Source organism: Ictidomys tridecemlineatus, chromosome 15 (genome assembly GCF_052094955.1).
Source record: "Ictidomys tridecemlineatus isolate mIctTri1 chromosome 15, mIctTri1.hap1, whole genome shotgun sequence".
Taxonomy (NCBI): domain Eukaryota; kingdom Metazoa; phylum Chordata; class Mammalia; order Rodentia; family Sciuridae; genus Ictidomys; species Ictidomys tridecemlineatus.
The window spans coordinates 10,575,389-10,676,851 of NC_135491.1; the positions used below are offsets into that span (position 1 = coordinate 10,575,389).

General features: G+C 54.9%; 6 protein-coding genes and 1 long non-coding RNA gene across 18 annotated transcripts; 5 read left to right on the forward strand and 2 right to left on the reverse strand.

Annotated features, from left to right (window-relative positions):
* The first annotated feature begins 1,541 nt into the window (after positions 1-1,541).
* On the forward strand, positions 1,542-21,929 carry LOC120888032 (uncharacterized). Its single transcript, XR_005731486.2, has 2 exons — positions 1,542-1,746; positions 21,672-21,929. It is a non-coding gene; the product is annotated as an uncharacterized LOC120888032 (long non-coding RNA).
* Positions 21,930-23,867: 1,938 nt separating this feature from the next.
* Ercc1 (ERCC excision repair 1, endonuclease non-catalytic subunit) lies at positions 23,868-36,227 on the forward strand. Of its 4 annotated transcripts, none has more exons than XM_021735195.3 (10): positions 23,869-24,019; positions 24,477-24,588; positions 24,943-25,158; positions 28,920-29,023; positions 29,857-29,956; positions 31,033-31,109; positions 34,010-34,109; positions 35,364-35,435; positions 35,625-35,693; positions 36,133-36,227. In XM_021735195.3, the coding sequence occupies exons 2-10, from the start codon at positions 24,484-24,486 to the stop codon at positions 36,184-36,186; spliced, it is 897 nt and encodes a 298-aa protein (XP_021590870.2). In that variant the 5' UTR covers positions 23,869-24,019; positions 24,477-24,483; the 3' UTR covers positions 36,187-36,227. The 4 variants fall into 4 exon arrangements, with proteins under 4 accessions (XP_040135025.2, XP_021590870.2, XP_077888011.1 ...); XM_005338221.5 differs by having other exon boundaries at positions 23,874-24,019; positions 24,459-24,588; XM_040279091.2 differs by lacking the exon at positions 24,943-25,158 and having other exon boundaries at positions 23,868-24,019.
* On the reverse strand, positions 36,079-38,465 carry Polr1g (RNA polymerase I subunit G). Its single transcript, XM_005338222.5, has 3 exons — positions 38,299-38,465; positions 37,842-37,980; positions 36,079-37,700 (listed from the first exon to the last, which is right to left on the reverse strand). Exons 1-3 carry the CDS (start codon positions 38,318-38,320, stop codon positions 36,311-36,313), a joined length of 1,551 nt encoding a protein of 516 aa, XP_005338279.2. The 5' UTR covers positions 38,321-38,465; the 3' UTR covers positions 36,079-36,310.
* A 136-nt stretch (positions 38,466-38,601) lies between these two features.
* On the forward strand, positions 38,602-55,845 carry Ppp1r13l (protein phosphatase 1 regulatory subunit 13 like). Of its 6 annotated transcripts, none has more exons than XM_078031881.1 (14): positions 39,828-40,064; positions 42,601-42,746; positions 44,686-44,762; positions 44,846-44,988; positions 45,384-45,894; positions 45,979-46,077; positions 46,156-46,247; positions 46,475-46,967; positions 48,462-48,922; positions 51,861-51,992; positions 52,068-52,201; positions 52,289-52,455; positions 53,176-53,375; positions 55,257-55,845. In XM_078031881.1, the coding sequence occupies exons 2-14, from the start codon at positions 42,721-42,723 to the stop codon at positions 55,293-55,295; spliced, it is 2,574 nt and encodes an 857-aa protein (XP_077888007.1). In that variant the 5' UTR covers positions 39,828-40,064; positions 42,601-42,720; the 3' UTR covers positions 55,296-55,845. The 6 variants fall into 6 exon arrangements, with proteins under 6 accessions (XP_077888008.1, XP_077888009.1, XP_077888010.1 ...); XM_078031879.1 differs by lacking the exon at positions 42,601-42,746 and adding an exon at positions 43,224-43,288; XM_078031882.1 differs by lacking the exons at positions 39,828-40,064; positions 42,601-42,746 and adding an exon at positions 38,602-38,725.
* Positions 55,846-61,560: 5,715 nt separating this feature from the next.
* Ercc2 (ERCC excision repair 2, TFIIH core complex helicase subunit) lies at positions 61,561-76,275 on the forward strand. Of its 2 annotated transcripts, XM_078031886.1 has the most exons (24): positions 61,561-61,607; positions 61,918-62,017; positions 63,705-63,782; positions 63,853-63,915; positions 64,069-64,182; positions 65,337-65,453; positions 65,544-65,660; positions 65,933-66,056; positions 66,146-66,242; positions 66,346-66,479; positions 66,564-66,732; positions 68,493-68,611; positions 70,382-70,451; positions 70,541-70,610; positions 70,704-70,805; positions 71,822-71,885; positions 72,169-72,290; positions 73,494-73,586; positions 73,673-73,745; positions 73,898-73,968; positions 74,079-74,222; positions 74,377-74,520; positions 74,807-74,928; positions 75,065-76,275. In XM_078031886.1, exons 1-23 carry the CDS (start codon positions 61,603-61,605, stop codon positions 74,897-74,899), a joined length of 2,283 nt encoding a protein of 760 aa, XP_077888012.1. In that variant the 5' UTR covers positions 61,561-61,602; the 3' UTR covers positions 74,900-74,928; positions 75,065-76,275. The 2 variants fall into 2 exon arrangements, with proteins under 2 accessions (XP_077888012.1, XP_005338276.1); XM_005338219.5 differs by having other exon boundaries at positions 74,807-76,275.
* On the reverse strand, positions 74,985-83,348 carry Klc3 (kinesin light chain 3). 2 transcript variants are annotated; one of them, XM_078031888.1, is made up of 13 exons: positions 83,240-83,348; positions 79,098-79,363; positions 78,514-78,744; positions 78,172-78,241; positions 77,571-77,790; positions 77,131-77,218; positions 76,953-77,054; positions 76,421-76,594; positions 75,957-76,047; positions 75,846-75,886; positions 75,652-75,758; positions 75,401-75,464; positions 74,985-75,201 (listed from the first exon to the last, which is right to left on the reverse strand). In XM_078031888.1, the coding sequence occupies exons 2-13, from the start codon at positions 79,353-79,355 to the stop codon at positions 75,130-75,132; spliced, it is 1,518 nt and encodes a 505-aa protein (XP_077888014.1). In that variant the 5' UTR covers positions 79,356-79,363; positions 83,240-83,348; the 3' UTR covers positions 74,985-75,129. The 2 variants fall into 2 exon arrangements, with proteins under 2 accessions (XP_077888014.1, XP_077888013.1); XM_078031887.1 differs by having other exon boundaries at positions 83,177-83,277.
* A 6,566-nt stretch (positions 83,349-89,914) lies between these two features.
* Positions 89,915-99,143, forward strand: Ckm (creatine kinase, M-type). Of its 2 annotated transcripts, none has more exons than XM_078031900.1 (8): positions 89,915-89,936; positions 92,783-92,980; positions 94,076-94,230; positions 94,549-94,681; positions 96,175-96,346; positions 97,559-97,682; positions 97,950-98,139; positions 98,618-99,143. In XM_078031900.1, exons 2-8 carry the CDS (start codon positions 92,788-92,790, stop codon positions 98,794-98,796), a joined length of 1,146 nt encoding a protein of 381 aa, XP_077888026.1. In that variant the 5' UTR covers positions 89,915-89,936; positions 92,783-92,787; the 3' UTR covers positions 98,797-99,143. The 2 variants fall into 2 exon arrangements, with proteins under 2 accessions (XP_077888026.1, XP_005338275.1); XM_005338218.4 differs by lacking the exon at positions 89,915-89,936 and adding an exon at positions 90,299-90,457.
* Positions 99,144-101,463: the final 2,320 nt, after the last annotated feature.

Here is a 101,463-nt window from a genome sequence, read left to right on the forward strand (position 1 = left end):
GGTTTCTCCGAGGTGACTCAGGCTGGGAGCTGCCCTCTCCTTGGCAGACACTCTGGGCACCTCTCCAGCAGGCTGCTACTGGCAGCCGCGACACTCCCTTCCTGGCCCCCTCCACACCCTCCCAGACCCAGAGCTGTGGGAACTGCAGGGCTGGGCTGGCCTGAGGGGTCTCAGAGGCCAGGACCCAGCAACAGCCCTGGCCAAGCATGCCCCATCCTCCCCCAGGCCCGGACTGTGGTCCTCCCAGTGGCTACGGATGACATTCATTCATTCATTCATTCATTCAGACCTAACCAGGGGCTGGAGGTGGAGCACAAGGGTAGAGCCCTGGCCTGGTGAATAAATGAGACCCAGGGCTCAATGCAGCACTGGGCAAGGGGACAAACATTTAATCAGCACCTACCCTGCCCCCCTAGAAGAGTCTGCACTTTATGCCTTCATTTTATTGCTATTGGTATTTCCTCCAATTTGCAAGATTCAGACTGGTTTCAGTTCCTCCACCAAACTTTCCAAACAGCTCCAGATTCTTGGTTCCCAAACAGTCCTCAGAAGAAGACCTTTCTGGAGTCTACCTTTCAAACAACCTGCTTCAGCAGGTGCACTTTCTAGTCTCTTTGACCTTCCACATTCCCAGTCCCATTGGCTGATCTGAACCTTTATCCCACCTCCCCAAATTCCACCCTAATCCTTATCTGCCTTCCCCAGCAAGTGCACCCCACAGTGATGATCAGAACTGGGCCTTGTGGGTACTGAGTGCTCACTGCTCACTTACTCTGGGGTCAAGACTTCCAGACACAGCTTCATTTGGTCACTGCTGCCCCTAGAGTTGGTCCATGAACATGCCCATCGTATAGAAGAGAACTGACAGTCAGAATTTGGTACTGGCTAACGGAGAACCACAAAGCTAGTGGCAGGTTCTGGACATATGCATTCAAGGGCACTCAATACTGATGGCAAAGACTGATGGGATCTTGTAGGTGTTTGTTTTGTGCCAAGCACTTTCTAAATACTTTCTGTGTGAATTTACTCCCAACAGTCCACTGGGAGAACCACTCACAGTGCACAGGGGGGTTCACTGGTCATGGACACATGAGACCTTAATTCATAATTAGAAATTGTGATAGATGATGGGGAGGGAACCGGGGGGATTGTGTGCACACAAAAGCGGGCCCCCAACAGTTGCACACAGCGCAGAGACATTTACAGAGTGCCAGAAATGCACAGCATGAGGTAAAACCATAGATATCCTTATACACTCATTGTTTCACAAAAATGCCCACGTGCAAAGACTCACTACAACTGTACACACACACACACACACCTACACAGCCAGTAGGGCTGCTAATGTCCACACGTCCTGAGACACAAAAGCACATGCAGGAAACTGCTGGCTCAGTGGGGCAGTTACTGTCACTCAGTGGATGCCTCAGGGGCAGCTCTGGTGCGGGACCCCAGATGTAGGTGAGGTCCCCATCCCACATTCACCTACGGTCACATCCATTCACACTGTCACACACCCAACTTCTCTGTGCTGAGATTCGGCCCAGCCCTGGTCACATGAAGCTGCTGGATGGGGCTTGCTGGGGGTGTGTGTTGGGGATGAGTTATTAGGACCTTGTGCTGTGGGCAGCTTCCCGGACACGGGACGGCATGACTGAGGGCTGACTGCCTGCTGAGAGAGGCTGGGAGAGCAGGCAAGGACCAGCGAGGGGACCGGGAAAGACGGGAGAGAGCGCTCCGCGACAGGTGGGTCCGGTGCATCCGTCTCCATGGATTGGGACCCTAATGGCAATAGTGCTCCCAGAGACTTTGGAGGCTGAGGCCAAAGCGGCAGGCCGGAGAGGTGGTTTGTCCCTCTTTGGGTTGTTATTATTTAGGGGGAACGAGACGGTCACCGCGCGGGAGGCGCTGGACAGACAGACGTGCCGAGGAGGAGGGGGCGCAGACGGACAGACACCCACACGGAGGCGGTCCCGGGGCGGAAGGGCGGAGCGGGTGCAGCAGACCGCGGCTGTCTACAGGGAAACCCTCAATTTGGGGGCCCGGTTCTCCCCCGCTCCCACCACCGCAGCCTCCCCCTCCCGGGCTTGGGTCGGCCCGTCGTCCGCCCCGGCCCGTCCTGGCTGCGAGCGGTGCGGCCGCGCCGGCGGCCGGGGACAAACAACCCTCACGTCGCTAGGCGACGGCGTTCCACAGTCGGTCGCGTCACCGCGTCTGCGCGGGCGAGGGGGGAGCGCGGGGAGACGGCGGCCGCCGGGTGGTTTGTTGACGTTGCCTGGCAACCGCCGCCGCGCTGCCCAGCAACGCCGGCCGACTGTTCGCGTTCTTAAAGGGGCAGGTGCACTTGACTAGTGGCTCTGGGAGACCCAGCTTTTCAGGGAGAGAAGAGGGTTCCTTCCAGGCATTGGGAGGCTGAGTGGATTCGGAGGCTGGTTTAGACACTTCGAGGCAGAGAAAGAACACGAGGCGAGAGCTGTTGTTATTTCAACTAAAGGGTGCGAGGTGTTAGTGTGATACTGATTGCCAGAGTGCACAGATACACGTGTGGGCAGATGTGCATGGGAGTAGGTGGCAGAGATATACGGATAGAGAAAACTGGATTTGAATATCCGCTTTGTGACCTTGACCTGTGACTTCCCATGAGTCTCCTTCCTTCCTGAAGAGGGACTGAAAACATGACACACTTCCAGAATTGTGACTTTATGAAAGTCTGAGGCACTCCATAGTAAGTGCTCTGTACATAATAGGCTTAATTAATTTTGGAATAAATGAAGTGGTTGTTAAGTACTAATGGAGCACTGTGCAATCAATAATGGGGGTGTTGCTTATTAGTGATTTTTTATTATTATTATTTTCTCCACTTGGTAAAGATGTGCATTATAGGATCCTGGCAGATGCAGTTGAAATCCTTGTCCTGTTAAATCCTGGCTGAGTGACCCCAAGCAAGTACCTTGCCCTCTCTTATTCTCTATTTACTTCTCAATGAAACTGGGGAATCCTTCACATTTCTTAGAGTCACTCAAGGGTAACGTCCTGGGCGGGGGTCCCCTGTCTTTGGGCGTGTCAGGTCAGTGCCCCATGTCTATGGCATGACTCATGGCTCTATGTTATGTAAAACTCCTAGATTCTGCACAGAGGGCAGGTTATATAAATGAATTTAATGTGCATCCTACATAGCAGGCCTAGGGAGGGCACCTGGCTTGAGTAAGCCTGAGATTGCCCAACCACTGACTGCTTCTAGGAAGGAGGGCCTGTGAGGCATGGGACACGTGTATACTGTCTCATTCAAAAGAACGTATACCTATGCTGGGGGGGAGTTCTCTCCAGACCCCTATGTAGTTTTTTGTCTTTCTCAGTCTCTGACTTAATGGGTCTCATCTCTCTGCAGCTTTGTGACTCCTGTCTCTGATGTGTCTCTCACCCTCTCTGTCTCTGTCACTGTTTGCTTCTAACCCCCTGAATCCCATTCTATCCCCCTTCTCTCTTATTTTGTTATTTAACTTTCCACTGATTTGTTCCCAGAGAGAGTCTAAGGAGGAGCTGAGCAGCACAGGTCCCCTTGTGAGTGACTGCTCTGTGATCTTGCGGTGGGCCCTCTATTCTCTGGGCCTCTGCTTTTCCCTATCTGCAAAATTACATGGAGCAATAGTGAAGGTGGGCAGGGGTCCTGATCACCCAAAGGACATTGTAAAAGTGGATTTCTCTGATCCCACATTGACAAGCTGTGGGTGAGAATTTCAAAGAAAGAGGCCAAGGATTGATATGTGAGAGAGATACTTCCGGGGTGATTCTGAGCAGCAAGCTGGAATGGATGACCTGGAGCCTCCACACACTAGTTCCAATGCCAAGTTCTGATGTCACATAATAGGTGAGCCTCTAGGGAGCTACGGGGCCATGGATAAAGTCATTCCCCTGCAGGCAGAGGATCCTGAGTGTGGAGGAGCAAAGAAGATAGAGCTGGGGTTGAGGTGGGATCAGAGACAAAGAGGCAGAGATAGAGTCAAAAGGGAGACAGATAGAGAAGGAGAGAGATAAGGGGGGTAAATTTATAGAGAAAAATTTTGTGTCTTCTGCACACCTCCTGAAAATTCACCCTCAAGAAGAGAGGGCCACATCTCCGTGGGCAGGTGTGACACTGCTTAACAGGTCTCTGCAGGCAACACAGGGGTGTGCCAGGACTAATGCTGTGATTTGGTGTGGGAAGCAGATGCCAGGGTGGGAGGTTCTGGGTGCACCCTCTTGGCATGTGACTGCCTGCCCCTAAGCCAGTGTCCTGGCCCAGCATGGGTAACTACTTGACAACTGAGCACCAGTCAGGCAGCATTCTCCCTGTTGGGTCCAGACAACACCCTGCTGGGTGTGGCCGATGAGGGTACACAGGCAAGTAGAGGGCTGGGATAGCTGAGGGCACTGAGGATGTTATGTCTGGATGTGTGAACTTGGACTTGTCTATCTTTGCAGTCCGACTGAGCCTGGAGTTCTTGGGCAAGCTGAATGACCTCCTTGGGTCTCAGTTTCTGCATCTGTAAAATGGGAAAGGTAATGACTTCTATGGGGATGGTGACTAACATAATGGTAACTGTTGCCATTGTTGGCCAACTCTGCAGCTCCAAGTTCAAACACCTCCTGAATCAGATTCCTACTACGCCCTAGTTCAGGTCACCTCTCACGGGGACCATTGTGGCTGCCTCCTGCCTCCGCCCTGTCCTCAGAAGTCTATTCCCCACATACAGCCAGAGGGATCCTGTTGGAATCCATGTCAGCTCATGCCCCTCTTTTTTTTTTTTTTTTTTAAAGTAATTTTTTTTTAAAGAGAGAGTGAGAGAGGAGAGAGAGAGAGAGAGAGAGAATTTTTAATATTTATTTATTTTTTAGTTCTTGGCGGACACAACATCTTTGTTGGTATGTGGTGCTGAGGATCGAACCCGGGCCGCACGTATGCCAGGCGGGCGCGCTACCGCTTGAGCCACATCCCCAGCCCCTCATGCCCCTCTTTTGTTCCCAGGGTTCCCAACTCAGTAAAAGTCAAAGGCCTCCTCACACCACGCACAGTGGTCCCTTAATCTCTCTGACCTCATCTGCTGTCACAACCCATCCCTTGTTCTCTATGCCACACTTGTTTTCTATGCCTCCTGTTCCTCCAGCCCACCAGACATGTTCCCACCTTAAGGTCTTTGCACTTGCTGTTCCTTCTGATCAGGATGCTCAGCCCAGATATCAGTATGGCCTCTTCTTCACCAGCTTCCGGTCTTTGCTCAAATATCTCACTTAGGCCTTGCCTGACCACCTCATTTACAGTGGCAGCCCTCAACCCTCCCTCTCTGCATCCCCAGCATTTCTTACTATCCAGAATACTATATGATTTGCTTTTTTATAGTTATTTATTGTATATTTGTGTGTAGGTAGTCCCCCTCCCCACTCCCAAAGAGTAAGCGCCCTGAGGGACAGAGATGCTTGTCTTGCCCACTGTACTTGCCAGTGCCTGGCATACAGCAGATGCCGTATCTATTTGAATGAATGAAGAATAGTATGTGCCAGGAGTGGTGCTACCAGCTCTAGGTCTGACAATTCACTAAATCATCACAACAGTCCTATTTGCTAAGTGCTGCGTATTAATGTCCCCAATTTTATAGAAATGAAACTGAGAGGGGAAGTCCCTGGGACAGAGTGCGAAGGCCCTGGAGATCAGAGATAGATTATCCCGTCACCAGGGGCGTCCCTGCGGGTCTGAGGGTGCCTCTCTTTAATCGCACCACCTCTGTTTATTTCTGGGGCCCATCCTTGCTCCATTGTTGATTGTGGTCTCTCCTTATTTCTGTGCCTCTGAACAGCTCCCATTGGCCAAAGTCTCCACGTGCGTACCCAAGTTTTGGGCTCCGGGGTCCTGTCTGTTTTCGAGTTGCTGCCTGGGTGCTGGGGGTCTCTGTGTGCTCCAGGCCTCTGGAGGCGAAGGCCGCGGTAGAGAGTGGGGGAGTCTGTGTTCTGCTAGGCTCCGCTGGAAGTCCCGGGCCGGCGGCCTTACAGTCTGCCCTGCCCCCGCGCGGCCGGGCTCACAGCGCGCAGCCCCGGGGCGGGGCGGGGCCTGTTGCCTGGAGACCGATGTTTTGCCTTTGCAAACTGGGTCTCTGGGCCACCGCCGGGAGAGCTGCATGGGAACCGGCGCCCGTCGTGGGAGCCGGCCGGGAGGGGCGCGGGCAGCCCGGGGCCAAAGAGGGGCCCTGGGGAGCCACGTTGGGGAAGGGGAGGAAAGGGACTGGGGAAGGAGGTATGGGACAAATTTCGGGGACACGAAAGAGGGCTGGGAGGCTCGGATTCGGGGACGAGAAAGATGTTTAGGGGTCAGTTTCAGGAAAGGGGAAGGAGTTTGGTGAAGACCGAAAGATCCCAGGGGGAATATGCGCGGAGCCACGAGAAGGGGTTGGAAGGACAGGGACAGAGTAGTGGAGATAGTTTGAGGGAGCGGAAGAGAGACCCAGGGTGGGTGAGCGAAGGAAGGGTGTGGGAAACTGGAAGTTTAGGGAATCATAAGTGGGGGGGTAGTAAGGGCAAGGAGTTCGGGAGGCATTGAACACCCTGGGGGGGTGCGGGTGTAGAGGACAGATAGGTGCGGGGTCGGGAAAGTATTGTAGGGAGTGCGGGGAGGTCGGTGGAGTTTAGGGGGACAAAGATCCCTGAGAAGGCCGAAACCCTCCGGAAACAGGGGTGAATCAGAGCCGGGAGGCTCGCCACTGCCAGACTCCTGGCGGGAGCAGCGGGAGGGGCCCTCCCCGCCCATTGTCCCCGGCTTGGCCAGGACGTCCGGCGACGTCCCTGGGGACGCGCGACGGGTTACGTAACCTTGCCAGGCACGCCAGCTCCTGGGGAAGGGACTGGAGTCGGACTCTCGGGTTCCTCCCACCACCACCCCCCGCCATCCCGAGGGCGGGGCCTGGGTCGGGATCCCGGAGCGTCTCGTGACGTCACGAGGGGCGGGTCCACGCGAGGCGCGAACTGGTTTTCTTGCTCCTTCGCCTCCCGATTGAGAAAGGAGGTTTGGATTTGAGACCGGGGTGGGAGGCTGGTAGGCTTAGCGACGCCCCTGTTGGAGAAGCCCAGTTACCACGGCTTTTAGCCACGAGGGTAAACTGAGTCCCAGAGAGTGCTGACTCCTTTCATTTGATTTGTTCATTTAACAAAGATGCACTGAGCACCTGTCCCGGTTACTGTCGAGGTGAGGGGTCAGTTTCAAGAAAAGGGAAGGAGTTTGGTGAAAACTGGAGTCCTGGATCCCTAAAGTCCCTGGGATGACTCCTTTCCAAACTGTGATTGGTCCCAGCCGCACCTTAGTGCACAGGACAGACCTCGTCCTTCAGCTCCACAGTCCCTATTCTCTGCGTGACTTCAGTCCCAACCCCCCCCCCCCGCACTTCCTATCATTCTCATCCCCCCCACAGGGCATGACTAGAGATGCTGGTCGTAACAGCCTGTTGGAGAATCACTCAGACGTCATACACAGCTGGCTGTGCTGTCACCGAGGTGTGTCCCTGCGATGTCATCAAGCATCCTCATTCTCCCATAAACACCTCTGGGGGCCTTTTTTTTAAAAAAAAAATATTTATTTATTTAATTTTTTTTTTAGTTATTGGCTGACACAACATCTTTGTTTGTATGTGGTACTGAGGATCGAACCTGGGCCGCATGCATGCCAGGAGAGCGTGCTACCGCTTGAGCCACATCCCCAGCCCCTCTGGGGGCCTTTTGAGGGGGCATTGCCCTGCTGCTGATGGTACTTAACCTCCCAGAGGGAGTGATCTACTTCCAGACCCTCCTTCAGAAGGGGCTGAAGGGCCTTCTCAGCCACCATCGCTCTTCCTCCAGCCAGCCTTCCTGGAATCCTCCCTTCTCTCCCCAGGCCCTTGGCATCTGCCCTGGCCTTTCTGATCTCATCCATGTCTCCAATTTTGAGAAACCTTCAGAGTCAGTCCCTGGGAAGGACACAGACCTGTGCATCCCCAAACCCATTTCCCCCTTTCTAAAATAGGTATGACATTGGTGTCTGGCACACATAGGGATGGTGACTCCAGTGGGTTCACTACTATGAGGGACTTAGCACAGAAGGGTGACCTTGTGAGAGCAAAATCAATCCTACTGGCCACACATAAGAAAGAGTTATCATTGGGAAGCTAGGATCAGAGGGAGGAGGGAAATTTATTTATTTTCCTTTTGGGGGATGGAACTTAGAGGCACTCTATCACTGAGCTATATCCCTGGTCCTTTTTATTATTTTATTTTGAGACAGGATCTTGCTGACTTGCTGAAGCTGGCCTCAAATTTGCAATCCTCCTGCATTGGCCTCCAGAGTTGCTGAGATTACAGGTATGTGCCATGTCACCTGGTGAAATGTACTTTTTCAAGGTACATCCTTTTGCATTTATTAAAACAGTAAAGAGCAGGTACCATGCTAGGCTTGGTGGAGCATGCCTGTAATCCCAGTGATGCAGGAGGCTGAGGCAGGAGGACCACAGTTTGAGGCCATCCTCAGCAACTTAGCAAGACCCTAAGCAACTGAGACCCTGTCTCAAAATAAAAAATATAAAGGGCTGGGGAGGTGGCCCAGTGATTAAGCACCCCTGGGTTCATTTCCCAGTACCAAAAAATAACAAAATAAAAATTAAAAAGTAGGGGCTGGGGTTTCAGCTCAGTGGTTGAGGGTTCAATCCTCAGCACCACATAAAGAAATAAATAAAGCAAAGATATTTTAATAAATTAAAAAGTAGATACCATAAAGAAATAATAAGGGCTGGGGATGTGGCTCAAGCAGTAGCGCGCTCGCCTGGCATGCGTGCGGCCCGGTTCGATCCTCAGCACCACATACAAACAAAGATGTTGTGTCCACCGAAAACTGAAAACTAAATATTAAAAATTAAAAAAATAATAATAATAAAAGTTTAAGGTGGTGGACATGATAGTTACCTTTATTTGATCACTACCCAATATATACATGAACTGAACCATCACATTGCACCTCATTTATTTATTTATTTATTTATTTTTAAAGAGAGAGTGAGAGAGGAGAGGGAGAGAATTTTTAATATTTATTTTTTAGTTCTCGGCGGACACAACATCTTTGTTGGTATGTGGTGCTGAGGATCGAACCCGGGCCGCACGCATGCCAGGCGAGCGCACTACCGCTTGAGCCACATCCCCAGCCCCACATTGCACCTCATTTATACAAATGTTATGTAAGAATTAAGTAAACAAATTATTGGGTGCAGTGGCACACACCTGTAATCCCAGCAGCTAAGAGGCTGAGGCAGAAGGATTGAAAGTTCAAAGCCAGCCTCAGCAATGGCCAGGCGCTAAGAAACTCAGTGAGACCCTGTCTCTAAATAAAATACAAAAAAGGGCTGGGGATGTGACTCAGTGGTTAAGCGCCCCCTGGGTTCGATGCCCCTTACCCCTCTCCCCCAAAAGTAAACAAACAAAAATAGAAATTTAAAAATGACCATCTCTAGACTGATTTTGAAACTAGCCTGGAGCCCTTCCACTCTCGATAGCTCCCTCCAGACCTCATCTGAGAAGATCCCACTAACCACCCTCCATCTGGGTGGGACCTGGGCCTCATTCCAGCGTGTCTCCTCTCCCCAGCCACTTAGCCACTTCTGGCCCTTCTTGCCTCCTGACAGTCTCTCAAATCTGCCACTGTCTCCTTCTGGGGCTGTAGCTCAGTGACAGAGGGTTTCCCAGCACATGGAAGCACTGGGTTGATCCCCAGCACAATAAGAACAAAAACCAGCCAAACAAAAATAACAACCCTGCTCCCTTCTCCTTCCCGCCTCCCACACTCTCCACTCCCACTAAGGTTCAGGCCCCCCTGCTCAGTCTACCTCCACTGGCAACCAGGAGTCTTACCCAAGCAGACCTGCCCTGCTCACACCTCGCCCTGGCTCCCCAGGGCTGCTAGGGCCTCCTCACTCTGACCCACCAGGCCCCCTATGGTCTGGTCCAGCCTTATAATTCCTGATCCTAACCACATGATTCCTCTAGCCTTACAGGATACTCCAGCCCTATCCTTCTGCCTGGCCTATGTGTGTGTGTGTGTGTGTGTGTGTCCCCATCCAGACAGCACAGCAATTGGACACCTGGCTGAAGCTTGGTGTCCCCCAGGGATAGGGACCTTATCACCCCTTGAGGCTGCCTCCCATCCATTGCCAAGCTGTTGGGCCTAAATTGTCACTGAACTAACATCTGTCTGGTATAGCCCCCTTCCTGGGCCACACAGGGCAGGGCAGTTCTCTTTCAGAGACCTGAAGTGGCAGTGACAGGAGGAAACTGCAGCACAGATCCTTTGGCCTGACTCCTGCATAGGCACTCATAGGCACTGAAAGTCACAGGATTTGGTAGAGGAAGGGTCTCCGAAGGTTTAATGCCTGGGAGATCTGGCAGGGTTCTGTGTGTCCCCAATGCCTAGAGCTGTTGTGTCTAATCACTGAGTTGGAAGGGAGGTTAGAATCTTAGTGGAATTAGGATTGGTCACCAAAGCACTGGGTCTCAGGCTGAGCCCTGACTCTGGTGACAAAGATCCTAAACTCAGCCACAAAAACCCTGCATCTATCCTCCAGCCTAAGCCCCAACTATGGTCACACAGGATGAACCCTGATGCGAAGGCACACTTTACCCAGATCCTGCGACAAGTCCCCATACCCAAACCTAAGCCTAGCTGCTCTCTGTAGAAACAAACCAAGAAGTCAGACCCTCACTAGAGCATCGCCCTCCAACTCCAGCCCCACGCGCTCAGACTTCCTGTGACCTTCCACCCCCAGGGAAGTTGGGTTTGAGGACTGGGATGGGGAGCAGGAGATTGGTGACACGGGTGGGAAGGAGAACAGGGCCAGGAGTAGGTGGGGGATGGGGATACCATCTGGGGACACAGTTGAGGGACAGGGATTGAGAATGAAAATCAGGATCGGCGGGGTAAGGGGAGTTATGGTCTGGGATGAGGATGGAGGTGAGGCTGCGGCTGGGGCACAGGACCAGGGACCCGGGCAGGCTGGCGGCGGCGGGGAGCTGGGGTCGCAGCTGGAGGCGAGCGTGGCCGCGGGATGGAGTGGGGGCGCGCTGGGGACAGCACCGCTCCCCCTCCGCGGCCTCCCTTCCGCTCCCCGGAAGCGCTGAGTCGTCCTGCCTTATCTGGGGGCCGCTATTTCGGGCTCCGCTCCCAGCGCAGCGACTATTTTTAGCGGCGCTGGGGTAAAAATGGACGCAGCGCCGCGCGGGCTCCCGAGGCCGTGCGCGCCCCACGCGAGCCCCGCGGCCGGGGGCGCGCCTGAGTTCCCGCTCCAGGCGGGTCCGCCGCCCGGCCGCCCGCACCGCGCACGCCGCTCGCTCCCTGCAGCCGGAGCCTGGCCGCCGCCGCGCCGCGCGGAACGTTCCAGGGACTTCGGGACGCTTGGGCCCGGCGCCGGCTGCGCGCTGTGGCGGCGGCGCTGCGCCCCCTGGCGGCGCCCGCGGGGACGGCGGGCAGGAGCGGGGCCCCGCGCGCCCCACGGGAACTTTCGACGAGAATTAATTCGAATGCGTTGCAAGGGACGATCATTCCGCGTGAGCTTGGATACCCCCCGGGTTGGGGAGCTCTCAGAAAACTGGGAAGTTTGTTTTTTTGTGCCGTTGAGGTGGAACCCAGGGCTGCCCTACCACTGAGCTGCAGCCCCAGCCCTTTTTTTGTTTGGTTCAGGGTCCAGACTGACCGAGAACTTGGGATCCTCCTGCCTCAGCCTCCCGAGCCGCAGGGATTACAGACGTGTGGTAATATTTGTCCAGCCTTTCGAGATCTATTTGTCAAGGGCCTGCTGGTGTGTGGCTCCGTGCTGTGGGGACAAGAGCAAGTAGTGAACGAGACCAAGATCCCTGCGCTCATGGGGCAGCTGTTCCACTGCCCGGGGCAGGGGCAGAAAGTAAATCCCTGTGACTTCAGATTGTTTTAAGCACCGTAGAGCAAGTAAAATAAGATGACGTTAAAATAAAGGGGAAGGATGGACTGTGGCTCGGTGCAGAGCGCTTGCCTGGCCTGGTGACGCCCCAGTCCATGTCTTGCTCCTGGAGGTAGGAGCCTGGAGAGGGACCAGCTGGGGGCTGAGCTTGCAGAAAGTAGCTGAGCTCCCACCCGCGGCTCTTCCCTTCACTTTGGTCCCCTCCTGTGCCTGTGAGCGCTTTTCCTCTCTCCCAGCATATAGACGCCACTCATTTTTATTAGATTTTTTTTAGAGAGAATTTTTAATATTTATTTTTTAGTTATCGGCAGACACAACATCTTTGTTTGTATGTGGTGCTGAGGATCAGAACCCGGGCCGCACGCATGCCAGGCGAGCGCGCTACCGCTTGAGCACATCCCCAGCCCCTTTATTAGATGTTGATGGACATTTAAGGAATAATGGCTGCCATCTGTTCCGCACCTACTCAGCGCCTAGCCATGGGAATTGCCGCCTTGGCATATCCGTTGGATGCTGACCCTTACCGCGTTCCCAGAACCCCTAGCCCATGAGGAAACTGTTTCCCCATCTCTGTCATCTCCTACCTGCACTGGTGCCTGTGACATTTCCAACCCTCTGCCAATACTATCCAGCCTGTCCTTTGGGAAACTCCCCCATTCTAAACTTCAGCTCACCTGGTTGTCCCGGGACTCCCCATTTTTCCTGTCCAGGGAAGGCTATGTGACCCAGGCCCAACCAGTCAGCACATTCTGGTTTGTCCGCCCTCTGACCACAGTGATTGGATCAGGGTTAGGCAAGTGACCCAACAGTGCCCAGTTAATGATGGCTGTGGGACCATTAGGCAGGAGACCTCTTGGATTGCCAAGAAGGTGGGCTGTGAGCCTAGAGCTTCTAAGACCATCTTTCCTATCTGAAGGAGGGCCTGCCCAAGTGGGAAAAATGTACTGAGAAATAGGGACAGTGACTTCATATCATTATGTAGGACCCTGGATCCAGCTGCGACTGAAGCTGGTTACTATTTTATTTATTTATTGTACTGGGGATTTAATCCAGGGGTGTTTTACCACTGAACTACTTGCTCAGCCCTTTCCATTTTTTTTTTTTTTTAATTTTGAGATAGGGTCTGTCTAAGTTGCTTAGGGCCTCCCTAAATTGCTGGGGCTGGCCTCAAATTTGCAATCCTTCTATCTCAGCCTCCTGATTGGCTGGGATTACAGGCATGGGCCACCACACCCAGCACTACTTTGGAGAGTCAATACATTTTCCTAAACTAGTTTGCATCTGAGGATGAGAGATCCCTGATTAATTCACTGTCCCTCTCCATGATCCACAAGAACCGGTTCTGGGGCTGTGTAGCTCAGTGGTAGAGCGCTTGCCTAGCATGTGTGAGGCACTGGGTTCCATCCTCAGCACCACATAAAAATAAATAAATAAAACAAAGCCATGCCGTCCATACACAACTACAAAAAAAACAAAAAAAAAACCAGTGGTCCTGACACTCCTCACTACCCCTGCTCCTTGGGTATGCAAGGTTGTGCCCTGAGGCAGTGACCCTGTGAGGCCTGGGCTGGTTGGGACTTTTCAGGTCTCCTGAGGGGATGCATCTGGGCTCTTTCAGGATCAGGCATCTCCATGTCCCCAGGTGTCCTCTTGCCTGAGAACCTGAGCTCTGAGGACACACCCACAGTCATGGCTGGCTACTGGTAGCAGCTTAGCTCGGTCGGCGGCAACCAAGCACCATAGATGGGATGGCTTCAAAATGACAGGAATTCCTGGCTCCAGTTCAGAGGCTACAGTCTCCTCGCGGGGGCCAGCACGGGGAGAGCGCATCCGGGTCAAGGTCTGCCCTTGTCTCATCCATAGGAGCTAAGGCTGGAGTCTCTACAGAAGTGGTGGCAGGGGACCTCCCACCAGGGAATGACCCCACCACCCTGAAATGGGACTCATTAGGATTTCAAAGACAGGCTAAAGCACAGGGTGAATCATCCAAAGCATTTCTTAGGGGACTTGAAGAGTGGCCTGCAGCAGGTCCTGGTGATGGACATCGAGAGCCAGAGGCTCTGGGTGGGTGAGTGTGTCCGCGGCTAGGGCTCAGGGCTGCCTGACATGAGGGCCTGAGGCTCTGGCTCAGGTCGGGGCCAGTTTCTTTCATGTTTTTGAGGCCACAACATCAAACCCTTATCAGCACCTGGGAATGTTCCAGGCTTCTGCTGGGGACATGGGTGCTGGGAAAAACCAGCTGATGGAAGGTCACAGAGGTCAAGGCTTTCTGTGATTTTTCAGTCAGGACACAGGAAGAAAGCAAGGGGAGGTGTGGGGACTGCATCAGCCTTCTGGTGACCACCTCTGTGTGGTGGCATGAGAGCTCCCTGTGGTTTCTTTTATGAGGGCACTAATCCCATTTGTGGGGGCCCCACCCTCAAGACTCAGCCACCTTCCAAAGGCCTCCGCCTCCAAGAGCATCACATGGGGTTGGGGTTTCCACAATGAACCTGGGGGACATAATCCTTTGGCACTGCAGTGAAGGTGACCCAAAACACCTTCCACCTCTCCTGGTCAGGACCCCAGCTCCACCTGAGCATGTGGCGTCTGGCTGCACCTGGACCCTGGGTCTAACCACATCCGGAATGCCTCCCCCTGGGAGTCACACAGGGTTTCACCCTGACCTCAGCGGCTCCCAGAACACCTGTGCCTTTGCCCCACCCCACGATTCCCAGTTCAGGCACCACCCTGCCGTCACCTAGACTGGAGGCCTGGATCTCTTCCTGCCTCTGGTCTTCCACAGCTCATCACTCATCTCCATTCTGACATTTAAGGATTTCATGTGTCCCCCCCATCCCACCTCACCCTTCCCAGCCTCCTTCCTGGTCTCCCTCCCCAATCCTGCCCACTCCTGTCCAGAGAGAACTTGCTAAATTGCAGACCCACCCTGTCAAACAGGTCCCTCTCCTACTCAGAGCCTGCTGTGGCTCCCTAGTGCTCCATTCCTCTGACCCACAGGACCCTAGGTGGCCTGAATGCGGCCACCTTCTTTGATCCTATCTCTCTCCCTCCACCCTCACTCCACACCAACACCATCAACTCTGCCCTCAAACCATTTCCAAACTGTGTGCCGTTCCCAAGTGCGCCTCTGCCTCTGAACCCTGGACTTTTCCTGTTCTTCCCCATCTACTGGGCACTTCCTCACTTTTCAAGGTTCAGCTCAACATCGTCCCCTACAAGAACCCTGCAGAGCCTGGGTTGGGAGCAACTGTAATCCCAGTGGCCCAGGAGGCTGAGGCAGAGGATCTGAGCTCAAAGCCAGCCTCAGCAATTTAAGGAGGCGCTAAGCAATTTAGCAAGACCTTGTCTCTAGGGGCTGGGGTGTGGCTCAGTGGAAGAGCCCTTGCCTGGCAAGTGTGAGGCAACGGGTTTGATTCTCAGCACCACATATAGATAAATGAATAAAATAAAGGTCCATCAACATCTAAAAATTAATAAAACAAAAGACCCTGTCTCTAAATAAAGCATAAGAAGGACTGGTTCAGTGGTTAAGGGCCCCTGGGCTCAATCCCTGGCACACACAAAAACAAACAAACAAACAACAACAACCATCCCCCCACTCCAGCCCCACACACCGGGCCCCGTTGAGTGGGGCTTGTTCCCTGGTGGACCATGCACAAGCCCTCAGCACAGATGACCCCATTCAGTTCCCCTAACGTCCTGAGAACAGGAACAAACACTTCTGGTTCCTAGATGAAGAATGAGGGTCCCAGTCGGCAGGGCTCATCAGTGCACCTGTGGACGGGAAGGAGCACTGGAACTCAGTACCTCCTGCAGCCTGGATCCTCTGGCTGGGGAGGTTATCCATCTCAGCATTGTGAGTTTGTTTGCTTTTGTTATTTGTGGTGCTGGGGATGGATTCCAGGGCCTCATGCATGAAGGGCAAGTGCTCTACCACTGAGCTGCACCCACGCTCTTAGCTTTATTGACTTGAGTAATGTTGTCCGTAGAGGCACGTGTTTGCAGTATCTGGATAAAAAATTAAACCCCATATCCAGGGTGGCCACAGAGTCCTGGCTGTGATACTGTGGTCTTCCTCAGTGAAGTAGCTTCCTCTCCAGGTGTGGAGGAGTCAGGGACTGCAGAGCATCCTGCACAGGCCGCATTTGCCTGCACACACTTGTGTCTAGATGGTTCCAGAAGCTCCCAGTGCATCTGCGGATTCACAAATGTCCCCCTAGTACGCCAAGTCCTCCCAAATGAAGAACACAAATCCTGTGAGCCAGTGCTCTCCATGAGAAATAGGGTGCAGGCCACAAGTACAATTGCATTTATTGATTTTTGGAAGTGGGGGGTCTCACTGTGTTGCCCAGGTTGATCCTGAGCTCCTGGGCTCAAGCGATCCTCCCGCCTCAGCCTCTTGAGTTGCTGGGATTACAGGTGTGCCCACCGAGCCTGGCTTTCATTCTACTTTTCATTTATTTAAATTTTGAGACAGGGTGGAGCATATTGGTGCACACCTGTAATTCCAGCACTCAGACGCTAGGCAAGAGGATTGCAAGTTCAAAGCCAGCCTCAGCAACTCAGCAAGGCCCTAAGCAACTCAGTGAGACCCTGTCTCTAAATAAAATATAAAATGGGCTGGGGATGTGGCTCAAGTGGTAGCGCGCTCGCCTGGTGTGCATGCAGCCTGGGTTCGATCCTCAGCACCACATACCAACAAAGATGTTGTGTCTGCCGAGAACTAAAAAAAAATAAATATTAAAAATTCTCTCTCTCTCTCTCTCTCTCTCCTCTCTCACTCTCTCTTTAAAAATAAAAAATAAAATAAAATATAAAAAAGGGCCGGGGATGTGGCTCAGTGGTTAAGTGCCCCTGAGTTCAATCCCTGATACAAAAAAAAGAAAAAAAAGATTTGGTTGCTTACAATGTATGTCCTTGAACAAAAACCTAACCTCTCTGTTCCTTAGTTTCCTCCCTATAAAATGTATTTAACCAGATAAGTCATCTCAGAAGGTTGTGTTGTAGACTAATTGAGACTCAATTAACTTTTCTATTTAACATTTTAACATAAGACTGGAAGTCTTTGCAAATTCTATAAGACAAGAAAAATAAACGGATGTGAAGATTGGAAGGTGGGTGGTAAAACTGCCTTTTAGACCATTTTTAAGAAAAACCTGAGAATCTACAAAGTATCTTAGGAGGAGAATTTGCCCAGGTTGCCTTTAGAGGATTAGTCGACTTTACTCAAAATCATTAATCAGCTAAAAAGTATAAGGAGTCAGGAAACTAGAAAAGCGCCGTTTGCTTGTACAACGGTGACTCCGATTTTGATCTTGACCCTGAGCCTCCTCTCGCCTACTTGACATTACCCCTGGGTTGCCTCCAAGATTCCTCCAACCCTATGGTGCTCATCGAAAGTTCTCAAGCTTCTTCCCAAGACTGCTGTGCTGGCGCAAGTGGCTGCCAGTCCACCAGGACCCCCAAGCCCAAGCCCCTTCCTGATGCCTGTCACCTGGTCCTTTCTGCTCCATCCTTGCTCTCCCTACAATCCACTCTGCCACAACCTCAAGGCTCTGCATGGTCTGTCTGTCCCTGAATTGTGAAGCCTCCTTTGTCACTACTGTCACCCTTGCTTCCTCTGCTCCTTCTTCAAACTCACTGAAGGATTTCCTACCCCAGGGCTTTTGCACATGTGGCTTCTCCTGCCTTGGAAGCTCTCCAGCAGATTTCCAGTTACCTGTAGAGTCTCCTCCTAACTCCTCCTTTGACAAAGGAGCCCCCTCTGGCCCCCCACCCCTGTTCAAACAGCACCCCCATGCTCTTGTCCTTGTGATACCAGGTTCGTGTGATGATTTTTTTAGAGATTCCTAAACTTTTTGATCACAGCTGCCTTATGTTTTTTTTTTTTTTCTCTTTTTGGTGTGTGTGTGGGGGTAAACCCAGGGTGCTCAACTCCTGAGCCACATCCCTGCCCTATTATTTTTTTGAGACAGGGTCTCCCTAAGTTGCTGAGGCTGGCTTTGAACTTTCCATCCTCCTGCCTCAGCCTCCTGAGCTGCTGGGATTACAGGTGTGGGCCACTGTGCCTGGCCTCCCAATGTTCTTACCAAAGGACCCCAAAGAGTTTTTGTTGATGTAGGTGGTAGCTATCATTTATTGCATTTAGAAAATAAAACTAAGCAATTTAAGGAATATGTATTGATTTGCTTAAAAATAAACTCTCCTGTAGTGTGACATATTTTAATGAAAAAATTACCATCTTTTCAAAAATTAGTGAGAAAGTTGTTGTCTGCATACATACACATATGTATTATATATGCAAATACGTGTTTATATCTATATGTTTACATGCTTTTAGTTTTCATACTGGGGATTGAATCCAGGGGTGCTCTACCACTGAGCTGCATTCCTGGCCCTTTTTAACTTGTTTTTCTTTTCTTTCTTTTTTCTTTTTAGTACTGGGAATTGAACCCAGGGAGTCTTAACCACTGAGCCACACCCCCAGCCCTTTTTTATATTTTATTTAGAGACAGGGTCTCACTGAGTTGCTTAGCGCCTGGCTGTTGCTGAGGCTGGCTTTGAACTTTCCATCCTCCTGCCTCAGCCTCCTGAGCCACTGGGATTACAGGCCTGCGCCACCGCACTGGGCTCTTTTTAATTATTTTTTTTATTTTGAGGCAGGATCCTGTTTGCCCAGGCTGACCTTCAACTTGTGATCCTCCTGCCTCGGCCTTCAGAGTCACTGGGATTACAGGTGTGCACACTGCACCTGGCTCATGATAACAATGGTGACCTCGTAGGGGAAGGGCTCTTGTGCTGCACTTTGAGAATCACCCCACCCCACCAACTGAAGGCCTCTGGGGCTGGGTGACCTCAGCATAAGAATCAGTCCTTTCTGCAGGCAGGGTACCTGGGACCCTCACTTAGTTTCTGAATCTTGGCTTCTTCTAACACTGGGAGTGTAAGGGACCGGCGAAACGTCGGAGGAAGAGACCACAAGAGACCGGCTTCATGCAATAAGCATAAGGGGATTTTTATTGAGGATCCTGATTCAGTGCGCTGAGGCTCCAGGCTCACTCAGGAAGATAGAGCAGCCCAGAGCCCAGAGCAGGGGTTGAACATGCTTAAGTACACTTTTTGGGAAGGGCGGGAGACTTTGCATACCTCAGAACAAATCATCACGAGGTGCAGGAAAATTGAACAACAACTCTAATACATGATTAGCACATTCATTGGCAGGAACAGGTGGGGGGGTGATTGATCACTCCTAAGTGGGGTACACATTCAAACTGATTGGTTCGGGCCCTGTATGCTTATGTGACAAACTGCACAGGGCCCTAGGCTAAATGGCCAGTAGGGGATGTCTTAACTATCTCAGGAATTTCAGGTTCTGGGTGTAGCAGAGGAATTTAACAATACCTAGTCTTTCACTTTTTAATTCAGGCTTTGCAGTTTAGAAACTTTACAATGCCAGGTCTTTTACATTTTAATTCAGGCTTTGCAGTTTAGAAACTTTACAATGCCAGGTCTTTTACATTTTAATTCAGGCTTTGCAGCTTAGAAACTTTACCCTTTCAGGAGGATGCGGAATGGAGGGGCACTCTAATGCACAATACACACCTGCTATTTATCCTTCTGGAGAAGGCCACCTTCTTCTTCCTTTTATTTTTTTTAAGAGAGAGAGAGGAGAGAGAGAATTTTAAAAATATTTCTTTTTTAGTTCTTGGTGGACACAACATCTTCGTTTGTTTGTGGTGCTGAGGATCGAACCCAGGCCGTAAGCATGCCTGTATTTTATTTAGAGGCAGGGTCTCACTGAGTTGCTAAGCTCCCCAAGTTGCTAAGGCTGGCTTTGAACTCCCGATCCTCCTGTCTCGGCCTCCTAAATGGCTGGGATGACAGGCGTGCACTCTTACTAATACTTTTTATGCATGTAGTTAATTCCTCCTGAGGCCTGTCCTGTGCTGTGCTAGGGACATGGTGATGACATAGTGGTCCTGGCTCAGCCCTCCTGGGGCTCCCAGGTGGATTTTTAATTTGTGAGGGACTGCTCCTGGTCTTCAAGGGTGTATGAGTTCTCAAAGGCTGAGAAGGTAGGGAAAGGCAGTTTAGGGAGTGGGAAGAGCATGCAGAGTCATGAGGAATAGAGGAGACACGCTCTGGAATGCTCAGGGTCCTCTACCTCCAAAGCGCCTCTATTCCGTTAGTGAGAAACAGGGGTGCATCTCTGGTTTAACTTCTTTCTTTCCCAACCACTCTTTTTTTTTTTTGTTTAAAGACTTCCTCAAGTCTGGGCTCTTTGGTGAAAGTCCCACCTCTGAGCCAACCTCACTGTCCCATGCTGCAGTCCTTCGGTTTCACCGCATATCCACCCACGTCCTATTCACTTAGGATGTCCCAGCAAAAAAAGGCGTCCAGGAGGGCACAGGGTCGGGTCCAGGCGCCTCCACTGTCCCCATCCGGGGGCCTCCGCTTGGGCCCGGGTGAGTCAGCCCCTGGCGGCTCCCGCGTCATACCGGCCGCTCGGCTCCGCGCTATTTCGGGCGCGGGGCGCTATAAATAGAGGCTCGCGGAGCCGCGCCGCCCCCCTCCGCTCGGGCCCCCTGCGTCCCCGGCCCCGCCGCGATGGCCGGGCCGCGCGTCACCGCGGCTAAGTTTAGAGGCGGCGGGGACACCGTCCTGGTCACCGTGCCCCGGCCGCGCCTCCGCCCCCGGGGCCGCGGGCTCCCCAGCCCTTCCGGGGCGCAGAGGGGACCCGGGCTGGGACCCGGCGGCCCGCGCGGCCCGGGGCGGCTGGACCTCGGACTTGGGGTCTGGAGCGAGGACGCGGCTCCGCGCTGGGGGCGCGGGAATCGGAGCTGGTCCCGCCGGGACCCGGCGACGCACCCGGCTTCCCGGGCCGGGGTCCCGCGTCGAGCGCCAGGTTGCACCGCCAGAGCCACCCGCCGGCCCCTAGCCCGCCGCTGACAGTGACGCTAACCGGGGCGGCGGACTCTGCAGCTCCCGAGTGGCGGGAAACGCTCGGGGCGGGACAGGGCGGGACCGGGCGGGGACCGCCGCCCTCCCCGTGTCGTCCCGGCGCTTGTGCCCGCTCCCGGGAGCCCGCAGGCAAAGCCTCTCGTGGGGCGCCGGCGCCCCCTGGCGCCAGCGGCAGGAGTTGCGCTGCAGGGTTGGCAATGCCATTCCCAGCCCCGGGGACCGAGTCCTGCCGGGTTACCTGGGGGCCCCCAAGGACACTGATTCCTAGTACTTCTTTAGACCACTCGGGGCTTGGTTCTCTCGTCTTTCCAATGAACTAATGATGCCAGGGCCGGGTGGCCACAGGAAGTGGGCTGCACAGCTGCCCCAGTGCCTGTCGCAGCGCAGGGCACACCCTCGGTGCTCAGTACTTAGAATCAAGAGGTGAGCGAACCGGGCCATCTCAAGACCGGACTCTGGACTTACTGAACCCTCAGTAACTGCAGATGGCAAGCTGAGGCTGCGGTGGAGAAGTGGCTTTCCGTGGGGCTCGGCCTCTGTGGGGTTCATTCACACAACACTGGGTTCAGAAGCGCCTAGCGAGGAACTGTGACCAGGTCAAAGGCTACTTATTTATTTGAAAAATCCTAACAATAATCCCTCCACTGCAGATCAAGTCCAGTTCTAAGCACTTTCACGTGCTAATTCTTCACGTGTTAATTCCTCTTAACACTTGTATTGTTGTTACACCCATTTCAGAGATGAACAGACTGACCAAGAAATGAGTTGCTGGCTCAAGGTCATGCTGCTAATTAGTGATCCTGGAGAAAATGACACCTACGGATGAGACTGTGAAGAGAGGAGAATCAGTCGGGTCAAAACTCTTCTTAGAGGCCACCCAGAAGTCAGAGAGAAAGAAGAGCAATTACTTCTAACTTTGCAAGGAAAAGAACTAAGAACCCAGAATTCCAGATTCCAATCGTGAGAATAAAAGAACAAAAGAGATTTTTCAAATGAGCACAACTCAGAAAATTACTATTTACAGATACCCTCTCCAAGAATTAGTAGGGAGTAGGTCGGGGGTTTGGCTCAGTGGTAGAACATTTACCTAGCATGTGTGAAGCCCTGAATTTGATTTCCAGCACTGCAAACACACACACACACACACACACACACACACACACACACACACGAATTAGTAATAAAAATACTCTAACAAGAAATAAAATGAGCTGGGGAAGAAGAGCACACCTGTAATCCTACTTATTGAGGAAGCTGAGGCAGTGTGAGACCAGCCTCAGTAACTTAGTGAGACCCTGTCTCAAAAGGTAAAAACGAGGGCTGGGGCTGTGCCTCAGTGGTAGAGCACTTGCCTAGTACATGTGAGGCACTGGGTTCGATCCTCAGAACCACGTAAAAATAAACTAAATATATGGTGTCCATCTACAACTAAATATATATATATATGTGTATATATATATATATATATTTACATATATATGTATATATATTTTTTTTTAAATTTTTTAAGTGCTCCTGGGTTCAATCCTCAATACCAAGGAGGGAAGGATTGTCATGTCCCCAAAAGAAATGCTTAAGTCTTAATCCTGGTATCTTGGGAAGCAACCTTATTCAGAAACAGGGTCTTTCCAGAGGTACCCAAGTTAAAATGTGATATTGGGGTGGGAGGGTAGGCCCTAATTCAATATAAATGATGTCCTTATAAAATGGGAAAATTTGGACAGAGGGCCGGACCCACAGTTGAAAGGCTGACCTGGGGGTGGGTTGGGGTGGTCATCTGTGAGGAGGCATGGAGCAGAGAGACCAATGAGCTCAACAGAAATGTCCAAAATAGGTGTGCATGTTGGAAATTTGATAGGTGACAGAGGCATGATGTCAGAGTAGTGGGGAAAGGGCTGGCCTTTGGTACAATTGGCTACATCTATCCTAAATCCTTACCTCAGTGCATTTTCCAAAATAAATCTGCTATGGAGTAACGATGGAAACATAAAATCAAAACTGGGGAATGTTTAGAAGAAATGACAGAATATACACAGATGACCTTGGGGTACGATAGGTCTCTAAAACCAGGAAGAGCAAAAGCCAGGATGGAACAGATAGACAAATAGGCGTGAATAAGCCCTAAGAACTTCTAAATAAATAAAGCTAAAACACAGAGTACAAAACAAGGAGGAAACATTCGCAATACATGGGACTGACTAAGAATTGGAATCAGAATCCAGAACGTACTCCTATAAATTAATAGTAATAAAAAAGGCACACAAGCCATTTAAAAAAATGGGCAAAGGATATGAGCAAGCAACTCACAGAACACAAAATATCTAAGACCAATAAACTCACAAAAACATGTTCTATTTCCTTAGCAATCACAGAGTTACAAGTTAGAACAGTGTGATACTATCCTTTCAGGAAATGACTAATACTAACTCATCCACCAAGTCTCCGCCTAGCTGTCCCCTCCTCCAGGAAGCCCTTCCTGACTCCCGGGCTGGGTTAGGCGCTGCTCCTAGCCCCATCCCATGGCTCTGTGGGGTCGCCCGTCCCTCCCACTCTGGTGGTCACTGTTTGGGACTCTCACTGGATGTAAGGCCCTCGGGCGGGGCAGCGCAGGGCCGTCCTTGGTCACCGCTGTCACTGGTACCGCCCCGCACAGCGCCGGGAACAGAGCCGGCGTTTGGGGAATGGTGGAATAAATGAATGATGGGGAAACCGAGGGCAAGCAATGGCCGATTTGGGATTCAACTCAAGTTTCTCTGTACTGAGAGGGGCACCTAGTTTGATTTCCCGACATCCTTCTCCACTGAGCCCTGCCCGGAGCCCGGGAACACAGGAGGCGATCAACAGGGCACCTCAGGCCCTGGAACCCGCAGACCCACGCCACTTTCCTCGCCAATCCTCCAAGGTCCTCCAGGACCATAGAGAGCTGCGCAGGGCTGCCCCTCTCTATGCTCTCCCGTGGGGAGCAGTGAGACGGACCGTGGGCCAGAGAGGCCGGAAGTGCGGCAAACTGGGGCCGCGCTGGTCGCGCTGGCGGTGGGTCGCCTCGTTCCCCCGCCGTCTTTCCCTTTGGGCTCTGGGGCGAGCAGGTGAGTGGGTCCTCTTGGTGCTGAGACCCCAGGTAGGGGCGAGAGGGGCTGGAGGTGGAGGCCGCAGGTGGTGATTGGCAGCTGCAGAGGACAACCTTTGCAGTGTCTGCGACCCACCTAAAGGCGGCGTAGAGCGTCCAGGTGCGAGCCTTGGGTGCTGGCCCAACGGCCCGCGGAGACAGCGGGGCGGGGCGCAAGGGGCCCGGGTGGCAGAGGGCGGGGCGAAGGAGTCCGGGGACCGAAGGGGGCGGGGCGAGCAGAAGGCGGGTGGTTGTCGGCGCCCTTGGGGTGGGGCATTCTGCAACCTAGGGCTGTGGATATTTGGGACTTGACGTTTTGGAACACTGGAATTTTGGGGGGTGAGGGTGGGCAGCTTTGAATGGGGGTCCCTGCTGGGAGGGTGCTAATACAGATGCCAATATCTCAGTTGCTCCTGCAGCCCCATCTTCCCTTTCAGGCTCCTGATGGAACCAGGGAAGGACGAGGAGGGGGTGCCGCAGCCTGCAGGGCCACCCACAAGGAAAAAATTTGTAATCCCTCTGGACGAAGATGAGGTCCCTCCTGCAGGGGTAGGACGAGGAGATGGGGGACACCTGGGAATGGGAGTGGTGCTGGAAGGGATCTGTGGGGCCACACTGTGGATTAGGTGTGGGGGCCTAGGTGGCCTTGGGGAAACAGCTCTTTGCCCTGGGCAAGTCTCAGTTTCCCGATCTGTAAGATGACAGAGCAGTTCTAAGAGGGGGCCAAGGTGGAGGCCAATAACTGGCAGCTAGCGGGTGGCCCCTTCATGTTTTATGTGGTCCAAACCCTATTGTTGCAAGAAGAAATTTGTGGCTGATGGGCCAACCCATAAGACAGGGAGGGACCCACAGGGGTTCAGTGTTCCCTCCCTGGCCCCATGTGACCCCCTTTCCTCCCCACAGGCCAAGCCCTTGTTCAGATCCACACGGAACCTTCCTGCTGTGGAGACCTCTGCCCAGGAAGCCCCTCAGACCTATGCTGAGTATGCCATCTCACGGTCCCCAGGAGGGGCTGGAGCTCCGGGCCCCACGGGGTCAGAACCCCTGGCCGGAGAGACCCCCAACCAGGCCCTGAAACCAGGAACAAAGTCCAATAGCATCATTGTGAGCCCCCGGCAGGTGAGGAGGGAGACAGATTTCTGTGGGGAAAGCCTGTGATGGGATGGCCCGGGTAGTGGCAGAGTTCTAGCTACTTTGTTTCAGCAGCCTGTTCATTCATTCATTCACCAGCTCTGTGTGTTGAGGGTGGCCCAACTCTGCTTCCTGGGGTTGTGACTGCCTATGTGCAGCTCTGTTTCTGTCCCCAGGTTTGCTCATTGAGCCAGGCATGGTGATGCACAGCCTGTAATCCCAGCAGTTTGGGAGGCTGAGGCAGGAGGAGCAGGAGTTCAAAGCCAGCCTCAGCAACAGTGAGGTGTTAAGCAACTCACTGAGACCAAAATACAAAAAAGGGCTGGGGATGTGGCTCAGTGATTGAGTGCCCCTGGGTTCAATCCCTGGTAACCCCCCCCCCAAAAAAAAAGTATTAAAGGAGCACAGGCCTGAATTTGAATCCCTTTTCTGCCATGCAATAGCTGTGTGACCTTGGGTGAGTGACTCCACCCATTTGGTGCCTTTAAATGGGAATAGGGCACAGAGACACACAGAAAGTTAGGAATGCTACTTTCTGCTCTGGGGATGGAATGGTGGAAAGGGAACAGGGAAAGTCTTTGCCACTGTTAGAGCCAGTGTCCTTGGCAGGGAGAGTGGCCTGGGTACAGGTGATAACAGGACCCAAGCACAAGGGAAGGCTCAACACTTTTGCCACCAGAAAAATGACATCTGACTCACAGTGAGATACTACTCCCCGCCTACCAAGAAGGCTGTCACCGAAATGATGGACAAGCTGGGTGCCATGGTGCAGGCCTGTGATCCCAGAAACTCAGGAGGTTAAGGCAGGAGGATTGCAAGTTGGAGGTCAGCTTGCAATCTTAGGGAGACCCTGTCTCAAAGACCCTAGGGAGACCCTGTCTCAAAAAAAAAAAAAAAAAAAAAAAAAGCTACGGATGTGGCACAGGAGTTATTGCCCCTGGGTCCAATCACCAGTAACAAATGTAAGTAAATAAGTGAAAAATAAAAAGGGCTGGGATGGAGCTCAGTGGTAAAGCACCTGTGGTCCAGTCTCCATACCACACACACAAAAGTCAACTGCAGAGCTGTCACGTGACCCAGCGACTCTGCTTCTCAGTATGTACTCGTGAGAAATGAAAACATACGTCCACACAAAAACCCAGACACAAGTATCCACGGTGGTGTCGTTCACAGCAGCCAACAAGGAAGCCATCCAGGTACCCTCCACCGATGCCGGGCTCTTTAGACTCAGGGTCTCGATGAGTTGATTCGAACTCAGCGAGATCCTCCTGCCTTAGCCTCCCCCACCACTGGGATTACAGGCATGTGCCACCATGTCATGAGCAACATGACATTTCTGATACCAGACAACAGGCAGTTCTCTCGGGGACACCAACTGGGTGTCCTATGGGTTAACTCGGTTCTACCACTACCTCCTTGGAGACAGCATCAGATCCCACAGGTGTGTGTGGGGGGGTGCCCAGGCCCCGGCCCACCCTTCCTGCCTGAGGAATAAATCAGAAGTTCCCTCGACCCCCTCCTTAGGTTCAATTAATTTACCCAAGCAGATCACAGATCTCAGAGAAATAATTTTTGTTTACTGGTTTATTTAATTTATTTTTAAACATTTTATTAGTACCATATTTCTTTTTTTTAATTTTTTTTTTTGTAATGGTAGATGGACAGAATGCCTTGATTTGTTCATTTATATGTGGTGCTGAGGATTGAACCCAGTGCCTCACCCATGCCAGGCGAGCGCTCTGCCACTGAGCCCCAGCCCAGCCCCAGTTTACAGGTTTCTTAATGAGGAATATGGGAGAGGACCTAGGACCTCAGTGGATACCTGGATGAAGAGGTGCACGGGGCTGAGAAGGCAGGATGGGCTCGCAGCCTCCCTGTGCTCCGAACGCCACCCTCTGGGAGCCCGCAGCCATCAGGAAGCTCCCTGGACCGGTCCTTTGGAGGCCTATGGGGGCCTCACTGCCCAGGCATGATGGGTGACATCACTGGCCACTGCTGATCACCTCTGCCCTCGCCCCCTCTCCATCCCCTGAGTCGGGGTGGGGCTGAAAACCCCAGCCCTCTAGCCCCTGATTGGCTGCCTGGCCACCATCCCCCATGCTGGCCAGGAGGGGCCACCCCAGCACCTCACTGAAAACAAGATGCTCCCAATTCCCAGGAATCAGGAAGGATTTAGAGCCGTGTCAGATGTTATCGCTCCGGAAATTCCAAAGGTCTTAGGAGCTCGGTACAGTCAGGAATCCAGGTCAGAGACCAAATGTCGGGACAAAAGGCTCTCAGTGCCCTGTCTTCAAGGGCTTCAGGAGCTGCGGGTCTGGGGGACAGAGACCACACACAGATCTCTTTTTTCCTTCCTTTTTCTCTTTCTCACTAGGAATTGAGCCCAGGGGCATTGTTCCACTGAGCTCCGCCTCCAGCCCTTTTTATTTTGAGACAGGGATTTGGCAAGTTGCTTGCCAGGGCTGGTCTCCAACTTGTGATCCTCCTGCCTCAGCCTCCTGAGTAGCTGGGATACAGACGAGCGCCACCCCACCTGGTCCAAGCACATATTTTTATCAGGTCACAGCATGAGACCATGTGGCCCCCATAGGCTCTTGATCTCTCCTGGTCCTTGCAGCATTCTCAACACTGAGACCCGTGCCAGGTGCCCACTCCATGAGTATGTTTTAAATGGATTAATTAGGATTAGGATTTATCTTAATCAAAGAATTTCAGTCTTGGGCTATCGCCTGTGTTCAGGGTAAAGTGTGAGGGGCGTTGGGAGAGAAGGGCCTGGCACTGAGCAGTTGCCAGTCTGTGTGGAGGGTGTCAGGCCATGGGGAGGAGCTTGGGCTTCCTCCTAAGGGTACTGGGGAGCCACGGTGGGGTTTGGAGTGGGAAAAGGGGAGAGGCAGATCTGTGCTGCGCTGGGAGTACAGCTCAGTGGTGGAGCGCTTGCCTGGCCTGTGAGAAGCTCTGGGTTTGATCCCCAGCACCACAGGGAAAAAAAAGGGTCTCTCTAGCTGCCATTTGAAGGGTAGTCAGGAGGGGGCAACACTCACCAGAGCCCAGAAAGGGCAAGGTGGGGACCTGGGTAGAGGCTGTGCAGGAGAGGAGGAGGGACATTCATGAGGATGTTTAGAAGGTACAGGTCCCACCTGAGTCGGGGACAGAGGAGCATCCAGGACAAGCCTCCATCTCTGCACAGTATGGCTGTCTCAGATGAGGGTAGGAGGAGGGGCAGGTGTGGACGAGGCTGAGGTGGAGGTCCAAGGGCCCGTGTCCTGCAGGCCATTGGGACACATGGATTGAGGCTGGAGACAGACTGTGGGCCCTTTAGTAAAGGCCACTAGCTGAGGTGCTAGCTTATAAGCCTCCTGCTCAGGAGGCTGAGGCAGGAGGATCTCAGCTTTGAGGCCAGCCTCAGAAACTTAGCAAGGACCTGTCTCAAAGTAAAAAAAGAATTTAAAAGGGGCTTGGGTGTAGCTCAGTGGTAGAGGGCTTGCCTAGTATGAGGGGGGGCCCTGGTTCATGCCCAGTACTGCAAAAGAAAATAAATGAATGGGTGCAGGCAGGCCGACCTGCCCAGGCTGGGGAGGGGGAGAGTTGGGGGGTGGGGTTGGGGGGTGGTAAAGACCCAGGTGTAAGGTGTGAGGTGGAGACAGGTGGAGGGTGGAGGAGGGGGAAGAGGTGGCGGAGGGACCCTGCCTGGCTGCTGGCCCTGGTCCAGGGTCATCCTGTGGACGGCTCCCGCTCTTCTTCCCTCCCAGAGGGGCAACCCCGTGCTGAAGTTCGTGCGCAACGTGCCCTGGGAATTTGGTGAAGTCGTCCCCGACTACGTGCTGGGCCAGAGCACCTGTGCCCTCTTCCTCAGGTGAGCTCCGGGGCGTGGGGCACCGACTGCCCTTCAGGGAGGGCTGCCCGGGAGGCCTGGAGTGTCGTGTCCTAGTATTCTGGGCCATTCCGCAGGAGACCTCTGCTCAGTCCTGCTGGCCCTGGGCCTAGGTGTGGCCCTGTGTCAGAGGAAGGAGTCCTGGCCTGGGGGGGCCCAGAGCAGAGAGAGCGGGGCCTGGACCCCTGGTCTGAGGGAGGAGGCTGGGCCTGGGGCCCTGGGCCTGAGGGAGGAGGGCTGAGGCCTGAATTCCTGGGTCTGAGGGAGGAAGGTCAGGGTCACTCATGTCCCAGACACACCTGGCGAGTTGACAAGAGCTGGATTTCTCTAAGCTCTATCTCAGTTAAACAAGTTCCCCCTCCAGCCTGGGCCCCTCTGCGGATAGACAGACAGATGAAGCTCCCCGATCCTATCCTCCCTGCAGGCTGGGAGGGTGACAGGCGCTGGGGGCGATGGCTCTAGTCTAGGTGGAGAAGCCCACTCCTATCTGTGCTCTGTGGCCATCTGGGTAGCATCTCCTGGCCCTGTGCATGAACTCTGGGGTGCCTGCCCCTGTCCTCCTGAAGCCCAGGTCTCCTCCCTGCTCAGAGAAGAAGCCAGGGGTCCAGCTGCCAGGAAGGCACAGCCAGGCCGCTGTCCTTGACGCTCACCTTCTTTGCAAGCCACTTAACTTCGTGGGCCTTGCCCCTGGCCAGGCAGTTGGCCCATGCTGCGCTCACGGTGGCTGGTGTCCAGGCCACGGGGCAGGGAGTGCAGAAGGGGTTCTGGGTTCTCAGGGAGACGGGCTCCAACCCACCATCTCCCCGCCCTGCCAGCCTCCGCTACCACAATCTCCACCCAGACTACATCCACGAGCGACTGCAGAGCCTGGGGAAGACCTTCGCCTTGCGCATCCTGCTGGTCCAGGTGGACGTGGTAAGCAGGGTCACACGCCTCACCCTCCCCTACTGTGAAATGGGTGGTGTTGAGCCTCGCCATTATGAAGTGGACTGTCGAATCTTTTCCAAGAAGAAAGGCACGTTAAAACCTCAGTAAGGCCGGGAGTGATGGTGTGCGCCTGTAATCCCAGCAGCTCTGGAGGCTGAGGCAGGAGGATTGCAAGTTCAAAGCCAGCCTCAGCATCATAGTGAAGCCCTAACCAACTAGTGAGACCCTTAAAATGAAAAATAAAAAGGGTTGTGGATGTGGCTCAGTGGTTAAGCGCCCCTGGGTTCAATCCCCAAGGAGCGCTCAGTGAGGAAGCATTTTTCATATCTGAGATTGACGCAGGTTACTAACACCCTGCAGAGAGGTGGGACCACAGATGATCTGTCTCCTTCACACCCCACCAGCCAGTCCCAGACCTCTGCCTCCTAAATATCTCAAGTCTACTTGGTCCTCTATCCCTGCAGCCCTTATCCCAATCTAGCCCCTAGTTCCTGCCTGGGTCCCTGTCCCTGCCTCCTTCCTGGTTTTATGGCCTCAGTCTTGACCCTTCCTGTCCTTACAGTGGCCAGAGAGGTCTTCCTAAAGAATACACCCCAGCTCAGCGCTCCCTCCCTCCCTGTCTCTCCCCCACGGCTGGGGGTGGGCAGGGCCTTTCCGTAGCCCTGAGGACTTGCACCACCCAGGGTCCCCAGCCCTCCAGGCTCACCTGCAAGCTGCCCTTCGCCACCTCCTCCTCAGTCCACCCCGAACAGAGGGCATCTGAGTTCTCCCACCCTCTCCCCTCCTTCCTGTGCCTGGAATTCCCGTCCTGCCGTCTGTGCTTCCTTTTCCATCCGTGACCACTCCAGGTCCTCATTCTCTGGGGACAGGTCTGTTCCCCTCATTAGACTAGGAGTCCAGGAGGGCGGAACCCTGTGTGTGAGTCGCTGCTGGGTCCTAGTGCTGCCCAGCGCGGGCCAGCACCCTGTGGGGGCTCAGAGGGTGAGTGAAAGGCTCTCCCCACCTTGAGCTCTGTGTGTCCTGCTTTCTGCCAGCTCCCTAATTCTGACTTTCTTCTCTGCCAGAAAGATCCCCAGCAGGCCCTCAAGGAACTGGCCAAGATGTGCATCTTGGCCGACTGCACTCTGATCCTGGCCTGGAGGTGAGACTGGGCCCCGCTCCCCTCCCCCACCTCCCTGCCACTCAGCCTTCCCTCCTGGTCCCTGGACACCCTGTGTGAGCCTGGTCCAGGCACTGCTTCCCTCTGGGCCTCGGTATCCTCAACTGTGCACTGAGGTCCTCACTTCTCTCTTGGGGAGGTGCGGTCACAGCCTGATGTGGGTCCCATGCTCGGGATAGCGTTGGGCGTTTCTGAGTTAGACGTGAAATCTGGCCTGGGCACCTAAAGACCAACTACATTGGCTTTCCAATGGGGAAATGGATCCCTTCCTCACACCATAAGCAGAATTAAACCCTAATGAGTTTTATAGCTCTTTTTCTATGTGTGGCGTTGAGGATGGAACCAGGGTCTCGTGCATGCATACGAGTCACTCCTTCCAACCCTGTAGCTTTAAACTCAAAAAGAAAAACTACAATAAAAACTTTATGATTTTCTTTTTTTTTGGTACTGGGGATTGATCCCAGCAGCACTTAACCACTGAGCCCCAGTCCTGTTTTATTTATTTATTTATTTATTTTTTAAAGAAGGAGTGAGAGAGAGAATTTTAATATTTATTTTTTAGTATTTGGCGGACACAACATCTTTGTCTGTATGTGGTGCTGAGGATTGAACCCGGGCTGCACGCATGCCAGGCGAGCGCGCTACCGCTTGAGCCACATCTCCAGCCCCAGTCCTGTTTTATTTAGACAGAGTCTCACTGAGTTGCTTAGGGCTTCACTAAGTTGCTGAGGCTACCCTTGAACTTTCATCCTCCTGCCTCAGCCTCCCTAGCCACTGGGATTACAGGCATGTGCCGCTATGTGATGAATTTGTGATATCCCAGGAGCCACTGTGAAGTCCCTAGTCTACCTCGGGGTTTGTTCTTTTCTTGTGCATTCTGTGGGATTAGACAAAGTTTTTTTCATCCTGTTAAACCTACAGAATTTCCCATAAGAGAATGTCCCCAAATTGGAGCCTTTTGGATTCCAGTGAAAGCACTGAGTGAACTGTCCAAAGCATTTCTTGGGGGATTTGCAGAGTGGCCTGCAGCAGGCCCTGGAGATGGACGTTGACAGCCAGAGGCTCTGGGTGGGGGAGTGTGTCTGCAGCCAGGGCTCAGGGCTGCCCTGATGAAGGCCTGAGGCTCTGGCTCAGGTCGGGGCCAGTTTCTTTCAGTGTTTTTGAGGCCACAACATCAATACCCTTATCTGCACCTGGGAATGTTCCAGGCCTTCTGCTGTCAGGTCACAGAGGTCAAGGCTTTCTGTGATGTTCGGTCAGGACACAGCAGGATGGAGGGTGATTTGAGCCTCCGTGTCCTTCCTGGGTGCATCATTAGATGGCCTCACTGCCCTAGAATGCCTGTGTCCACCTGTCCATCCCTCCCTTCCCCCACCCACCCCTGGCATTCGTGGATCTTGTTACAGTCTGTTGGCCTAGTGCCTGGGCTCCTGTGGCCTCTGTAGCCTTCCTTCCCTCAGTGACACCTGTGGCTCCTTCATGTCTTGCTGGAGTTTTCAGCTCCCTTCTTTCTGTTTCTGTTTTTGCTGTGCTGGAGAGAGCCAGCGGCTTCTGTGGCCAGGCGCTGCTCCACCTGCCTTCCCATCCTTCCCCTCTGGATTACTTGATGCAATGTAAATGCTGTGTAAATAGTTGTTTACATAAAATCCTATCGTTTAGGGATTATGGCAAGGACAAAACAGTCCGCACATGCTCGGTACAGAGGCCGATATCAGGGCCCAGCTGCGCAGAGCACATCCCAGGGAACTGTGGTGGCTCCTGAGGCCACTGCACTACTACTCACTGCTAAGTTTCAAAGGGCGGGGGGAAAAAAAAGGCCAGCCTTTCCTGGTGCTCAGAGCCCTGAGTTACTGTGCCCTGCCCACGGGACCCTTTTTATCAATTTCCAAAGCAGTGTTTCAGGCTGGGCTGCAGCCGGGTGCAGAGCCCTCGCCCAGCCTGAGGGAGTCTGGATTCTGTCTCCAGCGCCACAAAAGCAAACAAAGCTCTTCAAAAGCTCATTTTCCTCTGTGTCAGGAAGCTGAATGTTTAGTAGGCTGTCTTCTTGCTGCACTTGAGAAAATAAACTCAGTTTCCTGATTCCCTCCCTCTCATGCCCAGCAAAAGGCACAGAGCAGAATGCCAGCCTTCCTTCCAAAAGACTCATATTTCTTTTTCTTTTTTTGCACTGGAGACTGAACCCAGGGGCACTTCATTATTTCACTTTACCACTGAGCCACATCCCCAGCCTTTTTATGTTTTTATTTTGAGACAGGGTCTTGCTAAGTTGCTGAGGCTGGGATCGAACTTGCTATCCTCCTGCCTCAGCCTCCTGAGCCACTGGGAGTAAAGGCGTGCACCACTGCACCCAGTAAGAGCAAGCATTTCTTTTTCTTTTTTTCAAATATATTTTTTAGTTGTAGTTGGACACAATACCTTTATTTTATTTATTTTTATGTGGCGCTGAGGATTGAACCCAGTGTCTCTCACATACTAGGCAAATGCTCTACCGCTGAGCCCCAACCCCAGCCAACATTAAGAGCCAGGCCCTGATGGTGGACATGGCAGTGACTTCTTTTATCATTACAGTCTATCACTCAACTTTACAGATGAGGAAACAGAGTCCACAGAAATAAAATCACTGGCCTAAGGTCACCCAGGTTGGAAGTGAGGCCTGAGCCCAGCCTGTTGGGCTTCCAGGCTCTAGCCCTGAGCCAGAGGAGAACCACAGACATCCCCAGATCCAGCAGGGATTCTGGCCAGGGCCATGGGGGAGCTGAGAACTTCCATTTTTGTATATGTTAGCGTTTGGAATTTACAGCATTAGCAATCATGACTGTGAAATGGAGCCCATCTAGAACATGATGGCCCTCACCTGGCTGATGTGTGTCCTGTCACCTCAGCCCCGAGGAGGCCGGGCGCTACCTGGAGACCTACAAAGCCTACGAGCAGAAGCCTGCGGACCTTCTGATGGAGAAGCTGGAACAGAACTTTGTGTCTCGGGTGAGGCCTCCCTCCCTCCCTCCAGGCACCTCCCATGCCTGCCTGGGTCTCCCTGCAGCTCCTGGGTGGCCAAACTTAGTTCTGGTCCCAAGGCCAGTCCACCTGGGCTCTCCCTCCCTCCCCTGTCCCCCTCTGCCTTCCCACTCAACAGCTCCCAGCGTGGTCTTCTAAGCGTAACACTGACCCTGTGCTCCCCAGCTCCCAATGCCCTGAGGGAAAGCCCGGCCTCGCAGTGCTGCGCAGGACCTGTGTCCTCCCGGGCCTTCCTCATCTCTCTGAGCCTCCATGTTCCCTCCATCCAGTAACCTGCCTCTTCCCGTCGGGCATCCCAGCTCTGATGTTCCCTCCTCCAGGAAGCCCTCCCCAACCCCAGCCAGCAGAGGTTCTCCCTGTGCTCCCCTGTCCCAGGCCTGCCCCCTACCTCCCCACTGGACTTCAGCACAGGAGGGCAGGGCTGGAGGTGACTCCAAGCCTGTCCTGTCCCCAGCACCCCCAGCGCTCAGTAGGCACTCAGGGAGTATTTGCTCGGTGGACTGTCAACTCTGGGCTCCAGTGAGGGACCCTGCCACTGGTGCCTTCCCTGGAGGTCCTCCTAGGAAGAAGTGACAGCAGGAGGGCCTGGGTCAGTTGGATCCTGCTGGCCACAGCTCCTGCATCCCGGCCTCCCAGCCTCCCAGCCTCCCACTCCAAGCCTGCACAGCAGTTCCAAACCCATCTCCTGAGGCAGGGAGGAAGTGACTTCCCCAGGTCCCACAGCTAGGGACTGGCAGGGCTGGGGTCTGAACCAGGGCAGCAGCCTGTACACCCAGGCACGTGGCTGTCACGGTGCTGGGGCGGGGCAGCATCTAAGCTGCACCCCAGTCCATGTCCACAGATACCCGAGTCTTCTGGGTATTCCTGGGAACCTAATTTGCCCAAAAATGGAGGCCAGAGTGGTCAGCTCCCTTACCCTGGCTCATGCAGGGACAGGTGGTGGTGGACTGGTTTTGTACCCTGGGCCCCCCCTCACCCCAGTGTCTGCAGTCTTCCCTGGGTGGAACCAACTCCTTCAGATAAGCAGGATTGATCTCACGTGTCCCACACCCTTGGCTAGTTGGGATCACTCTGATATGGCCTTTTAATCAGTCCTCCCCCAGAAAAAAATAAAACATTTACTGAGAGCCTCTTGCACTGTAGGCAGTCTGGGGACCCCGCAGTGGCCCAGCCCTGCCCTCTGAGCTCTGTCTTACTGGGCTTTCTGCTGCTTCCTTCCAGGTCACTGAATGTCTGACCACCGTGAAGTCAGTCAACAAGACGGACAGTCAGACCCTCTTGGCCACTTTTGGAGTAAGGACCAGCTGCCCTGCTCTGCCAGGCGCCTCCCCTCCTTCCCTTTCCTAAGAAGCCCACACCCTGCTGCATCCCAGTCCCCTGCATTCCTCGCGTCCTCCCAGGAGCACCCAAGGCCCTTCACCAGCTGGGCCCAGGTGGGGTTCAGTGTTCACCTGGCCTGACCCTTTGCCTCCACCCTCCCAGTCCCTGGAACAGCTCATGTCTGCATCACGGGAAGACCTGGCCTTGTGTCCGGGCCTGGGCCCCCAGAAGGTAAGAGTGCTGGGAAGGGACTTGAGGGGAGGGACCCCTACCAACCAGACCTCGCATCCCAGCGTTCAAAAGTCTCCAGAGGCCCAGCAGCCATCTGCCTGTATTTATTTTTATTTTTTAAGTTGTAGATAGACAGAGTACCTTTATTTATTTATTTTCATGTGGTCCTGAGGATGGAACCCAGGCCCCCACACATGGTAGGCAAGTGCTCTACCGCTGAGCCCCAGGCCCACCTGCCTGTGTTGCAGATGGCGAGACCTGTCCAAGGGGGTGGGGACTAGCTGAGCCTCGCACAGCCAGTCTAGGGGACAATCCAGATGGGCTGCTTCCTTCCCATCTCCCCGACCCTGCAGGCTGGGAGAAAAAGCCAACACCTCACTCCACACGCAGCAAACACGTGGCCTCTTTAATGAATGGTTCCTTTCGCTCCCCACCCCAGGCCCGCAGGCTGTTTGATGTCCTCCACGAGCCCTTCCTCAAAGTGCCCCGATGAACAGCTGCCACCTCCAGCGTGACAATAAAGCATTCTCTGGGGCCAGGCTCCTGCTGGGTTGCTGGGGCAGGTTCTGGGTTCGTCGCTTTGCTCACCTTCTGATGCCCTGGGTGGTTTTGGTTCCTCAGTTTCCCTGGGGGAGGGCTACAGGCTCCAGCTGAGGCTTCCTCTTGTGCTTCTTCTTCTTTTCTGGTCCTGCGGGAGCCACCTCCCTGGGCTCCAGATTCAGCAGTGGCCCTGGAATCTCCTCCGGGGGCACCCCCTCTGGCACCTCGCCGCCTTCCTGATCCCGCGGTTTCTTCCTGGTCAGGCCTGGTGCTGCGCTGACCTCAGGCTCCCCTGTCCCCCATGGTGGCTCAGTCATCTCGGTCTCTGGCTCTGTCATTTTGTGCTCCTTTTCTCTCTTCTTCTTTTTGGTAGATACTGGAGCTACTTGAGGCTCAAGGTCACCTGGCAGCTCAGACTCTGCCACCTCTGTCGCCGGCTCCAGCATTACACTTTGCCACTTTTCTTTCTTCTTCCTCTTCTTGGAGGACACCAGAGCTGCCTCGGCCTGAGGCCTGTCGTCACCTGGCAGCTCGGGCTCTGCTTTCTGGGGACAGAGCGCCAGAGGCGGCCTCTCTGGCTCCCCAGCCTCAGCCCCCGGCTCCGACCCTGCGCTCTGCCTCTTTTCTTTCTTCTTCTTTTTGGGGAGCAGTGAGAGGGCTTCCTCCTGCAGCTCCACCTTCACCTGTGGCTGAGGTCCGGCCACCGTCCCCTCCACCAGCTCCACTCCTGCCTCTTTTTTCCTCTTCCTCTTCCTGCCCGGGGAAGGGGCTGCCTCTTCAGGAGGCTCTGTTTTCACCGCCAGCTCTGGCTCGGCCATCTGTCCTTCTGGTTCTGGCACCCCGACCTGTGGGTCAACTGCTTCGGCCCCTTTGGGCTTCTTCCTCTTCTTCGTGGAGGGTGAGACTAGGACTCCCAGAGGCCCCAGCAGCTCAGCTGTGGGCTCTGTCATTGCAGGCTCCGCCACCTCTGTTGGCAGCTTCTTCTTCTTCTTCTTCCCAACATCTACTTTGAGGGACCTCAGAGTTGTGTCCACCTCCAGGGCCTCATACCCATTCACTGCCTCCTGGGAGGCCTCGGCCTCTGGCATCTGCTTCTTCTTCTTCCTCTTCCCCAATACAGGTGGCTTCAGGGCCAGAGTTGACCCAGGCCCTGTGACTGGTGGTTGGCCCCCAAAGGCACAGAATCGAGGCCTCAGGCCAGGAGGGATCTGTGGTGGGGGGTTCATTGGGATGGGCTGCAGAGGGGTCCCTGATAGGGATTTTGGGGGACTCTCAAAGATCCTTAGGCTGCCCTGGGGGGTCGGGGCACAAGTAAGTCCACCGCCTGCATGGGCTGAAGGAGCCAGCAGGGTTGCTTCTCCTGCCTGGGGACCGCTGCTGCTGAGGACCTGATAGCGCAGCCGCTGTCCTGCCAACTTGCCCTTCACTGTCTGGGAGCCAGAGAGAGGCACCAGCCGCCCGTTGAGGCTGAGGGGAGAAAGGGAGGGGAGAACCTTGGTCAGATCTGTTTGTAAGTCATTGGATTCCTCAGAAATGCCTCTCCAAATACCCTCCAAGTGCAGCCTCTGGAGTGGGGAGTCTTCCCAGGAGGTGGGTGGGACCACTCACCATTCTGGAGCAAAGTTTGCAGGGGCCTGGATAAGCCACAGCTGGGTATCTGGGCCAGACAGCTCCTCCAGGGAGAAACGGGATTCTGAGGCTGGGGGTATCGCTGTGTAATCGGGGGGACAAGAGAACCGAGCAGCACCTGCGGGAAGAGAGGAAACGGGGATCTGTTGACATCCAATCCTGAAGGGCGCTCACCAATCCATTAGTCCCAACTCCCGAGTGTCCCATTCCCCTCCCCGTCAATCCCGTGCCCACCTCTTCTCCAGGGGTGTCCCCACACCACCCCTGGGGGCGCCCTTCTTTCCACGGCTATCCCCCCCAGTATTCGCCGTCCACATGCCGGGGCCCTCGTTGGAAGGTACGCTCTCCCCGTCTCCGGGATGCCCCGTTTTTCGCCAAAACTTTCCTGGGCACCCCTTTCTCCCCGCCCCCAGCCCCGGTCCACACGCCCGCTCACCGGCGGACGGGGTCGCCGCCATCCCGAGCCCCCGGCGGAGCGCAGACCCAGCAGCCGGCTTTGAGCGGACCCCGCCGCCGACCACGTGGCTCAAAGTGGGCGGGGCCTCTTCCAGAAATGCCCAAGTGGCGTGGGAGCGCGGGGGGTGTCGCTCGGCGCCCGTTTGCTCCGTTGGGCAGAAATGAAGGACGTTTCCACGTGTACAGAGCGGACCAGAAAGGAATGACTATATTACCAAAATCTCCAGAAAGAAGGTGGTTCACTGGGCCGCGGGAGTCAGAGCCGCGCCAAGTCTCGGCCAACCTCCCCCACACTATCTCAGATATGAGTTATTCCGACACGGCCTTAAAGGGGCAGTCGCAGAGAAAGGCTCTAACTCTTAAAGAGACAGGAAGATCGATTGGACTGAGATTCCTAAAAGAAGCAGGTAAGGATCCTGCGTGGCAGAACTGTGCTTGTAGCGTTAGAATCTCCTCTGGAGAAGCTTGGATGCCTTGGAAATTTAGGAATTAAAAGAGAATTCGAAAAATGGAAGAATGGGGTAATTTTCCCAGCAGGGCTTTAAGTAACAGCTAGAGGGCGGGGCTTCTGGATTCTGGGGTAGCGGGAAACACAAGAGGAGGAGCCTGAGGGTCTGGGGGCGGAGCCTATGAAGCGGGACTCGCGTGGAACTGGAACTGTACGGGCGAAGGGGCGGGGTTCGTGGATCAAAGCAGATTCGTAAATGCTCTAAGGGATCAAGTGTAGTGCTTGAGAAATATCCCCTATGGCTTTGAGTAAGGGTAAGGGGACAGAAGTTCTCATTGTCGACCCCTCCCTGCCCCGAGGCGCCTATAAACAGCTGCACGTGGGTGCGGATTTGGGGGACATGCCCACGCCCCTTCCCACCAGAACTGCACCGCGTGGGGCGGCGGGTGGAGCTGCGGGACAGTGGCTAGACAGGGTGACCCGACTGCATTCCTGGCCAGTGTGTCAGCGCTGCTTCCCGCCCCCTCCTTGGAGATTTTGGATCCAACTCCAGACATGGGGTTCCCCCTTCCTCTGCGGCTTTCCAGAGGGTCAAGGGGAATGGGAAGTGTTCTTTCCGCCTGGGATCTCCAAACAGTGACCCGCGTGTGGGCGAGAGAAACTTTGGGGAGCCGCCCCTTATGGGCTCCGAGACTACAATTCCCAGAGGATCCGAAGCCTCGAGGCGCCGGACGTCGGTCGCGCCTGCTACTGGGGATTGTAGTTTAGCCCTATTGGGCTCTTGCTGGGAAATCCTGTGATGTTCATTCCGCCGCTTTTCACCCACCCGGAGATTGAAATTCAGAGACCCAGGGGTTACAGATTTGGCCTTAAATCTGTGGATTGGAGCCTGTGACTTTCACTATGCTCCAATTTTCCACCCCTTTAGAAGCGTCCAAATCTTCACTCAGGAAAGGGGAATCTGAGCCTGGAGGGGTGAGGAAGGGCCCAGGAGTTCGTCTTCTGCTTCTACCTGAGGTGGGAGTCTCGACCCTTCTGTGTCTTGCTCTTCCTGTCTGTGAAATGGATTTAGAGTGAATATATATGGGAATGTCTGCGTCCTGCCCCTCTGGGACTACAAGTCCCAGGGTGCTTGACGCGATCTCTGCCCGCCCCCCCTCGGGGGGACCCGCCTCCCTCCAGCCAGAGTCACGTCGTCTAACCTGTTCCCTGCGCCTGCCCCGCCCCGTCCTCGGCTCCCAGCAGCTGGAGCTGGAGCCGGAGGAAGACCCCCTGGTGCCAGGATCTGCCCCGGACCCGTGAGTTTAACCCTTCAGGGGTCCAGCGACCCCTAAAGAACCAGACACCATGTCCCTGGGGGAGGGAAGTGGGAGGGGACTTGGACGCCGGGTCCCAGGGCCAATTTGGGGTGCGCAGATGCCTGGGTGCCTGGAAAAGAGAACTAGGATACTAGGATGCCTGAATTACTGGGTGAAAGGAGAAGGGGTTTGGATGTCTGAGTTCTTGGAATGGAGGACTCAGGTCCAAAGGGGTCCAGTGAGACATTAGAGGAGGCTGAGTCTCTCAAGTTGCGGACTTTTGGAAGTCTGAGTCTTTGGGAAATATTAGAGCCTCAGATGCCTGAATCTTAGGCAGAAATGGGAGGCTTGGACGGGGGTGGGGGGGACCCTCTGGAAAGAGTGGTCACTCTACCGTCGTCCTCCGGCTGCCTTCTGGACTGAGCCTCTAGGTCTCTGAGCAGAATTAAGGGTGTGCCGGAGATAGTGGAAACTGGTCTCTGAAATAGACCAGGACAGGTACCCTGGGTCCCTCTGGAGGGTATGCCCCTGCCCTCCCTGCACTTCCAGCTCTAGGGTGGGGGCAGGGGGTGAGAAAACTGGGGAAGTTCTGCAGCCTCCCTTGTGCCGCTGAGCAAACCCCAACATGTCATTAACTGAGGCGTCAGACCTGCCTAACCAGAGGAGGGACGTCAGCCCCAGGGAGCCCCCTGGCGGGGGTGGGGGAGCCTCCTATTGCCCCATGGGGGTGGGAAACTTCTGGGGTTTGCAGAGGTCATTCTAGAGCCTAGGGCAGAATTCCAGAATGGGGGTTTGGTCTGCCACGGAAGCATTGCACAAAGAGGAATTGGTAAACTGAGGCTTAGAGGTGACAGCAGCGTTAGGGGGTCAGGATTTGACCTCTTCCTTCCGGTTATGGCAGCTCTCTGAGGTGGGGTGCAGGATTCCACCAGATTGTCTAGCTAAACTCCCTGCCCTGACCCTGAGTGAGAAATGTCACCTCTACTCCCACAGTATGACCTGAGGTATTGTGAGAGATAAGGGAGGGATAGAGGCTAATTCTGGAGGTGTCTGTCCTTGAGGCCGGGGGAGGGCAGGGGCAGGCAGATACCTCCCTCTTTCTCTCCCCCTTTTCTCCACCCCTATGCGTCATGTGGGGGGGATTAAACAGGGAGGGGGGTGTTTGCTAATGTCTGGGCATGAAGGGCATTTGGTGGCAGCCTGAAATAAAATTAAAAATAATAATTTGGCTGCCAAAACGGCTCATGTCATGCCAGGCTCAGGTCTGGCAGGTAGACAGGACAGACCCTATTGTCTAGAGAAGTCTCAGGCAACCTCCCAAAAGTCGGACCTGGGCGTTACACCATGAAGGATGCTTGCTGACCCAGGGAAGGACTCCTCCCTACCAGGGGGAAACAGGCTGGAGAGTAAACACTGCCCACACTCTGGCTCTTGCCAGCTTCTGTCTGGAATCTTTCAGGGCTCTCCCTGTCCCAGTCCCCAAGTTACTGGGCATGATCACGGGGCAGAACTCAGGAACATACAAGAGGACTTTAGAGCTCTGTGATCCTTAGGCAAGGAAGCTGAGACCAGAGGCATTGAAACTTAGGACTTTTAAAAATCTCAGAGTTGAAAGGGCCCTTTTGGGAGAAAAATGACTTAGGATCTTGAGCCCTCACTTGGCCTGACCCTGTGTTATCTTAATGAACTACCAAGAAAGGCTGTTGATTTAGAATTCTGGATGTGTGAAATTTATTTCAACACTGTAGATCAATCAGGTCACCCGATCCTCACACCCTTTTGAGGTGAAGGTATTAATTCCCCCATTATACCCAGGAGGCAACAGGTTCAGAGAAGCTAAATATCTAGTGGAGGCAGAGGCTCAGAGAGGGGAAGTCCCTAGCCGGTTCCAGAGAGGGGAAAATAAGCCCCAGCCCAGGACAAAGCTGGAGGAATCTCATCTAGGTGTTCCCAGCCTATTCCGACACCCTGATTTCGTCCCTACTGAGGACGATTCCTCCAGGAAGCCCACAGGATCTTTAACCCCAAAGAACCTGGCTGGGGTGCAGAGGGGGCGTGGAGAGGAGAACCCAGGGGAGGATACCTGGGGGTGGATGGGAGCCCGCGGGACGGGGAGCCGAAGTTGGAGGGCTGCCGGGGGAAGAGGACCTGAGGGCGGAGGGCAGGGTCAGGAGCCTGGGAACAGAGACGCGGCCCGCGCCCCGCCCTCGCGCCCCGCCCTCGCGCCCCGCCCGGCCCCCTCCTCTGCCCCGGGAGGTGAGCACCTGCCCGGGCCCGCCGCGCATTCCCGGGCTCTGAGCTCAGGCGCTGTCCGCCCTCCCGGCCGGGATCGGGCGGTGACAGTGCGCCCTCTGGCGGTCCCGGCACCAGCCTCCAGGACAACCCCACACCCATTGCTGGCATTTCCTTAGGATGTCAGCATGGAATCTGAGAACCTTAGACTTTCGGAAATCACACAGTCCCCCAGAAGAACCGCTGACTGTCGAATGCTGGCACTGAAGGCCGCACAGAATTGATCGTTTTTATATTTTGACAGACGCAGTGATTCCTGGGTATCCCTGAGATTCTAAAAGTCCCAAGTTTTGATTCCTATAGCCTCTACTTTCTGAGGCCTCAATTCCCAGAGCCCTGAATTCCTACTGCTCCTTCAGACCAGATGGATCCTCACAATAGTCCTAAGAGGTGAACAGTTATTTATCCTCATCTTACAGGTTAGGAAAAGGAGCCACACTGGCCAGGGTCTGAATGAGATCCTGCCATATTCGAAAGAAAGGAGTCTGGCTCCTTGCGCTTTTTTCTGCTGTAGACTTCTAAGACAGTGTGATCTCTAGAAAGTGGAATAGGAAGACAATTCTGGGCTAGCCAAATTAGAGAATTCTAGAATGTTCCAAAGATAGAATCTTGGATTTAGAATTTCCAACAATTCTCAAGTTGAGGGGCTCCGTCTCTGTAGAACCTTAATTACAGTCTCAAGTTCCCTACATCTTCAGAATGGAGGCCTCTTAGAGATGGAATGGGCTTCTTAGGATAGCCTTCTCCTTCTACTGTGCGGGAACAGAGGCCCCAGAGTGGACAGGACTCATGGCCCAAGGTCACATGCTCCCACTACACCCAAATGAGCCGCCAACTCTAACAGGTTCTGTTTCCGTGGTTTCCCAGACAGAGGCTGCTATCGGCATGCCACAGCCCGCCCTGCTACCCACATCTTATGGCCAAGCTAAGAGGTCAGTGTAGCAAGGCGGTGACAGGGCTGTCAGGCGTGGCGGCTACCATGGGGATGGAGATGGGGCTGGCTTGACCGGTTCCTGGTGGCCTCCCACTGGGCCAGTGGCCACAACTGCCCATCAGCTGCTAGCCACCTCCCTGTTTCTCCTCCTAACAATGGGTCACTGTAAGCCAGGCCTCCCCTGGATGGGGACTCTTGAGGAGAAGAAACAGCAATCACTGCCCTCTGGGACTCCTCCAGTCTCGTGGAGAAGACACAGAATTAACATGGTAGAACCTGATATGAAACCCAGTTCTATAGACTTCTTGCAGGGTGACCTTGAACAAAGATTTCTTTTTTTTTAATTTTTTTTTTTTTAGTTGTAGGTGTACACATTCCTTCATTTTATTTATTTATTTTTATGTGGTGCTGGGGATTGAACCCAGTGCCTCACATGTGGGAGGCAAGCTCTCTGCCACTGAGTCACAACCCCAGCCCATTGAACAAAGATTTCTAAGCTTAGGGTGCTTTTGACCATGGAATGAGGTTTGGCGTGCAATACATTTAGCACAGTGGCCCTGCAGTCAATTTTGGTGCTGGGGATTGAACCCAGGGCCTTGTGCATGCGAGGCAAGCTCTCTACCAACTGAGCTATATCCCCAGCCCCTCAATCTTGTTTTTATTTCATTAAACTGAAAGTAATGGGTATGGACTCTGGGATGTGTTAGACAGTGCAATTATTATTTTAAATAAATACCTCTAACATCTAGCACAGCATCTTCTGGTGCCTAGCTGGCATTCAGCACAGTAACTAATAGTTGCAATTTTATTCCATGTTCATTGGCACATAGTAGATGATCAATAGATACTTGTTGAAGGAATTGGTGCATTTTTAAATATTTATTTATTTATTTTTTTAGTTGTAGATGGACAGCATTTCACTTATTTATTTTTATGTGGTGCTGAGGATCGAACCCACTGCCTTACACGTTCTGGGCAAGCATTCCAGAGCTGAGCCACGCCCCCCCCCTTTTTAACATTTACTTTTTTAGTTGTAGTCAGACACAATACCTTTGTTTTATTTATTTTTTTATATGGTGCTGAGGATGGAACCCGGTGCCTCACACGCGCTAGGCGAGTACTCTACCGCTGAGCCACAATCCCAGCCCCTTGATGCATTTTATTAGGGCAGAGATAAAGAGATGAACAAGGAACCGCTAAAGAGAGAAAAGTGTCTGAAGCCTTCTAGAACCGATTTGGACTTCTAGGTAGTGAGTGAATGGACTGGGCTTTGAAGGAGTGGACATTTCCCATCTGGGAACTGGAAGGGTAAAGCACATCTGGCGGAAGGAATGAAGAGTAGAGGCGCCCCGCGTCCCCGAGGGTGAGGTCTCAGACGGCTCCCCCACCACGCAGGCGCCCCGCTCCGGCCGGCACCATGGACAGCGAGGCATTCCAGAGCGCGCGGGACCTTCTGGACCTGAACTTCCAGTGTGAGCTGGGATCGGGGGCGGGGCTTGCGGGGGCAGGGCCCTGCCAGGAGGCCCGGTCCTGACCCTCATTCCCGCCTGCCCAGCGCTGGCCATGAAGCACATGGACCTGAAACAGATGGAGCTGGATACGGCGGCGGCCAAGGTGGACGAACTGACTAAGCAGCTTGAGTCACTGTGGTCGGACTCGCCAGCTCCTCCTGGCCCACAGGGCGGAGTCCCCCCTAGGGTGAGCCGGGTTCCTCCCCTGACCCCGGAAGCCAGCTTCTCTTCTCTCCATACCCAGGTCGGAGGCTTGGATTTCAGTCAAGGCTGCCCCCAATGGTTGTGTAGGTCATAGGTATTCAAGGACACTTGAAAGAGAGGACCAGGGGAGGTGGATGACCTATAGGATCCCGGGAAGCAAAGGGGCCTTTTCCCAGGTCGCGCAAACAGTGATAGGCTAGCCTCAGCCCTTAGTCTGGGCTCCTTCCCCAGCACAGCTCATCTGAGCTCGCTGTGCCAAAATTTGCACCCTGGTGCTCTCCTCTGGGTTGACCTTTGGTGACCTCTTTTGATTCCACTGCCCCCTGACCCCTCCACTAATGTATCCTTTCACCCCCCAACGTCCTGGCCTCCCCACAGCTGTCCCGGTACAGCTCCAGCCCGGTCCCCGAGCCTTTCGGCAGCCGAGGGTCCCCCCGGAAGACAGCCACGGACAGCGCAGACACCCAGTTTGGACGCTCCGAGAGTGCTCCGGCCCTGCTCCCCTACAGCCCTCTATCCCCAAAGGGCCGACCATCATCTCCGCGCACCCCGCTCTATCTGCAGCCTGATGCTTACGGCAGCCTGGACCGCGCGCCCTCGCCGCGGCCGCGCGCTTTCGAAGGCGCCGCCAGCCCCCTGGGCCGTGCTCCCTCCCCGCGGCCGGGGTCAGGTCCGCTCCGCCAGCAAGGTCCCCCTACGCCCTTCGACTATCTGGGACGTGCGGGCTCCCCGCGTGGCAGCCCTCTGGCGGAGGGGCCCCAGGCCTTCTTCCCCGAGCGCGGGCCCTCGCCGCGCCCACCTGCAGCAGCCTACGACGCGCCCTCAGCCTTCGGGAGCCCTCTGCTGGGCGCGGGCGGCAGCGCCTTCGCCCCGCCTCTGCGCGCGCAGGGTGAGGCAGGGGCCCCAAATGGGGGGCGACGGGGACTGGGGTCCAGTCCCCCGACACATCCTCATGCGCAACCACCCGCCCTAGATGACTTGACGCTGCGCCGGCGACCCCCGAAAGCCTGGAACGAGTCTGATCTGGACGTGGCTTACGAGAAGAAATCCACGCAGACAGCCAGCTACGAACGTGAGCCAGGAAGCCCGGGCAGTGGGGGCCCCGAGGCGAGGACCCCCGACCCCGGCCCTAATGATTCCTGCCCTTCAGGTCTGGACGTCTTTGCACGACCCGCCTCGCCAGGCCTGCAGCTGTTGCCCTGGAGAGAGAGCAGCCTGGATGGGCTGGGGGCCACCGGCAAGGTGAGGGGCCAGGGACGCCAGGTGAGGGAGCTGGGGGCCTCCTGGCGGAGCCCCACGCCCTTCCCCAGGCGCTTCCTTCTTTATCTTGATTTGCACCCCTCCTGGACCCGCTCTCTCACCCCCTGGCTTCCTGCCTCCTCCTCTCCCTTCTCGTCCCTGTGCCCCTGTCTCCTCCTCTTTCCCTTAAGAGCCTCTGCTCCAGCTCACTTTCCCCCTCTACTCCCCAGGACAACCTCACCAGCGCCACCCTGCCGCGCAACTACAAGGTCTCCCCTCTCGCCAACGACAGGCGTTCAGACGTGGGCAGCTACCGTCGCTCTCTGGGCTCTGCCGCCCCGTCAGGCACTTTGCCCCGCAGCTGGCAGCCTGTCAGCCGCATCCCCATGCCCCCCTCCAGCCCCCAGCCCCGCAGTGCCCCTCGCCAGCGTCCCATCCCCCTCAGCATGATATTCAAGTTGCAGAACGCTTTCTGGGAACAGGGGGCCAGCAGAGCCATGCTCCCTGGGTCCTCCGTCTTCTCCAGAGCACCCCCACCTAAGCTGCCTCCCCAGTCCCAGCCACCCCCCCAGACCCAACTGCAGCCCCAGCCCCAACCACAGCCCCAGTTGCCCCCCCAACCCCAGCCCCAACCCCAGCCCCAGCCTCAGCCCCAGCCCCAGGCCCAACCCCAGGCTCCAGTCCCCCAGGTCCCCCAACAGACATGGCCACCGGTGAATGAAGGTAAGTCAATAACAGGCCCCTAGAGGGCTGGGTGAAGGGAGGACAATGAAGGGACAGATTAGCTGGGAGAGCCGGCTCCTTCCAGACACTGCCCTTCAGAGAGCTAGGCAGGTGAACTTGGGCATTGGCACAGGAGCCAGGGATGGTACAGTGGTTAAGGATGGACCCTGGGGCACACTGCCTGCTTCTACACTGTGTGACCTCAGGGATGTCACTTAACCTTTTCTGGACCTCAATTTCCTTGAGTGTAAAAACTGAACAATGATAAGAGCCCATCTTATGGGAGGTGGTATTAAAACCATATCGAGTCCTTGAAATAGGGCCCAATGCATAGTAATCCCTCAATAGCTATCATTTGTTATGATAATCATTAATATTTTTTGGTATGAGATCTTTGCAGTTAAGCAGAGAGGGTTCCAGCATCTCTCCACCACTGGCTTACTGTGTGACTCAGGATGAGTTACCTAACTTGTCTGAGTATCTGTTTACTCATCTGTGAAGAGAGATTAATATCTACCTTATAGGAGGGTGACAGGGTTATGTCATAATAGTGATTGTTATAATGGGTGCAGTGGTGCACGCCTATAATCCCAGCAACTCAGGAGGCTGAGGCAGGAGGATCACAAGTTCAAGGCCAGCCTCAGCAACTTAGTGAGTCCTCCCAACTTACCAAGATCCTGTCTAAAAATTTAAAATATATATATATATATATATATATATATATATATATACATGACTGGGGATGTAGTCCAGTGGTAAAGAGCATCTGGGTTCAATTCCCAGCACCAAAAAAGAAAACAAAAGTGATTGTTACTGCTCCCACCTGCTTGCTTGCTTGCTTTGGTACCAGTGATTGAACCCAGGGGTGCTTAACCACTGAGCCACATCTCCAGTCCTTTTTGTTTTTTTATTTTGAGACAGGGTCTCACTAAGTTGCTTAATGGCCTTGCTAGGTTGCTGAGGCTGGCTTTGAACTTGCAGTCCTCCTGTCTCAGCCTCCTGAGACCCTGAGATTAAGGTGTGCAGCACCACACCCAGCTCCCACTGCCAAAGGGCAATAAGGCAGAGAGAAGAGATCTTTAAATGCTGGGATTCTACTTCTGGCAGGAGTTTTCTGCCCGAGATGGTAGGAGAGGAAAGCTTGGAGATCTTGGAAAGTCCAGTCCTCATGGTTGCTAGGAGTACAGATTCTGAAGTCAGCCAGCAGAGTGACTTTGGGTAACTTAGTTACTCTCCCTGAGGTTCAGATTTCCTTCGCATAGTATGGAGATAGTAGCCTAGTGGGGAGAGTTCAACAAGACCAGCATGTAAAGTGCCAGGCACATCCTAAGTACGTATTGTTCACAGTTCAGGGAATGTGTAGCCCAGAGAAGGCATGAAACTGCCCTGAGGTCACACAGAAAATAAGGTAGTGATTTCAGACCCTGGAAGTTGTGGAGAGTTTTGGGGGCCTTCAGAGGACTTGTCCTCTGATTGGGTTCTTGTTCCTGCTAGGCCTCCTCAAACCCCCTGCCGAGATGGAGGCTGAGCCTGAGCTAGAGGGGCTGCTGACACCGGTGCTGGAGGCCGGTGATGCAGACGAAGGCGCTGTAACTCGGCCCCTCAGCCCCACGAGGCTGCAGCCAGCGCTGCCCCCTGAGGCACAGTCAGTGCCCGAGCTGGAGGAGGTGGCCCGGGTGCTGGCCGAGATTCCTCGACCCCTCAAACGCAGGGGCTCCATGGAGCAGAGCCCCGCCGTGGCCCTGCCCCCTACTCACAAGAAGCAGTACCAGCAGATCATCAGCCGCCTCTTCCACCGGCATGGCGGGCCAGGGCCTGGGGGGCCTGAGCCGGAGCTGACGCCCATCACCGAGGGATCTGAGGCCAGGGCCGGGCCCCCTGCTCCTGCCCCACCAGCTCCCCTACCGCCCCCAGCCCCGCCCCAGAGCAGCCCACCAGAGCAGCCACAGAGCATGGTAAGTAACACAGGAGGAAACAGGTGTGTCTGCTAGTGTCTGGGGCCAGGTGCTGTAACAAAACACTCCCAAGTGCGTGCCTTATGTGAGAGAAGCAGCCCTCTTCTGAGGGCCAGTCTAGGAGTCTGGGAACCCAGCCTCCCATGTGATGGAGACTGAGTCGCTGGTCCCTGGGGCCAGTGGTTAAGAGCATTGGCCGTAGAGCTGGGCTCATCTGTGTTTGCATCTGGCTGGGTGCCACTTACCAGCTGTGCAATCTTGGGTGAGACATGGAACCTCTCTGGGCCTCAGTGTCCTCATTTGTGAATGGTGAGAATAACAGCCACTGCCGGGTTTCTGTTCTTGCGACTAAAAGGCTCAGGGGTCACTCCAGGGGAACTGGGCTGACTGGGCTGCACGAAATAACCACACAAGAGACACAAAGACCTTTTTCTTTGGGGTCGCTGTGACGGCTCCTCTGACGTTTTGGGTCCGAAGAAAGAGAGAGAGAGAGAGAGAGAGAGAGAGAGAGAGAGCGAGCATGTGCTGACCCCTTTTACTGAGAAGCCATTCAAATGAGGCCAGGGGTCAGGTTTCAGGGGCTGAGTCTGTCTTCATGATGTCCACTGTCAGCAGGTTGAGTGACACCTGGGTGGGCCACACCCAAGGGCACAGCAAGAGGAGGGGACACACACAAGGCACTTCCATGGAACATTCTATCCTAAACAGGGCAAGGGGTTATATTACAAAGGAGCAGGTGAGCGTAGCTCCACCCATAGGGCTGTAGGAAGGCACGCCTGGGCATGAAGACAGTCACTCACCCCTAGAAGAGCGGGGCAGTCTAGCAGCATGGGTGCCTGAGGCCACATTGCCCAGTCACGTGCAAGGTTGTTCTCCCACATGCTACCTCATGAGGTTGCTGTGAAGGTCTAGTGTATTGAGTGGGTAGAATGGTGCCTGGCACATAGCTGTTAGCTGCCATTGATGTTGTCATTTGCCCAGGGGATGGTCTCTTGCCCATCTTAGTTTTTTTTTTTTTTTTAATATTTATTTATCTATTTTAGTTTTCGGCGGACACAACATCTTTGTTGGTATGTGGTGCTGAGAATCGAACCCGGGCCGCACACATGCCAGGCGAGCGCGCTACCGCTTGAGCCACATCCCCAGACCCCACCTTAGTTTTGACTGTGCATCGGGGATGGGGGCAGAGTTATAGTTAGGTGGAACTGTCCTGAACACAGTGTGGGTAGATGTGTATGGGACAGTTCCCAGAGAAGTGGGGGTGAAGCAGACACCCCAGAATGCCTGTTCCCAGCCTCTCCAGGGTAGAGCCTAGGAACATATAGGCTCAGGGCCCTGAGATCAAGAGGGGAAGGATGATATCTCAAAATAGGAGAATTGTCCCCTCAGAGAATCACAATGTCCTGGCCACAGAGAAGCTTGAAGAGACACAAAATTCAAGAATTGAACTCAGTAACTTAATGAGGCCCTAAGCAACTCAGTGAGACCCTGTCTGTAAATAGAATACAAAATAGGGCTGGGGATGTGGCTCAGGGGTCAAGAGCCCCTGAATTTAATCCTTGGTACCCCCCAATTTTTTTTTTTAGGTGTAGATAGACACAGCACAATGCCTTTATTTTTATGTGGTGCTGAGGATCGAACCCGGGTCCTGCCTGTGCTAGGCGAGCACTCTACCGCTGAGCCACAATCCCAGCCCCCATATTTTTTTATTAAGAGTAATATTTTAAATTAACACTTTCTGATAGAAACACTTTACAATATAAAATAATACATAAACACCATAGAAAACATGGAAAAAACAGTAATCAGTACCGAGAACAAAAGTCTCAGCACTCCGAGCTGTGATAAACATTTTGAGTATCTTCTTCCGTCTTTTGCAATGAAATTCTAATAGTAAAATATGAAAGTTCTCATAGATATCAGGATTGCAAAACCCTGGCCCCTCCACAGTTCAAAATAGTGAAGGAAATAGTACAATTTAGCATTTCTGCAATCACAACATATTGGAAACGTGAAATAACAGGGCATACTGGTGATCCTAGCCACTCAGGAGACTGACACAAGAGGATCACAGGTCTGAGGCTACCTTGAGCAATTTAGCAAGAACCTGTCTCAAATTTTAAAAATAAATAAATAAATAAAAGGAGCTGGGGATGTAGCTCAGTGGTAGGTTCTTGCCTAGTATGCACCTGGCCCTGGGTTCAATCCCCAGTACTGGGAAGAAGAAAAAAAAGAAAGAAAGAAAAATAACTGAGCAGTTGAAGCTTTTGGATTCACTGCCTCTTAGTATCTCTAAATTTCAGAATCTTGCAATCATTGAAATGCTGGAGACAGCCAAGACCAGAATAACTAACACTGCGTGTGTGCGCGCTCACACACAAACACACACTCCGTAGAAATAAAATCTTGTAGGAGGAAATGAAAAATAAGAAAGCACATGAATAACATGATGAATACTCATATCCCAAACCTCTGCAATTAAGACCTGGGAGCACTTGTCATGCATGCTTCATGGCATTTTATCTGTATCTATATTTTTAATACATAATTTATTTTGTGTAGTCGTGTATATGTGTATGCACATCGTGTGTGTGCACGTGTGTCTGTGTGTATAGTGAATAACTGGATTCCACACTCATTATCTTGAAGGTCTAGAGTTACTTGGCCACCCACTCCATAGCCTCAGTTACCCGCAGGTCTCAGGGTCAAGATCCAAAGTTATTTGCTGTACCCACTGAGTTCAGGAGGACCGCAGCACTGGGGCCAGGACGCACCTCTCCCCGGTGCGAATCCCAGCTCTCCTCCTTCCCCCTGGGTACTTGGGCGATCTGGGCAGCTGCTGCCTGGTCCATAAGCCTGTGGTCCCCGGCCTCCCCCTAATGGGTTTGCAGTACTAACAATCCCTCCTAGTCTCTGAGGTCCCCGCCCTGTCCCGCAGGAGATGCGCTCGGTGCTGCGGAAGGCGGGCTCCCCGCGCAAGGCCCGGCGGGCGCGGCTCAACCCGCTGGTGCTGCTGCTGGACGCGGCGCTGACCGGGGAGCTGGAGGTGGTGCAGCAGGCGGTGAAGGAGGTGAGGGACACTGAGCTGGAGGTGGCGGGTGTGGGGTGACATCCACTGTACTAAGCCCCTTCCTGGCCCGCTTAGATGAACGACCCGAGTCAGCCCAATGAGGAGGGCATCACGGCGCTGCACAATGCCATCTGCGGCGCCAACTACCCGATCGTGGACTTCCTCATCGCGGCGGGCGCCAATGTCAACTCCCCAGACAGCCACGGCTGGTGAGGCCTAAGCCGCAGGGGACTGGCGTGAGCATGGGCGGCCCCGCGGGCTGGCGCGACCCCCTCACGCATGCCTCCCGCGCCTAGGACACCTCTGCACTGCGCGGCGTCTTGCAACGACACGGCCATCTGCACCGTGCTTGTGCAGCATGGCGCTGCAATCTTCGCCACCACTCTCAGCGACGGCGCCACCGCCATCGAGAAATGCGACCCCTACCGGGAGGGCTATGCTGACTGCGCCACCTACCTGGCAGGTGCGCCCGGCTGGGGCTCTTGGGCTGGTGCTGAACCTCCCACCTGGCTGCAACGCAGGCTGCGCCCCAAGGGGAGAGGAGGTCTCTGGAGAGAGGCATGTGGAGTGGGCCACCTACAGGGAGGGGCGTGGCAGTGGAGGGCGTGCCATTTTTAGGGAGACCTGCGGGGAGACGGGATGGAGATGGTGCTGCTCCCCGCTTTCTACCTGCGAGGTGGGAAGTTATAGTTTCCTGCTATACCATCGACCTGGCACAGGGCTGAGCAGGTGGGCTCTCCCACCTGTCTGAGGCCACAGTACACACCTGGCAGGTGAGAAGCCATGCAGCTGGGAAAGGCCTAGGGACTGTTGCATTTGTGGGGAGTCTAGAGGCTGTGCCATCTCTAGACTAGATGTCACCTAGTTTCCCTGAGGGAGGGCGAGTAGGGGGACCACGGGGATCAAGCGGAGGGTCTCTGCTGCCCACCTGGAAGGGCAACGTGGATTGCAGATGGCCTTAGGGACCTTGGGCTGGAGTGATTGGTAATGTGCGCCAGGGGAACAGGGCGGTGACCCGCTTCCCGGTGTCCTGCAATGTTAGAGGCTGCCAATTCCAGCATCAGACTTCCCCTCTGGCTCCTGTCCCCTGACCTGAGCACGCCCAACTCCAGTTGGCTAGGACAAGCGCCAGGGGTCAGCCCCTGTCCCCAGCCCTCTCACCATGGTGATCCTGGCCTTTCAGACGTGGAGCAGAGCATGGGGCTGATGCACAGCGGGGCGGTGTACGCCCTCTGGGACTACAGCGCTGAGTTCGGGGACGAGCTATCCTTCCGTGAGGGCGACTCGGTCACCATCCTGCGGAGGGACGGGCCAGAGGAGACCGACTGGTGGTGGGCTACGCTGCACGGCCAGGAGGGCTACGTGCCGCGGAACTACTTCGGGGTGAGCTCAGAGAGATGTCCCAAGGGCCTCCAGTGGCAGTTTGGGGCAGAGCTCACAGGAGAAAGGGAGGGAGGACAGCCCAGTGGAATGGGTGAGGCAGGCTGGACGGGTCCATTGTTGATAGACGGAGGAGAAAAGCCCCCGGTAATAATAGTGGGGTAAGGGAAAGTCGCCCACAGTCAGGGGGGTGGGTGAGGAAGAGCCTCCCAGCGCCGGTGCCTTTGTGGGGTCCTCACCAGTACAGCCATTGGGTTCCCCTTCAAATCTTTAACTTTTTTTTTTTTTTTTTTTTTGTACTGGGGATTGAACCCAGGGAACTTAACTACTGAGCCACGTCCCCAGACTTTCCTTTGTTTGCTTGTTTATCATTTGGAGACAGAGTCTCTCTGAGTTGCTTAGGGACATTGCTAAATTGCTGAGGCTGGCTTTGAACATGCAATCCCCCTACCTCAGCCTCCTAAACTGATAAGGTCCCAGTTATGTGCCACCACACCCAGAGTTGATTCCAGCTTGATCGGGCATTTTTACTGGGTTGGGAGTGTGGCCTGTCTGCATGCTCAAGGTTCTGGGTTCCATTCCCAGCACTGCCAAAAAAAAAAAAAAAAGTTTTTATTATCATCCCTGATTATTTTGATGGGGAGGTTAAAAAGGAATCCCATCTTATCAGGATGAACTCAACTATTATATATAACAATAAGGCTTAATAAAAAGGAATGAAAAGATTTTTTAAATATTTATTTTTTAGTTTTAGGTGGTCACAATATCTTTATTTTATTTTTATGTGGTGCTGAGAATCGAACCCAGTTCCTCAGGCATGCTAGGCGAGCGCGCTACCACTTGAGCCACATCCCCAGCCCCCAAGAAAAGATTTTTTAAAAAGAATGCCGTCTTGGGTTGGGTCTGTGGCTCAGGGGTAGAGCACTTGCCTAGCATGTGTGAGGCATTAGGGTCAATAATCAGCGCCATACAAAATTAAATAAATAAAATAAAGGTGTTGTGTCCAAGTACAGCTAAAAAAATATTTTAAAAAAAAGAATCCCATCTTAGTGATGGGGGAAAGTTCAAGGATTATAGCTGGGCACTGTGGCACTTGACTGTAATCCCAGTTACTTGGGAGGCTGAGACAGGAGGATTTCAAGTTTGAGAATCCTTGGCAACTTAGTTGGACCCTGACTCAATAAATAAATAAATAGGCCTGGGGCTCGGTGGTCCAATGCTTCAGGGTTCAATCCCCAGTATCTTGGGGGAAACCGCATATCACAGCCATGGCAGAAGGTGGTTTTATTCTGCAGCATGAGGCTAGGTGAGGAAGAATCCATTAATAAAATCAGAGTAGAATTCTGACTTCTATAAAATTTTAGAAGATCCCCGCAGGGTTGAGTGAGGGTTCTGTTATATTTCTGAAAAGAATTTTTTTTTTCCTTGGTGGGTGATTGAACTCAGGGACACTCAACCACTGAGCCACCACCCCAGCCCTATTTTGTATTTTATTTAGAGACAGGGTCTCATTCAGTTGCTTAGCGCCTCACTTTTTCTGAGGCTGGCTTTGAACTTGAGATCCTCCTGCCTCAGCCTCTCGAGCTGCTGGGATTATAGGCGTACACCACAGCGCCCATCAAGAATATTCTTTTAATTCAGGAGAAGCTGGGTGGTAGGGAGAAGGAGGCATCAGTTTTACGGCAGTTTAAGATTCCCTTCCATCTGCTGCTGAAACCAAGGCCTTGTATGGTGCTTAGAGGGGACAAGAGACTTGGGATTCTGAGTGCTGGGAGGAGCCCGGGAGGAAGGGATGGGAGACAGAGGCAGCCCACCTCCTTGGTGGGCATAGAGAAGGATGAGGGCTGCAGCCCCAATATCTGTCTGAAGGTCTGCTCCCCTCAGCTCTTCCCCAGGGTGAAGCCTCAGAGGAATAAAGTCTAGCCGGACAGAAGGATGTTTTCCCAGGTGACAAGAGCAAGCCAGCCTGCCCTCGCCCCAGATGTCCCCCTCCACATACTGCTGTTTTCCTGTGCCCCCAACCCTGCAGGGGTGGGGCCCTCACCACCATTTCTCGGCTCTTCCCGAAGCCCAGTGGAGGAGAACTTCAGCCTTAAGTTTAGCAATCCGCCTTAACCGTGGAGGCCCCAGGGGTGAAGCTGAGAATCTTGGGGGCAGGAGATCCTCCACATTTGCCAAAGCAGATCCCGTCCAAAGTGCTTCCCGCCCTGATTGCCAATCACTCCTCACACTCAGCAGCCAACCCACCATCCCAGCTGAGCCTGGGATTCGAGACCCCCCCCAACTAACTTCTCCTGGGAGTCACTCCTATCCCTTGTCTCCCAGAAGCTCCGGGGTCTGGGGGAGACCCGCTGGTTTCCACCAGGATCCTCACCCCGCCTTCCCCAGTTAAGTGCCTTCACAAAGTGCTGGTTTTATGTTTATAACAAAATGGGGGAGTTTTCTTTATAAATAAAGGTAGTTTGCACAGAAATCGACTCCCTTCTCTTTTGATCCTGTTCTGACTCAATAAATGCTCATGGTGGGCAAATCAGTGTGGGCTTTTGTTTGTTTGTTGGGGATGGAACTTGGGGCCTCACGTGTGTTGGGCAGGCTCTGTCACTGAGCTGTGCCTCCTCCCCTGGCAAAGCAGTCTTAAAATAGTCACTTTCTAGGGGAGTCCCCGACCTTTCCCTTCCTCTTTTCCACGCTTCACATTCTTCTTTGTGTCTTTTATTTAGTGATGTGTATTAGCAGCTTTTCACACTTGTAACAAACTGCCCAAGGTAGGTTAACTTTATTAAGAAGGGAGATTCATGAGGCTCACAGATTCAGAATCTTAAAGCCCTTGCACAGGCCCTGGCAAGGGCTGCCTGGCACTTGGCCAGAGGGTGTGCAGGAAGGAGGGGTCACGTGGTGTGTCTCCTAGGGATGGGTTAGGTCTCCAGGGTCCCCTACCTCTGAGTCCCACCAGTCTCCCTGGCTGCAGCTCTGCCGCCAGCCCTCAGCCTGACACTGTGGCCACTCTGAGCAAACCCTAAGCTTTCCCCACGCACCCCTTCATATCTCTGAATGACATAAGCCCAGCTTGGAAGGAAGAAAATCTGGATTTCTCGCTGGAGAAACGTAGGAAAGATTCTCTGCTTGCTGGGCCTGTTTTCCCATCTTAAAGAAATGGATCTGGTAAGTATCGTAGGGATCATCATGAGTATTCAGTCATTACCATTTTTTTGAGCACCTACTGTTTGCCACTGTCTGAAGCTGGGGACACAGCAGTGAACATGGAGACTAAGGTCCCTTCTATCAAATTCGTACACTCTCTGGACCTTTGATGATACTAAACAATGATTAATACTCTCTTAGTTGTGCTAATGAGTTATGCCTATGTTCTAACAGAGTCCTTAATTTTATTTTTTATTTTATTTTATTTTTTTAAAGAAAGAGGAGAGGGGGGTAGAGAGAGAGAGAGAGAGAGAGAGAGAGAATTTTTTTAATATTTATTTTTCAGTTCTCGGCAGAACTGAAAAATAAATATTAAACAGCATCTTTGTATGTGGTGCTGAGGATCCAACCCAGGCCGCACGCATGCCAGGTGAGCGCGCTACCGCTTGAGTCACATCCCCAGCCCCGAGTGCTTAATTTTAGAGAGACATTCTGAAATACTTCTGGACAAAATGATGTATGAGATTTGCTTCAAAATAATGGACTGGGCGACAGTAAGGGTGTGTAGAGGAAGCAAGATAAGCCCAGGGTTGAACGCTGCTGAAGTATAGTATAGTACGTGTTTTACCCTTCTTTCTCTCTCTCTCTCTCTTTTTTTTTTTTTAAGAAATATTGGGCTGGGGATGTGGCTCAAGCAGTAGCGCGCTCGCCTGGCATGCGTGCGGCCCAGGTTCGATGCTCAGCACCACATACAAACAAAGATGTTGTGTCCGCCAAATACTAAAAACAAATAAATATTAAAAATAAATTCTGCCAGGGACCAAAAGGGAGTTCTCCTTCAAAGAATAGCCTGACAGTTACATGAAACAGCCCCTAGGAGACATCTCGCCTGGGAGACACCCTGCAGCCATCTATCTCCCGGGGACATCCTGCGGCCATCTGTCTTCCTGAAACATCCTGCGTTATCTCACCTTGTGAAGACATCCAGCAACTGCCAATAAGAGAGCTTCCCCATCCCCAGCATATAAATATCCCTGTGTGAACAATAAAAGTCAGCAGCTTGATCAGACTCCTGTCTTGCTGTCACCCTTCGTGTCTCTTGTCCCTTCATTCCTCCCCATCTATTTTCGCTGTCCACGTTGATGTGCCCTGCCGGACGGGACAAAATTCTCTCTCTCTTTCTCTCTCTCCTCTCTCTTTAAAAAAATATTTATTTTTTAGTTATAGGGGTACACAATATCTTTATTTTATTTTTATGTGGTACTAAGGATTGGAGCCAGTGCCTCACACATGCTAGGCGAGCGCTCTACCTCCAAGCCACAACCCCAGCCCATGTTTTACCCTTCTCTTAACTGTGTGTCTGTTTGAAATTGTCTTTGACACAGCTATAAAATGTCCCTGCTGGCTGGGCACAGTGGTGCATGCCTGTAATTCCAGCAGTTCAGGAGGCTGAGGCAGGAGAAGCACAAGTTCAAAGCCAGCCTCAGCAAATTAGTGAGACCCTAAGCAACTCAGTGAGACGCTGACTCTAGATAAAATACAAGGAAGTCTGGGGATGTGGCTCAGTGGTTAAGCGCCCCTGAGTTCAATCCCTGGTACCAAAAAAAAAAAAAAAAAAAGTCCCCATGCAGGAGAGCTGACCTTCTAGTGCAAGAGACATACAGTAAAAATGAATAAATAAATAAACCAAACGATGAGCAAAATCTACTTCAGATCCAATGAGGGCATGGGGAAGTGTGTTTCCTGTGGCTGCCATAACAAATGACCACAAACTCTGTGGCTTAAAACGACATACATTTATTTTCTGACCTCCCCTCCAATTTTGGTACCAGGGATTGAGCCAAGGAGCAGCGTTTAACCACTAGGCCACATCCCCAGCCATTTTTATGTTTTATTTAGAGACAGGGTCTCACTAAGTAACCGAAGCTAGTTTTGAACCCGAGATCCTCCTGCTTCAGCCTCCCAAGCCGCTGGCATTACAGGCATGCACCACCTTGCCCAGCTTTCCGACGGTTTTGAAGGTCAGAAATCCCAGCTCACTGGCACTAGGCTGAAACCAAGACCTTGGGGAGCCAGCTTCCCACAGAGGCTCCTGGGAGAATTCAGGTCCTCCCTTTCTAGGATTCTAGAGCTGCATTCTTTGCATTCCTTGGCTCCTAGCCCCCTCCTTCACCTTCAAAAGGAACCTTCCTCTTAGATTTGTGATGATGTTTAGGGACCAGGGATATCTACCCCAGGATTGTCTCCCCATCCCATGATCCCAGGGCTCACGCATTTGCAAAACCATGAGCAGGCAGTTGTCAGTCATCCTAAGATCCTTCCCCATCCTCCTTGCCTCCTGGTATTCACCCGTTTTGGTTACAACAACAACAACAAAAAAGATGGTAATGACTGTGGCCCATGATGAAGAAGAGCACAGGTGCAAACGAAGTCCCATCTCTATGTGTGATGACATCAAGGGACTGAGTTCCCGCCTCCTGTACAGGCCTCAACAGCCCTCCTGTTTTGCTCTTCCCTGGAGTCAGCACGGGCTCTGTGCTGCCTGCCTTCTGGCTCCAGCAGATATAATATCCCTAATATAGCCTTGCCCGGGCTTAAATTTTTGGGTCCAGTGATCATTCCTAAAGATCTGGATCCAAGAACCTGAGTCTAGGTTTCTGGTTTTGATGAGTCAAGTTGCCTTTGAAGACACTGCATGGCAGGGGCCAGTGAGGACCTGAATCCCGCAGGAACCCCCTGGGGAGGGCAGTAACATGTTGCCCAATGGGGACTTGAGAGGTCTGCAGCTGTGTCCAACTCCTGATCTATAGAACAAATAATAAGCTAGGCACATGGCACATGCCAGTAATCCCAGGTACTCAGGAGGCCAGGCAGGAGGATCACAAGTTCAAGGCCAGCCTCAGCAACTTAGTGAGAACCCTGTCTCAAAATTTATAAAAAGGGCTGGGGATGTAGCTTAGTGGTAGAGCACTCTTGGGATCCATCCCCACTACCACAAAAAAACTTTTTTTTTTTTTTTTTTTAAAGCTAGAGAAATAGTTCAGTGGTAGAGCACTTGCCTAGCACTTGTGAGGCCTGAGTTCCATCCCAAGTGCAAGCGCGCGCACACACACACAGAGGAAATAAAAGAAATGGGATAAGTGCTGTTGTTTGTAACCATGATATTTGGGGATAATTTATGCAGAAATAGCTCACTAATGCAAGTGCCTGCTGCCTGGATGGCAGAACCAGGGGCCCAAGGGTGCCTGGAGGAGCAGCGTAGAGAGAGAAGAATAGAAGATGATGTCAGGGAGGTAATGGGATATTTAGCACAGGGCCTGGGATATATTAATCCAATACTCTATTTTTTGGGAGTGGGGATGGGTACCCAGGGACTGAACTCAGGGGCAGCTGAGCCTCATCCCCAGCCCTAGTTTGTATTTTATTTAGAGACAGGGTCTTACTGAGTTGCTTAGTGCCTCCTTTTTGCTGAGGCTGGCTTTGAACTTGAGATCCTCCAGGCTCAGCCTCCTGAGCTGCTGGGAATACAGGCATGTGCCACGTTGCCCAACTCCAGTACTCTATTTTATTTAAAATTTTTTATTATTGGTGCTAAGGATTGAACTCAGGGTCTTATGAGTGCTAAACACAGGGTCCACCAGTGAGCTGTCACCCTGGCCCTGCCCTCAGTACTTCTAGGAAGCCTTCCCTGATGACTCTGGTCAATATACCCCACAGACCATAACAGGCACCCCAGTAAAGAATTTATGCTTTTCTGAAAATTTCCTTCACAGTATTTGCCATGCTTATAATCATACTTATTTATTTATTTATTTTTGGTACCAGGGATTGAACCTAGGGGCACTTAACCACTGAGCCCCATCCCCATCCCTTTGTGTATTTTATTTAGAGACAGGGCCTTGCTAAGTTGCTGAGGCTGGCTTTGAACTTGCGATCCTCCTGCTTCAGGCTCCCAAGATACTGGGATTACAGGCATGTGCCACCATGCCTAGCTTCATATATTTTTTTGTATACTTAGTATTGTTCTTTGAGGACAGGAACCAGAGCAGTCATGGACATATGTTCCAGGAACACAACAGATGCCCCATAACTACTTATTGAGCACACAGAAACTAGCATTTATCAAATACTTAGTTTGTATTAATTGGAGCTTTAACTGCTTTATATGCGTTCATTTAAGTATCTTATTTAATTGTTCCTTCTTTGCATCTGCTGAGGTGGAATCCCAGAGTAGTTTGATCAAGGTCACAGTTAATGGAAAGTGGAGTCAGGATTTGAACCCAGGTATTCTTATTCAGAGCCCACACCTTAGCCACCAAACTGTACTGCCTCTCCATTACGTCCTGATTAAAACAGCACAGAGTGGCAAACAGTAGGCGCTGGATACATGGGAGGAACTATTTATAAATTACTTATCCTAAGTCTAGGACACAGCAAGTATTTTATAAGTGCATGTGTGTCTGGCACAGCAAAACCATTGGGAACTTTTGGCCTCGAAAGTGTCCCTAATTTCCCTGTCATTCTCCCCTAGAACCCATTCACTATTCAATCTGGACAGACACATGAAGATCTAATCCATCCCACTCCACCCCGTTACTGGGGATTGAACCCAGGGGCACCCACCCTACTAGTAAGTTAAGTTCCTAGCCAATTTTATGTATTTAACTAGTTAGTTATATTTTGAGACAGTCTCAAAATATAAATAAATAAAATTGCCCAGGCTGGTCGAAGTTATGATCGTCCCGCTTCAGTCTCGTGTGTTGCTGGGACTACAGATCTGTGCTCACCTGAAGATCCAAGTAATGAATTGAATCGATTCTCTCGGCTCTCTTCCTTCCTTGTTTTGTTGATAGTCCTCTACGATCCACAGTAATGCCTCTGACACGGCCTCGCCCAGAAATCCGCCTTTGCCTCTCCGTGCGCATGCGCATTATTCCGATTGGCTCCTCCCGGTGGAGTGACGGGCAGGTTCAGCCAATGGTGGAGTGACGAAGGTGGAGCGGCTCCTCCAGGACACCCACGTCCCCGCCCCTTTCTGAATATTCATAAGGAGGGCGGGTCTGCGCCTAGGCACGCCGCGGCCGCCGCCATGAAGTGAGAGCGGAGTGGGGGCTAGCGGTTCGGGATCGAGAGCGGGGGGATACATGGGAGGAACAATTGATGGAAGGAAGATGGGGGTCCGGTGGGCGCGCCTCAGGACCCGGCGGGGCGAGGGGAGACTGGAGGAATGGGGTGGGAATCGCTGCGGGGACCGGCGGGGCGGTAAGGAGACCGTAGCGAGGAGACGCCGAGGGGGACGAGGGTCTCCTGGGAAACTTGGGGATGTCGGACCCCACGGCGGGGGAGTGTGGCGGCTGGAGAGGGGCTGAGGGGACGGGACTGACCCCTTAGCCCCCGCCGCCAGGCTCAACGTGGACGGGCTGCTGGTCTACTTCCCCTACGACTACATCTACCCGGAGCAGTTCTCCTACATGCTGGAGCTCAAACGCACGCTGGACGCCAAGGTGGGTGGGTCCGGCCCGCGCTGCCCACTTGACAGGTAGGGCTGCCTTGTGGGCTTCTAAGGCCGAGGTTGCAGGTCGTAGGGTTTTAAAAATCCAGGGCCTTCTGGGCGTGGTGGGTCACGCCTGTAATCCCAGCGACTGAGGCTGAGGCAGGAGGATCAAAAGATCCAGGCCAGCCTGGGCAATTTAGCGAGACCTCGACTCAAAATAAAAAATAGTGAAAGAGCTGGGGATGTAACTTGGTGGAAGAGCACCCTGGAGTTAAGTCCCCGATACTAGAAAAAAAAAAGTCAATCCGAGGACCTCAAGAATCCAGGACTCGGGCTGGGGATGTGGCTCAAGCGGTAGCTCGCCTGGCATGCGTGCGGCCCGGGTTCGATCCTCAGCACCACATACCAACAAAGATGTTGTGTTCGCCGAGAACTGAAAAATAAATATTAAAAATTCTCTCTCTCTCTCTCTCTCTCTCTCTCTCTCTCTCTCTCTCTCTCTCTCTCTCCTCTCTCACTCTCTCTTTAAAAAAAAAAAAAAAAAAAGAATCCAGGACTCTAAAATCTCCTGTTATCTAAAACAATAATGGTTTGATCAGTGACAGGACTCTTGTCTAGAATGCATAAGACCTGGGTCCAAACACCCAATACCAGGGAAAAAGAAAATCAAGAAGCTAAAACAATAACGGTTAATAGTGGAGCAGCTAACATTGATTGAAGGCTGAGTTTTCCAATGCTTACCAATATATAGACTTCAGAGTGGGTGCTAACAGTTTTGAATGCTGGACCCACAGGCTCTCAGCCATGCACCCTTGGGCGAATCATTTAACCTTTTGCCATGGTTTCCACCTCTGTAAAATGAAGAGAGCACTTTCCTAGCATGGGTGAAGTCCTGGGTCCTGAGAACGTCAGCCTCCCGTGCAGGGCATGTGTGTGCACACAGTACTTACTTCTCTGGGTGTTGTGAGGGTTATGCAACTTAATACACAAAAGGCAGCAATTCCCAAGTGGGAATGATTTTGACCCCCAGAGGACATTTGGCAATGTCTGGGTGTGTACCTGGTTGTCATCCCAGGAGGAAAGGAGCTATTAGATATCCTGCTGCACACACAACAGCTTCCCCCATAACCAAATATTTTTTTGGCTCCAAATAGCAAAGATATGTGGAAACAGCACTAAGCACAGAGTAGATCTGTGGAAGGTTTGTAAGCTAGAAGAAAAAAGGTTCACTGTACTTTAGATGCTGTTCCAAATATTTAACCACAAATTTCTCACTGATCCTCATTGTCATGCTGAGAAGGGCACATTAATAGGCCTGTTTTAGAGGTGAGAATACTGTGGCCCAGAGAGGTAAAGATGCTTATCGGGGCTGGGGATGTGGCTCAAGTAGTAGCGCGCTCGCCTGGCATGCGTTCAGCCCGGGTTCGATCCTCAGCACCACATATAAACAAAGATGTTGTGTCCGCCGAAAACTAAAAAATAAATGTTAAAAAAAAATTAAAAAAAAAAAGATGCTTATGGAAGACCACTCAACAAGGAGGTGACAGAAATGAGGTGCAAACTCATTGTCCCTGGGGCGCAGACCTTAATTGCTATGTTGTCCTGCATTCTCAGTTGGTAGCATTTGAGGGAGGGTCCCCAGAGTTTGTATTTCAGATTCTGAGAGCCTGTGTCTGTCTTTCTGCCCCCACACACAGGGTCATGGAGTCCTGGAGATGCCCTCAGGCACTGGCAAGACAGTGTCCCTGCTGGCGCTGATTATGGCCTACCAGCGGGTAAGTGAGCCCCTGAGACTGGGAGGAGGGAGGGTGCTGGGCCAGGACTGAGCACACTGGTCCTTGGCAGGCGTATCCACTGGAGGTGACGAAACTCATCTACTGCTCGAGGACAGTGCCAGAGATTGAGAAGGTAGGCTGGGGTGGACCCCATGTCTTTGGTGTCCTGATGGCTGCACTCCCTAGCCTTACGGGGTTGGGATGCTGGAGAGGAGGCTGGGGCCTGGCAGGGCAGGGGCTGGAGCTTCCAGTGAAGCCAAATCCCTCCCCTCCCCCATCTGAGCAGGTGATTGAGGAGCTTCGCAAGTTGCTCAATTTTTACGAAAAGCAGGAAGATGAGAAGCTGCCATTTTTGGGGCTGGCTCTGAGCTCCCGCAAGAACCTGTGCATTCATCCTGAGGTGATTATCCACTCCCTCCTCTTGCCCTCAGTCCCAGGGTCGAGGGACCTCTTCTCTCCAACCATGAGTCCTAGGTCCCAAGATGAGAGCTCTCAGGAAGTATGAGAATTTCTCAGGAAGGGGCCATGAACAGAATTTCTTTCTTGCAAATTCTGATTCCTCATTCATGACCCAGATGAGTGGACTCCTCCAGCTCCTGGAGTCTAGAGACCTGACTTCCTGACTCTGAAACTTACTAGCTGTATACATATTTTTTTCTTTTTTTCTTTTTTTTTTTTTATGGTGCTGGGGATTGAACCCAGGGCCTTGTGCATGCCAGACAAGCACTCTACCAACTGAGTTATATCCCCAGCCCTTTTAATTGTACATTTTATATAGGTGATTTTGGCCCCTGGGTCTCAGTCTTCCCTTCTATAAAATGGGGATAATTAAGTATCTGCCTCATAAAAGATGAGATTGGGTGAGATGGTGCAGTTGAAACCTGTAGCATGTACAAAGACTTAAAAGAATATATATCATGATGAAGGCACAGTGGGGCACGCCTATAATCCCAGCATCTGGGGAGGCTGAGGCAGGAGGATTATGAGTTCAAAGCTAGCCTCAGCAAAAGTGAGGCACTAAGCAACTCAGTGAGACCCTGCCTCTAAATAAAATACAGAATAGGGCTGGGGATGTGGCTCAGTGGTTGAGTGCCCCTGAGTTCAATCCACAGTATCAAAAAAAACAACAAAAAAAACACAACAACTTTGAGTGCCAGTATGACATCACAGGTGAAACATTCTCCGCCTGACTTTGTATTATTGGTGAAACTGAAAGTGCAGACATACTGAAAGGACTGTATAAAACATCTTGTGTATGTTAATGAACCACAACTGAATTGCACATTTAAACTTTGAGTTCCATCCCCAGATATTTCATTATGTACATGCAAATATTCCAAAAGTCCAAACAGCATCTGCAGTCCAAAACACTTCTGGTCCCAAGCATTTCAGACAGGGGCAGTCACAGGGGGTAGTCGGGAGTGTGACGGTGCTTGCAGTCTTGTACCTGCAGTAAGTTAGGTATGTTAACCAATAATAAAGCAGGTTGAGGTTCAAATTGTCCAAAAGTCCGGTGAGCCTGTTTCAGGACTGAGATGTCCCCTGTGCCCCTAGGTGACACCGCTGCGCTTTGGGAAAGACGTTGATGGGAAATGCCACAGCCTCACGGCCTCCTACGTGCGGGCGCAGTACCAGCAGGACGCCAGCTTGCCCCACTGCCGCTTCTATGAGGTGCCTGGGGGCCGCTGAGTGGGGCTGGGAGGGCCAGGATGCTCAGGGCAGCCGGCCTTGCTGACCCCTGCCTCCCTCCCCTCACCCCAGGAATTCGACGCCCATGGCCGCCAAGCGCCCCTCCCTGCCGGCATCTACAACCTGGATGACCTGAAGGCCTTGGGGCGGCGCCAGGGCTGGTGCCCTTACTTCCTCGCCCGCTACTCAGTGAGCCTGTGGGGGTGGGCAGAGTGTGGGTGTGAGGGTTGTGGGCTGCCTGTCCCTTGTCTGTCTGCTTGTGTGTGTGTCTGTCTGTTGGCCAGCACCTGTGTCTGTCGGTGTCTCTCCCTGTGCCTCTGAGCCTTGCCTGTGCGAGCCTATGTCTTTGGGGCCTGCGCATCTGTCTCTGTCTCCTTGTGTCCTTGGCCTCCGCCTGTGAGGCAGGAATGTGACAGCGGAGGGCACCAGGAAGGCTAGAGCACCCTGTCCTCCTCCCCCAGATCCTGCACGCCAACGTGGTGGTTTACAGCTACCACTACCTCCTGGACCCCAAGATAGCAGACCTGGTGTCCAAGGAGCTGGCCCGCAAGGCCGTGGTGGTCTTTGACGAGGCCCACAACATTGGTAAGGAGGGAAACGGTACAAAGCTGGTGGCAGCCCGCCAGACCTCCACCCTGCTGGCCGCAGCCCAGCACTCGCCCCTTCTTCTCTAGACAACGTCTGTATCGACTCCATGAGTGTCAACCTCACTCGCCGGACCCTGGACAGGTGCCAGGGCAACTTAGAGACCCTGCAGAAGACGGTGCTCAGGTGCCAGGAGGGAGCAGCTGGGAGGCCTGGTGCCTGCTGGGCCACCTACCACCAGCCCTGAGGGACAGGGTGCAGTTCTAGTCCCTTACCCTTGTCCCTGCAGGATCAAGGAGACCGACGAACAGCGCCTGCGCGATGAGTACCGCCGCCTGGTGGAGGGGCTGCGGGAGGCCAGTGCTGCCCGGGAGACTGACGCCCACCTGGCCAACCCTGTGCTGCCCGATGAGGTGTTGAAGGGTGAGCCGTGCTCTGCCCCGCTGCCCTTCTTGCCCGCCCGCCTGCCTCGTGCCGCTGACCCTTCTCTCCCCTCCTCTCTCGCAGAGGCGGTGCCCGGCTCCATCCGCACGGCTGAGCACTTCCTTGGCTTCCTGCGGCGGCTGCTGGAGTTTGTCAAGTGGCGGCTGCGCGTGCAGCACGTGGTCCAGGAGAGCCCGCCCGCCTTCCTGAGCAGCCTGGCGCAGCGCGTGTGCATCCAGCGCAAGCCCCTCAGGTGAGGCCCGCGTGGGGAGTGGTGCCTGCAGGCGCTGGGGCGGATCCCAGCCTCGTGCTGCCAGGCCTTGTCCACACCTGCTCCGTGGGGCACCACATTGCCTGTGTCAGGAACTGCTGGCTGTCCAGCTGGGCAAGGATGGAGTGGCCCTGGGTGGCTGTGTTGGGCGGCCCTGGCAGGCAGTGCAGCCGGACCTGGGAATTGCCTGAAGACAGTTTCCCAGAGGCGCTGTTTGTGGAGGGGGTGGGAGGGAGCAGTATTGATGCTTTTTTCCTTTGGGTGCTCTTGGTGCTGGGAGGGACCCAGGGCCTCCAGCATGTAGGCGGGTGCTCTCCCTTGAGCTGCAGCCTGGCCTGGAGCCAGGCTGGGATGGAGGCTGAATCCCGAGGCCCAGCAGGACTGGAGCTCTGGGAAACCGCCCTGGGCCCCCAGATGCACGTCTCCTTTGCCGGGAGTCACCGTCAACACTGCCTTCACCCCCATGCCGGGGCCTCCCAGGGGTGCATTTGGGGATCATTTAGTGGGGTTCAGACCCCTGAGGCATGGAGCTAGCAGATAATGGACTCAGGAATAGGAGGAGGGGGCCAGAACTTTTCCCTTGCTGATCTGGGTTTGCAAATCGTTGGTTTCTCTGAACCTCCGTCTTCTGTGTAACCTGGGTGGGTGTCAAGGTGGGTGGCGTCTTTACTTCACAGATTCTGTGCTGCTTAAAGGAGAGGGCAGCAAAGCCCACAGCTGGCCTCGTAGCTATGGTCAGCTAAGTTTTCCGGGTTCCTTACCTCAGCTACATCCCCTGAGTGATGTCCCCACGCTGCAGATGAGGACATGGGCCTCGGGGAGAGGATGCCATTACCCAGGCTTAGCACTGCATGTGCTAAGTTGTAACTTTGAAACCAGCTCTATAGGACTTGAGAGGCTTGGCTACTCTGTCCCCAAGGGAGTGGGGCAGCTCTTGTGCCTCTCCCCCAGGTAGGGGACTTGTGAGGGTGGAAGAGGGGCTCCGCCACTCAACACATGTTCCCCAAGTGCCTCAGCGTTCCCGGGTGCGGAAGTGAGTGAGGTGGCCAACACCACCCTCATGGGGCTGTGACCCAGTGGAAGAGACAGACATATCCCCGACATGGTGATCCCCTCAGGTGCGGATGACAGAGTCTCAGGGCACCTGAGCCAGCCTGGGGTCAAAGGCAAGCTTGCAGCATGTTTAAAGTCTGAGCGCCACCAGGCTCCAGTCAGGCGCTCCTGCTCCTGACCTGTCCCTCTGGGGCGAGCACTGCAGGCCTACCTGTGTGTGACTGGCTAGGTGGCCCTGTGTGTCCGTGTGGTTGACACAGTCTACGTGAGGCTGTGTGTGGTTGTGTTACTTTGAGTATGGGGGACTGTGACAGTGTCACCAAGGTTCCTGAGAGAGAGGAGAAACTGATGTGTGTGCGTGTGCGCTTGAGACCTGTGGTCATGCGGGATTCATGATGTGACTGCGGGGTTCTGGGTGTGGCTGTGGGTCTTGTTTTGAGGAGACCCTGCCAGTGAGGCCATGAGCGTGTGTGACAAGTGGCCATGTTCTGTCTGCCATCACGAAGTGGAGGCTCAGCATAATGTGCCAGTGTTCGAGGTGAGGACGCTGAAGTTTCTGGGACAGATCTAGTTCCTGGCCTCATGAAACACCTGGTTGCCAGGAGGGACACATGTGGCCATGAGCTCTGACAGCAGAAAAGGGGCCTCTGAGCCTGTCCTTCCCTCTGCCCCCGCCCCGCCCTCCACAGGTTCTGTGCCGAGCGCCTGCGGTCCCTCCTGCACACCCTGGAGATCGCCGACCTGGCCGACTTCTCCCCGCTCACTCTGCTTGCTAACTTCGCCACCCTGGTCAGCACCTACGCCAAGGGTAAGCTCCCCTCTTCTTGCATCTGCTGAGTCCCTGGCAGCTGACATCGGGGTCCTAGACAAGCCTCCACTGTTGTTGGCAGGGGTTTGGACACAGGCCTTGAAGGCTTGGGCTTGGGAGGCTGGGCTCTATTTTGACAGTCCCTGGGAGCTGGGCAGGCCTCCCTCTGGCTACAGAGTGGGGAAGGATGGGGTGGGCAGCGGAACGAGGTGAGCCCTGATGCATGGCAAGAGCTGGTCACTGTAACGGAGGGCAGTGGCGAGCCATGGCAGGTTCTGAGCAAGGGAGGTGCCAGGTCAGATTAGTGCTTTAAAAAAATTCTGGCAGGGACTGGAGGCAGTTGTTGGGGTAGACAGCAGGTACCTGAGCAGGAGAGGAGGGGGCGGGACTGTGAGGCAGAGAAAGGTAGGTTTGGAGAGAGATGGGAAGGAGAGGCCGAGATGGGGAGCGCCTTAGTGGTGTGAGGACACTCAGGCCTCTGGCCTGTGGGAGAGGGGGGTGTTCTGAAGGCTTCAGCCAGGTTCCCTCCGCTCCTTAGCTGACCAAGGGCTCAGCCTGATCCCTGGGGATTACAGGAAACTAGGTCAGACCTGCCGCCCTGCCCTGCGCTGGGCCTCAGCAGGAGCAGAGTCTCTGCCCTCCCACCAGGGCTGTTGCCATGAGCACTGGACGCTTCCCCCAGTCCCTTCTCCCGCCGTTTCCCCATCTACCGAGGCTCACATCACTGACCTGGAACATGCTTCTCCCATCTCCAGTCTCAGCCCAGCAGCTGTGCCCCCTCTGTCCCTCCCTCAGCCCAAGGCTGGACCATGCCACCTGCCTGATCTGCCCTGGCCCAGCCCTCCCCACTCTGAATCATTGCTCTCTGGGAGCTCTCTCTCCCCCCTGGACCAGGAGCCCTTGTGGGCAAGGCTGAGGCTGTCTCTGGTCACTACTGTGTCCTCAGCACAGGGCCAGGTACAGAGGACTTGATTTCTTTTTTAAATAAGTGAAACAACATGCAAATCATTCATTCAGTTTTTGCTTAACGAAAGCCTGGCCATGCACTGTGGAAGCAGGAACCAAAAAAGGCCTCACCTCTGCCCTGCTGGGAGCGATATTCTGGAGGGGAAACCAGTAGCAAAAACAAAGACAGCCTAGTCCAGGAGGCCTGGTTAAGAAGGACGGGCGGTGTTGCTGCGTCCCCGTGGCCGGTGGGGGCAGCCTCTGGGGAGGCTATTTTTTGCAGTTCAGGGCCGGAACCCAGGGCCTCACACACGTTAGACAGTGCTCCACCAAGTGCGCCACCCAGCCTGGGAGCTGACTTTTGAATAAGGGCTCCAGCGGCTGCAGGGGCTGCCTGTGGGAGGCAGTGGTGAGCTGGTGAGGGAGGAGGAGAGGGTGGCGTGCTGGGTCCCACGGTGATTCTGGATCCCAGGGATCCAAGCAGGGAGCATGGTGGCCTGGGAGGGAGGAGATGGCGGCTGGCCAAGATTGTGGAGGTGGTCAGTCACAGGGGCATTTGGGAGGCAGAGCGGGCGTGGGTGCTGAGCGGGCCTCCCAGGACAGCTTGAGGATGTAGCTCAGTGCTCTTGGGAATTGCTCGGAGGTCGCCCCAAAGAGCAGGCAGGCTGGGGTGTTCGGGCTCAGGTGCCTGCGTTTGGGGCTTGGGCCACTGGTGTTCAGTCCCATTTGCCCCTGGGACAGGGACCAGACACAAGCAAGTTCCTGTGTGGGAATGGGACGGGTGACCTCCGTGAGGGTCTCACCGGCCTTTGCCTGTCCCTCCAGGCTTCACCATCATCATTGAGCCTTTTGATGACAGGACCCCCACCATCGCCAACCCCGTCCTGCACTTCAGGTGGGACCCTGGGCCTGAGCCGGCATGACAGACAGAGGGCAGCCCCGCCCTCCCTGCCTGGCCTCACTGTCCGGGTCTGCTCTCCACAGCTGCATGGACGCCTCCCTGGCCATCAAACCTGTGTTCGAGCGCTTCCAATCTGTCATCATCACCTCCGGGGTGAGGACTCTTCCCTGACCCCTCCAGTCCTCCACCATGGGGCTCCCGTCCTTCCTTGGTCTGATGACATCCCTCTTGCTATCCCTCCTACAGACACTGTCCCCACTGGACATCTACCCCAAGATCCTGGATTTCCATCCTGTCACCATGGCAACCTTCACAATGACACTGGCCCGGGTCTGTCTGTGCCCCATGGTGAGTGTAGAGGATGGGGTTAGGGGCTGCCTTCCTCCTGCGGCCTGTCTGCCCCTCCTCAGGCAGGAGAGCTGTCTGCTGGGGTGCCCAGGTGGGCTCCGCCTGCTCCTGTGTGTCTGGCTCGCAAAGCCTGTTTTCTCCTCTGCACCTCTTGTTTTTTTGGTACCAGGGATTAAACTCAGGCACTTAACCACTGGACTCCCCTTGCCCTTTTTATTTTCCATTTGGAGACAGGATCTCACTGAGTTGCTTAGGGCCTCACTAAGTTGGAGGCTGGCTTTGAACTTTTGATCCTCCTGCCTCAGCCTCCCAAGCCACTGGGATTACAGGCCTGTGCCACTGTGCCCGGCTCTGATCTGTGAAGTGGGAATGTCTCCTCCCTGATCTCCCAGGGCCACTGACAGGATTCAGAGAGTGTAAAACACGAATGTAGCCTGCATCTCGCTCATGTGGCTTTGCCCAGTTCTTGCCCAGCTGTGACCTGGGTAGTGAGCCTTCTCTCTGGGTCAGTCTCTGTGGTAAATGGCCTCAGGTCACAGGCTCTGAAGCCCAGAGTCCGGATGTATTTTGGAATTTGGAATTTTCCAGGCTTTAGAAGGTTTTTTCCTTTTTTGGTGCTGGGATGGAACCCAGGGCCTCGGGCATGCTAGGCAAGCACTCTGCCACTGAGCTGCAGCCCCGCCCTGCAAAAGCTTTTGAAGAGTCACATGAAAGGGGTGAGTTGGCCTCTGAGTGGACTCGGGTCAGTGCAGTTTTTGCCGAATAGTTTTTTGGCTTTTGGAATTGCCCTTCAGGGACTGGGGCCCCATAGTGACCACCAGCTGCATGGTGGCATTGTGAGGATGGCCAGCGGTGGCACTGGTGGCGAGCAGTGTTTTGGAACCAACTAGCAACAGGTAGCTAATGGTTCACCTAGTGATGCTGGATCTATTAAAAGCTTTGAATGGCAGTAACAGGGGGTGAGCATATGTGACAGTGGCGGCTGCTTCCTTTATTGTGACCTTTGCTTGCTCCAGATCATCGGCAGGGGTAATGACCAGGTGGCCATCAGCTCCAAATTTGAGACCCGGGAAGATATTGGTATGCTGCCTGCGGGGCCGGTTTCTGTGGGTTCCCGTGGGATCCTAGTGGGCTGTGCACGGGCTCCTAAAGCTGCTCACCTGGAAGTGACGTAGCCACTTTTGCCCTCATTGGCTGTGGCAAGTCACAAGGCCACACCTGCTTCAGGGGGCTGGCTCTGGAGGAGGGGTTGGGTGTGTGAGCAGCCCGCAGATAGCCTCGGGGCTGCCGAGAACCCCAAGTTCAGGATCGGGAGGGGGAGGGGGCCCTGCGCCAGGAGGGGGCCCAACCTCTGACCCTACAGCCGTGATCCGGAACTATGGAAACCTCCTGCTGGAGATGTCCGCCGTGGTCCCTGATGGCATCGTGGCCTTCTTCACCAGCTACCAGTACATGGAGAGCACTGTGGCCTCCTGGTACGAGCAGGTACGCCCAGCCACCCTGCCACCCGTCTGGGAAGCCCCGTTCCTCACTCTTGGTGCTGCCTGGGCGTCCTTCCTCTGTTTTCAGTGACAGGTGGCCTAAAACACGGGAATATGCATGAAATAAACCCCACACGCCTCTGTGCCCTGCTCCGTCCCCATATTTGGAGCTCAACCCCACATGCTTCAACCCGTGGCAGCCTCTGGCTCCTGGTGCCCTGGCTGCTCTTTTCGGGTTTACCCCTGTGACTGTCCCTCCAGCACATAGTGCTCGCTATGGACATGGGAAACAAGTATGGCTCTTGCTGAGTGAAGGTTCTGGAACTAGGGCTGGACCAGGACTCCAGGCAAAGCCTCTGGAGAACCTGCAGACCCTCTGGGAAGTATGAGGATGGGCTTGGGGCACGGTGGCCGGGGCTCAGCATGGCCACACTGGGCCATGGCAGGAGGTGGTGGGAGGGGCACATCCTGCCTGTCTCTGAGCGCCCCTGACCAGCTCTCAGGGCCCAGAACACTTCTTTGAGGTGAGATGAGTGGACTCACTAGTCCAGGCTTCAGGGAGTGCTGGGGCTGGGGCTGGGGCAGGAGCCTTGTCCCTCAGAGTCACGGCCAGACTCTTTGCACACAGTAGGAAAGATGGCTAGAGCCTTGTGTGCTATTAAGAAACCTTGCCTACCCAAAGCCATGAAAAGGGGCTCCCATTTCCTCCTGGATGCTCTGCGGCTTTAGCTTCCACACCTGTGTCTGAGGCAGCCTACATCGGCTGTGTGGGATGAAGGTCAGGTTCATTTCCCATTTGGAACCCATTTGCTTCCATATGATTCGTTGAAAAGAGGTGTCCCCACTGAACTGCACAGGTGACCATGGGGCTGGTCTCCGTCTCTGGCTGGGTCTGTCCCTGTGTCCACTACAGTGTGGGGTGTGCACTCGAGGTAGCCTCCGCTGGCCCCAGGTGGATTAGTCAGCCCCTGCACCCCCGTGGCTGGGTACTGTGTCCTGACTGGCCACCATGGGCCATGTGCCTACTCCACTGGGCTAACCACAGTGAAGTTGGACAGTTCTGTCCCTTCCTTCCTGTGTCCCAGACAGGCAGGTTGAGGCCCAGAGACATGGTCCTTTACACAGGAGTCTGAGGCAGGGCTGGGTTCATGGCCATGCCCTGAACCACGGCCAGCCCCAGCCCTGACCTCCTGCTGTCCCCCCTCAGGGCATCCTCGAGAACATCCAGAGGAACAAGCTGCTCTTCATTGAGACCCAGGATGGGGCCGAGACCAGTGTTGCCCTGGAGAAGTATCAGGAGGTGGGTGTGGGATGGGGAGGCTGAGGCAGCGCTGGGTAGGCTCAGGTAGTGGCTCTGAGGGTGACTCAGTTTGCCCCAACCCCCAGGCCTGCGAGAATGGCCGAGGGGCCATCCTGCTCTCAGTGGCCCGGGGCAAAGTGTCTGAGGGAATCGACTTCGGTGAGTGGCTGCTTTCCCCTGCCTAGCGCTAGAGCCGTCCTCCACACCCGTCTGCTCCCTCAGGGGACCAGCCACCCACAGCCTGGGCCTGGCGAGGGCCTCAGCCCCCAGCACCCTGCAGCTCACTCGTGACCTCTCACCCCTGCCCACAGTGCACCACTTCGGGCGGGCAGTCATCATGTTTGGTGTCCCCTATGTCTACACCCAGAGCCGCATTCTGAAGGTGAGCCACGTGAGGGGGGACAGCGTGGTTTGTGGGGTGGCTGGAGGAGGGCACAGGCACTTGGGAAGGGATGGCTCCCCATCCCTCTCCTCCTCACCCCCTGGCCCCAGGCACGGCTGGAATACCTGCGGGACCAGTTCCAGATCCGGGAGAACGACTTCCTCACCTTTGACGCCATGCGCCACGCGGCCCAGTGCGTGGGCCGGGCCATCCGGGGCAAGACGGACTACGGCCTCATGGTCTTCGCCGACAAAGTACGGGCTCGGGGCCTCTGCACCCCACCCTGGCTTCTGAGCCCCGCTGTTTCCCCATTCGTCATCCAGATGGGCAGGGTATGGTGGCAGGGGCAGCGGTGGCCAGGCTTTCCAGCCTGGGCCTGACACCCTGTCCCCACCCTCCCACGCAAAGCGGTTCGCCAGGGCGGACAAGCGGGGGAAGCTGCCGCGCTGGATCCAGGAGCACCTCACCGACGCCAACCTCAACCTGACCGTCGACGAGGGCGTCCAGGTCGCCAAGTACTTCCTGAGGCAGATGGCGCAGCCTTTCCACCGGGTGAGCCCTGGGCCCTGTTCCCTCCCGGCTGTGCTCCCCCAGCCTGCCGCCTCGTTGCGGGCACATGCCAGGCCCTGGGGGAGCTGTGACTGCTTCCCTGTGCAGCTGCCTGGGGAGGGCAGATGAGGCCCAGTGCCCTGTCTTCTGGATTTTGTGGACAGCTCCCAGTTCAAAATTCTGTCCCTTAGCCCTCCTGTCCCCACTGCCTCTGGAGTCCTGGTCCCCTGCAGTGGCGCTGTAGCAGCTTCCCCAGGCCCTGGCCAACTTCCCTCTCTGACCCCTGCAGGAGGATCAGCTGGGGCTGTCCCTGCTCAGCCTGGAGCAGCTGGAGTCGGAGGAGACGCTGCGGAGGATCGAGCAGATCGCCCAGCAGATGTGAGCGGAGCAGGCTCGTCAGAGCAATATGAGGTGATGCCCTCGTCTTGCCTGGCCCTGTCCCAGCAGCACAGAGGACCCCTCAGGTGGACATTCCAAATCTATAGCCTTTAATTACGGGGGAGAAGGCAGCACTGATGTCTGACCCACTGGCCCCCCGCCCCCCCAGGCAGGGGAGCCGAGGACACGGGTGGCCACCCCCCATTCTGGAGAAGCTGCAGCGTCCCATCCGTGTTAGCGGGGGCTCATGTCCTGGATACTGGCGCTGAGGGTCCGTGGGAGCTCACTTAAGGGCCGACTGCGGAGCTGGGGACAGGCACAGGGAGCGGTGGGTGACGGGCAAGCAGATCTCTGCTCCAGTTGTCACTGCGCCCGTCCCCCTGCCTCTGCCCCAGGTACACCCTCCCTTCTGTCCTGGGCTCTGCTCCACCCCCACCTGTCAGCCCCTGCCTCTCTGAGCCTGCCACAGTGGCTCTGCTCCATCTTTGACAGGTGTCCCTCTCACCTGAGCCCCCGGAGCTCTGACATTCTCTGTATTCAGCACGTTTAGGGACATGGCTCTCTTCATCCTGCAGAGAATGGGTCAGAGAAGGACAGGTGAATGTCCAGGCCCCTCTAGGAAGGTCCTCTCCAGGACTAGGTTAGATCTGTGTCACAGGGCAGATGGGAGCCATGGAAAGCTCTTGAGCAGGACTGGGGGAGGGTGCTGCAGGTGCCCCCACCATCAGGGCTTGGCCACCGCGAGCCGGCACTCACCCTGCTGCCCCTGCCAAGCCCTCCCCTCGGAGACGGGACACCAGCTTCTCACTTCCCCGCCGGAGAGACTCACGGAGCTTAGAGAATGAGCTGCTCCTTCGAAGAGCCTGAAGAGGAGCCAGGGACAGTGACTGACCCCCACCTGGCCCATCCAGCCCCATCCCCCCTCAGGCACCAAAGCAGGGCCTCCTCACCTGTTGTTCTGCTTCACCAGCTGTGCCTGTGTTAGGAGCTCCTGGGGGACAGAGGGGACGTTGAGAGGGGCACCGAGGAGCCCTTGGGAGGGAGGAGGGCAGAGGGCTCACCCAGAGGTGGCGGCAGGCCCTCCCTGCGGAGGATCTCCCTGTACAGCTCCTCTGCCTGCTCGTACTTGTTCTGCTTCAGGTAGGCGGAGGCCTGCAGGGAGGGCGGGGCAGGGGGACTTTGACTGTAATCTGGGGACTTCTTGGGACCCCCAGCCCATCTTAAGTGCAAGCCTGGCCACACTGCCTTCTGGGCCCCGCCCTGCCTTGGCTGTGTCACCTCTGTGCCTGTCTCCTGTACAAATGGGGTGATGGTAGCCCTATTGTAACGAGCTAAGAAGGGGCTGCCCACGGCAGGTGCAATAAAGATGTGATGTTGGCATCTGGTCCTGCCAGTGTCCTCTGCTGGAACCGTTCTCTGGCACACTTCCTGATGCTGAGGGGACCTTTCCGTCAGGGCCCCACCTTCCCCCCTGGAGCTCCTGTCGTACCTGCCTGCAGCCCCATAGCCCCCTGCAGCGCCTCACCAGGTTGTTCTTGGTCTTGGCCACATTGGGGTCGTGGGGGCCACCCAGGGCCTCGTAGATGCTCAGGGCGCGGGCGTAGTGCCGCTCCACGTCCTCGAACTTGCCCTGGTTCTGGCAGAGCAGGGCTAGGTTGTTGAGCTGCTTGGCCACGTCTGGGTGGTCGGCGCCTAGGACCTGGGGGTCATGAGCCACTGGAGTCACGGGGTTGGTGGGCCCCATGATGGCACTGCCATGCCGGAGACGCAGGTGGGGATTACAGAAAGAGGAGCAGCTGCGGGGACAGAGGCTGCAGTGCTCCAGGCACTGGTGGCATACAGGGGTAGACCGCCAACCAGGGGGGTCAGAGGGCAGGGCTAGGAGGGGGCGTGTGAGGTCACAGGCAGCAGAGTCCAGATGAAACTGGAAGGTCGGGGGCAGGCCGTGTGGTGGGTGATCTAGGCCCACACGGGGGCCCAAGAGACGGAGGATCAAAGGGAAGAGCACCAAGTCACGCCCACACAGACAAAGGGTCATCTGGAATTGGGTAGGGGACCTTCTCACGGATCTCCAGGGCACGCTGGCACAGGGGCTCTGCCTCCCGATAACGCCCACGTTTCCCGTAGAGGACAGCCAGGTTGTTGAGGGTGGCGGCCACCTGCAGTGGGGGTGCAGGTTGGAGGGGGCAGGCTCTGCGGCCTCCCTCCCGTCCCTGTGGGTGGGGGCCCACTCACTGCAGGGTGTTCAGGACCCAGCGTCTGCTCCCGGATCTGCAGGGCGTCGTGGAGAAGGTCTGTGGCCTCCTTGTACTTGTTCTGGTCCCTGTGAGGCAGTCACAGGGGTGGCTGGGACGGCCAAGCTTGGGCTATGGCTGGGCTGGTTCAGACAGATCCTGGGACCTGGCTGAGCCAGGTGTGGGTGGCACCCTCCAGGTGTCCCTTCAGGCCTCCCCAAACCTCCCGAGTCTCCAGCGCTGGCCCCCCCCCCTCTTCCCCACCTGGGGTTGGGGCCCTTGCTGACTTCTGGGTCCTGGCCACTCCCAAGATCTCTGCCTTCCTCTTTGTTTTCCTGTCCTCTTCTGCCCTGTCCCTGTCCCCATCTACCCCTGGTGCTCCATGTTGAGGGGACGCCAGGTCCTTCACCCAACAACAGGCCCTGCCAGTGCGGCCCTCACCGGTACACCAGGGCCAGAATGTTGAGCATGGTGGCCACATCAGGGTGGCAGTGGCCTGAGCTCCGCTCCAGGTCCTCCAAGGCCTGGCGGCACAGAGGCACAGCGACCTCGTAGCGGCCCTGGCCCGCATACTGGATCACCAGGTTGTGCAGGGTCCGAAGGCGGGCAGGGATCTCGTATCCGCCCTGCTGGGCTGCCGCGGCCCCTGCTGCTTCAGGACCTGGGGGAGGCAGGCACTGAGTCACCTCAGGCGCCACGGACATCTCGAAACTGCTGGGCTGAGGCTGGGTCCCCACACTGACCTCTGAGCCAGGGAACACAGGCATCCAACCTGCTGGTGGGATGTGTCCTGGCCTGGGGCAGGAACGGTGCCCACCTGGCCTGTGAGGTGTGTGGGGAGCTGCCTGGCTCACACACCCGAGTTCACAGCTCCGGGCCTCACCTGCCGGTCATCCCCGCTAATGCCAGCCACCTGTCCCATCCTCCTCCTGACCCTGCCCTCCCCTCCCCCTCCCTCACCAGAGAACTTGGGGTCCCTCCCAGCCTGGCCTGTGGTCCTGCCTGGCTGTGCTCCCACGTCACACGCGGCCCTCACACCCACCTCTCCTCTCCTCCTCCTCACTGGGGAACAGGGAGGCCAGGCTGTCTCGGCGAGGGGGGGACTCGGGGCGCTACAGGGAGGACAGGAAAGCGGGAGCCATGAGAATGGGGCTAAACACAGCCTGGGTGCTGGATCCCTGGTGGGGTTTGCGGAGTGCTGATCAGAAGCCTTAGGGCTCTCCTGGGGGTCGAGGAGGATGGGGGCTTTGTGAGCAGCTGGGGGGCTTCTGGCAATTGCTGGGGGTCTGAGGGGTCTACAGAGGCTGGGGCCTTGGGGTGCTGGGGTGGGGCGGAGCCTCAGAAGCTCTGGGAGGGCCATTTCCCGCCAAGTCCTGCCCAGCACCTGGCTCTCCTCGGGCGGGTCGTACTGCCGCAGCTGCCCCAGGAACTCAAGGTGGTGCTTCTCCTCCTCCAGCTGCGCCACAGCCTCCTCGCTGGCCCGCAGCCGCCGCTGCGTCTCCTCCAGCTCCTCGCGCAGCCAGACGTTCTCCTGCGCCAGCCTCCGGGCCTGCGCCCGCAGCCGCTGCTTCTCAGCCTCCAGCACACTCACGTGCGCCGAGAGGGCCAGCAGCACCTGCGAGGGGCGGTCAGGAGCTGAGCTGGGGGCTGCCCTGGCCCGGCATCCCACAGGGGCCCTGCAGATTCCGCAGACTGCGGTGATGCTCGGGGACCCCTCTGACTTCACCCAGGAGGCAGATCTCAGGACTACTTCATGTTTCACCCTGTAACCCAAAGTCTCCCGAGTCCCTCAGCTCCACCAGAGGGTGCTGTCTGGCTCAGGGCATCTTGATGCTGCCTGGGGACTCCACTTGTGGCCTGAAGCCTGCCCTCCCGGCTGCCTGTCCCAGTGCCTCCCACCTCCCACCTGCTTCCCTGAACACCTGGTCTAAGCCCCAGGCCTGAGCGCCCCCACCAGGCCCCTCATACCTGGGCTTCGCCTAGCCCCAGCTCAATGGCCTCCAGGGAGTGGCCCACCACCTGCTGCTTCTCCTCCAGCAGTTCTGAACCAGGCGCAGGACCATGTGCTGCCAGGGCCTCCGCCAGGTGCCCAGCCAGGCTGCGGTGCTCTGCCCGCAGGGCCTCCAGCCCCTGCACCACCTGCCGCGTCTGCCGCACCAGCTCCTCGGGGTTCAGGCGCTCTGGGCCCAGCCCCATGCTCCCAGGGGGCACCACCTGCACCGACATGGCTGCTCCTGGGAGTGGCAGTGGAGGTGGGGTGTCACTGCCAAGGCAGGCCAGTCCCCAGCCCCCACACGAGGATGGCCAGTCGGACCCCAACCTCTCCGCATCCCCACTCTCTGCCCGCCCACCCGGCCAGTCTCTGCCTCCTAGCCCTCTCCATCCCAGCCAAACCAGCTCTGCATCCGCCCCAGCCAGCCCTCATGGGAACATTCTAGTCTACCTCTGTCTGTCTTCTGAAGCCAGGGCTCTGCCCTGAGGACAATTCCAAAATTTTACTGTATGTAATTAACCAAGAGGGCACTCAGCTGGCTCTTGATCCCCCCCACCTGCACTCAGCTCGAGGGGCTGGCCCTTCCCTCCCCAAGGTCCCTAGCACCCTGCCCAGAGCTCCCAGCCGGCAGTGTGCCCTGGGACCGGAGGCACCTCCTCTGCTGGGCGTGGGGGGCGGGGCACGTGGAGGCGGCAGCTCCCTGTGAGCTCATTCTCAGGGTGTTTTTGTTGGGAACCAGTCAGGCCACTGAGGGTGGGTGGGGCCTGAGGCCAGGGCGAGGGGCTGGGGCACCAGAAGCAGAGAAGCCTCTAAGTTGGGGAGAGAAGGAGGGGGCCAGCATGGTGGCTCCTGGGCTTGATGGACCCTGAGGGAACAGGGGCTCCACCCTCCACCACAGACAGGCTCAGCCAGCCCAGCGCCTGTTGGAACATGCGCATGGCACAGGTGTGGCCTATGGATGCCACTGTCCCTGTGACAGAGGTCTAAAGCCTCCTAATGAGTTGAGGTCCCACATGGGGATTTTGTGTGGTTTTATGTGAGTGACCAGGTCCAGTGTTTAGCTTTTAGTGCCTCCAGGGTCCGGGTAGACAACAGTCCTCAAACCTGCCTCCATTTATGATGGCTTTATCAGAATGTGTGGCCACCGGAGGCGCAGGAGCATCTACTCCACACACGCCCTCCAGAGGTTTTCTTTTGGTGCTGGGAGTTGAACCCAGGGGTGATTTACCACTGAACCCCAGCCATTTTTATTTTGAGACAGGGTCTCATTAAATTATCCAGGCTGGCCTCCACTTGTAATCCTCCTGCCTCAGCCTCCCTAGTGGATAGGACTAGAGGTGTGGCCACCATACCAAGTGCCTCCTGAGGCACTTAAAGACACAGTGCCACACACACATTCTCCCCTCAGAAACACAACACACTCACACTCATACACTCCCTTGTTTCAAACAACACAACACGCACATACCCTCTCTTAACATACACACCCTCATTAGAAATACAGTACACATTCTTATCTTAGAAACACAACACACACTTTCTCCTCTTAAAAATACAGCTCAAACTGGGTGTAACGGCACTCTTCAGTGGCATGGGAGGCAGAGGTAGGAGCATCGCAAGTTTGAGACCAGCATGAGCAACTTAGCGAGACCCTGTCTCAAAATAAAAAAATTATAAAGGGCTGGGTATGTGGCCAGTAGTAGAGCGCTCCTGGGTTCCACGTCCAATGCCACAAAATACAGCTCAACTCAAAAACTCACATGCATCCACATTCTCCTTGCAGAAGTATGACCTAATGCAACCTGTGAAATCAGGTACACAAAGGTACATCTCCCACACGCACGCCCGCTGCCCACCAGAAACACCACACAGACGCCTCTGCTTTGCTCTGTCGACTCCCCTGCCCCTCACCTCCAATAATCCAACCAAATCCCCAAGACTTCACAAATTGTGTCCCTGCACTCATCCATGACACTCACTTTCTCACACACTCACACACACACACACACAGTCCCCGAGTGGCCATCTCCTCCTTATGTACCTGAAGCCCCTCCATACACACTCCAAGAATCTGTTGGGGACCCCTCCTCGTGTCCCCCACTCCTCTAAGTCCCTCCACCTCCACCCTGTGTCCAGCAGAACTCACACGCAGGCACCCAGATACCTAGACACACAGATGGCCCCAAACTCAGTCTCAGTTACTCTGCGGGCCATGGGTGCCCACAGCGTGGGGTGCCCTACGGTCGGGCAGCTCCCTGTCTCCCTGCACACTGCCCGGGCTCTGTCCACCACAAGCAGCCCTGAGCTCCCCGCACCTGCTGGCTGGACCATCATCACATATGCTAAGAGTGTCCCGTGCACTTCACACGCCAGAGTCCAATGGCCACCAAACTCTCCTATAGCTATACATTTGTATATAGGAATGTCCCCCCACTGATAGATGGCACAGCATCCTCATAAACCCATGGTAAACTGAAAATATCACAAGCTGAAAAACGGATTTAGTGTAGCTGCCTCCTGGACATCTGAGCCGACAACAAAGCACTGCAGAGCACTGGTCGGCTCCTCTGTGACCACTGACCAACTGGCCACTGCTGCTGCCCAGCATCACAAGAGAGGATGGCACGGTGTAGCGCTAGCCCAGGAAGGAAAAAATCAAACTTCACAACTCAGAGTTTGAAGAACAGTTTCTCCTGAACGCAAATCACTTTCACAGATTGTAAGTGGATTTCTCCTCATCACTGTAGGTCAGGTACCATCTCCAGTTTCTGTGGGGGCTGTAGGTTTGTTTAACACACCCTGCTCTCTCACCCTGCGCACACAAGCCACATAGATGGTCACATTCACAGTCACACAAGTCCATCAAGGGCCAGCCTGACAACCACAAGCACACAAAGTATTCACCCAGTTTTGTTAATGTAACAATCCCCGCCCCGACACACACCACCGGCAATCAGACCCGGCCTCCCGCACACCACACCAGGCCAGGACACCACAGCCCCGCCACAGCCCCGCTGCAGCTCGGCCACAGCCACTCATCACTCAGGCTGTCACCAAGACAAACACGAGCCCCTGCGCTCATATAGAGCCCCAATGGGCTCCGCCAGCAGAGCAGTAATCACAGGCACAGCCCACACATGGCTCTCCTCTTCCATCCTGTCACCCAGGCACAGGACAATCCCAACCACACATCACTCCCCACAGAGAGGACTCTACGCTCGCTGGTGCCAGTCCACAGCAACTGTGGAGAACACACACACACACACACACACACACTCTCACTGGCTTCCTCTCCATACACACCTCTCTCCCAGCCCCACAGCTCCACACTTGGTAACCCAGGCAAGAGCCCAGCCTCGGGGCACAGTCACCCACAGCTCCCGGACACCACCACTGTGACACAACTCAGAAGTCAACCGCAGTCCCCTATGCACACACACTCCATCCTACAGGCAAAAGGACAAGGGCCGCCACACAACACCCGTATCTAATCTTACAGCTGCCAGCAGAAAGTCACCGACAGCCACATGATCTCTGGGTTGCACACACGAAGTCCTGTAACCAGCCCGACTCCCAACACACACGCACACACACGCACTCACGCACACCCCCCCTCCATCACAGACACAACCAGAGGTCACATCACAGAAAAGTTCCCGGTCCCGGGGTCTTGCGGCCGCCCATCTCCCCTCCACACTCACACCCCGCTCTCGCGCGCACCGAGTCGCCCGGGCCTCACGCGCCGGCGCAGCAGGACCCCGGCGCGGCCCCCAGCCCCTCACCTTACCCTTGGCGACGGTGGCCTCGCGCAGGTCACCAGGGTCCCCTCCCTCCGCCAGGCCCCGCCCCATCCTCGCCCTGTTTACCTGCGCGGGGGAGGACGCGGCGCGGCGGGGCCTCGGGACCCGGGAGCCCCAGGTCCGGCTGCGGCGTCCGGGGGCCGCGGTCCGCCCGGCCCCCAGGCGCGCGGCCCAGGGTACGCGCCAGGCCCCGCCGCGCCCCCCGCGCCCCATCACCGCGGCGCCCCGCCGCCGCGCCCCTCCCCGGAGCCCACCTGCCGCGGAGGGCTCCGGACCGCTCGGCCGCGCCGCCCGCCGCGCCCCTCCCCGGAGCCCACCTGCCGCGGAGGGCTCCGGACCGCTCGGCCGCGCCGCCCGCCGCGCCCCTCTCGCCCGGCCGCCGCCCGCTGCGCCCGCTGCGCCCGCGGCCCGTCCCGGCCGGGCGGCTCCCCGGGGGCGGGGCGACCGCGAGCCCCGCCCCCGCAGGTGAGCGGCCCCGCCCACATCCCGCGGGAAGTGCGGCCCCGCCCCCGCGCGGCCCCCGGGATCCCAGAGCCTCAGGCTCCCGCGGCCCGCAGCCTCCCGGCCGCGTCGAACCTGACCTGAGGCCTGAAAGGCCACGCTGGAATCCTGAAAACTCTGACCGACGACATTCTTTCAGCGCCTGCCGCGGGCCTTTGCCTCGGTTTACCTCCCTTCCCTCCCATCCGTCGTCTGTCAAGTCTCTTCACAAAGGCCGCCTCTTCTGAGAGCGCTTCCCTGGTGGCTCCTCTTATTATTTTTATTTTTAGTTTTGGGGTACGTAGGGTTGAGCCCAGGGGCGCTTAAACACTCAGCCACAGCCACAGCCCTTTCTGTTTTTATTTAGAGACGGGGTCTCGCTAAGTTGCTTAGGGCCTCACTAAATTGCTGAGGCTGGTCTGGAACTTGCAATCCTCCCATCTCAGCCTCCCAAGTTGCTGGGATGACAGGCATGGGCCACCATTCCCAGCTGTGATTGCTCCTTTTAAGGGCACCTTCCTACTAAAACGTTACTTCATTTCTCCGCTTGATTTTGTTCATGAAACTTTTCAGGGTCTAAGATCATTTTATATAACATGTTTTTAACATATGACATCCTCGGGGCTGGGGACGTGTTGGGTAAGAATTGGGTTCTGGGTTCAAAGTGATTCCAGCATTCACTGGCTGTGCAGCCTTAGGCAATTAACTTCCCCTGCCTCGGTTTATCTAATATTGTAAAGTGGGAACAGTTGAAGTCTGCAAGGATTGAATTGGTTAATGTGGACGGTATTTTTTTTTTTTTTAAATCAGGGCCTGGCACAAAGGGAGGATTTAGTACGAATTAGCTACTATCGTATTACTGGTTCCTTTTCCCCCCTACGGACCTGCAGGTCCTGAGGGCAGGACTCTGTTGTCCACAGTGTGTGTTTGGCACCAGAACAGAGCCTGGTGCAAAGTAGGTACTCATTGGACATTCGTTGGGCGAATGAACGAATCAAGTTCTAGAGTCCTGAGCGGGGTGCGTACAAGATTTGAACTTGGCCAAGCCGAGCTCTTGGAATCCCCTGCAGGCCCAGCTCACTGCACTGTGGGATTCTTCCAGAAGGGGGCGCCGCTGCTCCGTGGACCAGGCCCACCCCAGCGTCATTCGGAACCTGCGTCTCCGACCACCTGCCTCTGACAATCTCCAGCGCAGAGACTTCCTCCTCCTGGAAGCCCTCTCGGACCACCCCCAGCCTAGGCCTGCAGCCTCTGGGGCTCCCACACCCCTAGCCTGCGCATTCTGGGTCATCACTGTCTGGGGACCCGTCTGTCTCCCATACTGGACTGTGAATTCCTGGAGAGCAGGACAGGGCTAGGTGCCAGTTGGTCACCACGCTGTCCCCAGGGCCACCCTACAGAGGGCAAACAGAGATGACACTCTGCAGATTGAGTGTTGATTGGATCATGGGAAAAAAAACTCAAACTCACATTCTAACTCTGCCAGGTATTAGTAGCCACAGGGTTGAAGGGGCAGCTGAGCCCCTTCATGGATGTGGTCACACTTAGGTAGTGAGGGGACTGGAGTCTGGTGGCCCAGCTTGGTCATTGTTGGCTGTGTGATCACCGGCTAGGAAATGACCTCTCTGGGTTTCAGGTTCCTGGTCTGTGAAACCAGACTCCCAGGGGCAACCTACTCAGGGAGGCTGCTCGGACAGTCATTGAGAGATCCAAAACAGTCTTAGAACAGGTGGTGGTCAACAGTGTGGGGAGAGGCAGGGAGAGGGGCCCAGGAAGATGGGGGTTCAAATCCAGGCCTTCCCATTTCCTCTCCATGTAACCTGGGGCAACAGTGATCTCTTGAACCTCTATCTCCTTATCTGTAAAACAGCCACCACAGCGAGGATTAAATGAGATAAAGGGAAAGGGAAAGGTGTGGACTAAGGCAAACATTCTCCAGGCTGGCCCTGGGCCAAGCCGTGGTGCACATGCCAGTGAGGGCCGGGAGTTCTGAACTCCTACCCAGAGCAGGCCTGTGCCAAATCCTGCCTGCGGTAGGTCACCTCCATTAGTCCTTACCACAGGTATGCCGGTTACCCCCACTCCACATGGAAGATGAGGCACAGAGAGGTTGAGTGACTCTTCCAAGGTTCCACAGCCAAGGACTAGTGGAATCCATACAGCCACCCACTCTGACTAGTCCCATCTAAAGATGAGTAACTGAGGCTCAGAGGGAACAAATGATTTCCCAAAGACCACAGTCAAGAAGGCATTCAATGAATATCCCATTCTATCCCTTAGGGCCTCAGTTCGCCTGGTCAGGATAATGGGTGGATAAATTGGGGGCTTTTCTACTTTCAACTCTTGGCCACAGTTTAATTTTAAAAAGTAATGCACTGGGGCTGGGGTTGTGGCTCAGTGGTAGAACACTTGCCTAGCATGTGTGAGGCACTGGGTTCGATCCCTGGCACCACATAAAAATAAAAACAAATAAATAAAGGTATTGGGTCCATCTACAAAAAAAAAAAAAAAAAGAGTAATGCACTGTTAGGCATTATGGTGCATGCCTCTAATCCCAGCTTCTTGGTAGGCCGAGGCAGGAGGATTATAAGTTCGAGGCCAACCTCAGCAACGTAGCAAGACCCTGCCTCAAAATAAATTTTTAAAAAAGAAAGAAAAGCCAGGCATGGTGGCTCTCGCCTGCAATCCCAGTGGCTTGGGAGGCTGAGGCAGGAGGATTGAAGGTTCAAGGCCAGCCTCAGCAATTTAGTGGGACTGTAAGCAACCTAGTGAGACCCTGTCTCAAAAAATAAAAAAGGTCTGGGGATGTGGCTCAGTGGTTAAGCACCCTGGGTTCAATCTCTGATATAAAAAACAAAACAAAAGAGAAAGAGAGAAAGAGAGAGAAAAGAAAAAGGAAAATATGTGTGTAGATACCAGAGTGCAAAAAGTGGATTTTGTTTCTCCTTAACCCTACCATCCTTCCCAGAAGCGAACCCAGTTAGCAGTTTCCAGCATCCTTCCGGAGATACCGATGGATGTGGGTTGTGTGTGGATGTAGGAGAAGTGTGTGTCCCTTTAATAAAAACACAAAAGAAATCATGGGCTGGGGATATGGCTCAAGTGGTAGCGCGCTCGCCTGGCATGCGTGCGGCCCAGGTTCGATCCTCAGCACCACATACCAACAAAGATGTTGTGTCCGCCGATAACTAAAAAATAAATATTAAAAATTCTCTCTCTCTCTCTCTCTCTCTCTCTCACTCTCTCTTTAAAAAAAAAAATCATTATCACCATGGAGGGGACATTGGCTTTGGAGAATTTTTATTTTTTTTAATATTTATTTTTTAGTTCTTGGCGGACACAACATCTTTGTTGGTATGTGGTGCTGAGGATCAAACCCGGGCCGCACGCATGCCAGGCGAGTGCGCTACCACTTGAGCCACATCCCCAGCCCGGGACACTGCCTTTGGATGCTGCTCCGTGACCTGACTTCCTTTGGTCAGGGGTAGGGGGCACAGGTGTCAGTCACGCCAGTTCTGAGCTTAGACCTTAAGAGACCTGAACACGTCCTGCTGCAGCCCCAGCGTGGCCAAGATGGGAGCTCCTCCCCCTTCAGCCTGCACCCACCCAAGTCCGCTTCCAAGCAGAGCATCCCTGCAAGACCCACAGATCAGCCCAATCCACGTCTGTTCTTTGTTTATTTATTTACTCGTACTAAGGGTTGAACCCACAGGCACTCAACCACCGAGCCACATCCCCAGCACTTTTCATTTTTAATTTTGAGACAGGGTCTCCCTGAGTTTCTGAGGCTGGCTTTGAACTTGCCATCCTCCTGCCTCAGCCTCCTGAGCAGCTGCTTTTTTTTTTAACCAATTTCTTTCTTGGTGTTGGGATGAACCTAGCGCCTCTGCATGCTGGGTAAACTCGAATTCCATCCCAAGCACCACACACACAAAGACTGCATTCTGGATTTTGGAATGGTGTTTTCCATAGCATTTTGGTGAAAATAAGTATATTTTCATAATTTTTCCCACTTGATAATACATTTTGACCCAGCAGCTCGGGAAGCTGAGACAGGAGGATCACTAGTTTGAGGCCAGCCTCAGCAATCAAGCAAGACCTTAAGCAATTTGGCGAGACCCTGTCTCAACAAAATAAAAAGGGCTGGATCTGGGGCTCGGTGGTTAAGCACCCCTGGGTTCAGTCCCTGGTAACAAACCACCACCACCACCAAAACCCCACAAAACCTTCCAATATATCCTGCCAATTTTTCTGAAGCAGAACATACAGATTAGCTTTATTTATATTTTATACACAGCTGCATAGTATTCCAGTAAGTGATGTCTCATCTTTTATCTTTTTGGAGGTGGCATGGAAAATATCCTCTATCTACTCAGGTGTACATATGTATAAAAGTTCATTGACCCTTAGAGCACTTCAAGGAATGTAAGTTTTACCTTAATTTTTTAAAAAGTAGATTTGGGAAGAGAAACCATGATATGGATAGATATGAATATCCAAACACTCCAAATGTAATATAAGAATAAATTTGAAATAACAGAACGTCAAAACACACACATTGGGGGATGCAGCTACAGCGGCACCTGGAGGAAGATGCGTAGCCAATGGTGAAGACTGGTGTGGAGGGCCTGGGGTGGGGCAGGTGGAGGTCATGAGAGGCTTTCTTTTATTTTTTTACTCAGCCGACAAACACTAATTTATCTCCAGGGCACTAGAGAGCCATGGCAGGCTCTCAACAGGCAGGGTTGGCATTAGGGAGTAGGTGGGAGAGGGGAACACTGGGACAGGAGTCCAGGACAGAGGACCTTGGAGGGAGTCTTGAGCTGTGGCAGGCACTGGAGAGATGGAGAAGGGATGGGCCCTGGGGACTGAGACGGACTTTATGAATATGAGGGATCATAAGCTCCCCAGGGTCACTTGTTCCTGTGAGATTCAACATGCAGCGGATACAGTGCAGGGGCAGGGCCTGCCTTTGATTGGGTCAGCCCAGATCACATGACTGAACCATTGCTACAAGGGATTCTGGGAAACTGAGTTCGGGTAGTTTGGGCTTCTCCAGCGGAGGCTGGCTTAGGATGGGGACTTCCCCAGGCTTAAGAGTTCTGCTGACACTGTGTGGCCCGAATCAAGAAGTCAAATGCTCCACTGGGGATTATCAGGAGCCCATGGGGCTGGGCTGTGCCACCTGCCAGGTGTGTGATGCAACTGGCTTCCCCGGCCCCCTGCCCTCAGCCCTCCCTGGCTTCCATAAACACAGAGTGTGCTGAAGCTCTCCTCTCGGCCCCCAGGGTCCTTCAGGCGTCTTCCTGTCCCCTCTCCAACCTCATCTTCTTTCTCACACATTTCCTTGGCTACATTTGCTCCTACTCTGGCCTCCTGCCTGTCCTCAGATGGGCAAGCCACTCCCACCTCAGGGCCTTTGCACCTGCTACTCCCCCAGAACCTCCCATAGCTGGCTCCCTCCTCTCTTTCAGGCCTCTGCACCTTCCCAGAGACGCCTGCCTTGACCTCCCCTGCTGCGTCCCCGCTGTCATCTTACCTCCTTTATTTTCCTTCAGAAATCCTTGTTGAAACCTCACCTCCATGAGGGAGGGAACGCGGCTGTATTCTGCTGTACCCCCAATAAATGCTCAGTAAATAATTGTTTCTAGTTCCTTTTCGTTCTCTGGGCCTCTGCCTCTCTAACCACCAAGGAGGCCTTTGCTCATCTGACCTTGCTGGGAAGGGGCAGGTAGGTGCGGAGATCAGGAGTGGGACCCCAGGGACATTTCTCAAGCATTCCTTCCTGTCCCCGCTCCCCACGTCAGGAGTCTGGGGAGAGGAGAGGCTCCATTCACCCCCCAGAGCTCAACTGCCCGGGGGCCTGGAGGAGGCCAGGGAGATGCCCGAGGAGGCGGAGACCCCAGCGGGAGGCACGAGGAGGGCAGGAACCCCCTTCTCCACTGCTTTCCTGGGGAGGCTCCTGGCTGACCGCAGCCTCCTCAATGCTGTCCCCACTTGACAGAGCCCCCCCCAGCCCCTGAGGTCCCGGTCACCCCTGGGCTGCCACAAGGTCCTGCTCCAGCTCCACGGCTCCACTCCAGTGCGTGGTCACAGGCTCTGCCCAGCCCACCCTTCCCGGGCCTGGGTGCGCCACCAGCGGCCCAAGGCTGCCCTTGTAAGGAGGCAAGGCCTGGGGACACCCGAGACACCGGGTTATAATTAACCCAGACACGTGGCGACCACCCCGACACCTGCCGCCCGACCCCCCCAGCACCCCAGGCCTCTGCCCGGCCTCCCAGAGGGGACAGCAGAGCTGGCCCTAAAAATAGCTCCTCTCTGAGCTGGCCTGTCCCTCACGGTCCCCTCCCCAGCGGAAATCTCCCAGTGACATGGCCGGGGGAAGGGCGGCCACCGCTGCCAGCCCCACCCTGAGTGTGAGCCTCCAGGTCAGCCCACAGCTGGGGTCCCGCCCTCTCGGGGCCACCCAGGGGAGCAGTGGGCGTCCAGGGTCTGCCCCGCGTCCAGGTGTGGCCTGGGCCTTCCTCCTCCCAGGTTGGTGGCAGGGGGCGAGTTGCCGCTCTCTGGGGCTCCGTGTCCTCTGGCTCACAGGGTCCCCGGCTCTCCTGAGGCCACCGCTGAGGACCAGGGCTGCCCCTGGCCAGGGTCAGGGCTGCTGGGGGCTGAGTGGGGACCCAGGAGGCGCCTGGCGGTGGCAGCAGCCCCAGGGGCCAGGGGAGACTGGCTTCTACGTGCCGGGACGTGGGCAGTCACTGTCCCATGTTCCTGGCGGGGGGCCAGCTGTCCCTGCCAGCCCGACTCAGCACTTGATCGGGGACTGGCTTGGCGACGGGGGGCCGGGCCCGCCGGGGACAGCCCATACAAGGCCATGGGCTGGGCGAGAGGCACGCCTGGGTCCAGGGTGGGCACGGCGCCCGGGCAATGGGGTGAGAGGCCCCGCGCCTCCAGGCCCCCTCCCTGGGGACAGCCCTCTATATAGGGCTGGGGCTGCGGGCCCCTCCCGGGTCACAGTCGCCTGCAGGACACAGAGAGCCCCTTCAGCCCAGCCCAACCAGGTACTGCCCGGGGAGCCAGGGTGGCCACAGCAGGGTCCCCGGGGGCCGGAGGCGGCCTGGCTCTGGAAGGGCCTGTGTCGGGCTCCCCTGGGGGGCACTGGCCGTGAGGGGTGGGCGGGGGCTCCATGTCCTCTGCACCTGGGCCCGCCTGTCCCCACTGGATATTCCTGCAGCAGGAGCTGTGGGGCAGGGGGAGGGATCCCCGGGGACACACCGGGGCTGGACAGCTGCTCACCGTCACCCCCTGCAAGGCACGGGGGGCCCAGGACTGTGTGCATGACGGTCTGTCACCAGAACCGGGTGCCCGGCCCCAGGGGGCGTCGGTGTCTGCATGTCACCTGTCGGGGCTGCTAAAGCAGGTGCCGGGGCACTTGGGTGGCATGGGCTCCCGTGGCGTCCCTGTGACCTTGTGCCTGACTTCTGGGACTCTCCTTTGCATGCCTCTGCCTTGGCGTGGCCCCAGCCTGGGGGTGTGACCGTGGACCTCGGTTTCCGTGAGATCTGGGGTGTCCCCTGGGGGTCACTCCCTTGCCTCAGCTCCCCTGGGGTGTCCCTGGCAGGGATGGGGGTGGGGACACCCTCAGAAGGGGGGGTCTGGGCTGGAAGCCCGGGATGTCCTTGAGCCCGAGGCCAGCATGCTGTCCTCCGGCCATGCTGGCCCACCTGTCCTGGGCTGCTGACGGGGTGCAAGCTGAGACCCGGAATGTGGGGGTGGAGGCGGGAGTCTGCCAGGTCCTAAAAATAGCCACCCTGGACAGCAGTGCCCAGGACCTTGGTGGGTCCCCGCCCCCCGGCCCCACCCCTGCCCTCATCTCACCCGCCTCCACCCCATACCTACTTCCCGTTGCTGCCCCCCACTATCTCTGTGGAGGGTCCCTCTTCCTTCCAGGGTCTAGCAAGCCCAATAACACTGACAATCGCAGTCCCACGGGCCCACTCCACGCCAGGGCTTGGCCACCCCAGTAGGAGGGCTCCACTCAGAGGATCCCAAGGTTCAGAGAGACCTATTGATTGTCCTGAGGTCACACAGCAGGGAAATGGTATAGGTGGGATTTGAACTCTGCTCTGCTGACTCCAAGGTTGAACTTTTCTCTCTGACTGAGCCCTGCAGAATTGGCAGCTGGCAGAAGCGGGGACAGATGCCCAGCATGGCCCCCTCCTCATCTTTTGATTGAGGATCTTCATGAAGTCCATGCCCCTTCTCTGCTTATAACCCCATTCCCAGCTACGCCCTCTCCTCCGCCTCCTCACCAGGCTCCACGCAGACCCCCGTAAACAGTAACAACAATAGCCAAACAAAAGTAGGTGTGCGGTGTGCCAGGCCGTCCCAAGTGCTTGACCTGCATTTAACTCATTGAATCTTTTCAATACTCCCATGAGGTGAGCACTGTTATCAATCCCCATTTTACAGATGAATTAATTGAGGCACAGAGAGGTTAAGCAACTTGCCCAAGGGCACACAGTTAGTCATAAATAGCAGAGCTGGGATTTGAACCCAGGCCATCTGGTTCCAGAACCTACATTCTTCTCTATGTCATGGTGTTTTTCTGACCTGGGGCTTCCCTCTTGTTACCCAGAAAATGAGTTCTTTCAAGGTTAGCAGACCGGGCTCACCTAGCCCAGATGCGTCAGAATCAGGGCCCTAAGACTCCAGATGCTTCCTGACAGGATGCAGGTGCAGAGGGGACGGCTCTTGCTCCAAGCCCCACAGTCTGCCTGGTTCCCTAGCTGTTCTCTGCCAGATGGGAGCCAATCTTCCTCACCTGCCCGCCACCAGGATCCCCATGCCATCACTGTCACCAGGGAGGTCCAAGGAGTTCCTAGAGAGGAGGACTCAACTGAGGACAGGCAGGGTTTTTGACAAACAGAGCAGAAATGAATTTAGGAATGTATCAGAAGCACAGAGGTGTGTGGGTTTGGTTTTTTTTTTTTTTTTTGGTCCTGGGGATTGAACTCGGGGGCACTCGACCACTGAGCCACGTCTCCAGCCCTACTTTGAATTTATTTAGAGACAGGGTCTCACTGAGTCGCTTAGCACCTCACTTTTGCTGAGGCTGGCTTCAAACTCGCAATCCTCCTGCCTCAGCCTCCCGAGCCGCTGGGATGACAGGCGAGGGCCACCGCACTTCTTAAAACACCCCTCTTAGCCTGTTGCTCGGTGGGCTAGTTAACAGCGCACAATTTTCAAAAGTGGGTGAACTGATGGTAAGTTTAAGATTGACAGATGCCCAGAAACTTGGCAGCGACAGGCCTGGAGAGAAACGTGCAGTTTACAACTACACGCTTTGTCCTTCCGTCTCTCCACCTGCTCTCTCCGCCCCCCAGCCACCATGCCGTTCGGCAACACCCACAACAAGTTCAAGCTGAACTTCAAGCCTGAGGAGGAGTACCCAGACCTCAGCAAGCACAACAACCACATGGCCAAGGTGCTGACCCCTGACCTCTACAAGAAGCTGCGGGACAAGGAGACGCCGTCGGGCTTCACCCTGGATGACGTCATCCAGACGGGTGTGGACAACCCAGGTAAGCAGCCCAGGGAGCACCGTGGGGACTGGGGGGCTGGAGGCCACCAGCCAGCCCCACCCCCTCCTCAGTCCTCGCGTCTGTACATGGGGACACACTTTGTGGCAGTCGTGAGATACTCCAAATGAGCGACACACAGAAAGCGCACGGTGGGTGCAGGCACATGGCACTCGAAACCTGTGCACAATCATAAAGTGAGGCCCCTGAGGAGGTCACGGAATCTTCCTGAGCTTCAGTTTCCTCCCCTGCAAAATGGGTGCCCGTGTTGGGAAAGCTCCAGGGCCCACGCGCCCAGGGCTCGGCGCTGAGCTGCATGCAGCGTGTGCACCCCAGCACCCAGGGTCTTTCTCTAAGGACTCCTGGAGCCGCCGGAGAGCCCCAGCCCCTTCTTGCAGCAACTCACCCTGAGACCCGGAAGGGGCCCCTGGCTCCAGTCCTCTGCTTCTCCTGCTGGTGTCTGCAGCCCCGTGAATGCTGGCCCAGCGCTCTTCCACTGAAGAGACCCAGCCACTGCTCCTTTGGGGGGACTGCTGGGGAGTACTGGGGATTGAACCCAGGGGCGTTCTACCCCCCTGAGCTACATCCCCAGAATTTTTATTTCTTATTTTGATACAAGGTCTAAGTTGCTTTGGGCCTTGCTAAATTGCTGAGGCTGGCCTCAAACTTGTGATCCTCCTGCCTCAGCCTCCTAAACTGCTGGCATTACAGGCGTGTGCCACTGCACTTGGCAATTCTTTTTGAAAAATTTTTCCTTGATGGAAATGGAACCTAGGGTCTTGCACCTGCCAGGCAAATGCTCTACCACTGTACTACACCCCAACCCATAATTGGATCTTTCAAGGTTTTTATTACTAGTACTTTAGGCTAAGATGTCATGATTTGGGGACCAGGACCTTGTACCTAGTCCCTGAGACTCCCTTTCTCCTTTGCCCGCCTCTAGCATTTTCTACTCACTCCAGATGCCACCCCAGTCTCTCCCAGCGCTCCCTCCTAACCCGGGGGTCTTGAATGAAGCCCCCCAAGTACACACACACACACACACACACACACACACACACAGGGACCAACACCTCTGATCTCAGTCCCACCCCCCAGGCCACCCTTTCATCATGACCGTGGGCTGCGTGGCCGGGGACGAGGAGTCCTACACGGTTTTCAAGGATCTCTTCGACCCCATCATCCAGGACCGACACGGGGGCTACAAACCCACCGACAAGCACAAGACGGACCTCAACCACGAGAACCTCAAGGTGGGCTCCCAGCCGGCCGCGGGGCCAGGGAGAGGCCAGAGAGGGGCCCGCGACGACACGGAGATGGGGAGAGGGGAGGCCGGGAGGGGCGGGGGGGCTCAGATGGAAAAGGGGGACAGGCGGGGGGGGTGCCAGCAGCGGGCGCAGGGACAGGGAGAAGGCATATCCACAGGGAGCCGCGGGAGGGGCAGGCGATGGAAGGAAGTTTGGAGACAACCAGGACAGAGGCGGCCAGGAGGAGGGCAGAGGGCGGAGGGGAGGACCCAGGAGGGGGGGGAGGCCCGAGCTGGGGGCCCTGACTCGCCTCCTGCCGTGCAGGGCGGAGACGACCTGGACCCCAACTACGTGCTGAGCAGCCGCGTGCGCACCGGCCGCAGCATCAAGGGCTACACGCTGCCCCCGCACTGCTCCCGCGGCGAGCGGCGCGCCGTGGAGAAGCTGTCGGTGGAAGGTGAGCGCCGCCCGGGCCAGCCTCCCGCTCCGTGCTCCAACAGCGGGGGGCGTCGCCAGTGAGGCTGACAGCGTTACCTGTGTCCCCGTGGTCCTGAGGGGTCCTGAGATGTCCCACCCCAGCGTCCCAGGGTCCCCACATTCTCTCTGGTGCAATTTCTAGTTGCTCTGGTCCCCGTGGGAAGTGAGGGGAAGGAGCTCAGGGCAGGCTGGGAGGTGAGGGGAGCACCCTGGAAAAGGAGGTGTTGAGACGTCCTTGGCAGGAAGGCACTGTGGGGAAGAGCTGCAAGCAGGTGGACAGAAAGTGCAAAGGCCCTGGGGTGGGACTGTGTGTTGCTGGAGCAAGGAGACAGGTGGGTTGACGCAGGGTGGCCAAGTGGGGAGCAAGGTTGGAGAGGTGCCAGTGGCCAGACTCTGCCCTCTGGGCTGCTGGGAGGGCTTTGACTGACTCAGAGCTAGGCAGAAGCCACTGGAGGGTGGTGTGCAGAGAGGGACAGGGACACACTTGTGTAGATTCCTTGAGCTGTTGACCATGGGGGTGCAGGCAATGGTGGCAGCAGAGACTTTGAGGGGGCCAGTCCAGGCTGAAGAACAGGCCAGGGCAGGGGAAGCACAAGTGTGTTCCCAGATGACACCTCCAGGACCTGCAGGAGGCATGGTTCTGGTAAATATTTAACCGCTGGCTCCATAGGCAGGAAAAGTCCTGTTTTTCAGGGTTTTTCTGTGATCTAAATTCTCTTACCATGACTAATCGTGAGCTGTTAATGTGACGTCATACACACAGACGAGATGCACAGAGTAGGTAGTATTTCCAGCACAATAGTGAAAAACTTCAACAATACAGAAAATACATTTAACAGCATAATATATAATATGTAATGTTATTATGCTATATGACATGTTATGTTAATATATAAATATAAAATATATACTATAGCATAAAACATATACTATAAAACATATATAACGGGTTATATGATATATATTATGTTACATATTATTTATTGTTTTATATGCTAAATGTACTATACATAGTACATTTATACATATAAGAATGTATAAAATGCATCTAGATATTACATAAATACATATTTATGTAATATATATTTACATAATATATATTACATAAATATACATATTTTTCATACATGTATACAAATCTATTCCTTACATAATATAATTTATACATGTGAATATATACAAATAACACACCGGCAATCTTAGACTAACTGTGGCTCCCCAAACCCCAAGGCTTAGCCCTCTGTCTTCCCGCAGTGCAGAGCCCCTGCAAGTGGACTGGGTGGGACTATCTGTCTGCTCCTGGGCCCTGGGCAGACAGGGGAGGGACAGCTTGTGCCACAGTCACAGTGTTTAGGTGCCTTCAGGACACCCATGGGGTCGAACCCATCAAGGGCGGCGGTGTGGGGTCCCCAGCCTCCACCCCTGGGTTGAAGGGGGTCAGGCTGTTGACCAGTGCCTCCTGTGGCTCCTTAGCCCTCAACAGCCTGACGGGCGAGTTCAAGGGAAAGTACTATCCTCTGAAGGGCATGACCGAGCAGGAGCAGCAGCAGCTCATCGATGACCACTTCCTGTTCGACAAGCCTGTGTCCCCACTGCTGCTGGCCTCGGGCATGGCCCGCGACTGGCCCGACGCCAGAGGCATCTGGTGAGCCCCCCCCCTCAGCTGCCTCTTGCCCCAGCTTTTCTTGCAGTCCCCCAGGATGCCCCCTCTCCTCCCCCATGATCAAATACCGTGACCCCCCCCCTCCGGCTCTGCCTATCCTGGGGTTTTTGTGTCATATTTTGGGAAACTTGGACTAGAGAAGTGCAGTTAAAAATTCATGGACTTGAACCAGATTCCGTGGGCTCCAGTCCCAGCTCTGTTATTTACTAGCTATGTGACCCTGGGCTGCCAGTAATCCCAGCTACTTGGGAGGCTGAGGATCTGGCCAGCCTGGCCAGACCTTCTAGAGAGGGGGCGGGGGGTGGTGGGGGGGGAGAGAGAGAGAGAGAGAGAGAGAGAGAGAGAGAGAAGAGAAGAGAAGAGAAGAGAAGAGAAGAGAAGAGAGAGGAAGAGAAAAGAAAGAAAAAAGAAAAGTGACTTGGAAAAATGAATTACCTTCTCCATAGTGTCCCCTTCTATAAAATGGGGATCCCAGTAACTCTCGGCTTTTGGAATTCTTTCAAGATCTAAAAAAGCTGATTTATGTGAAACTAATTTAGGGATTCAAAGATTCATAGAAAGCATAACTAATAGTCACAGTAACCAAGATAATCCTAATGGCAGGTGCCAAGCGCTTGTGTACCCAGGCACTGGTCAGATTCCTTGGGCTCAAATCCCAGATGTAGGATTGCCAAGATTTGTCGTTTCTGAGTCTAAGCTTCTATGTGCTAAAGATTCTAAGATTCCAAGAATTGTGTGTGTGTGTGTGTGTGTGTGTGTGTGTGTTGTGGTCCTTGGACACAGTCTGCAAGTGCTTTACCACTGGGCTACACCCTAGCCCCAGGAGTCTTTAATGATGTTCAAAGTTTTCGTTGTAGATGGACACAATACCTTTATTTATTTATCTCTATGTGGTGCTGAAGATCGAGCCCAGGCCTCTAGGCCAGGGCTCTACCACTGAGCCACCACCCCAGCCCCACGTTCAGAGGTTTTGAACCCTCTACAAGTTCTTGATCCCAGATTTGAGGATTTGGATATCCTGTGAGGGCGCAGTCTTTGGGTTTAATTTTCTGCGAGAAATACAATGTCACTCACCTCATACCCTTCAGGCCTGCTTCCTTCAGCAGGAGGGGCCCGGGTTGTGCTCGGGCGACAGTGGGGGAATGGGGTTCCCACAGAGCTGACTCCCTGGCCTCTTGCCGCACCCCACTCTAGGCACAATGACAACAAGAGCTTCCTGGTGTGGGTGAATGAGGAGGATCACCTCCGGGTCATCTCGATGGAGAAGGGGGGCAACATGAAGGAAGTTTTCCGTCGCTTCTGCGTGGGGCTGCAGAAGGTGGGTGTGTGCCCCTCGCACTGACCTCCCACTGCATCCGGAAGCCCCGCCCCCGCCAAGGCCACACCCTTAAACTAGGCTCCACCCCTATGTCCAAGGCCAGCCTCCAAGAACCCGCCCCGAAACCCGGCAGAGTCTCCTCCCAGTTCTCCAGCTCCGCCCCCTTGGTGCCCGCCTCCATCCTGGTCCGCGCCTCGGCCCTGTGAACCCTGGTGTAGCTGGGAGTGCGTGCGGACATTGATCCCCGGTCCTCTCCCTCCACCTCAGATTGAGGAAATCTTTAAGAAGGCTGGCCACCCCTTCATGTGGAACGAGCACCTGGGTTACGTGCTGACCTGCCCATCCAACCTGGGCACTGGGTTGCGTGGAGGCGTGCATGTGAAGCTGCCACACCTGAGCAAGCACGCCAAGTTCGAGGAGATTCTCACCCGCCTGCGTCTGCAGAAGCGGGGCACAGGTACAGCCCCGCATCCCCTACCCCGCGGTGTCTGGGGCAGGTCCTTTGAGGTAGAGGAAGGGGAGGTGGAGCATCCCCGCGAGCTCTGGGATCGGTTAGGGCTTCCTGCTGTGAGCCTGTTCCTCCTCTGAAATACAAGTTAGCATGGTCATGGCCATATAATATGCATTTTGCATACCCGGGAATCCGTTCCTCAACGGTAAGTGGGTGGTCAGGATTAGCCCCCAAGCAGCAGGGATCTGCTGGGATCTTGCACACTTTGGCTTATTTTCATGTTGGGTGGTTGAGGGGTAAGGTACCTAAAGCCGGACACATGGACCCCAAGTAAACAGACATTAAGGAGGGAGGCTCTGTGTGCAGATGATCGGTCACATGGTAGGCATTCAATACACGCGCCTGTTGCAAGTGACACAGGGGCAGCCTCCGGCCACTCTGCATCTCGGCTCCTTCCTCACGCCTCTGGCCCCTGCTCCCACAGGTGGCGTGGACACAGCTGCAGTGGGCTCTGTGTTTGACATATCCAACGCCGACCGGCTGGGCTCATCCGAGGTAGAGCAAGTGCAGCTGGTGGTGGACGGTGTGAAGCTCATGGTGGAAATGGAGAAGAAGCTGGAAAAGGGCCAGTCCATCGACGACATGATCCCTGCCCAGAAGTAGGCACCCAGCCCGCCCGCCGCCAAAGGCTGGAGCCCGGGCTCCCGGAGGACCCGGCGCACTGGAGGCCCAACCCTTCATCCCTTGCTCCGCCCCTCTCCCCACAGTCCCGCCCACAATGGTTCCGTTACCTGGACGCTCTCTCCGCCCTACTCGGAGTTCCTATTCCACCCCGAGTTCCAGCCAATGGGCTCCACCCTCTGGGCTCTGGCCAATGAAAAACCTCCCTCACCTCTGGGTGTCCAGGGCCCCGCCCACCACCAGCAGCTCCGGCCGACGCGGCGCCCGCGGCACTGCTGGAGCTCCTGCTTCTCCACGCAAAGCAAGAAATAAAAACAGTGGTGGCCTTAGCTTTGTGTGGCACAGTATTGAGGGACGCGGAGGGAGCAGTTTTGTAATTGGCCACTGGGTTCTTGAAATGGTTTGCCCTCTCTAGACACGTGCTAGGCTTGCTTTATCCCATCTCTAAAATGAGGCGGAATTAGAGTACAGAACCTAGACAAAAACTTGCAATCCTCTATGAGGAGTCGGAGACTCAGAAGAGTGGCCCACCGCCACTTAGCCAAACGCCGAGGACTTCCCCGTCTCGGCTGTGAATTAATCATGCTCAGAGTTCAGAGAGGGAGAGATGAATTTGGCCCATAGGCCTCTGGCTTGACACTCCCCACCCCATACATACATCCAGTACATCTACCTCTGTGTGCTCCTCACCGGCCTCCTCCTGTCCAGTTTGACTTCATCGCTCTGTCTTTTGAGCTTCTCTTTCTTTGCTCAAGAACCTTCCATGGCGCCGGTATCTCTTAGCACTCCTTTTACTTGTGATCCTTTAAGGTCACACTGAAATGCAACTGATCTGCTGAAGGCTCATCGTTCAGTTCTCCCCTCATTATTGCTTGATTTTCACTGTGTGTACCCTGCAGTTCCCAGCTCCATGTATTGCTCCTCCTGATTGGGACTTGGGAGGGTACCTTCCTATGTGGTCTTTAGGGATGGGTCTTTTATAGAGCTTGGTCCCAGGAAAGAGCTAAACAGAATATGGCAAAGTAACTGGGGGAGGAAGAGGAGTGAACAGAAACCAGTTAGTATCTGGACCTGCTCTGTGGGGCATGCCACGAACTGCCTGTCAGCCAACAGGCCAAGGCCTCCACAGAACACTGGGGGTGGGCCCCCAAAGAGAAGTTTCAGAAGGAAATGAAGCCGAGCCCTTAGGAACCTGGCAGAGGCACTTTTTCAAACTTTAAGAGCCGGAGGTTGGGGCTGGGGGTGGTGGATCAGTGGCAGAGCCCTTGCCTAGCATGTGTGAGGCACTGGGTTCGATTCTCAGCACTGCATACATAAATAAAATAAAGGTCCATTGATAACTAAAAAAAAAAAATAAAATAAAAAAGAGAGGTTAAGGGCTCTTAGAGATCAACCTGCCTTCTGCTTTATAAAGGGGAAACTGAGGCCCAGGGCTGTCCCCCGAGTTCTCAGGATGGCTGAAATAGGAAAGTTAGAAGACACCCAAAGACCAAGGCATGAAGAACCTGTCAGATGCAGGGATGTCCTTCAGAGTATTATCCCCAACTGAAGATCCCATCACTAGTCACAGCTCCACCCCCAGAAGCCAGAGACCACTATGCTTCATCCTGACAATCTGAGCCTGCCACATCGAAGTCCAGGCATCTGTAGTTACCAAGTCCTGCCCATTTTGCTTCAAAAGCCTCTTAAATCCACTCTTCCTCTCCCCATCTTCTGTCTCACTCTGCTCTCCTCCCTGCCAGTCATCTCTCCCCCTCCCCCAAATCCCAACACAAACCTCTCTACTCTCCCTGGCTCATAACCTCGCTGTGGCACCCAGTGCCCCTCCCCAGGATTTTCAAGGCCCTCTAGACATCTCTACTCTCATCATCGTTCACAGTGACCATACACACCCTGATTCACATGCCATCTCATGTGGTTAGCCAGCTCCTCCTCCTCCAAGAAGCCCTCCTAGATTGGGGCAGGCACCTACTGGACTCAACTCTGCCCCTCTGGATGGTCAGTCTGAAGACATACCTATCTCTACCAATGGAACGTGAGCTCCACAAGGCTAGGGATGGAGACATCCCTGCACAGAGGAGGCCTTCAGGGATCAATTAAACTTCTCTGTGCAAAACTCTCCCCAGTGCCTCGGAAGAAAGCCTAGTGTGCCCACTGGGCCCCAGAGGCCCCGGCTGAAGGAGTGTAGCTCCCACCTCTCTTCTGCTCAGGAAGCCTCTCCTTGAGGAACCCCAAGTTCAGCTCTAGCTAGGGGGCCACAGCCACTCTAAAGCCAGTGATTGGTTCAGGGATAACCACATGACTTATCTTGGCCAATCAGGCCTCTCAGGACTTTTATTTAAAGTTGGCATTGAGGAGGGACAGATGCTTGGGGGCTGCTGGGGTCACCTCTTGCCATCAGGAAAGGACTTTCTATTGGACTCCATTAGAATTAAATTTACACTGATGAAAGCTGAGATGACCTGACACCTGGACCCAACTATACCTGAAGTTAGAGCCCCTGGACTATTGATTAGCAAATAAATACCTTTATGCTTAAGCGGTGGAGACGGACTATTCCTCCTATGCAGCATTTCTCCATTCCCCACGCATGCCCAGCAGCAGCTGCGCTGAACTTACCTGCAGCTCTCCGGAGTCACACCATGTACT

What these genes read in the sequence shown, in the direction of transcription:
- Ppp1r13l (XM_078031878.1), top strand. Translation starts at nt 39,850, where the DNA reads ATGGGAATGTCTGCGTCCTGCCCCTCTGGGACTACAAGTCCCAGGGTG. An exon ending in TCCCCAGACAGCCACGGCTG is followed by an intron (nt 52,202 to 52,288) that starts GTGAGGCCTAAG and finishes TCCCGCGCCTAG; the next exon opens with GACACCTCTGCACTGCGCGG. An exon ending in CTGCGCCACCTACCTGGCAG is followed by an intron (nt 52,456 to 53,175) that starts GTGCGCCCGGCT and finishes CTGGCCTTTCAG; the next exon opens with ACGTGGAGCAGAGCATGGGG.
- Ercc1 (XM_021735195.3), top strand. Translation starts at nt 24,484, where the DNA reads ATGGAACCAGGGAAGGACGAGGAGGGGGTGCCGCAGCCTGCAGGGCCA. An exon ending in TGCTGGTCCAGGTGGACGTG is followed by an intron (nt 29,957 to 31,032) that starts GTAAGCAGGGTC and finishes CTTCTCTGCCAG; the next exon opens with AAAGATCCCCAGCAGGCCCT. An exon ending in CGGGCCTGGGCCCCCAGAAG is followed by an intron (nt 35,694 to 36,132) that starts GTAAGAGTGCTG and finishes TCCCCACCCCAG; the next exon opens with GCCCGCAGGCTGTTTGATGT.
- Klc3 (XM_078031888.1), bottom strand. Translation starts at nt 79,355, where the DNA reads ATGTCGGTGCAGGTGGTGCCCCCTGGGAGCATGGGGCTGGGCCCAGAG. An exon ending in ATTCTGGCCCTGGTGTACCG is followed by an intron (nt 77,219 to 77,570) that starts GTGAGGGCCGCA and finishes ACTGCCTCACAG; the next exon opens with GGACCAGAACAAGTACAAGG. An exon ending in GGCTTGGCAGGGGCAGCAGG is followed by an intron (nt 75,465 to 75,651) that starts GTGAGTGCCGGC and finishes CATTCTCTGCAG; the next exon opens with GATGAAGAGAGCCATGTCCC.
- Polr1g (XM_005338222.5), bottom strand. Translation starts at nt 38,320, where the DNA reads ATGGCGGCGACCCCGTCCGCCG. An exon ending in GGCGGCGACCCCGTCCGCCG is followed by an intron (nt 37,981 to 38,298) that starts GTGAGCGGGCGT and finishes CTCTTCCCGCAG; the next exon opens with GTGCTGCTCGGTTCTCTTGT. An exon ending in GCAAACTTTGCTCCAGAATG is followed by an intron (nt 37,701 to 37,841) that starts GTGAGTGGTCCC and finishes TTCTCCCCTCAG; the next exon opens with CCTCAACGGGCGGCTGGTGC.
- Ckm (XM_078031900.1), top strand. Translation starts at nt 92,788, where the DNA reads ATGCCGTTCGGCAACACCCACAACAAGTTCAAGCTGAACTTCAAGCCT. An exon ending in TCAACCACGAGAACCTCAAG is followed by an intron (nt 94,231 to 94,548) that starts GTGGGCTCCCAG and finishes CCTGCCGTGCAG; the next exon opens with GGCGGAGACGACCTGGACCC. An exon ending in TCTGCAGAAGCGGGGCACAG is followed by an intron (nt 98,140 to 98,617) that starts GTACAGCCCCGC and finishes CTGCTCCCACAG; the next exon opens with GTGGCGTGGACACAGCTGCA.
- Ercc2 (XM_005338219.5), top strand. An exon ending in CTGCAGAAGACGGTGCTCAG is followed by an intron (nt 66,243 to 66,345) that starts GTGCCAGGAGGG and finishes TTGTCCCTGCAG; the next exon opens with GATCAAGGAGACCGACGAAC. An exon ending in TGGCGCAGCCTTTCCACCGG is followed by an intron (nt 74,521 to 74,806) that starts GTGAGCCCTGGG and finishes TGACCCCTGCAG; the next exon opens with GAGGATCAGCTGGGGCTGTC.